The 103,200-nt window shown below is 43.4% G+C and overlaps 1 protein-coding gene across 1 annotated transcript; it reads left to right on the top strand.

Annotated features, from left to right (window-relative positions):
- The first annotated feature begins 483 nt into the window (after window positions 1-483).
- Window positions 484-84,038, top strand: LOC110529018 (voltage-dependent calcium channel subunit alpha-2/delta-3-like). The gene is made up of 38 exons (XM_036983997.2): window positions 484-833; window positions 1,772-1,853; window positions 10,547-10,663; window positions 12,838-12,897; window positions 18,014-18,176; window positions 21,213-21,344; window positions 22,120-22,180; window positions 22,605-22,755; window positions 23,023-23,097; window positions 23,206-23,295; window positions 27,320-27,433; window positions 40,641-40,719; window positions 41,936-42,081; window positions 42,549-42,566; window positions 57,287-57,358; window positions 57,501-57,581; window positions 57,686-57,760; window positions 59,226-59,309; window positions 59,700-59,771; window positions 59,885-59,946; window positions 63,929-63,996; window positions 64,199-64,244; window positions 65,851-65,948; window positions 66,695-66,788; window positions 67,013-67,108; window positions 67,244-67,362; window positions 72,450-72,527; window positions 72,832-72,893; window positions 73,002-73,046; window positions 73,230-73,292; window positions 73,387-73,457; window positions 73,593-73,668; window positions 73,758-73,798; window positions 73,925-73,980; window positions 81,958-82,075; window positions 82,382-82,494; window positions 82,819-82,901; window positions 83,085-84,038. Exons 1-38 carry the CDS (start codon window positions 697-699, stop codon window positions 83,175-83,177), a joined length of 3,291 nt encoding a protein of 1,096 aa, XP_036839892.2. The 5' UTR covers window positions 484-696; the 3' UTR covers window positions 83,178-84,038.
- Window positions 84,039-103,200: the final 19,162 nt, after the last annotated feature.

The following is a 103,200-nucleotide window of genomic DNA, read 5'->3' as shown; positions in this document are numbered from 1 at the left end:
GATGTTAAGATAATGGGCATAATGCCAATCCAACACCTTTCTAGGATGTATGAACAGGTGCATTATGAGTGTCTGATTAGAATGTGGTAACCTGTAACATGTAACACCTGAGTTAAGGATTATGCTTCTATTTTACCAAACTCTCCTACTTTAGTTATTCACATACATATAATAACAGTTGGGTCTAATTGTGTTGCTGTCCTTAGGCTCTTTGGGGTCTGTTTGTGTTTGTGAACAGAGCCCCAGGACCAGATTGCTTAGGGGCTCTTCTCCAGGTTAATTTCTCTGTAGGTGATGGCTTTGTAATGGAAGGTTTGGGAATCGCTTCCTTTTACATGGTTGTAGAATTTAACGGCTCTTTTTTGGATTTAGATAATTCGCGGGTATCGGCCTAATTCTGCTCTGCGTGCATTATCTCCCTCTCTCTCTCTCTTTCTCTCTCTCTCTCTCTCTCTCTCTCTCTCTCTCTCTCTCTCTCTCTCTGCCCTCTGGTGGTGAGCGGTTTGTGCCTATGTTCATAGGTCAACGCTCTCTTTCAGCACGCGGGTCCCTTTAGGAGTGACAACTGGATGCGGGACTGGCGCAGGGGGGAAACTGATAAATATGTGCCGGTAACAGGGGCTGCCGCTTTTCGCGCTGAGTGCGTTTTCGGGACTAGAGAGGTACTAGCCATTGTACCAGGATCCGTGGTCGGGAATGCTCGTGAAGATGCTGTGGAATTGGAAGATCCTCGTTTCGCACGTGTACTGCGCCAGCTTCCTTCTCTTCTGGATTATACTGGGCACGGCAGTGGTGGAAGTGATAGGGTCCCAGCAAGGGATTCCTCTCTCAGTGTGAGTGGAGGATGTCATATCTTAACATTTTAGTTCCGCAATAGTTACACCACATGTTGTTGAGTTTTTCAGTTATATTTCCTGAAGTGTGTAAGCGGTAGATTTGTTATAGTAAAAATGATAAACAAGCCGAAAACATCAGCATGTAAAACAATGTAACAACAACTGCATAATACGAATAATACATCGTTTTTGTTATTTATTTATTAGTGTTGGTGTCTAATAAATAATGACAAAAAATAGACTTCTCTACCCTAACCCCAAGTCTATTGCTGCTATAGATAGATAATATCTGGCATAAGAACAGCACCTCATATATGACATGTACACACTATTTAAATGTACAGATATCTTTATTTTAAACTGATTGTTGTCCTTCTTTTAATCAAAATACAGATATGTCCTAAATAACTACTATACAAGACCTTGTTCATTTGTCGATGTTAACCCAGAGTGCTGTACTTTGGTCTGCATAGAGACACCACCGTCTACAATGTACAGTTTAAGGAAGACTTTAGGCAAAAGTTTGCATCAACTTTAGCTTCATAAACTATCAATTTATAACACATCATAAACACCAAACAAACATGAATAAACCGCTACATTTAATGATATCACTTATCTACAATGTAGGTCTAGTGTATTTGATAATTTGTTGATGGAGGCAAATTCAACACACATCAAAACAATGTATTTCTTATATGAGTATCTTCAAGAAAATAGTTTATACTCACACCAGCCATATAACACACAAACAACTTCTAGATATCCATGGATCTATGATTTCATTTTTTGAAATTTGTTTAGAAATTTCTGGTGCAGTTTGTGTTTTCTTATTATCTCAGCTGTACGTTATTAAAATGTGTGTGTACACAGAATGTCCGGTGTTCACCTGAACTGGTATAATAACAATATAGAAATGTTTTGTTGGTTTCCAGGGTGAAGTTATGGGCCTCAGCGTTTGGTGGAGAAATTAAATCAATTTCTGCAAAATACTCTGGATCCCAGCTGCTGCAGAAGGTATCTCTTTCTTCCCTCAATCTTAATCTCATTCCTATACACACACACAGACACACACACAGACACACACACAGACACACACACAGACACACACACAGACACACACACAGACACACACACAGACACACACACAGACACACACACAGTGTATGGTGAAATGCTGCATTTTCATCTAATGGCTGCTGACACATTTCTGTGTCCCAGCTGAATACTGATGTGTTGTGTATGAAAGGACTCAGGTGTGTGGATCAGAGGCCCATCTCTCCATGTGTGTGTGTGTGTGTGGGGGGGGGGGGAGTGGGGGGGGGGGTGTACTGGACACAGCCCATTAACCACAGCACGGTTTCTTCTCTCATCTCATCTCCAGTTCACTCTCTGGAGTAAAGAGTTTCAACCCCAGGATATAAATGTGACAAGGAGACAAATTGAATAAGAGTGTGTTGAGTGTGATGGGCTGTGATGGGTTGGGATGGGGTGGGATGGGCTGGAGGCAATGGGTGGGGTAGAGAGAGAGTGGGGAGAAGAGAGAGAGAAAGAGAGATGGGTTTGCAGAAAAAAGCCCCTAAGTGAAAGTAAATGACCACTTGGCAGCAGCCATGTGCTCCCCAGTGTGTACAGAGGTTATGGTTTGAACACTACAGCACCTGTCATCCAAGTGGAGACAATGTACTATACTGTATGTTGGATAGGGTTGCAAAAATGTGTAATCTTTCCAAAAATTCCCAGGTTTTCCAGAAATCCTGGTTGGAAGATTCGCAGAATCAGAAGGGAATAAGCAGAAAATTGTGAATCCTCCAACCAGGATTTCTGGAATCTTGCAAACCTAATGCTGGACCCAGAGCACTGGCTGCAGTACTGTAAAAGTACAGAGTTTGTGTTATCTTGGCCAATGGGCATTTTGAAGTTTAAGCACTATTTGTACTGTAGTGAACTCACAGCATCAGAACTGAGCACTAATGTGCATACGTATTGGGAAAGTCTGAGTTAAGCAGATGGATTGATTTAAAACTTGGCCATATGGCCCTATGTGCTTACACCTGAATGTTGACAGTCATTTTATTCCAACAGATTTTATGCTCCTTTTCCTTCAATTGAGCTTTAATTAAACGCTGCATTTAAATAAAACATTATTGCAGACTTGCAGCATTTTGAAATAAGTTTGATTGAAAACCAGAGATTGTCGATGACCACAGAGAGAGGAAAACATGGGTCATAATCATTAGTGCACACCATAATAAACTGTAGCAAAACATTTTGCAACAAAAAACATTTTGCTATGAAAATAGAGTTTCTTATTTGGACAAGTTCAGGTAGTCCCTCCCTGTTTCAGTCCGTTTGGTTCCTAGTGAATACGACCCGGATATGTTACATTCACACAGTACATATTGTACTGTATGTAAGTGGTCGGTTGTGTAATGTGATTGAGTGTGAAGTCAGTGGTGATGAGGAGATACATATCCCCATTTAGCTCTGTTCATCAGTCTCTCATTTTCTGATAATGTGGAGCTTAGCTCAGCACCAGGCTGCTGCTGCAATACTCTAACATCCAACACTGTAGCAGTATACGGGTAGTGTGTGTGCTTGTGTTTATGTGTTGGATGGGAGTGTCTGCCTACCTTTTGACTGTCTAACGTCCTCAGCTGATCTTGTGTGAGAACAGAACACTCAGAGGTAAAATGTCCCCAGCAGTTGTTTTTCTTTCTGTGTATGTGAGCACTTTCCTCGTGTTCCCGTTCACAGATGCATGACTGGTGTAGGACACCTTTCATCCAATCAGCAGGCCTCTAGACCTACAGGGGCCAGTGAGGCGAGGTGGAGAGAGAGAGGCACGGCTGGATGGTTTTAGGGCTGATCATTAAGGATGATCATTAGGTGCTTTATTATGGGGAATTAGTAGATTTCCACACAGAACTGAGCTGCTGTATGGACAACAGAACAGGAATACGGATACAGACAGGAGGCTGTGCGTGTGTGTCTGTGTGACTCCTCCTCAGGCTTGGGTTCGGTCAGGCCTCATCTACACATCAGTCATTACCTTAATCAATAAACATAATCAGTTCTGTTGATGGATGGGGTTTAACCTCTCCCTGATGACTGGGGAGGGGTGGGGGGCAGGGGGAGGAAGGGAGGACAGGCGTGAAATGAACTGTTCCGAGCCACTGCCGGCCCACACTCTTCCTTTCCCTGGGTCAATTTCACCCCATGTACTGGGATTTGTGTATGTTTGTGTGTGTTCTGCTCATACATTCTCATTTCAACGCTAAACCCACCAATGGTGTGCATGGCCAAAGAGCTCTATTTTCATGTAAACTGACCAAGGCACCGGTTCCAATCCAAGTGCAAATGCCATTTAGCAAAGACACGCACACCAGGGGTGGGTTTGGTGTCGAAATGAGAATGAATGAGCAGAAAAGAACCCCATACCTACTGTAAAATATGGTCGTGGATCTTTGATGTTATGGGGCTATTTTGCTTCCACTGGTCCTGGGGACCTTGTTAAGGTCAACAGCATCATGAACTTTACCCAGTGGCCAAAACCCTGGTTGCCTCTGTCAGGAAGTTGAAACTTGGCTGCAAATGGATCTTCCACAAAGACAATAACCCCAAGCATACATCAAAATCCACAAAACAACTCTTCGAGTAGTCTCGTCAGGTATCCCACACGTCGGCTTCTATAGCGCCGTCTCCTCCTCCTTCAGAGATTTGGGCCTGGTCCAGAATAATCAATATGTCTTTCGCCTCTGACTTATTGAAGTAGAAGTCCTCGTCCAAATCAAGGTTAGTGATAGCTGTTCTGATTTCCAGAAGCTCTTTTTGTCATAGGAAACGATGGCGGAAAAATGATGTACGAAACAAGTTAAGATCAGCACAAATAAATACACAAAATAGCACCATCCCTCCAGCCCCATTCTCTCACACAGAAGGGTGCCAACTGCCAGTGACCATAGCAACAAAACAAACAAACATTATTGACATGCAAAAAAATTATCACTTTCACACCATATGCATGCATACAAATTTATTTACATGCAACAGAAATTGTTCATCAAAAAATTATTAGAAAACATGGATTTTTAATCGTTAGACATGACTCTGTAAACTGCCAGCTAGCTAGCTGGAGTGAGCAAATTGGACATTCTTGCTGAAGTACCACCACGCAGGCCACGTTTTCAACTGTGATTGGTCAACAACTACAGCGCTGCTTGAATAATAGAGCAGAATTATATTTTCTATGGCTCGGTTTAACAGCTTCCCCAGGCACGAACACAGCCGAAGGGAGCAAGTATTAGAGGTGAATGGTTCACTGTCTCAGGCAAAACCAATGCGTTGTGGCGTTCCGCAGGGGAGCGTGCTTGGGCCTCTGCTGTTTTTATTGTATATTAACGTTATGAAAGATGCTTGTTCTTGCCGTCTTTTTCTTTATGCGGATGACTCTACACTTCTGGTGTCTCACAAAGTAAAACTATGTTGGAGAGCATACTTAGCACAGAGCTTACTAACATTAGCAAATGGTTTGGAGATAATAAGCTATCTCTGCACTTAGGGAAAACTGAAGCAATTATTTCTGGATCCAGACCTAAGATGGAAGATGGCGCCGGAGAAGATGGGCGCCGTTTTAAGGTCTCCTAACCAATTGTGCTATTATGTGTTTTTTTCTGCGATATTTATAAATTATTTTGTTCATAATGTTTCTGCAACCGTATCTTACGTCAAAAAAGAGCTTCTGGATATCAGGACAGCGATCACTCACCTCGGATTAGACAAAGATTTCTTCAACAACAACAACAACAACAGCAGCAAGCAGGACTCACATGATATTCTCCAAACAACCCACAGGGCAGACATCCCAATTATCCGAGAGAGGAAGCAGAGGAAGTAGAGCTGGATGCCTCATCCGGACCCGCAGAAGACAACTAGGAAAGCTGCCGTTAATGTCAATATTACTCGCCAACGTGCAATCATTGGACAATAAACTAGACGAGGTAAGATCACGAATATCCTACCAACGGGACATAAAAAACTGTAATGTCCTATGCTTCATGGAATCATGGCTGAATGACGACATGGATATTCAGCTAGCGGGATACACGCTGCACCGGCAGGATAGAACAGCACACTCCGGTAAGACGAGGGGGGGGGGGGGGGTCTGTGCATTTTTGTAAACAACAGCTGGTGCACGAAATCTAAGGAAGTCTCTAGATTTTGCTCGCCTGAAGTTGCGTATATTGTGATAAACTGCAGGCTACACTACTTGCCTAGAGAGTTCTCAGCTATACTTTTCGTGGCTGTTTATTTACCACCACAGACAGATGCTGGCACTAAGACCGCACTCAGTCAGCTGTATAAGGAAATAAGCAAACAGGAAACCACTCACCCAGAGGCGGCGCTCCTAGTGGTCGGAGACTTTAATGCAGGGAGACTTAAATCCGTTTTACCAAATCTTTATCAACATGTTAAATGTGCAACCAGAGGGAAAAAAATTCTAGATCACCTGTACTCCACACACAGAGACGCGTACAAAGCTCTCCCTCGCCCTCCATTTGGTAAATCCGACCACAACTCTATCCTCCTGATTCCTGCTTACAAGCAAAAATTAAAGCAGGAAGCACCAGTGACTCGGTCTATAAAAAAATGGTCAGATGAAGCAGATGCTAAACTACAGGACTGCTTTGCTATCACAGACTGGAACATGTTCCGGGATTCTTCCGATGACATTGAGGAATACATCACATCAGTCACTGGATTTATCAATAAGTGCATTATTGTCATCCCCACAGTGACTGTACGTACATACCCCAACCAGAAGCCATGGATTACAGGCAACATTCGCACTGAGCTAAAGGGTAGAGCTGCCACTTTCAAGGTGCGGGACTCTAACCCGGAAGCTTACAAGAAATCCCGCTATGCCCTGAGACGAACCATCAAACAGGCAAAGCGTCAATACAGGGCCAAGATTGAAACATACTACACCGGCTCCGACGCTCGTCGGATGTGGCAGGGCTTGCAAACTATTACAGACAACAAAGGGAAGCACAGCCGCGAGCTGCCCAGTGACACGAGCCTACCAGACGAGCTAAATCACTTCTATGCTCGCTTCGAGGCAAGCAACACTGAGATATGCATGAGAGAATCAGCTGTTCTGGACAACTGTGTGATCACGCTCTCCGTAGCCGACGTGAGTAAGACCTTTAAACAGGTCAACATACACAAGGCTGCGGGGTCAGACGGATTACCAGGACATGTGCTCCGGGCATGTGCTGACCACCTGGCAGGTATCTTCACTGATATTTTCAACATGTCCCTGATTGAGTCTGTAATACCAACATGCTTCAAGTAGACCACCATAGTCCCTGTGCCCAAGAACTTAAAGGCAACCTGCCTAAATAACTACAGACCCGTAGCACTCACGTCCGTAGCCATGAAGTGCTTTGAAAGGCTGGTAATGGCTCACATCAACACCATTATCCCAGAGACCCTATACCCACTCCAAATTGCATACCGCCCAAACATACAAAAGGAACACCTATGTGAAAATGCTGTTCATTGACTACAGCTCAGCGTTCAACACCATAGTACCCTCAAAGCTCATCACCAAGCTATGGATCCTGGGACTAAACACCTCCCTCTGCAACTGGATCCTGGACTTCCTGACAGTCCGCCCCCAGGTGGTGAGGGTAGGTAGCAACACATCTGCCACGCTGATCCTCAACACTGGAGCTCCACAGGGGTGCGTGCTCAGTCTCCTCCTGTACTCCCTGTTCACCCACGACTGCATGGCCAGGCACGACTCCAACACCATCATTAAGTTTGCTGACGACACAACAGTGGTAGGCCTGATCACCGACAATGACGAGACAGCCTATAGGGAGGAGGTCAGAGACCTGGCCGGGTGGTGCCAGAATAACAACCTATCCCTCAATGTAACCAAGACTAAGGAGATTATTGTGGACTACAGGAAAAGGAGCACCGAGCACGTCCCCATTCTCATCGACGGGGCTGTGTTGGAGCAGGTTGAGAGCTTAAAATTCCTTGGTGTCCACATCAACAACAAACTAGATTGGTCCAAACACACCAAGACAGTCGTGAAGAGGGCACGACAAAGCCTATTCCCCCTCAGGAAACTAAAAAGATTTAGCATGGGTCCTGAGATCCTCAAAAGGTTCTACAGCTGCAATATCGAGAGCCTCCTGACCGGTTGCATCACTGCCTGGTAAGGCAATTGCTTATAGATTCATGTACATTCTACCTAAATTGGCCCGACCAACCAGTGCTCCCGCACATTGGCTAACCGGGCTATCTGCATTGTGTCCCACCACCCGCCAACCCCTCTTTTTACGCTTCTGCTACTCTCTGTTCACGATATATGCACAGTCACTTTAACGATACCTACATGTACATACTACCTCAATAGGCCTGACTAACAGAATATAGCCTTGCTACTCTTTTTTCAAATGTCTTTCTACTGTTGTTTTATTTCTTTACTTACCTACACACACACACACGCACGCATGCACGCACGCACACACACACACACACACACACACACACACACACACACACATGCACGCACGCACGCACACACACACACACACACACACACACACACACACACACACACACACACACACACACACACACATACACACACACACACACACAAATACCCTTTTTTGGCGCCATTGGTTAGAGCCTGTAAGTAAGCATTTCACTGTAAGGTTTACACCTGTTGTATTAAGCGCAAGTGACAAATAAACTTTGATTTGATTTGAAATTGTGTAGGGGAAGCTCCAGATAGCCCAGAATGAGCTGATCAGGGTAGTATTGAATTTGAGTCCACATACTCACATAGGCAGGAGCTGCTTTCAGGAACTAAACTGGCTGCCTGTTGAGGCTAGGGTGTCCCAGATTAGACTAGGTTTGGTTTACAGGAGTATTTATGGTCCTGCACCCAGATATCTAAGTGATTACTTACCTTGTGTTAGGGATGCACACAATCACATCACCAGATCAGGTGTTGCTGATGTGTGCTTATACAGGTTCAGGAGTAATGCTGGGAATGGTACTTTCTTGTATACTGGAGCCTCAGAATGGAATGAGTTGCCTCTGCCTATAAAAACAACGTCCTCTCTGGACAGCTTTAAACATAAAGTAAAAATATATTTGATGTCCTCTGTGCCCATACGAATAACCCCTATGATGTAACTGGAATGATGAGATAGATGTTCTTCTTCTCTGTTTTTGTTTTATTATTTCACTGCCATACTGTGTTCCATCTTGTCTAGCCATCTTGTCTCAAGAGGACCACAATGGGAATAAGTCCCAGACTTTATTGTGTGTTATCCTAGATTATTTTATTCATGATGATTTTATTCATATTCATGTATGGCTTTTAAGTTGTATGTGTGCTTGTTTTTTTAAATGGTCGAATTAATAAACTAAACTAAACTAAAGACCCCTCCATCTGAGTAGAATTTCATCCCCGCCTAGGCTTCATCGAAACTTAATGGGCCACCCCGGTCGCCGCATGCTGTCTGTTGGTGCCTTTATCCTCAAGGTGAGGTTTTGAAAAGTATTTTAAACAGGGCTGTCAATACTTTTTCACCCATACCTTTTTGAGAAAAACAATTATTATTTGTTAACCAAAACTCTCTCTGAGCAATTGTATTAGTATGAAATAATATAATTTCCCTATTTTTTAGCATACATTTATTTAGCATACATTTATTTAGCATACATTTATTTAGCATACATTTATTTAGCATACATTTATTTAGCATACATTTATTTAGCATACATTTATTTAGCATACATTTATTTAGCATACATTTATTTAGCATACATTTATTTAGCATACATTGCGCAGTATTTGAATTATTTATTTTATACAGTCATTTTTGCTCATCTTTATCAAGGGGAACCCCAGTGTGTGTCTGCGTGCGTGTGCGCATGTGCGTGTGCATGTGTGTGTGTGTGTGTGTGGGACGTGAGAGACATGCAGGTTATATTCGGATTATTATTTTGTGTGACTGTGTGTTTTTTGTTGTTGTGTATGTTATGTTCTATTCTCTTTGTGTGTTCTGTTGGGCTTTGTTCTGTCAGTGCAGGTGCAGTGTATCCTGCAGGCTCAGCATTATGTGAAGTGTAGTTCATTATCCAGAAGCGCCCAAGCCTGACACGTTATTATCTTTCTCCCATGCTTTGACTGCATTTCAATTACCCTCCATCCATGCGTGGCCTTCACTTCCAGGCCCGCCCACAGCCCACCCAGCAGCCAATCAGAGCCAGAGCCACAGCTTGTCAGCCAAGATAAAGCCTATCAATCATATAATAAAACAGGATACGTTTTATCATCCAATCATCTGAGGGTTGTCAGCCCTCCTCAGATACACGGGAGGGAGTGTTACACTGGACTCTGCTGGTTCCAGAGGTGCAGGGATATGAAAGCTAAGGGATTTTTCTGTTTGTGTGTGGAATTAACAGATAGAACAAAGGTTCACCTTCTCTGTTACTAAAACACAGAGCTCATTGACTTAACCCACCCAATAAAACCCATTGACATGAGATGTGTATTCGAAGTGTTCCTGTGATCCTTTGTGACACACACTCACTCCGAATTTCTCAAACACCAGCTGATGATTAATTCTGTATCAAAGTATTAGAGAGTTAAAACGTATTTTATCTTTCATTTACAGAAATATAAAGAATTGGAAAAGTCTGTCCGAGTGGAAGAAATTGATGGCATGAAAGTGGTCAAAAATCTATCGAAGAAGATGGAGGAGATGTTCCGGAAGAAAAAGGAGGCCATTCGGGTACAAATATCGTCGTAACTTTCCTTTCATCTCCCCTTCATTAGGCTGTGATTTCTGGAAGTAGGCCTAATTTACTGACAAGAGGAGACTTAAAATATCTAAAAATAATCAACAAAATATATATATGTAGTATTATAATTAGTATTATCACATTTAGGAGCATATTTTGCATTTTCCTTAGGCCTATCCGTGACCATGAATGAAGCTGTTATAACCAATTGTAAACTGGTGGCCATATATATCAACGGTCAGAAATGTATATTTCGTTTATATTCCTCAAGCTTTCTGCTTGGTGTGCATTTCTATTCATAGCACAGATTTAAATTTAAAGTTTGTCATGGATGACAATTACACTGTCGCATTTTATCCAGCAGCGGTATGCTATTTACTACGATCCCTCTCCTGCGACAGCGTTCTCAAGAGACAAATATAGCCGTTGGACATTTGTATTTGGCCCGAGAGGAGAGGTGCAAGTAGCCTATTTTAATAGTTAAGCTGGTGTGAGATGATAGCGTTTATCTCGCACCGCCAGATCTCACTGCGCTGTACGGTATTACCTGCATGGTTGTAATTCTACCGTGTGGGCCCATTTGCTTGTATCATTCTCTATTTATTAGGCAGTATTTCAATGTATATTATTACAGTGCTGTAAATTGAAAAAATGGTTTCGGTGTGAACAAATTAAAATTATTTGAAAGCACTGCATTGCCTAGGCTTATTTCGTCAGATGCAAATGATAAAACACCATTCGTTGACTTATTTTGTTATTGCTTAGCCTAAAGAAAATAACTGATATCTCTCAATTGGCAACAATCAAATTGTCATATCCAATTAACGAAATTCCGATGGTCACCAATTGATAATAGGCTATAAGATACCATTGCCGTGGCGAAGGCCTATTGGAAATGAAAATGAATATAAAACAATTACAATGTAGCCCAATTCGTGTTTATGATATTGATCTAGTCCTTCTGATCCTTGCATATTTTTAGAGTGGTATGGCTACCTGTTTTGAAATTAACTTTCGTTAATAATACTTAATGGATATGGTTTGAAATACCTTCCCATCAAAAATAGCCCTAGAGAAAAATCTGTTTACATTTAGCACCTTAGAGGTTTTATCATCGTTACAATTGCCTATGTCTATTGTTAACGACAGCATCTAGGTATGAAAAATAAATTAAGTTTAACTGACACACAAGCGTTTGCTTCATGCCATAGCCTACAGCTGTTTACTGTTTGAGTTGACATGCTCGACAGTTATTAATGACCTGTTCCAGAACGGCGATGACGACTGTAGAAGCCTAGGTGTTAAGGCGGCATTTCTTCCAAAACACGTAGGCAAGCACCTTTGAAAGAGGGGAATATTGTATAGGTTATTGCATGTGGTGGGTTTCAGTTCTACACTGGGCCATGCTAATCAATACGTTCACTCACTGCACTGCATATTTCTGTGAGGGGCCTTGCTAGGCAGAAATATAGGCCTAGGCCTACAGTAACCTATGTGATGAGACATTTTTACCACATCATTGTTGTATGCCTATTGGTATGATTTTCATGTTGTTTTCAGAGGCAAGAGCATCCTTTGTTGGAGGCAGGTAATTGATAGGCTGAGCACAGTGCTTAGGGCTATCATTTGAAGTGGATTAGAAGAATGACCTGAGCATCACTAAATAACATCAAATCCTTTAACAGTTGATGTATAACTCTATCATTATTCGTTTTGTGAAATATCGTTTAAGTGTGGAAACATTGATTGAATACTGTAAGATGTCAAAGGTCCTAGACTAGACATTCTGTCCATCCCAGCTACCATTTACATTACTTGGCTTGGGCTGTTCCGTGGCCAGAGCACCGTGGGTAGAGCAAACTCATGTCTCTGTGCTCCAAACAGCTATGCAGGTAGGCAGGCAGGGCCATTCCTCAGCCCTCATCTCTCTGGCCCTCTGTTACTGCAGATTCACTGCCTCGCTGCAGCAGGCTAGCTAGAACTATAGGAGCCACTGAGATGCTCTGACATTGTGTCTGGTCTTAAAAAACTCTTGATCATGGGGGATGGGTTGGAGTAGAGCTGGTGTGTTGATGCTTCCCCTCTGTCCTTCTCCCTCCCTATCTCATCCCCTCCCCATATCCCCCCCCCCCCCCCCCCCCCCCCTTATGCCCCCCTCCTTCAGAGGCTGGTGGAGGCAGCAGAAGAGGCACATCTACAGCACGAGGAAAACCCAGAGCTGCAGGTGAGAGTGGCAGGGGGGGGGGGGGGCAAGATAAGATGGCATATAGAAGACAGAGACAGTAAGAAGCATGATGTCCAGAAGAGAATGTGAGAGATATAAAATAAGGGATAGTCTATGACAAGGTGATAGAAGGGGTAGTCTATGACAAGGTGATAGAAGGGGTAGTCTATGACAAGGTGATAGCAGGGGTAGTCTATGACAAGGTGATAGAAGGGGTAGTCTATGACAAGGTGATAGAAGGGGTAGTCTATGAGAAGGTGATAGAAGGGGTAGTCTATGACAAGGTGATAGAAGGGGTAGTCTATGACAAGGTGGTAGAAGGGGTAGTCTATGACAAGGTGATAGAATGGGTAGTCTATGACAAGGTGATAGAAGGGGTAGTCTATGACAAGGTGATAGAAGGGGTAGTCTATGACAAGGTGATAGAAGGGGTAGTCTATGACAAGGTGATAGAAGGGGTAGTCTATGACAAGGTGATAGAAGTGGTAGTCTATGACAAGGTGATAGAAGGGGTTACGGACAGTATAGTGGCTGTTGGCATTGACAGTGTCCTTCATGTTAATACCCTGTCACAGTGATGATACATAATTCCTCTTTAATAAGCAACGCTGCATAGAACGCCATACCATGCTGCGGCTGCTAACTCACACTGATTTTTTTTTATTTTTTTAAGCGTAAGCATCATTCACAAGTAGCCTGTGAACCTGACACTGTTGAAGAGGGAGTGGCTTCAATTTCAGTAAACTGCCATTGGAAAGAACACGATCCAAGTGTAAATTCAGCACCATGGTCAGCGCCCACTGACAACCACACTGGAATCAGATTATATTACAATGCATTTATACCATTACATATCTGCACCATTAACAATAATGAGGTACTTTTTCTTTTTCTGAATGCAATCTCGCACCCAAGGAATGCTGATGTTATCTTCTAACACATCACGAAGCATAGCGCTATAAATAGTACGCTGACATGAAGAGTAATGCAACACAGCAAAATTATTGGATGTCATGCAACAACAATCAGCTGTGTCTTTGGTTTATTTCAACTTCATACATTAAATATTCATAAATTCATCCATCCTCATACTTTATAAAATATAAGAGAATTTAATATTCCCATTGTGTGTGCTGCGGTATGTGTTCAGGTGTGGTTCCCATGCCCGTGTGTGTTACAACCCAGCCCAGCGCACAGCCATTGTGCACAGCCATTGTGCACAGCCAGTGTGCACAGCCATTGTACTCAGCCATTGTGCACAGCCATTGTGCTCAGCCATTGTGCATAGCCATTTTGCTCAGTAAAGGACATTATACAGCTGTTATTGCTGGATTCTTTTTCATTTTCTTTGGTGCAGTAAGCCTTCTCTTCCTATGCAGTGGAATTGCAGTAATTCTGTCACACTGAGAATATACAGGACCCTCTCCCCTCCCTCCTTCCTTCTTTCATTCCTTCTCTCCCTTTTTCCCTCTTTCTCTTCCTTCCTTCCTCCCTCCCTCACTCATTGTTCTCTCTCTCTCTCTCTCTCTCTATCTCTCTCTCTCTCTCTCTCTCTCTCTCTCTCTCTCTCTCTCTCTCTCTCTCTCTCTCTCTCTCTATCTCTCTCTCTCGCTCTCTCTCTCTCTCTATCTCTCTCTCTCTCTCTCTCTCTCTCTCTCTCTCTCTCCAGTAGACAAAGATAAATTGAACTCTTATGCACAGTGCATTGTTCCACTTTTCTTCCTGAAGATTGGAAACTCACTCGGGCAACAAATCACTTGTCGCCACCCAGTTAATAGCTGCACTTACATCATATGAATACATTGTGATCACCCCATAGTTTGCAGGTTTCTCTGGTGATTATATTAACACATTGGAAGAATTTGGATAAGGTAATTATTACCTTTATAGAACAGAATTTTGGTAGTTTATAGTTTGAGGATAACAATCAACTACAGATTCAATGTGACCAGATTATTATGTATATTCATTGCTGTGGTGATATTCATCTTCTTTATAACAATGCAGTTATGTAGCCCACAACACATTATTGTATTGTTTTATGATTTAAGAGCATATTGTCATTGAGCAAAAGGTTTCCTGTTTTTTGGGAGTGTTATATTTAGATCTACTGTAAGCTACACATTTACAGTATAGGCCTACACGTTTCCACTATATGCTAAACATGCATAATAAGCTTTATAACTCATTTTCACAGTTTTGAAGGCTATTACTGTGATTGTTAGATATTTTAGTGCATACATAACAGGGTTACTATTTTAGATAATAATTATTTACTATTATTTAAAACGGTGACCAAATTCACCCAATTTGAATCGCTATACAGTAGCTTAAGCGGAATAATGTGCATCGATTTTTTTACATGGTAATGTAAAACATATTTCGTTCTTTCCTTTAGGCTCTATTCAGACTAGTTATTTTACAGTGAACTTGCTAAAACTTAATGCCCGCATTTTCGTTGTAAAATCCTAACGCCTATTCTTTATTGTAAAAATGTAGGGTAGGCCTACTCCGCCGCCCCCGTCTCTCTAGAAAACTGTTAAAATATTTTCAGAATTGCTCATCTTTAATACAAAAATTCTACAGTATACCAGATTTTTTTCTTCGATGCTCATTGTTGTCACTATGACTTGCAAAAATGGACTCTCATATAGGCTATGCTTATCAGCAGACGTAGCCAGACGTTTAAATAGTAAACTATTCTGCTGCTTACAAAACACGGTTCTCCTCTTTAACAATAAAACGTAAATTGCGGAAACCCATCGAATATACAATAAACTACAATACAACAGTGAAAATACATTATTATTTGAACATATTTTGCGGGATCTGTTATCGATAGCATATGAGCGGATACAGAGAGAGTTCACCTTGCGGTATACCATGCTGTCACACACATCACCTGCACGCCCTTGAACCCTGGTTGTATAGCCTAACACTGGTTAATGTAAAACACAGCACCGTCTTAAAATGAGACAGAGACTAGATAAGAGAGAACCCACCGTATCACGTCTTGGTGCGTGAAAAATGCATGGTGTCAAAACGGCAAGCTGTTATTAAATGATGCGTCAGAGTTTGATGTTATAAAATTATCTGATATCCTCAGGTAGAACTCTAAAGTAGCCAAAAAAAAATTTATTTTTAATTTCCACTCGATACAGTGTATATAGTTTTATGTGTATATAGTTTATGTTGGTTTCAACATAAAACATACCTAAAGAGAATCAAATTAAAGTCAAATGACTGGAAAATAATATTATAACATGTGCCTGTATAAGTAGTGTAAATACTTGTATTCATCTACAGTAGCTCTCAACAGCTTTCTGTACTTTCTTTTTTACCACCAGTATTTGTTCAACATTTGTGTTAAGTATGTTACTATGCAGAGTAGTCTCAGTGATGTCTACAATGAGTCATTCTGGCTGCCTGAAGGTCAGTCTGAGGATCAAAGGGTTAGTATGGAGAAATTGGGCTGGACTATTCTGTCATATGTGGTACATTGACCTCCAAAGAGGTCCAGTAAGACCCACTGCAGGTCCAATTTCAAAAGGCACTTGCACATCTGAGCTATCTTTGTTGCAGGTGCATGGTAACAGTTAAATAAGATGAGAAAAAAGAAGAAACTCGCACACTGTCCTTTAATTAGCTTTATGTAGCTCAGTCAGCCCGTGTTTAAAGCAGTTATACCCATTTCACACTACTGAAACAAGCCAAGCCATGCCAAACTGTAGTCTTCCTGGCCTTGTAATGCATCCATCCCATAGTTGCTACATGGAACCGTGCTTGCAAGGACATTGTGAAAAATTCAGGGTTGAGGGTATTAGACCCACAAGCAACTACCTACACAGCCAGCCCTGGTACGGTAGGCAGCGTCTCGCTGCAGCAGTGGTGTACAGTAACCTACAGTAAGAGCCAATGGAGCGTCACGGCCGTGGAGCCGCAGTGTCCCCTGTCTGGCCTGGCCTGCTCTACACTACAGTAATAACCCTGCTGATGGTTAACGGGCCTCTATCTCTACAGTCCTATCACTTCTGCTGAGCATGCACGTTCCTCTCCTCCCCCTTCCTCCCCTCCTACCTTCCTCGGCCCGTCAGAGGGGCGCCCAGGCGTGGTATGAGCTGTCAGGCCCTGCTTTATGGTGATGCCCGTGTGGCCTCCCCCAAGTACGCCACAGAGTCCATCACACCCCCCTACTTCTCTCCCTCCCTCCCTGCCTCTCCCCAAGCCCTTCACTGGCAAACAGCGCCAGTCAGTTCAGAGCTAGGCTGCTTAGACAGAATGAAAGAGTCTCTCCTCTAAGCTGGTCTAGGGGTTCAGCACTGTGAAGAACAGGCCAATCACAAAGCAGAGTTACACTTCAGAGAAGTCTGATTGTTCTCTTAATTAACCCCATCATCCAGACAGAGAGCTGAGCAGCACAGCTGACCTCCACTGCTAGACTGCTGCGCTGTAACCTCCACTTCATTTTAAAAATGTTTAGCTTGACTCTAGTTCCCGCGTGGCGCAGCGGTCTAAGGCACCTCATCGCCGTGCAAGAAGGGTCACTACAGACACCCTGGTTCAGCAGTCAAAGGCACTGCATCTCAGTGCAAGAGGTGTCACTGGTTCAAATCCAGGCTGTATCACATCTGGCCGTAATTGGGAGTCCCATAGGGCGGAGCACAATTGGTCCAGGTTTGGCTGGCCGTCATTGTAAATAAGAATTTGTTCTCAACTGACTTGCCTAATTAAGTAAATAAAAAATAGATACTGTATAAATATAGTGTCAAAGTGCAGTTGTAATGTATTTTGACCTCATTACTAAGGATATCCCTTTATGTAACACTTTGTGTTTTTCTCATCAGGGTCTGGGTTGTCAAGACAAATACAGTACCACTTCATAGCCACGAGGCTATTGAAACTGATGGTGGAGATGGACGTTAACTCTCTGTTGTTTTCCTCCCCAGTATGAGTACTTCAACGCAGTGCTGATCTGATTGTTGAGTTGGATTGTAACTCTATATACAGTATCTGCACTTTGTCTATTCCTCCCCAGTATGAGTACTTCACCGCGGTGCTGATTAACAATGTGGATGTTAACTCTGTTAACTCTATGTGTACCATGTCTGTTCCCCAGTATGAGTACTTCAACGCGGTGCTGATCAACGAGGTGGATGAGGAGGGCAACAACGTGGAGCTGGGAGGAGAGTTTGTCCTCGAACCCAATGAACACTTCAACAACCTGTCAGTCAACCTCAGCCTCAGTGTGGTGCAGGTGCCCACCAACATGTATAACAAAGGTAGGGACACTCAGAAATCACTGCCAATATAGTGCATAATAGTTGAAGTGTGCAAATATGGATATGGAAAAGTAGGAAATCCCCCACGTGAGGTGTCATAAGAGTTCATGGTGGCAACTAAATTGTCCTTCCTTGACAATAAAAATCTATTGAATTGTGTGAAAAGCAGATTTGGGGTACATTTCATGTCAATTCAAGAAAATAATTGAATTTCCAATTTTAGAAAGTGAATCGCTCCATCTTTTTGCAGTGGTGGAAAAAGTATCCAATTGTCATACTTGAGTTTAGATACCTTAATAGAAAATGACTCAATTAAAAGTGAAAGTCACCCTGTAAAATACTACTTCAGTAAAAGTAGTAGAGGACCGGGGGTAGAGGGAGGTGGGTAGAGGGCGGGGGTAGAGGGCGGAGGTAGAGGGCGGGGGTAGAGGGAGGTGGGTAGAGGGAGGTGGGTAGAGGGCGGGCGTAGAGGGCGGAGGTAGAGGGCGGGGGTAGAGGGAGGTGGGTAGAGGGCGGGGGTAGAGGGAGGTGGGTAGAGGGCGGGGGTAGAGGGCGGGAGTAGAGGGAGGTGGGTAGAGGGCGGGGGTAGAGGGCGGGGGTAGAGGGCGGAGGTAGAGGGCGGGGGTAGAGGGAGGTGGGTAGAGGGAGGTGGGTAGAGGGCGGGGGTAGAGGGAGGTGGGTAGAGGGCGGGGGTAGAGGGCGGGGGTAGAGGGCGGAGGTAGAGGGCGGGGGTAGAGGGAGGTGGGTAGAGGGAGGTGGGTAGAGGGCGGGGGTAGAGGGCGGAGGTAGAGGGCGGGGGTAGATGGAGGTGGGTAGAGGGCGGGGGTAGAGGGAGGTGGGTAGAGGGCGGGGGTAGAGGGCGGGAGTAGAGGGAGGTGGGTAGAGGGCGGGGGTAGAGGGCGGGGGTAGAGGGAGGTGGGTAGAGGGCGGAGGTAGAGGGCGGAGGTAGAGGGAGGTGGGTAGAGAGCGGGGGTCGAGGGCGGAGGTAGAGGGCGGGGGTAGAGGGCAGTGGGTAGAGAGCGGGGGGTAGAGGGAGGTGGGTAGAGGGAGGGGTTAGAGGGAGGGGGTAGAGAGCGGGGGTAGAGGGCGGAGGTAGAGGGCAGGGGTAGAGGGCGGAGGTAGAGGGCGGGGGTAGAGGGTGGAGGTAGAGGGTGGAGGTAGAGGGAGGGGGTAGAGGGCGGGGGTAGAGGGCGGGGGTAGAGGGCGGAGGTAGAGGGCGGGGGTAGAGGGCGGAGGTAGAGGGAGGGGGTAGAGGGTGGAAGGGGGTGGAGATAGGGGTAGACAGTGGAGAAGGGATCCATAATGGCCCAAAGATAGAGAGAGCAGTCACACTACAGGCCTTTCAAAGACATTGGAGTGAGTGAGGAGAAGAGGGAAGGGTGAGGAGAGGAGAAAAGAAGGGATGGGGTTGTGTCTCTTGCAGTGACTTAATGTTCAGCTGTTATTTGTTTTATAGCTCATCGTGTCACCTGTCTCTGTGTAGCCCTGGGTCTCTTTTGTCTGTCTATAATGGCCTCCTCAGTGCCCCCCACCCCTCTCTGTTCTCTGCACAATGGAAGGCTATCTGAGAGCCTCAGTGTGTGTGTGTGTGCGTACGCGTGTGTGTGGAGACCATGCAGCAGAAGGATGGGAGGGCATTATTTAGTCACACTGTTTGTCCCTCCACCAGAGGGGTCAATAAAGGCCAAAGGTCAACGGTCCAGCACTCCTGTGTTCAGTGTTAATGGAGATTATGACCATTATTACCTTTGTTATTACACTCTTAGAAAAAATGGTGTTATCTAGAACCTTAAAGGGTTCTTCTGCTTTTGGAATCTCAATTTCAATTTCAATTTAAGGGGCTTTATTGTGAAATAAACAAAACAATGAACAATAAACATTACACTCACAAAAGATCCAAAACAAAAAATAAATTTCAAATGTCATATTATGTCTATATACAGTGTTGTAATGATGTGCAAATAGTTAAAGTACATAAGGGAAAATAAATCAACAAATATACTTTGTATTTTCACTGGTGTTTGTTCTTCACTGGTTGCTCTTTTCTTGTGGCAACAGGTCACAAATCATGCTGTGATTGCACACTGTGGTATTCAATAGATATGGGAGTTGTTTTCAAATTCTTTGTGGGTCTATGTGATCTGAGAGAAATATGTGTCTCTAATTTGGCAGGAGGTTAGGAAGAGCAGCTCAGTTTCCACCTCATTTTGTGGGCAGTGGGCACATAGCCTGTCTTCTCTTTAGAGCCAGGTCTGCCTTCGGCAGCCTTTCTCAATAGCAAGGCTATGCTCAATGAGTCTGTAAATAGTCAAATATTTCCTTATTTTTGGTTCAGTCACAGTGGTCAGGTATTCTGCTGTTTTTTTTGTTGTGTAAATTCTTTCCAATGTGTCAAGTAATTATCTTTTTGTTTTCTCATGATTTGGTTGGGTCTAATTGTGTTGCTGTCCTGGGGCTCTGTGGGGTGTGTTTGTGTTTGTGAACAGAGCCCCAGGACCAGCCTGCTTAGGGGACTCTTCTCCAGGTTCATTTCTCTGTACGTGATGTCTTTGTTATGGAAGGTTTGGGAATCGCTTCCTTTTAGGTGGTTGTAGAATTTAAAGGCTCTTTTCTTGATTTTGATAATTAGTGGGTATCGGCCTAAATGCTCTGCGTGCATTATTTGGTGTTTTACGTTGTACACAGAGGATTTTTTTTGCAGAATTCTGCTGCAGAGTCTAAATTTGGTGTTCTCTCTCTCACACAGTCCCTCCTCCCCTTTCTCTGTCTCTCTCCCCTCCCTCCTCCCCCTCTATTCAATTCAATTCAGTGGGCTTTATTGGCATGGGAAACATATGTTAACATTGCCAAAACAATGTCCTCTCTATTTCTCTCTCTCTCTCTCTCTCTCTCAATTCAATTAAATTTAAGGGGCTTTATTGGCATGGGAAACATATGTTTACATTGCCAAAGCAAGTGAAATAAACAATAAAAAATGAACAGTCTCTCTCTCTCTCTCTCTCTCTCTCTCTCTCTCTCTCTCTCTCTCTCTCTCAGATCCTGCCATAGTGAATGGGGTGTATTGGTCAGAGGCCTTGAATAAAGTGTTTGTGGATAACTTTGAAAAAGATCCGTCCCTGATATGGCAGTACTTTGGCAGTGCCAAGGGCTTCTTTAGGCAGTATCCCGGTGAGTTGTGTGTGTTTGTGTGTGTGTGTGTGTGTGTGTGTGTGTGTGTGTGTGTGTGTGTGTGTGTGTGTGTGTGTGTGTGTGTGTGTGTGTGTGTGCGTGCGTGCGTGCGTGTGTGCATGCTTGTGTGGGGAGAGTGGGGGAGGGGCAAAACGCAGGAAGTAGTCACTGTAAGAAGTGGGAGAAAATGAAATGGAATCACTCAAAGGGTGATTTAGCTAATGTTGTAATTTTACAGACCATCAGAGAGGATGCCAGCGGCACACTGCAACACAGTCCAGAGCTAAGGCAGAGCTAAGGGTTCATTAGAGCACTGACAGTGATCGTCAGACAGTGGCCGTGCTGACTTCAGTACTATAACACCACAGATACATATATGGGAAATTAGAGGTGATACAGAAAGTGTTATTTCATATATAATGCCCTTCATCGAATTCCCTTCACATTGCAGTCATATCATTTAAAGTCACCCACCACCAATGTGCCCTGCCTGACTGTGTGTGGATAATGTTATGCATCAGTTCCAATGAGACTAGTGTATTGTTAGTGTGTAGGACATGTGCCCTTCACAGATGTGGCATCATTAGACTCCACTCTCCGCTCAATGTCTATTGAGACACACATAGCAAGGAAAGACAGACCTGCGTATTGAACCCCCATTTCTAAAGACATTTTGTAGTCTGTAGTTGGCTCCGGAATGTCTTCACACTCTGTATGACTCTGTAACGTAATGCGCTGTGTATCTAGCTACGTGTCTTTCTCCTCATGGTTCCAGGGGTCAAATGGCATCCAGACGAACACGGAGTCATCGCCTTTGACTGCAGGAACAGGAAATGGTATGCTTTTTCACAATAAGTCAGCGTTAGCCAATGAGGAAACTGTTATTCCTCTTGCTGTGTAGCCTACAATATCATGCTTAACTTGTTTGTGCAGCGTATATTATGGCAAAATCTTGATCCCTGTCGTGGATTTTGTTAATGTGTTATGTGTTGCTTTAGCGCTGCATTGATTCCAGTCAGTGTTTGCTGCATTGCAGTCCAAGGTTGGGCAGCATGTTTTGTGTTGTTATGCCACACTATATACCCCCAATAAATAGATAGATAGATAGATAGATAGATAGATAGATAGATAGATAGATAGATAGATAGATAGATAGATAGATAGATAGATAGATAGATAGATAGATAGATAGATAGATGGATAGATAGAACTGACATTCTGATTAGTGTGTGTATTCTTGTGTCATCCTTTCATGGTCAGGTACATCCAGGCAGCGACATCTCCTAAAGACGTGGTGATTCTAGTAGATGTGAGTGGCAGTATGAAGGGCCTGAGACTGACCATCGCCAGACAGACTGTCTCCTCTATACTGGACACACTGGGAGACGACGACTTCTTCAACATCATCGCTGTCAGTCTGATTGAACTGACCTCTGTGTGTGTGTATGTGTGTGTGTGTGCTGGAGTGGGTTGTGTGTGTTGGGGGGGGGGCATTTTAGCTTCTCTGTTTATATGGGGTTTCTGCTGCTAGTTTTTCTATACCGTGTTTATGATTATCCTACCTCATAGCTAAAACCATATCGAAAATCAATAGGTATGTCTAGAATGTGTGTGTGTGTCTGTACTCTTATCGTGATATTCCACTCAAAGCTAACCCTCTCCATATGTCTGTTCACAGTACAATCAAGAGATTCACTATGTGGAGCCTTGTCTGAATGGTACACTGGTACGAGCAGACAGAAACAATAAAGCTGTAAGATCCTCACTACTAACACACACATAATTGTATGTAGATCATATCAGAGGGAATGTGTTTGATTATCACTCAAATCATACTGTATGTTTACCTCTTTCCTGTTAGCATTTTAGAGAACATCTGGACAAGCTGTTTGCCAAAGGGATTGGTCTGCTGGGTGATGCTCTTACCGAAGCATTCACCATTCTAAATGATGTAAGTTCAGCCTCTGGCTTTAACCCCCCTGAATTCATTCATTCATCCGTTCAACACAGATATTGCACAGACTAATATACAGTAGTTACATGTACTGCGCCTGCGTATCCATATCACATACTAGAGCAGAGACAAAATGAAACACACAACTTGAAACAAAAATTGGTTCTCATATGTGTCTCAGACTTTGGTTTAATTCCAGAATGACTTTTTACATGATTGAACAACAAATACGTAAACACACTTGGATCCACGCCAGAGAAGTTTGAGTAGAAAGGCAATTAGTTCAGGCACAGTAGTTTTCACTTCCCAACCTAATTGAGTGATTTAAACGGAGCAGCATCAGTAAGGTGTACATACTTACATACATACGTCTCTTCCCTGTCTACCGTTCGAAACTCTTCGCCGCAATCCCTGCTGTCCCCCATTCCGCCCTGCAAGCACAGGCACATCTATTCTGAAGGATGATTAATGGTTGTAATTAACAGTACTGATTAATAAGGAGGATGATCGGAACACAACGCCGGGGGAGATAAAAGGCTCCTGGTCTTATCTCTCTGTTTTCAGGCTAGCGGTCTGTCGCACCGCTCTGCACCGGGCCCTGGGAGCATGGCTTCAACGTCTGCATTTGTCTAATTAATTAAATCTAGTGCAATGAATATGGTAATCAGGCGGCCAATAGGCTGAGTGTGAAATACATTGCTACTCTAGGCTAGGCTACCACCTTGGTGAATGGACGGGGTGGATTCTAACTGGGCTATGGCCATTTTATTCTCTATACTATCCCTTAGCAGAGCAGATCGAAGGTAGAAAGCAATTGACTAGTGGTGTATCAAGACTAGGGTTGCCTGGAGGTGTTTGTGTGTTTCTCTACTAGAAGCAGCACTGTGGTCTGATCAAAAACACACCTTGACCATAATACTGATCACCACATGTTCCCATCATCTCCACATTTGTCAAAACTCAAATCCTCCCATGGTATCATGTATTCTACCCTGAATCTGTTCTAAACATTATGGTATATCTGGGTGGTATATCTTTAATTTTCTGTGTAGTTCACTGTGGTGGACAGGCTTTCAATGCTGTTAGTTTGATCCAATGCTGCCTTATTTACAGTTCTCTGCCTCCAACAAACCTGCCTAGCTCTAAACCTGCTCTTAGCATTGACCATATTGTTGACAAAATACATTTAAATCATTTGCTCCATATGCTGTGTTTATATTGGTCTCTTTGACATATCTACAGTAACTCTTTAGCTTTAAGGGATGCTCTGAGCATGGCCAACTTGTGGTAATCTGCAGTGTGTGTGGAGACCACTGTGCATGCATGTGTGAGGGATGAGTGTGTGTCAAGAGAGACAGTCCGTGCGGTATTGTAATCCTGTGTGTGTATGTATGTCTGTCTCCACACACACTCTTACAAAACGCCGCTGCCGGTGTGTTTTGGGAGCAGAGCCATGCTCAGCTCAGCGGCTTTTAGACGGCAATAATGGTGCTCACTCCACAAAGCTCTATTTCTCCACATTCCCTCTGTCACGGGTCAATAAGCTATTTAATTACCACCATGCATCTTCTGCCATCAGATTAATGTGGGCTGCACTTCCCAGTTTATTTACAAAGAGATTATCTGTGTTTTAGTCCCTGATGGGACGCCAGTATCGGACATCATCAGACATCAGCAACGAAAACAGACATTACAGGCATGGCCAAGGGCAGAGGTGACAGGCAGCTGAGTTTCAAAGCGGACCTGGGTTCAAATACTATTTGAAATCTTTAGCATTTGCTTTAGCCTGCCTGGAGTGCCAAATGGGCAGGGTTTTTATTTTGTATGACTATTATATTGCTTCCATTGTCTCATGGAAAACTCAAGCCCAGGATTTGAAATGATTTCAAATAGTATATGAACCCAGGTCTGTCTCAGAGTTAGACTAGGCCTCAAAGACAGAGATGGGAAAGGATTAGAGGACAGATGAACATGCCCCGTGGATAAATGGTGCTTGTTTTTGAAGATAGTCAGCTGGCTGTCGTGAAGACCATGTGGTCCAAGGCCATCCACAAAAAAAAGGCTTCTGAAAAGGCATTCCGTGAACCAGTAAACAAAACTGCAAAATTCTACATTTTAATAGATGATTTTATGAATATAAACACTGTGTCATTCAAACCTTGTAAAAGCTGCACATTAGTTAAGTATTATAAATCAAAGGTACGATTTGAAATCATAGCACATTTTTGATCATTTCTCCTCGCAACATTATGAGGTTGCCATGTTACATCTCGGTTACAATTTTTACACAAGTTCCGTTGTACATCCTTGCAGAAACATGCAAAATATATTTTTCTCAGATGGCAGAACAGCTCTTTATTTAGGTGTCGGGACCATTCTTGTTTTGAGAGCTGTGTTAGCTAGCAAACGTTATGCTGTCTTTAGTTTCGCTAGTAGGCCAGAGCAACAATGGCCCCTCTAAGCTTAATAGAGCTCGCAAGCTTGTAGTCCTAAAACCCTTGCAGTCCTAAATTTGTTAAGTCTGGTTCGTACAGTCATCCCCAGGGGGGATATTAAATGGGGAAAGAATAGGGATTTGGGATAAACGCCAAAAATAAGGTCAGAGGTTAATACACACTTAGGAGATCTGATGCGTTTTGTTCTATGGAGGTAATACCAGTCAGTTAGCATGACCTGTATGAATTATGAAGCCTTAGTGTTTTTTTATGACAAATGCTTCAAAATTCGCAAAAATGTACGTTAGCTGATAATCTTTATCTCACAGAACATAACGTATACGATCTCCTAAACCTGTGCTTACCGCAGACCTTGTTTTCAGCATTTATCCAAAAACATTTATCCAAAAACACCATTCATTTCCCCATAATTTGGCCAATGAACCGTTGTGGTGTAACGATGTACGCTGAGAGTCGGGAAGCAAGTTCAGGGAGTGAACACATTTAATGAATAAATGACCAAAACAAGAAAACACAAACAGCGCACCGACCTGAAACAATGACAACTGGAGAAGAAACCAAAGGGAGTGACATAAAGGACAGGTAATCAAGGAGGTGATGGAGTCCAGGCAAATGCGTGTATCGCTGGTGACAGGTGTGCGCCATAGACGAGCAGCCTGGTGACCTAGAGGCCGAGAGGGAGCACACATGACAGGTGATGTCAGTGCCTACAAAAAGACGACATTACTATTGCTCTCTATACAGCTGCCAAAAATGTCTTCACACTGTACTGTACCTGGTTAAAACATTCTCATTTCGGGGTTCATCTGGATCAATGACAGTAACACGTGTTGCTTGAGCTGATGCATGGACGAACACACAAATAGTGTGCTTCTACACCTGCATTGCTTGCTGTTTGGGGTTTTAGGCTGGGTTTCTGTACAGCACTTTGAGATATCAGCTGATGTACGAAGGGCTATATAAATACATTTGATTTGATTTGATTCTGTGCGCCAGTGTGCAAAAAAAGAAACGAAGGTGAAACAACGTCGGAACGTTGCTTGGGAAATTTCCAAGATGCTCTGTGATTTCAAAGCTAAATAATGTGCCACTTCTAGTTTTTAATCACACCGTATTCATGTTCATAACATTATCTACAAACTGTTGCTGAAATTTTACACTGCTGTTTTTGGGTCACGGAACAAGACATTTTTGGTGGGTGGCCCTCTGAATAATGGTGCAAAAGTGGTCATCATTTTCTCCTGATGATGGAGATCTTGTTCAACTCAATGAGTTTCCTTATTAGAAATGTTTTAAATAATCTAGTCGATAATTGTCTGTATATTTATACAAATGAATCATCTGAACTTCAATTAACCAAAAAATGCCTATAACTATAGTCAAGTCACGAGCCTGTATTTTTGCAACTGAAGTGCAACACAGTCCCAGACAAATCTCAACTCTCTTCCTGAATGTGTGTGTATCTGTAGTTTAACCAGACTGGGCATTGCAGTGTGTGTAGCCAGGCCATCATGCTGGTGACTGACATATCTCAACTCTCTTCCTGAATGTGTTTGTATCTGTAGTTTAACCAGACTGGGCATGGCAGTGTGTGTAGCCAGGCCATCATGCTGGTGACTGACGGGGCCACCCAGATGTACGATGATGTTTTCGCCAAGTTCAACTGGCCAGACAGAAAGGTGAGAAATTGATCTCTCTCTCTCGTAAACATTACACTCACAAAAAGTCCAAAAGAATAAAGACAGTTAAAATATTATATATACCGTGTTGTAATGATCTGCAAATAGTTAAAGTACAAAAGGGAAAATAAATATATGTTGTATTTACAATGGTGTTTGTTCTTCACTGGTTGCCCTTTTCTTGTGGCAACTGGTCACAAATCTTGCTGGTGGGATTGCACAGTGTGGTATTTCACCCAATAGATATGGGAATTCATCAAAATTGGATCTGGGGAAATAGGTCTCTCTAAAATGGTCATACATTTGGCAAGAGGTTATGAAGTGCAAATCAAACTTTATTTGTCACACGCGCTGAATACAACAGGTTTAGACATTTCTGCAAAATGTTTACTTACAAGTCCTTAACCAACAATGCAGTTCATGAAAGAGTTAATAAAATATTTACCAAATAAACTTAAGTAAAAATAATAATAAAAGTAACACAAAATAATAACGAGGCTATATACAGGAGGAACCGGTACCGAGTCAATGTGAGGGGGGTACAGGTTAGTCGAGGTCATTTGTACATGTAGGTAGGGGTAAAGTGACTATGCATTGATAATAAACAGCAAGTAGCAGTGTACAATACAAATGGAGGGGAGGGGGTGTCAATATAAATAGTCCGTGTGGCCATTTTATTAATTGTTCAGCATTCTTATGGCTTGGGGGTAGAAGCTGTTAAGGAGCCTTTTGGTCCTAGACTTGGTGCTCCGGTACCCGCTTACCTTGCGGTAGCAGAAAGAACAGTCTGTGACTTGGGTGACTGGAGTCTGACAATTTTATGGGCTTTCCTTTGACAGCGCCTATTATATAGGTCCTGAATGGCAAGAAGCTTGGCCCCAGTGATGTACTGGGCCGTACGCACTACCCACTGTAGCGCCTTATGGTCAGATGAGCAGTTGCCATATCAGGCGATGTAGGATGCTCTCGATGGTGCAGCTGTAGAACTTTGAGGAATTGGGGACCCATGGCAAATCTTTTCAGTCTCCTGAGGGGAAAAAGGTGTTGTCGTGCCCTCTTCACGACTGTGTTGGTTTGATGGGACCATGATAGTTTGTTGGTGATGTGGACACCAAGGAACTTGAAACTCTCAACCTGCTCCACTACAGCCCCGTCAATGTTATTGGGAGCCTGTTCCCGCCTTTTTCTGTAGTCCACGATCAGCTCCTTTATCTTACTCACATTGAGGGAGAGGTTGTTGTCCTGGCACAACCCTGCCAGGTCTCTGACCTCCTTCCTATAGGCTGTCTCATCATTGTCGGTAATCAGGCCTACCACTGTTGGGTCATCAGCAAACTGGCCATGCAGTCGTGGGTGAACAGGGAGTACAGGAGGGGACTACGCATAGACCCCTGAGGAGCCCCTATGTTGAGGATTAGTGTGGCAAATGTTGTTACCTACCCTGGGGGCGGCCCGTCAGGAAGTCCAGGATCCAGTTGCAGGGGAGGTGTTTAGTCCCAGGGTCCTTAGCTTAGTTATGAGCTTTGTGGACTACGCAGAGCTGTAGTCAATGAACAGCATTCTCACATAGGTGTTCCTTTTGTTCAGGTGGGAAAGGGCAGTGTGGAATGTGATTGAGATTGCGTCATCTGTGGATCTGTTGGGACGGTATGCGAATTGGAGTGGATCTAGTATATCCAGGATGATGTTGTTGATGTGAGCCATGACCACTCTTTCCAAGCACTTCATGGCTACCAACGTGAATGCTACAGGCGGTAATCATTTTAGGCAGGTTATCTTCACTTCCTTGGGCACTATGGTGTTCTGCTTAAAACATGTAGGTATTACAGACTCGGTCAGGGAGAGGTTGAAAATGTCAGTGAAGACACTTGCCGGACATTTTCCACCATAATTTGCAAATAAATTAATTAAAGATCCTACAATGTGATTTTCAGGATTTTTTTTCTCCTTTTGTTTGTCATAGTTGAAGTGTACCTATGATGAAAATTACAGGCCTCTCTCATCTTTTTAAGTGGGAGAACTTGCACAATTGGTGGCTGACTAAATACTTTTTTGCCCCACTGTATAAGTCTTTGCTAGGTAAAGCCCCGCCTTATTTCAGCTCACTGGTCACAATAACAACACCCACCCGTAGTATGCGCTCCAGCAGATATATCTCAATGGTCATCCCCAAAGCCAACAACTCCTTTGGCCGTCTTTCCTTCCAGTTCTCTGCTGCCAATGACTGGAACGAATTGCGGAGAAAAAAAACATTTATTAAAAAAATAATAATAATAATAATTCATGTTTATTTTTTTAGTAGCAGACGTTGGAGACTTATATCTCCCTCACTAACTTTAAGCATCAGCCATCTGAGCAGCTAACCGATCGCTGCAGCTGTACATAGTCCATCTGTAAATAGCCCACCAAATCTACCTACCTCATCCCCACATTGTTTTTATTTACTTTTCTGCTCTTTTGCACACCAGTATCACTACTTGCACATCACCATCTGCTCATCCATCACTCGTGTTAATTTGCTAAATTGTAATTACTTCGCTACTATGGCCTATTTATTGCCTTACCTCCTCACGTCATTTGCACTCACTGTATATACTGTTTTTTTCCTATCGTGTTATTGACCGCTTGTTTATTCCATGTGTAAGTCTGTGTTGTTGTTTGTGTCTCACTGCTTTGCTTTATCTTGGCCAGATCACCGTTGTAAATGAGAACTTGTTCTCAACTAGCTTACCTGGTTAAATAAAGGTGAAAAAATAAAAAATCGTTCTCCATTCATTTTGTAGTTATCGTTGTGTGAACGCTCCTGTTCACTTGAATATAAACAAATATTTTTATCATTATTGTCCTTCGTATGGACGGCCCTTTGGAGCTAAAATGATCTCCTAACCTGCTATGAAAAGGCACTTCCGGTCGTAGCTGCACTCCCTCTAGTCACAACCATGTGATTTGTTGAGTCACCTCAACTGACATTACAAAAAATGTATTTCATTGTATAAGCCACATTAGTTAGTATCATTTGAATGAATATTCTACATTACCATGGCAGTCCACCATCAGTTGAAAGAACTTTCCAAAATACCATGAAAATTATTGCATCACAATACCAGGCAGCCATTGCAAGTGTACCATTTTAAAATCATGGATATTATATGGCTGTTTGATTTTCCTTTTTGATGTTTGGAGAAAAATGTAGTTCTTATTATTCAGTTACAGCTTTTAGCACAGTAAATCTACAATTAACTGCAACATACAACATTTCGTAAAGCCTACATTGATGACGTAAATAGTCATAATGGAGGGACTGTGGATGGACTTTCCAGCCATCCTTTAGAGGAAAGTGAGGAGAGGAATCTCATCAGGTGTTCAGTGGCATCTGTCTGTCTGACCTCCATCCACCTTAACAGATTGGTCTGGCTCAATCAGCCACTCATGCAGACAGTGAACTCTGCTCCTGCATGTGCTTTGCTAGAGGAAGAGGACTGGATGTACTCTAGAGCCTCTCTCCTCCTGTCTTCTCTGCTTATACTGCCCCAGGCTGGTTATCTGTGCTCTAGAGCCCCTCCCTCCTTCCGTATCCACAGCCTTCTCCCTGCCTCTACTGCAATCAAAATGGTTAAACTTTTTTTTTATTAACAATTCTAATAAACGCAACAGTTTAATTTTTGTAATCCATCAGATTCAGGGCTTTTGGTGGGAATTCAGCTATTACATTTATTGTAAAAAAAAAAAATATATATATATATATATATATATATATATATATATATATATATTCTTAAAATCCACTCATATTCTTATTGTCACAGGTATTTTTTAAATATTTTGTTAAAATGAAGAAACGTATGTGCTTCATTTGCATGATTACACCTGCACTGCCTAGACGGCTTTATTATTTACTGTTGTCACGTTCTCTTGCATAATTCAACAAGTGTCAATAGCAGAATACCCTCGGATTTAAAAAAATCAACACCTTTGGTTCTAGATTACACCTACCTAAACATACTTTACATTGTTTGTGAGATCAAAGTATCACTATAATCAGTGTTCATTTTCGGAAGTTGCTTTCATTTCAGCGCATCTAATGTGTAAACATTTGAACTTTATTAAATTATGACTTTTCTCAATTCCACAAAAACACCCATCAAAATAAAGTTATCTTTCTTCTCTTACATGTGTCGAGGCGGTGCGTTAAATCCCCAACAAAGCTTTAGCGTTCATAGATTCAATGGAAAGATATTAGCTGTGTTTGAATACTCATACTAACCTCACTGTTTTTGACATAAATTGTGTATAGAGTATGCATATTGGTCATAGTATGGATAGAGTTAGTATGTCAAAAGTTCCCAGATGTTGTACTACATTCGCCAAAATACGAAGTATACACAGTGGACATCATTTCCGTACTTATAGGGCCCATAATGCAATTCTTCAGGAAATGGGCGTGGCTTCACAACGTTTTCAGATTTGAAGAAAATGGCGGAAAATATGCAACGAGAGCGGATACAAATTCATTGCTTTAACTAATTATGACAAATGTTAAGAAAATGTTGAGCAATGTTGCAAGCAGCACATATACAATCACCACCGCTCTGGATAAAATGAAAACTTTTTAACCAGCTCTGCTAGGGCGAGTAAAATGGTCAGAGTGAGGTGTTCTCTCATTTGTGTCTGGAAGTAGCTAGCCAGTTAGCTTGGGTGCTTGACTGCTGTTGTAAGGTCAGAACGCTCAAGTCACCCTACTCCTTGGCCAGAGCATCCAGTGTGCGCTCTGAACGCTCCCAGAGTGAAATGCTCTGAATTTACAAACGGACAATCTGACAATGATCTGAATTTACAAATGCCCAGAGTGCACTCTCACTTGGCTTCCCTGGCTAAAGCAACAGACTCCCCACATGCAAAAATACTACAGTTTACAATAGAATACTAATGTACTTCTAGAATTCTGTACTATACTCCACACTGTAGTATCCCTTGATCATGTGTAGTTGTTACTATAGAATTTTGTCGTATGCTATACTACACAATGTAGTGTCCCTTGATCATGTAGTGCTTACTATATACTTTTGTAGTATATTGTAGAATACTAAACTCCACACTGTAGTATCCCTCGATCATGTGTAGTGCTTACTATATCATTTCATAGTGTACTGTAGAATACTACACTAGTCAGCAAAAACACTATAGTTTAACTATAGTAATACTACAGTATTTAAGTTGCATATATACCCCATCCATTCCCCTCCCCATATCCCAATTTGTGTGCCACCCATGATCAACTTACATATCAAGTATAGACCATATTGTGTTCCTCACAGGCCTACAGGTTATAGAAAATCTATCCGTTTAGACTCCAGTTCCTACCTACAGGTTATGAAAAAAGTGCTATTTTTGTAATTGTCCCGTAGGTTTTGTCAAGAAGAAAGCTCCCACTTCTAAAGATAAAACAAAAACACTACAGTAATGTCCACAAAACACTACAGTAAATACTATAATATAGTATTTATATATATGGTTTAGCTATAGTAATACTACAGTATTTATACTAAACAGTTCATTTATATTTTCCATACATTTGGGTGAGGTTTCCCTTGCCTGGTTAGCCTCGTTTCACTGCCAAAAATACAATTAAACCAGCTAGTGTTCAGTGAAATAACAATGTCAAATACAGGTAGTGTCACGACTCCCACCGAAGGTGGCTCCTCTTCCTGTTCGTGCGGCACTCGGCGGTCGTCGTCACCGGTCTACTAGCCGCCCCCGATCCCTTTTCCCTTTTCTGTTGGTTTTGTCTTATTGGTTACACCTGTTTCTTGTTTAGGTTTTAGTTGGGCTGTTTAAGACGGTAAGGCCCGCCTGCTCTTTGTGCAGGCTTATTTTTCCTCTGTTCATGTTTGTGGTTGTGCGATTTCCTTTGTTTTTCTCCGGACTGGTTGGGTCCTGGTTTTGGGCCGGTCTTGTTCTTTCGCCTGGTGTTTGGCGTGACCATTTTCCCTGCGTCGGAATAAAACATTGTTCTTTACCCTCTGCTTCCTGCGCCTGACTCCGCACCCACTACACATAGAGTGCATTACAAGTAGCCTAGTAAAATAATTAACATCCAATCACATTAACCGTTACTCTCGTGGGAATTCCACTAACAGTCCATATGTAGCCAAACATAGCTGCTGCTCATGTTGGTATCTGTACTGATGGCGCAAAAGCCATGACAGGGAGACATAGCGGAGTGGTAACGCGTGTGCAAGAAGTTCCTCCCAACGCCACTTGGGTACACTGCAGCATCCACCGTGAGGCTCTTGCTACCAAGGGAATGCCTGACAGCTTGAAAGACATTTTGGACACCACAGTGAAAATGGTTAACTTTGTTAAAGCAAGGACCCTGAACTCTTGTGTATTTTCTGCGCTATGCAATGATATGGGCAGCGACCACGTAACGCATTTACAATATACAGAAGTGCGCTGGTTATCAAGGGACAACGTTTTGATATGTTTTTTGGAAATTGAGAGACAAGCTTAAAGTTGTCTTTACTGACCTTAATTTTCACTTGTCTGACCGCTTGCATGATGACGAGTTTCTCACACAACTGGCCTATCTGGGTGATGTTTTTTTCTCTCCTGAATGATCTGAATCTAGGAATACTGTGACTCGCCGTAACTATATTCAGTGTGCGGGACATAGAGGCTATGATTAAGAAATTGGAGCTCTTCTCTGTCTGCATTAACAAGGACAACACACAGGTCTTTCCATCATTGTATGTTTTGTGTGCAAATGAACTCAAGCTTACAGACAATGTCAAATGTGATACAGCGAAGTACCTGAGTGAGTTGGGTGCACAATTATGCAGGTACTTTCTTGAAACAGATGACACAAACAACTGGATTCGTTATCCCTTTCATGCCTGCCTCCAGTCCACTTAACAATATCTGAACAAGAGAGCCTCAAAATTGCAACAAGCAGTTCTGTGAAAATTGAATTTAATCAGAAGCAACTGCCAGATTTTTTGGATTGGGCTGTGCTTAGAGTATCTTGCCTTGGCAAATCATGCTGTTAAGACACTGATGCCCTTTGCAACCACGTACCTATGTGAGAGTGGATTCTCAGCCCTCACTAGCATGAAAACTAAATACAGGCACAGACTGTGTGTCGAAAATGATTTAAGATAGAGACTTTCTCCAATACAACTATCAAGGCACAAGGCGAGACCCAGATGGCTGGAGTCTTACAATGTTTACTAATCCAAAGGGGTAGGGAAGAGAATGGTTGTGGACAGGCAAAAAGGTCAATACCATACTAGAGTCTAGGAGGTACAGAGTGGCAGACAGGCTCGTGGTCAAGGCAGGCAGAATGGTCATGCAGGCGGGTACAGAGTCCAAAAACAGGCAAGGGTCAAAACCAGGAGGACTAGAAAAAGAGAATAGCAAAAGGAGTTTGGGGAAAAACACGCTGGTTGACTTGACTAAACATAGAAGACGAAGTGGCACAGAGAGACAGGAAACACAGGGATAAATACACTGGTACAGAGAGACAGGAAACACAGGGATAAATACACTGGTACAGAGAGACAGGAAACACAGGGATAAATACACTGGTACAGAGAGACAGGAAACACAGGGATAAATACACTGGTACAGAGAGACAGGAAACACAGGGATAAATACACTGGTACAGAGAGACAGGAAACACAGGGATAAATACACTGGTACAGAGAGACAGGAAACACAGGGATAAATACACTGGCACAGAGAGACAGGAAACACAGGGATAAATACACTGGTACAGAGAGACAGGAAACACAGGGATAAATACACTGGTACAGAGAGACAGGAAACACAGGGATAAATACACTGGTACAGAGAGACAGGAAACACAGGGATAAATACACTGGTACAGAGAGACAGGAAACACAGGGATAAATACACTGGTACAGAGAGACAGGAAACACAGGGATAAATACACTGGTACAGAGAGACAGGAAACACAGGGATAAATACACTGGTACAGAGAGACAGGAAACACAGCGATAAATACACTGGGGAAAACAAGTGACACCTGGAGAGGGTGGAGACAATAACAAGGACAGGTGAAACAGATCAGGGCGTGTCAACAACCCAACAATGCAGAGTTATGTGCATCCTTTCAAGCACACCCTTCTCATTAACCTGTGGTGAGTTATTCACACTTTCTGATGAACAAAAATAAGGTTTGTACAGTGCCTTCAGAAAGTATTCACACCCTTTGACTTTTTCCACAATTTGTTGTGGTACAGCCTGAATTTAAAGTGGATTAAATGTTGTCACGCCCTGACCTTAGAGAGCCTTTTTTATTCTCTATTTGGTTAGGTCAGGGTGTGACTTGGGTGGGCAAATCTATGTTTCTATTTCTTTGTTGGCCTAGTATGGTTCCCAATCAGACGCAGCTGTTTATCGTTGTCTCTGATTGGGGATCATACTTAGGCAGCCCTTTTTCCCTCCTTATAGGGTGGGATGTTGTTTTTGCATAGTTGCTGTCTAGCCCTGCAGAACTTTATGTTCGGTTTGTATTTTGTTGTTTTGTCGGAGTTCAGTACTAAAAATCATGAACACTTTCCACACTGCGCTTTGGGTATATCCATCTTTCAACGAACGTGACAGAAGATCCCACCACCAAAGGACCAAGCAGCGTGGCCAGGAGGAGCAGACATCCTGGACATGGGAGGTGCCCTTGGATGGTAAGGGATCCTGGATGTGGGTGGAGATCAAGGCCGGAAGGGATCGCCTTCCATGGGAGCAGACGGAGGCAGCGAGGGAGGAACAACGACGACACCCTGGGGGTTCGCGACCACGAAGGAAGCACGAGAGGCAGCCACAAAAAAAAATCCAGACCTCCAGTGCGCCACCACGGCCCAGTATATCCTGCGCCGGCCATACAAACTGTGTCTCCAGTGCGCCACCACGGCCCAGTATATCCTGCGCCGGCCATACAAACTGTGTCTCCAGTGCGCCACCACGGCCCAGTATATCCTGCGCCGGCCATACAAACTGTGTCTCCAGTGCGCCACCACGGCCCAGTATATCCTGCGCCGGCCATACAAACTATGTCTCCAGTGCGCCTTCACTGCCCAGTGCGTCCTGTGCCAGCGCCCCGCACTTGCCGGGCTAAAGTGAGCATCCAGCCAGGACGGGTTGTGCCAGCTCTATGCTCCAGACCTCCAGTGCTCCTCCATGGTCCAGTATATCCTGTGCCAGCTCCATGTACCCGGCCTCCAGTGCGTGTCTCCAGCCTGATACGTCCTGTGCCTGCTCCACGCACGAAGCCTCCAGTGATGATCCATGGCCCGAAGCCTCCAGTGATGATCCATGGCCCGAAGCCTCCAGTGATGATCCATGGCCCGGAGCCTCCAGTGATGATCCATGGCCCGACGCCTCCAGTGATGATCCATGGCCCGACGCCTCCAGTGATGATCCATGGCCCGACGCCTCCAGTGATGATCCATGGCCCGAAGCCTCCAGTGATGATCCATGGCCCGACGCCTCCAGTGATGATCCATGGCCCGGAGCCTCCAGTGATGATCCATGGCCCGGAGCCTCCAGTGATGATCCAAGGTCCGGAGTCTACAGCAAGGGTCTGCAGTCCAGTCCAGCACCCAAGCTAGCTTGCTAATGTTGGCTAGCTTGCTAGCTACTTCCAGACATAAATGAGCCCAGTACATCACTGGGGCCAAGCTTCCTGCCATCCAGGACCTATATAAGGTGGTGTCATAGGAAAGTCCATTACATTGTCAGAGACTCCAGTCACCCAAGTCATAGACTGTTTTCTCTGCTACAGCACGGCAAGCGGTACCGGAGCGCCAAGTCTAGGACCAAAAGGCTCTATAACAGCTTCTACACCCAAGCCATAAGACTGCTGAACAATTACATTGCCCCCCCCAACAAATTACCTCAACTAACCTGTACCTGTATATAGCCTCGTTATTGTTATTTTATTGTGTTACTCTTTATTAATATTTTTTACTTTCGATTTTCTGGTAAATATTTTCTTAACTCTTCTTGAACTGCACTGTTGGTTATGGGCTTGTAAGTAAACATTTCACTGTAAGGTCTACACATGTTGTATTCGGCGCATGTGACAAATACAGTTTGATTTGATTTGATTTCCGCGGTCGAAAAAAGGACAGGCACAAGCAAGAGTTTGAAACAGTTGCATTAGTAAAATGAAAGCAATTAATCCAATGAGATTTCAGTGACAGGTGGATTTGGCACTATTCAGACACAGGAAGTAGATGGCTGAAAAAGACAGATCCAAGGTGGGGCATGCGCGTTGCCAATCTATACTGCCCGAGGCTGTCTCTCCATATGGTAGATCTCCTCTCTCCTCATGTATCTATCCTCAGCCTTTCCTCTGCCTCTGCCCCAGACTGACTACATACGGACTAGAGTCCCTCTCTTCCTCATAGCACCAACATACTCTTCTCCCTGCTTCTGCCTCTCAGTCTCTGCCTCTGTCGCCCCAGGCTGGCTCTCTATTGGAGGGTCATTCTGGCAGGAGGCCACACTGTGACAAACGACTTGGTGAAAACGTTAAACAAATGCAATTTAAATTAAATGGGCTGCTGTACTATTCACAGTGCAATAAAAACAACATCTTGGGGCCCTTTTGTCCAATCCTATCAAGCATGTGTGTGTCGGCAGACTCGGCACAAAGGAGCAGTATCTGGCAGTGTAACCTCCATCCCCCCACATACCCGGAGGGGCAGTATTTGGCAGCCGTTCACTCTGAGCCGTGGCTGGCGGATGCCACAGAGAAAATTCTAACTGTCTCTTGCTTCTCTGTGCTGTCAACCTTGGTTTATACACACAGATCTAATTAAGCGCAGACATGCAGATCATATGGATGAGCAACAAACAGAGCAAGAGGAAGGAAACATAATGAAAATGAGAAGAGGATGCAGGAGAGGAGAGAGGAGAGCAGAGATGAAGGGAAGGGAAAGGAAAGGAAAAGCAAGGAAAAGAAGAAAGACAGAGAGCTATACTGAGTGCTGGGTCTTTCATTGTGAGGCACAAACAGTACTGTAGTAGTCCATACATCCACCCTCTCCTCTCCTCTCTTCAGTGGTAGACTATACATCCCCCCTCCTCTCCTCTACTTTCTTTTTCTCTCATCTCCACCTCTCCTCTCTTTGGTGGTAGACGATACATCCACCCTCCTCTCATCTCCTCTCCTCTCTTCGGTGGTAAATTATACATCCACCCTCCTCTCCTCTCCTCTCCTCTCCTCTCCTCTCCTCTCCTCTCTTTGGTAGTAGATTATACATCCACCCTCCTCTCCTCTAATCTCCTCTCTTCAGTAGTAGACAATACAGTCGTGGCCAAAAGTTTTGAGAATGACACAAATATTAATTTGCTGCTTCAGTGTCTTTAGATATTTTTGTCAGATGTTACTATGGAATACTGAAGTATAATTACAAGCATTTCATAAGTGTCAAATGCTTTTATTGACAATTACATGAAGTTGATGCAAAGAGTCAATATTTGCAGTGTTGACCCTTCTTTTTCAAGACCTCTGCCATCCGCCCTGGCATGCTGTCAATTAACTTCTGGGCCACATCCTGACTGACGGCAGCCCATTCTTGCATAATCAATGCTTGGAGTTTGTCAGAATGTGTGGGTTTTTGTTTGTCCACCAGCTTCTTGAGGATTGACCACAAGTTCTCAATGGGATTAAGGTCTGGGGAGTTTCCTGGCCATGGACCCAAAATATCGATGTTTTGTTCCCCGAGCCACTTAGTTATCACTTTTGCCTTATGGCAAGGTGCTCCATCATGCTGGAAAAGGCATTGTTCATCACCAAACTGTTCCTGGATGGTTGGGAAAAGTTGCTCTCGGAGGATGTGTTGGTACCATTCTTTATTCATGGCTGTGTTCTTAGGCAAAATTGTGAGTGATCCCACTCACTTGGCTGAGAAGCAACCCCAGACATGAATGGTCTCAGGATGCTTTACTGTTGGCATGACACAGGACTGATGGTAGAGCTCACCTTGTCTTCTCCGGACAAGCTTTTTTCCGGATGCCCCAAACAATCGGGAAGGGGATTCATCAGAGAAAATGACTTTACCCCAGTCCTCAGCAGTCCAATCCCTGCACCTTTTGCAGAATATCAGTTTGTCCCTGATGTTTTTCCTGGAGAGAAGTGGCTTCTTTGCTGCCCTTCTTGACACCAGGCCATCCTCCAAAAGTCTTCGCCTCACTGTGCATGCAGATGCACTCACACCTGCCTGCTGCCATTCCTGAGCAAGCTCTGTACTGGTGGTGCCCCAATCACAATGCTGAATCAACTTTAGGAGACGGTCCTGGCGATTGCTGGACTTTCTTGGGCACCCTGAAGCCTTCTTCACAACAATTGAACCGCTTTCCTTGAAGTTCTTGATGATCCGATAGATGGTTGATTTAGGTGCAATCTTACTGGCAGCAATTTACTTGCCTGTGAAGCCCTTTTTGTGCAAAGCAATGATGACGGCACATGTTTCCTTGCAGGTAACCATGGTTGACAGAGGAAGAACAATGATTCCAAGCACCACCCTCCTTTTGAAGCTTCCAGTCTGTTATTCAAACTCAATCAGCATGACTGAGTGATCTCCAGCCTTGTCCTTGTGTTAACGAGAGAATCACTGACATGATGTCAGTTGGTCCTTTTGTGGCAGGGCAGAAATGCAGTGGAAATGTTTTTGGGGGATTCAGTTCATTTGCATGGCAAAGAGGGACTTTGTAATTAATTGCGATTCATCTGATCACTCTTCATAACACTCTGGAGTATATGCAAATTGCCATTATACAAACGGAGGCAGCAGACTTTGTGAACATTAATATTTGTGTCATTCTCAAAACTTTTGGCCACGACAGAGGAAGTAGACTATACATCCATCCTCTCCTCTCATATCCACTCCTCTCCTCTTTGGTAGTAGTCTATACATCTATCCACCCCCCTCTTATCTCATCGCATCTCCACTCCTCTCCTCTCTTCAATAGTAGACTATACATCTATCCACCCTCCTCTCATCTCCACTCCTCTCCTCTCTTCGGTAGTAGACTATACTTTAATCCTCCTCTCATCTCATCTCCACTCCTCTCCTCTCAGGAAAATGGAGCACCATGTGATTCCATCAGTGCACATGTTTATGTATTCTCTATTTAAATCACCACACTGTAAATGGCTGATGTCCCTTTCTTCTTCAAATAGGTGCGCATATTCCCTTACCTGATTGGCCGAGAGTCTGCCTTTGCTGATAACATGAAATGGATGGCCTGTGCTAATAAAGGTTTGTCTTTTCTTAAAAATTGTATAATAACCACATACACCATGTACCAAATACACTACACAGCACATGTATACTATTACTGTGATGGTATGTTGAATGTGTGGGTATGAGTGTGTGTTGGGTAGATTGTCTGTGTGTGAATGTGTGGGCGTGGTGGGTAGATTGGCTGTGTGTGAATGTATGTTGGGTAGATTGGCTGTGTGTGAATATCAAATCAAATCAAATTTATTTATATAGCCCTTCGTACATCAGCTGATATCTCAAAGTGCTGTACAGAAACCCAGCCTAAAACCCCAAACAGCAAGCAATGCAGATGTAGAAGCACGGTGGCTAGGAAAGACTCCCTAGAAAGGCCAAAACCTAGGAAGAAACCTAGAGAGGAACCAGGCTATGTGGGGTGGCCAGTCCTCTTCTGGCTGTGCCGGGTGGAGATTATAACAGAACATGGCCAAGATGTTCAAATGTTCATAAATGACCAGCATGGTCCAATAATAATAAGGCAGAACAGTTGAAACTGGAGCAGCAGCACGGCCAGGTGGACTGGGGACAGCAAGGAGTCATCATGTCAGGTAGTCCTGAGGCATGGTCCTAGGGCTCAGGTCCTCTGAGAGAGAGAAAGAAAGAGAGAAAGAGAGAATTAGAGAGAGCATACTTAAATTCCCACAGGACACCGGATAGGACAGGAGAAGTACTCCAGATATAACGAACTGACCCTAGCCCCCGACACATAAACTACTGCAGCATTAATACTGGAGGCTGAGACAGGAGGGGTCAGGAGACACTGTGGCTCCATCTGAGGACACCCCCGGACAGGGCCAAACAGGAAGGATATAATATGTGGGCGTGAGTGTGTGTTGGGTAGATTGGCTGTGCTGATGTGTGCAGAATGGAGTGTTAGTGGAGACACAGGGCTCAGGGGCCATACCTGCCTAATCCCTCTTTCTGTCAGAGACTTTCCCCCTGGACACCTGCCGCTAATGGCTACCGTGTGCCCATGCTCCAGATGAGAGGTGAATGCTCTGGACTGGGAAAGTCACAGTCAGGAAAAGTGATCACTGTGGGATTACACAGCCCAGCTACTCTAACTTTATTCTGACACTCACAGTAACACACACTTACTGGGAAATACCCCTAGTGTGATACATTGTGTATGCGTGTGCACGTGCGTGCGTGTGTGTGTGTGTCTGTGTGTGCGTGCTTGTGTGTGTTGCCACAGGGTATTTCAGTCAGATCTCCACACTTGCTGATGTACAGGAAAATGTGATGAGGTATCTTCATGTTATGAGTCGTCCTAAAGTCATCGATCATGAACATGACACGGTCTGGACAGAGGCCTACATGGACAGCACTGGGAGTATCATAGTGAGTAGAAAAGGGCATGAGTGTACATGTGTGTACATAATGTACTGTATGTGTGCGCATGTGTATGTGCTTGTGCGTTGGTGTGTGTGTCCGTGTGTGTGTGTGTGTGTGTCCGTGTGTGTGTCCTCTCTGATCAGTCCTCTTCATGCTACACAAGGGATTCCTCATTATGAGCTTCATTCATTTGACTGGATTTTCCAGTTTGACTTGTTCTGCTCTTCTGTGTGCAGAATGATGATATACTGTCTGTCTGGCTGACTGTCTGTTGAGTGTCTGTCTGTCTGTCTGTCTGTCTGTCTGTCTGTCTGTCTGTCTGTCTGTCTGTCTGTCTGTCTGCGTGTCTGTCTGTCTGTTTGTCTATCTGACTTACTGACTGTCTGTCTGACTGAGTGTCTGTCTGTCTGACCGAGTGAGTGAACGACTGTCTGTCTGTCAATCCTCATATGTAATTTTTCTGTCTCCTGCAGCTCTCCCAGGCACACAAGGTAAAGCCTTTCTCTCTCTCAGTTAAATTTCAATCTAAAGGCTTTATTGGCATGGGAAACATATTGCCACGGCTAGTGAAATACAGTGGGGCAAAAAAGTATTTAGTCAGCCACCAATTGTGCAAGTTCTCCCACTTAAAAAGATGAGAGAGGCCTGTAATTTTCATCATAGGTACACTTCAACTATGACAGACAAAATGAGAAAGAAAATCCAGAAAAACACATTGTAGGATTTTTTATGAATTTATTTGCAAATTATGGTGGAAAATAAGTATTTGGTCCCCTACAAACAAGCAAGATTTCTGGCTCTCACAGACCTGTAACTTCTTATTTTAAGAGGCTCCTCTGTCCTCCACTCGTTACCTGTATTAATGGCACCTGTTTGAACTTGTTATCAGTATAAAAGACACCTGTCCACAACCTCAAACAGTCACACTCCAAACTCCACTATGGCCAAGACCAAAGAGCTGTCAAAGGACACCAGAAACAAAATTGTAGACCTGCACCAGGCTGGGAAGACTGAATCTGCAATAGGTAAGCAATAGTTAAGCAGCTTGGTTTGAAGAAATCAACTGTGGGAGCAATTATTAGGAAATGGAAGACATACAAGACCACTGATAATCTCCCTCGATCTGGGGCTCCAGGCAAGATCTCACCCTGTGGGGTCAAAATGATCACAATGAGCAAAAATCCCAGAACCACACGGGGGGATCTAGTGAATGACCTGCAGAGAGCTGGGACCAAAGTAACAAAGCCTACCATCAGTAACACAAGTAACGCCGCCAGGGACTCAAATCCTGCAGTGCCAGACGTGTCCCCCTGCTTAAGCCAGTACATGTCCAGGCCCGTCTGAAGTTTGCTAGAGAGCATTTGGATGATCCAGAAGAAGATTGGGAGAATGTCATATGGTCAGATGAAACCAAAATATAACTTTTTGGTAAAAACTCAACTTGTCGTGTTTGGAGGACAAAGAATGCTGAGTTGCATCCAAAGAACACCATATCTACTGTGAAGCATGGGGGTGGAAACATCATGCTTTGGGGCTGTTTTTCTGCAAAGAGACCAGGACGACTGATCCGTGTAAAGGAAAGAATGAATGGGGCCATGTATCGTGAGATTTTGAGTAAAAACCTCCTTCCATCAGCAAGGGCATTTCAGCATGACAATGATCCCAAACACACCACCCGGCAACGAAGGAGTTGAAAGTCCGTGTTGCCCAGCAACAGCCCCAAAACATCACTGCTCTAGAGGAGATCTGCATGGAGGAATGGGCCAAAATACCAGCAACAGTGTGTGAAAACCTTGTGAAGACTTACAGAAAACGTTTGACCTCTGTCATTGCCAACAAAGGGTATATAACAAAGTATTGAGATAAACTTTTGTTATTGACAAAAAACATATTTTCCAACATAATTTGCAAATATATTCATTAAAAATCCTACAATGTGATTTTCTGGATTTTCTTTTCTAATTTTGTCTGTCATAGTTGAAGTGTACCTATGATGAAAATTACAGGCTTCTCTCATCCTTTTAAGTGGGAGAACTTGCACAATTGGTGGATGACGAAATACTTTTTTGCCCCACTGTAGATAATCAACAAAAGTGAAATAAACAATAAAAATGAACAGTAAACACTACACTTCCAAAAGTTCCAAAATAATAACAACTTTACAAATGTCCTATTATGTCTATATACAGTGTTGTAATGATGTGCAAATAGTTAAAGTACAAAAGGGAAAATAAACATATGTTGTATTTACAATGGTGTTTGTTCTTCACTGGTTGCCCTTTTCCTGTGGCAACAGGTCACAAATCTTGCTGTTGTGATTGCACACTGTAGTATTTCACCCATTATATATGGGAGTTTAAATGGGAGTTTTCGAATTCTTTGTGGGTCTGTGTAATCTGAGGGAAATAATGTGTCTCTAAGATGGTCATACATTTGGCAGGATGTTAGGAAGTGCACTCAGTTTCCACCTCATTTTGTGGGCAGTATGTACATAGCCTGCCTTCTCTTGAAAGTTTTTGGCGGCTTTTCTCAATAGCAAGGCTATGCTCACTGAGTCTGTACATAGTCAAATATGTCCTTAATTTTGGGTCAGTCACAGTGGTCAGGTATTCTGCCACTGTATACTCTCTGTTTAGGGCCAAATAGCATTCTAGTTTGCTCTGTTCTTTTGTAAATTCTTTCCAATGTGTCAAGTAATTATATTTTTGTTTTCTCATGATTTGGTTGGGTCTAATTGTGTTGCTGCTCTGGGGCTCGTGGGGTCTGTTTGTGAACAGAGCCCCAGGACCAGCTTGCTTAGGGGCTCTTCTCCAGGTTAATTTCTCTGTAGGTGATGGCTTTGTTATGGAGGGTTTGGGAATCGCTTCCTTTTAAGTGGTTGTAGAATTTATCAGCTCTTTTCTGGGTTTTGATCATTAGCGGGTATCGGCCTAATTCTGCTCTGCATGCATTATTTGGTGTTTTACGTTGTACACAGAGGATATTTTTGCAAAATTCTGCATGCAGAATCGCAATTTGTTTTTTGTACCATTTTGTGAATTCTTGGTTGGTGAGCGGACCCCAAACCTCACAACCATAACGGTTAATGGGTTCAATAACTGATTCAAGTATTTTTTGCCAGATCCTAATTGGTATGTCAAATTTTATGTTCCTTTTGGTGGCATGGAAGGCCCTTGCCTTGTCTCTCAGACTATTCACAGCTTTGTGGAAGTTACCTGTGGTGCTGATGTTTAGCCCGAGATATGTATACATTTTTGTGTGCTCTAGGGCAACGGTGTCTAGATGAAATTTGTATTCGGTGTCCTAGCAACTGACCCTTTTTTGGAACACAATTTTTTTGTCTTACTGAGATTTACTGTCAGGGCCCAAGTCTGACAGAATCTGTGCAGAAGATCCAGGTGCTGCTGCAGGCCCTCCTTGGTTGGGGACAGAAGCACCAGATCATCAGCAAACAGTAGACATAAGACTTCAGATTGTAGTAGGGTGCTGCAGACTGTTCTAGTGCCCTTGCCAATTTGTTGGTATTGTCATGTCCTGACCATAGAAAGCCTTTATTTTCTATGGTGGAGTAGGTCAGGGCGTGACTGGGGGGTGTTCTAGTTTATTATTTCTATGTGTATTCTATGTTTTCTATTTCTTTGTTGGCCGGGTATGGTTCCCAATCAGAGGCAGCTGTTTATCGTTGTCTCTGATTGGGGATCATACTTAGGCAGCCTTTTTCCATTTGTTGTTTGTTGGATCTTGTGTTTGTATTGTTGCTTTTGAGCCCAACAAGGCTGTACGTTCGTTCGTTTGTTTGTTTCTCTTTATTGTTTTTGTTGCTGGTTCACATTCTAATAAATGATGATGAACCCAAATCACCCTGCGCCTTGGTCTACCCATTTCGACGAGCGTTACAGAAGATCCCACCAACAACGGACCAAGCAGCGTGCACTGGAGGAATGCCAGGAATGGAGGACATCCTGGACGTGGGACGAGATTGTGGCAGGAGACGGAAGCCTGACATGGAAGCAGGCGAAGGCAGCGAAGGAGGAACAACGACAACACCGGGATTCACCACCACAACAGGAGCCCGAGAGGCACACGGGTTGGTCGGCAAAGCCGAGGGGCGAGTCTGAGAGCGAAGAGGAATATTGGAATAGACTGAGCGAGGAGTATTGTGAGATAGTTGAGGGGAGTGATGAGGTAGAGTGCATTGTTTGGTGTCTGGAGCAAGACAGTCACCGTGAGGAGCGTGGGACCAGTCAGGTACCATGTTTTGCGGAGATACGCAATGTGTGTCCAGTGCACATCCACAGCCTGGTGCGTTCTGTGCCAGCTTCTCGCACTTACCGTGCAAAAGTGAGCATCCAGCCAGGACGGGTTGTGCCGGCTCAGCACTCCTGGTCTCCAGTACACCTCCTCAGTCCCGGATATCCTGCGCCGGCTCTATGCACTGTGTCACCAGTGCGCCTTCACAGCCCAGTGCGTCCTGTGCCAGCGCCCCGCACTTGCCGGGATAAAGTCAGCATCCAGCCAACATGGGTTGTGCCAGCTCAACGCTCTAGACCTCCAGTGTGCCTCCACAGTCCAGTACATCCTGTTCCTCTTCCCCGCACTCGCCCTGAGGTGCGTGTCATCAGCCCGGTGCCACCTGTACTGGTCCCACGCATCAGGCCTCCAGAGCTTCCGGCGACAGTTCCCAGTCCAGAGCTTCCGGCGACAGTTCCCAGTCCAGAGCTTCCGGCGACAGTTCCCAGTCCAGAGCTTCCGGTGACAGTTCCCAGTCCAGAGCTCCCAATCAGAGGCAGCTGTCTATCGTCTCTGATTGGGGATCATACTTAGGCAGCCTTTTTCCACTTGTTGTTTGTTGTATCTTGTTTTGTATTGTTGCTTTTGAGCCCTACAAGGCTGTACGTTTTCTTTGTTTGTTTGTTAGTCTTTATTGTTTTTGTTGCTGGTTCACATTCTAATAAATTATGATGAACCCAAATCACGCTGCGCCTTGGTCTACCCAATTCGACGAGCGCTACAAGTTATATGTTGAAGAGTGTGAGGCTTAAGCTGCATCCCTGTGTCACCCCTGGCAGTGTGGAAAGAAATTTTAACCGCACACTTGTTTATGTACATGGATTTAACAATGTATGTTTTCCCCCAACACCACTTTCCATCAAGTTGTATAGCAGACCCCCATGCCAAATTGAGTCGAAAGCTTTTTTGAAATCAACAAAGAATGAGAAGACTTTGCCTTTGTTTTGATTTGTTTGTTCGTCAATTAGGGGGTGTGCAGGGTGAATACGTGGTCTGTCATACCGTCATTTGGTTAAAAGCCCATTTGACATTTTCTCAGTAAATTGTTTTCGCTGAGGAAAAATCTGCTATTAATGATAATGCAGAGGGTTTTCCTAAGGTTGCTGTTGACGCATAAACCCCGGCAGTTATTGGGGTCAAATTTGTCTACACTTTTGTGGATTGGGGTGATCAGTCATTGGTTCCAAAAACCAGGCAAGATGTCAGAGCTGAGGATTATGTTAAAGAGTTTAAGTATAACCAATTGGTCTGTATATTTTATAATTTCATTGAGGATACCATCAACCCCACAGACCTTTTTGGGTTGGAGGGTTTGTATTTTGTCCTGTAGTTCATTCAATGTAATTGGAGAATCCAATGGGTTCTGGTAGTCTTTAATAGTTGATTATACGATTTGTATCTGATCGTGTATACATTTTTGCTGTTTGTTCTTTGTTATAGAGCCAAAATGATTGGATAAGTGGTTTATCCATACATCTCTGTTTTGGATAGATAACTCTTCGTGCTGTTGTTTGTTTAGAGTTTTCCAATTTTCTCAGAAGTGGTTAGATTCTATGGACTCTTCAATTACATTGAGCTGATTACTGATGCGCTACAACTTATTTTTCCGTAGTGTACAGTATTTCTGTTTTGTTTTAGCGCTTCACCATAGTGAAAGCGTAGGCTCAGGTTTTCTGGGTCTCTATGTTTTTGGTTGGATAGGTTTCTCAATTTCTTTCTTAGGTTTTTGCATTCTTTGTAATTGGTCTGTGTGTAGCTGGTAAGGAGGAGTCAGGTGCAGGACAGCAGATATGAGTAATAAACGTACTTTACTCAAGAATACAAATATATACAACACAATAAACTAGCCCACAATAACGGACCGTAAACATACAAACAATCACTCACAAAAACAATGGGGGAACAGAGGGTTAAATAATGAACAAGTAATTGGGGGATTGAAACCAGGTGTGTAAAACAAAGACAAAACAAATGGAAAATGAAAAGTGGATCGGCGATGGCTAGAAGGCCGGTGACGTCGACCGCCGAACACCACCCGAACAAGGAGAGGGACCGACTTTGGCGGAAGTCATGACATTCTTCATCAAAACATTTGTCATTGTTGTCAATTTTCTTAGGTTGTCTGTTTGACATTTTTAGATTTGATAAGGAAGCTGAGAGGTCAAATATACTGTTTAGGTTTTCTACTGCTGTCATGTCTTTACTATCATTAAATGAAGACTTGTAGTTATTATCAAAGATTGTCTGTAATTATTATTACGCGATTAGACTGATTAATCATGTAACTGTAATTAACTAGGACGTCGGGGGCATCAAGGAAAATATAATTTTCCTAAAATAACTTTTCAGATATTTTCATATCTGAAGAAAAGTCTTCTGAATTAATGAATTATTTATTTTACCTCACGTTAGTCTTATTCCAAACGTTGTAAATTATTGCTTATCTGCACGAACCCCGTCTTCACTATGAGTCATCCATACATCAATTGTATTAAATCATTTATTTACTAACTAAATAATTCACAGAAATGCATAAACAAACAGTAGATAGTTACAAGGAAATGATAACGGAGTTTCCCTAATGGGATAAACTGGCATCGCGGCTTGGTGTACAAAAGGGAAGTGGGGGTCGACTGAGATAAGACAACACACAGTTGATAATTATAACAATTGAAATGCTAATCCTTTGCACATGAACGCTTACTCATTTGTGAACAATTGCAATCAACATACTGTATATATTTACGCTCAGTGTGTCGTCGGGGTCTCTGTTGAAAAGTTTGGTTTTGTTGGAGAGTTTGCCCTCTCTGTCGTGGTTAGAACGGATAGTTCAGAGTGACATTCATTCGTGTCGTTATGGATAGATATTTCGGCAGTTGTCGGTCTTCACGTTCAATGATACCGAATTCCTAGCTGCAGACTAGTAATTAATATCAAAGACTTGTTCTTATTCTGTCGGTATCGATAGTCTAAGAGTTTAACCACGTGGGATGGTTAAAAGATTCAGTAGTCTGGTCTCAAACCTTGGCCCTCTCGTTATCGAGGTAAGCTGGTCTGCAACCTTTGTCTTCTCGTAATTGAGGGAAACATGGTCTGTTGAGAAATTCTCAAAGTGGGGGTTTTATTCGGGAGAGCAGAAAAAGCCGTCTCATGACGCCAGGTCCGAACTGGGCTCATGGGCGGTTCTCTGATTTAGTTAAACTCAAAATGGAATTGGAGTTTCCTTCATTAAACAGTCCAAAATCACATTAGACAATTTTACAAACAGTATCATCTTCACTCATTCATCTTATACAACAATTAGATGTAAACCTCATATCTGAGGCTATTATATAAACAGCGTTATGGTAATGTGGCCGTATTGTCTTCCATGAGTTTCACCAAATTGTACCAAACGGACCAGTTCGTAGCTGGATTCTTCACCGAACTTTTATACCTTCTCCAGAACATAAATGATATTCGGTTCTCCAGTCCTGTGAGGTGGAAGAAATCCCTTTGTTCTCTATGAAAATTCACTCTGTCTCTATACTGTGGCCATGAGGAGATAATCTCCTCCAGGAATTTACGACCTCTCTCTGACCACAGCAGCCTGGGTGTAGGAGACAGGGAGAGGGGGATGGGCTTGCTGTACCCAAAGAGGGCAACGTCATGACACTGCCAAATTTACACCTTCACTATTACAGTGAAACCTTTTGTCTAGATGGGATTGAATTTGTTGTTGCCTAATTGTTTTTTGGTAGATTTCCACACAATTGTCCTTCCATCTAAAGCACTTCTTAATATTTTTCAGTTCCTTTGGGTTTGATGCCTCATGATTGAGCATAGCTCTGTTCAAGTAGAGTGTGATTTTGCTGTGATCTGATAGGGGTGTCAGTGGACTGACTGTGAATGCTCTAAGAGACTCTGGGTTGAGGTCAGTGATAAAGTAATCTACAGTACTACTGCCAAGTGATGAGTTATAGTTGTACCTACCATAGGAGTCCCCTCGAAGCCTACCATTGACTATGTACGTACCCAGCATCTGACAGAGCTGCAGGAGTTGTGACCCGTTTTTGTTGGTTATGTTGTCATAGTTGTGTCCAGGGAGGCATATGGGGAAGGGAATGCTGTCACCTCCAGGTAGGTGTTTGTCCCCCTGTGTGCTGAGGGGGTTGGGTTCATGTCCAGTTCTGGCATTTAGGTTGCCACAGACTAGTACATGTCCCTGGGCCTGGAAATTGTTGATCTCACCCACTAGGATGGAGAAGCTGTCATTGTTAAAGTATGGGGATTCTATTGGGGGGATATAGGTAGCATACATGAGGACATTTTTCTCTGTTGAGATCATTTCCTGATTAATTTCTCGACAGATGTAAAATGTCCCTGTTTTGACTCATTTAATAGAGTGGGTTAGGTCTGCTCTATACCAAATTAGTGGAGATGACCACTCGTGTGTTAGGGAAAGTGGGAGCTGACAGGGGGGCTGTTAGGAGGGGGTGGGGTCTGTTGGGTTGGTAGGTCCTGTGTTGTCTGTCCCATTGTGGTGTTGAGGTTGTAGTCTGGGTCTGAGTTGGGCAGTTCTGCTGGCTTGTCTTGGGGAGTGTCCTGCTCTCTGTCACACCTCAGCTTTCTGACCTCGTCCTTCAGTGCCATGTGTGCCTCTTTAAGTTCTCTCATCTCAGTCCGTAGAGCAGCCAGCTCTCTCAGACAGCCGTCCATCTCCACCTTCTGCCCTCTGGGTCTTGTTGTGCTGGTCTGTTTTATGGGTTTGTTCTGTCTGGGTTGTGTGGACTAGCTCTCTGAGCTCCACCATGTCTCTCTCCAGTTCTAAGAATGTATCCCTGGAGCAGCAGTCAGTTGTGGGACCTGGGTGTGTTCAGCACTGGGGGGGGGGGGGGGGGGGTGACCATCCTCGTCTGCAGGACAGTTTGAAGAGGTGTGATCAGACTCACTCAGGATGAGGGAGTCGTCACAGAGAGAGAGCTTTTCCTGCTGTGGTCTCTATTTGATCTCGTAAGAGTCCTGCTGGAACTGCATGAGGATGCCCTGCACCATTACTGTCACATTTGACTTGTACACATTTGACAGAGGTTGTTTAAATTTCCTCAATGTCTTGTATTCTGAGTTTCCACCCTGGGCCAATACTCTCTCTCTCGCTCTCTTTCTCTCTCTGATAAAAATCAGTCTCTCTGACTAGAACTGCTTGAAACTAATTTCCTTGTCATTTAGAGATTGAATGTGTATTGTGTAAGTACATGCACACACACACATAAACTCATGTACACAAACAAACACACACAGAGGCGCACTCGTGCAAGAACTAGATCACACCGCACACACGCACGCACGCACACACACAGTGGTGACAGAGGTGAGGGTTGGGTTGGTAGGGGGATTGTCCTCTAGAGTGTATTCTGCTGTATCTCAGCCACAGAGACACACCATTGATCATTCTGTGGATCATTGCCTTTTATCTCCTAAAGCCTGTAATAAAACTGACATTGGAGCGGAGAGAGACAGAGAAAGAAGGAGAGGGGACAGGGGAACAGGGGGACGGGGGACGGCGGACGGGGGGCAGAAGGATATCACAAGGTCATTTCCCAGAAAGATCTTGTGTCTAGCTTCTGCTGACTGCTGCAGAATATTCCCAGTGTGTCTGTACTGAACCCTTCTATTCCCTGTGTGTCTGTACTGAACCCTTCTATTCCCTGTGTGTCTGTACTGAACCCTTCTAGTCCCTGTGTGTCTGTACTGAACCCTTCTATTCCCAGTGTGTCTGTACTGAACCCTTCTATTCCCTGTGTGTCTGTACTGAACCATTCTATTCCCTGTGTGTCTGTACTGAACCCTTCTATTCCCTGTGTGTCTGTACTAAACCCTTCTATTCCAAGTGTGTCTGTATTAAGCCCTTCTATTCCTAGTGTGTCTGTACTGAACATTTATATTCCCTGTGTGTCTGTACTAAACCCTTCTATTCCAAGTGTGTCTGTATTAAACCCTTCTATTCCCAGTGTGTCTGTACTAAACCCTTCTATTCCTAGTGTGTCTGTATTAAGCCCTTCTATTCCTAGTGTGTCTGTACTGAACATTTATATTCCCGGTGTGTCTGTACTGAACCCATCTATTCCTAGTGTGTCTGTACTGAACATTTATATTCCCGGTGTGTCTGTACTGAACCCATCTATTCCTAGTGTGTCTGTACTGAACATTTATATTCCCAGTGTGTCTGTACTGAACCCTTCTACTGTCTGTACTGAACCCTTCTATTCCTAGTGTGTCTGACATGAACCCTTCTATTCCCAGTTGGTCTATGCTAAACCCTTCTATTCCCAGTGTGTCTGTACTGCACCCTTCTATTCACAGGGTGTATGTACTGAACTCTTCTATTCCTAGTGTGTCTGACATGAACCCTTCTATTCCCACTTGGTCTATGCTAAACCCTTCTATTCCCAGTGTGTCTGTACTGAACCCTTCTATTCCTAGTGTGTCTGACATGAACCCTTCTATTCCCAGTGTGGGCTGCTGCTCTGGGAGGGAGAGGGTGGTTGATGGTGAAACCGTCCATTAATCATTTTGTTGAGTCAACAAGGAAACATTCTCCCACCTTAGTACCTTAGTCCCTTAGTCCCCTAGTACCATACAGAGACTACCTTAGTACCCTAGTAACATAGTACTTTAGCCTCTGTATGATACTGGGGTTCTAAAGTACTAGGGTACAAAGGTACCAAGGTGCTAGGGTACTAAGATAGCCTCTGTATGGTACTGGGGTACTATCTTAGTACCCTAGCACCTTGGTACCTTTGTACCCTAGTACCCTAGTACCATACAGAGACTACCTTAGTACCCTAGTACCTTAGTACCCTAATACCCTATTACCTTTGTACCCTAGTACTCTAGTACCTTAGTACCCTAGTACCATACAGAGACTACCTTACTACCTTAGTACCCTAATACCCTAACACCTTTGTAGCCTAGTACCCCAGTACCATACAGAGGCTATCTTAGTACCCTAGCACCTTAGTACCCTAATACCCTATTACCTTTGTACCCTAGTACTCTAATACCATACAGAGACTACCTTAGTACCTTAGTACCCTAATACCCTAGCACCTTTGTAGCCTAGTACCCCAGTACCATACAGAGGCTATCTTAGTACCCTAGCACCTTGGTACCTTTGTACCCTAGTACCCTAGTACCATACAGAGACTACCTTAGTACCCTAGTACCTTAGTACCCTAATACCCTATTACCTTTGTACCCTAGTACTCTAGTACCTTAGTACCCTAGTACCATACAGAGACTACCTTAGTACCTTAGTACCCTAATACCCTAGCACCTTTGTAGCCTAGTACCCTAGTACCTTAGTAATCCAGTACCTTAGTACCCTACACAGTTCACTACCTCTCTCCGACACATGTTCTGTACTGTACATGGACACACTCTTTTTTGCAATACACATTCTATCCTGCACACAAACAGCCACATACATATACACAGTACACACACACTCACACACACTCCCTCTCTTTTAGAAAAACTCACACTCACTCCCACACACAAATAGCCACACAATCACACCCAGTACACACAGTCACAGCTGTGTCCATGAGCCTGTGAGGGAATAGCAGACCTAGTTTCAGTGAGCTCATCTCACGGATGCCTCCGGAACTTTCATTGCGCACACCTGTCCCCTATTCCCACTGATTAGTACTTGTATAAGTGTGCCCTTTGGTTTCCATTAGGCTGTCCATTATTGTTACATTGTCCATTGGTGCGTGTGAGTACCTGTGCTGTGTGTTTTGGCTTTTGTGACATTGTGGATTGTGCAGATGATTATGGGTCTCGTCCCGTGAGTTAAACATTGTGCGCGTGTGTTATTTATTCAAGGTACTCCTCACTCTTTTGTTTTGGGTTTCTACCCTGTGTTTTGTTACGGATTTGTTTGTTCTTCGTCGTCATTTGGGCTTAATAAAAAAAACTATTATGCATTCCTGCATCTGTCTCCCAATCCTTCATGCCAACGTGACAACTCATGTGTTTAGTCAAGTCACTTCTCATTCTGCTGAGCATAGCCCCGCTCTCAGCCAAACAAGAAACACTGGGGATTGCTCTAAACCTGAGCTTCACTATAAATGTACTGTAAAGCCACAAACTACGAGCAACATTAACCATAGTGTTATAGTCCAGACTTCAGTGCTTCCAACTTTTGAAGAAAACTTGGAGTGAGATGTAATATGATCATTTCATTGCTCCCTGGCACAACCCCTAGATGGGGTGTTGTAAAATGGTACTGTTTTAAAGCTAATTTCCCACAATTCTATGCATTTTGACATGGATTTAGTTAGGGCTATGACCAGGGTGGAACATTAAAAACAAATATACACCACAGGTCAGGTGTATTCAGGATACTTTGAACATTAAATGAACACTCAAAATGTGATGACTTTGTAGGTGGTTTGACACTTCCTTCAGACAGTAATGAGATGGGAAGGGTAGGAAGCAGGGATTGATCCCTGTTCTCAGGTTGGAAGTTACATGCAACATGTGTGGGGAGTTTTACCATTACACCAAGGCTCTGTACAGGAAATGTTTATATTAATGGTTGATGGCAGTGGGTAAGCAAATCATAGAACGCAGTCTCCTTGTCCATAGATTGTTTTCAAGGTAAGCACACAAAGATTTTTTAAGTTGGGTGAACTTTTTAAAATAGGACTGGAAGAAAGTACTGGATGTTATTGTTATAATGTATTTGTTATAACAATTAATTTCTCAAAATCATCCAACCTTCAAGAAAAATCTAATGAATATCAATATTCAGGTGGTTTATGTCTACTAGTTGAAGATCCTTGTCATTCTCTTACTCTCCCTAGACATTATGTGATGTGTTTATGAGTTGTGAGTCCACCTACCATCTCTGCCTAGCTTGTGCACAATAATAAAATGTCCAAAATTATACTTGAGGCCTGGAGCATTCAATATCTAATGCTTATTTGTATGACTTATTCAAAACTGTCCATGAATAGCTGCAAAAATACATAGCCCCATATTATCCATTTTCAAAAACACAAGTAGGCTAATCAGATTACACTGGCAAAATTTACAAGAAGTGGAATAATAAAATAAGTGTGGGGAATAACAGTAGTGCTTCTACTGGCAAGCCCACTAATTATCCTAGATGTTAGCCCATTGTTAAGAATGATGATTGTTCCACTGATCAGACTAAATCAAGTAAATATATAATAAAATCTCCTGAAGACAAAATTAAATGAATAACCAAATGACTGTAATATTTATTGTCCCTCCTCTAGAATCAAACGTACACTTTGGGGTTCACAATATGTTTGACAAAATTATTTTCATAGTTACAAATCAGGTCACCTTACTAAACTTCCCTGCTAAAACATATTGTAATTTTGTTGACAACAGTGTATATATGAAATGCACATCCAATTCCCTTGATCCCTTACATAAATAGACCAATCATATGCTTCAATGTGCCGCGGTTCACAGTGCTGTGGTAAAACAGGACAATGATAGAGGTTCTGCTCATGATGTTAAGTTGCAGGCGCAAATACTACGATTTCAAAAATATTTGGAGTACAGTTGAAAAGTTAACACACTGACTCTACAATGGACTAATTAGAAAACTAAATACAGTATTTTTCACTGCGTGAGATATAAGAGGTGTGGCGTGTGAGTGTGACAAGAGGGTCAAATACGTGTCTCACAGCCAATGCATGAGAGTTGGGAGCTCTGAGACGGTCTTCTATTTTATTTATTTTTTATTTTACCTTTATTTAACTAGGCAAGTCAGTTAAGAACAAATTATTATTTTCAATGGCCTAGGAACAGTGGGTTAACTGCCTGTTCAGGGGCAGAACGACTGATTTTTTACCTCAGGGATTTGTTCCTGCAACCATTCAGTTACTAGCTCTAACCACTAGGCTACCTGTCTCTAACCACTAGGCTACCTGTCTCTAACCACTAGGCTACCTGACTCTAACCACTAGGCTACCTGACTCTAACCACTAGGCTACCTGTCTCTAACCACTAGGCTACCTGTCTCTAACCACTAGGCTACCTGTCTCTAACCACTAGGCTACCTGTCTCTAACCACTAGGCTACCTGTCTCTAACCACTAGGCTACCTGTCTCTAACCACTAGGCTACCTGTCTCTAACCACTAGGCTACCTGTTTCTAACCACTAGGCTACCTGTCTCTAACCACTAGGCTACCTGTCTCTAACCACTAGGCTACCTGTCTCTAACCACTAGGCTACCTGTTTCTAACCACTAGGCTACCTGTCTCTAACCACTAGGCTACCTGTCTCTAACCACTAGGCTACCTGTCTCTAACCACTAGGCTACCTGTCTCTAACCACTAGGCTACCTGACTCTAACCACTAGGCTACCTGTCTCTAACCACTAGGCTACCTGTTTCTAACCACTAGGCTACCTGTTTCTAACCACTAGGCTACCTGTCTCTAACCACTAGGCTACCTGACTCTAACCACTAGGCTACCTGTCTCTAACCACTAGGCTACCTGTTTCTAACCACTAGGCTACCTGTTTCTAACCACTAGGCTACCTGACTCTAACCACTAGGCTACCTGTCTCTAACCACTAGGCTACCTGTCTCTAACCACTAGGCTACCTGTCTCTAACCACTAGGCTACCTGTTTCTAACCACTAGGCTACCTGACTCTAACCACTAGGCTACCTGCCGCCCGCCAGACATGTTTATTTTGTATAAACATGCCTGTTTGGTGAAATATATTTTGGTGAAAACTTGGCACGGATGGATATTGTTGCTTAAATTCCTCTGTTGACTCAGATTAGCATTTAGCATCAGTCAGAAAGAGAATACTGTAGCAACAGCCTGTGATAGTTAAAACATAAGGAATCTCAGTAGACATGGTCTCTGACACTGTGTTCTGTCTTAGTCCAGAAACAAGAAGGGCCCCAGCCTGATGACCACTGTGGCCATGCCTGTGTTCAGCACCAAGAATGAGACGGTAAGTGTGTGTGTCTTTGTGTGTGTCTGTCTGTCAGTCTGTATTTTTCTTTCTTTCTGTCCATCTGATTGTCTGTGTGATACTCATTGAGTCTGTCTCTCTCTCTGTCATTGAGTCTTGTCTGTTTCTCCTCTCCGTACAGAAGAACCAGGGTATTCTCCTAGGGGTAGTGGGAACAGACATTCCCCTACAGGAACTTATGAAGATCATCCCTAAACACCTGGTACAGTGTCTAATAACCCAAAGTGATGACGCATTGTCATTTACTGTTCTCATACACTCTACTTCATGTAATCAATTATCTCTATATTATTTGTGTGCCTTCAGCTGGGTATCCACGGTTACGCGTTTGCCATCACTAACAACGGCTACATCCTGACCCATCCAGACCTGAGGCCACTGGTAATACACTGTCTCCTAAATACACTTGTCCCCTTACCTTAACTGTAACCTTGCCACAACATTGCATTAGCCCTAACCTGCACCTACACCTTGGACTATATAGAAAGCAGGAGAGCGGTTCATTGAATTGTTAATACATATAATGCCGCCAATGAATATGAGTGTTTTTAAAAACAGAACCAGTTTGAGTGAGTGAGCCTCCCAACTTGCTCGGTAGCAATCTATAATCCTCACCTTTTCCTTTGATATATGCATGCAGGGAGGGATACAGACCATTGATAGTACTGTAGGTCTGGCTGGCCCTGGCTAACTGAGCTAACAGTAACCCTGAGGTAACCCTCCTGTCCTGTAACTGTCCTATGCATAGACTGCACCATAGACACTCACCTGTAACTGTAGACTAGACCATAGACACTTACTCTCTGGGATCCTGCTTGGGTTCCCCCTGGAAACATGTTCTAGTGGATCTGTGTGTAACAGTGTCTGTGTTAAATTAGTGCCCCTGTGTGGGTTTTTCTGTGTCGTAGACTGTGATGTGACTGTGGGTGGTGTATTCTGATCTTGAACCAGACTCTATTGGACTGGATGTTTTTATGTTATTGGTTGTTGAATGAACTGATCAATTAGGCGTTATTGAACTGGGGACTTCTAACCTGGTGGAACCAGCCTGATGACACTATAGCTCAACATTCTGTTTGAGCGGTCAACATTCTGTTTGAGCGGTCAACATTCTGTTTGAGCGGTCAACATTCTGTTTGAGCGGTCAACATTCTGTTTGAGCGGTCAACATTCTGCACAGTGAGTCAGTCTGCTTGATCAGGCTACGAGTGTTCTGGTTTTGAGCAAAACAGTGTTAGTGAGGCCTTATAAAAGGTTCACTCTGAAATGTGTTTCATTTTATTTTTTTTTATTTTTTTTAATTACCCCTTTTTCTCCCCAATTTCATGGTATCCAATTGGTAGTTACAGTCTTGTCTCATCACTGCAACTCCCGTACGGAGTCGGGAGAGTCGAAGGTAGAGAGCCATGCGTCCTCCGATACACAACTCAACCAAGCCGCACTGCTTCTTGACACAATGCCCACTTAACCCGGAAGCCAGCCACACCAATGTGTCGGAGGAAACATCGTACACCTGGTGACCGTGCCGGCGTGCATGTGCCCGGCCCGCCACAAGAGTCGTTAGAGCGTGAAGTGACAAGGACATCACTGCCGTCCAAACCATCCCCTAACCCAGACGACGTTGGGACAATTGTTTGCCGCCCCTTCGGTCTCCCGGTCGCGGCCGGCTGCGACAGAGCCTGGACTCGAATCAGGATCTCTAGTCGCACAGCTAGCAACTACGATTCAGTGTGTTAGACCACTGCACCACCCGGGAGGCCTGAAATGTGCTGTTTACACAGAACATCCACAGTGCAACCAAAATCTGAAACTGTTTCCCTCAAACGTGTGTTCCTCTGTGCCTCAGTACCAGAAGGGCCAGAAGAGGAGGAAACCCAACTACAGCAGTGTGGACCTGTCTGAGGTGGAGTGGGAGGACAAGGATGACTTTGTACGTCTAAACCCTGACATAACAAACTTTATACACACATCTGATTCCTAATACAGACAGACTGGTTTAATTTGAAATAATAATACTATTGACCGTATTCAATCCAAGACGTGTTATATAGTAGCACACTGGACAGCCAACAAGGTGCCTTTTAAAAGCAATGTCCCAGACATTCGTGGAGATCACATTCATGGTAAACGCTGCGGATGTCAGCTCAAGCGTAAATTACCTTTAAAAGGGGCATTATCGGCTGTCCAGTGTGTTACTCTGTAACGCGCCTCTGATTGAATGCTGGTCTGATCAAACTGAACAAATATAACACCTACTGGTGTCTAATAATGATGACACCAGAACTGCACAGACTCCTTACAGCTTGTTTTTCTGTTTCAGCTGCGTAATGCCATGGTCAACAGGAAGACTGGGACTTTCTCCATGGAAGTGAAGAAGACAGTGGACAAAGGGGTGAGACGGGAGGAGGAGAATGACTCTTACAGTTACTGTATATCAAAGACTGTGGACTGTAATGAAATCAGTGGATGAGTCCTCATGCTTCGTGCGTTCCTCTGTGCTATCAGAAACGTCTGCTGAAGATGCACAATGACTACTACTACACTGAAGTCAAGGGAACGCCCTTCAGGTTTGCGCAGTTTCCTATTTATCTTGATACATTCTCTAATGTTTAATGTACAGTGCATTCGGCAAGTATTCAGACCCCTTGACTTTTTCCACATTCAGACCCTTTGCAATGAGACTCGAAATTGAGCTCAGGTGCATCCTGTTTCCATTGATCATCCTTTAGATCAGTGATTCCCAAACTTTTTATAGTCCCATACCCCTTAAAACATTCAACCTCCAGCTGCGTACCCCCTCTAGCACCAGGGTCAGCGCACTCTCAAATGTTGTTTTTTGCCATCATTGTAAGCCTGCCACACACACACTATATGATACATTTATTAAACAAGAGTTTGAGTTTGAGTTTTTGTCACAACCCGGCTCGTGGGAAGTAACAAAGAGCTCTTATAGGACCAGGGCACAAATAATATTATAAGAATAATCAATCATTTTGCTCTTTATTTAGCCATCGTACATATAAAACCTTATTTGTTCATCAGAAATGGTGAATAACTCACTACAGGTTAATGAGAAGGGTGTGCTTGAAAGGATGCACATAACTCTGCAATGTTAGGTTGTATTGGAGAGAGTCTGGCTTAAATCATTTTCCACACACAGTCTGTGCCTGTATTTAGTTTTCATGCTAGTGAGGGCCGAGAATCCACTCTCACATAGGTACGTGGTTGCAAAGGGCATCAGTGTCTTAGCTGCGTGATTTGCCAAGGCAAGAAACTCTGAGCACAGCTCAATCCAGAAATCTGTCAGTGGCTACTGATTAAATTCAATTTTCACATAACCGCTTGTTGCAATTTCGATGAGGCTCTCTTGTTCAGATATCGTTAAATGGACTGGAGGCAGGGCATGAAAGGGATAACGAATCCAGTTGTTTGTGTAGTCCGTTACGAGAAAGTACCTGCGCAATTGCGCACCCAGCTTACTGGGGCGGCAGGGTAGCCTAGTGGTTAGAGTGTTGGAAGGTTGCAAGTTCAAACCCCCAAGCTGACAAGGTACAAATCTGTCGTTCTGCCCCTGAACAGGCAGTTAACCCACTGTTCCTAGGCTGTCATTGAAAATAAGAATTTGTTCTTAACTGACTTGCCTAATAATAAATAAAGGTAAAATATATATGTATTTTTTTTAACTCAAGTGCTTTGCTATATCACATTTGAGTTAATTTGCACACAAAAAAACATTCAGTGATGGAAAGACCTGTGTGTTGTCCTTGTTAATGCAGACAGAAAAGAGCTCCAACTTCTTAATTATAGCCTCAATTTTGTCCCGCACATTGAATATAGTTGCGGAGAGTCCCTGTAATCCTAGATTCAGATCATTCAGGCGGGAAAAAACACCACCCAGATAGGCCAGTCGTGTGAGAAACTCTTCATTATGCAAGTGGTCAGACAAGTGAAAATCATGGTCAGCAAAGAAAACATTAAGCTCGTCTCTCAATTTTAAAAAACCATGTCAATACTTTGCCCCTTGATAACCAGCGCACTTCTGTATGTTGTAAAAGCGTTACGTGGTCGTGGCCATGTCATTGCATAATGCTGAAAATACATGAGAGTTCAGGGTCCTTGCTTTAACAAAGTTAACCATTTTCACTGTAGTGTCCAAAACGTCTTTCAAGCTGTCAGGCATTCCCTTGGCAGCAAGAGCCTCTCGGTGGATGCTGCAGTGTACCCAAGTGGCGTTTGGAGCAACTACTTGCACGCGCGTTACCACTTCACTACGTCTCCCTGTCATGGCTTTTGCTCCATCAGTACAGATACCAACACATCTTGACCACCAAAGTCCATTTGATGTCACAAAGATGTCCAGTACTTTAAACATATCCTCTCATGTTGTCCTGGTTTCCAGTGGTTTGCAGAAGAGGATGTATTCCTTAATTAACCCCCATAAACCTTAACGGACATATACCAGGAACTGTGCCAGGCCCGTCACATCTGTTGATTCATCCAGCTGTAACGCATATAATTCATTGGCTTGTATGCAAAGCAGAAATTGTTTAAAAACATATCCTGCCATGTCACTGATGCATCATGAAACAGTGTTGTTTGATAAAGACATTGTCTGTATTGTTAGTTTGGGCCTTTTCCCCCAGCATTGTCCCAGCCATATACGTGGCAGCAGGGAGAATTAAGTCCTCCACAATAGTATGGGGCTTGCCTGTCCTAGCCACTCGGTAGCTCGGTAGCTCACCATATAAGACGCTTCAAGCCCCTCAAAAAACTCTTGTGGTTTATTTTTCAAATGTTTATGTTAAGTTTCTAAATGTCTTTACAAGAGTGAAGGTTTCCTGTGAGAGTAATGGTTAATGTGATGGATGTTAATTATTTGACTAGGCTACCTGTATTTGACATTGTGTTGTTATTTCGCTGAACACTAGATGGTTTAATTTTATTTTTGGCTGTGAAACGAGGCTACTGAGGCGAGAAAACAAACCTCACCCAAATGTTTAGCCCTGTTGGAAAATATAAAGGTACTGCTTGAAAATGATTATTTATTTATGTGAATCACATTTTTATTTGGCATACCCCTGACGGCATTGGGAATACCTGCTTTAGATAGTTATACAACTTGAATGGAGTCCACCTGTGGAAAATTAATTTGATTGGACATTATTTGGAAAAACACACCTGTCTATATAAAGTCCCACAGTTGACAGTGCATGTCAGAGCAAAACCAAGACATGAGCTTGAAGGAACTGTCTGTAGAGCTCCGAGACAAGTTTGTGTCGAGGCACGGATCTGGGGAAGGGTACCAAAAAATGTCTGCAGCATTGAAGGTTCCCAAGAAAACAGTGGCTACCATCATTCTTAATCATTCTTAAATGGAAGAAGTTTGAAACCACCAAGACTTTTCCTAGAGCTGGCCGCCCAGCCAAACGAGCAATCGGGGGAGAAGGGCCTTGGTCAGGGAGGTGACCAAGAAGCCGATGGTCATTCTGACAGAGCTCTAGATTTCCTTTGTAGAGATGGGGGAACCTTCCAGAAGGACAACCATCTCTGCAGCACTCCACCAATCAGACCTTTATGGTAGAGTGGCCAGACGGAAGCCACTCCTCAGTAAAAGGCACATGAGTTTGCCAAAAGGACATAAAGGACTCTCAGACCTTGAGAAACTCTTTGGCCTGAATGCCAAGTATCACATCTATAGGAAACCTGGCACCAGTCCTACGGTGATGCATGGTGGTGGCAGCATCATGCTGTGGGGATGTTTTTCAGCGGCAGGGATGGGGAGACTAGTCAGGATCGAGGGAAAGATGAACGGAGCAAAGTACTGCAAGATCCTTGCTGAAAACCTGTTCCAGAGCGCTCAGGACCTCAGACTGTGGCCACGGTTCAGCTTCCAACAGAACAACGACCCTAAGCACACAGCCAAGACAACGCAGGAGTGGCTTTGGAACAAGTCTCTGAATGGCTTTGAGTGGCCCAGCCAGAGCCTGGACTTGAACCCAATCAAACATCTCTGGAGACAACTGAAAATAGCTGTGCAGCGACGCTCCCCATCCAACCTGACAGAGCTTGAGAGGATCTGCAGAGAAGAATGGGAGAAACTCCCCAAATATAGGTGTTCCAAGCTTGTAACGTAATACCCAAGAAGACTCAAGGCTGTAATCGCTGCCAAAGCTGCTTCAACAAAGTACTGAATAAGGGTCTGAATACTTATGGAAATGTGATATTTCAGGTTTTTTTTTAATACATTTGCAATCGTTTCTAATAAACTGTTTTTTCTTTGTTATTCTTTAGCTTTTCAGTACATTTATTGATTTATCCATTTATCTTGATCAATTCTCTTGATGTTCTTCTGTGAGTTGACATGATGGGCTGGTTCAGTGAGTGAATGACATGTGAATGTAACTGTTGACTATCTCTGCGGTTCACCCTACTCTGTGTGTGTGTGTGTGTGTGTGTGTGTGTGTGTGTGTGTGTGTGTGTGTGTGTGTGTGTGTGTGTGTGTGTGTGTGTGTGTGTGTGTGTGTGTGTTTATATTATTTCTGTGTTCAGTGTCGGTGTGGCTTTGTCCAGAGGCCATGGCAAATTCTTCTTCAGAGGAAACGTCTCCGTAGAAGCAGGTAAGTGTCACTCTACTCTTGTCATTCACTCTCCCACTCCTTCTATCCTACACTCACTCAACAAACTACCAGTGCGTCATCAGTTTCACATAGGATCTGTGTATTCTGTACCTGTGGTCTGCCTTTTCATAAGGCCATGTATCAGCCCACTGAGCCTGGCCCTGCTGGAGCGTCACTGATCTGATGTGCATGTGTTTTTCAGGGCTTCATGACCTGGAACAGCCAGATGTTGCGCTGGCAGATGAATGGTAATGCAGGAGGTTATGGATAATGTTGAGTTAAAGGCTTGAGCTTGGTCAGACAAGCATTATATACAGTGGGAATCAGAAGTATTCACCCCCTTGGATTTGTTCACATTATATTGTGTTACGAAGTGGGATTACAATGGATTTATTTCTATTTTTTTTGTCAATGATCAACAAGGGGAAGAATTTGTATTTATTTTTATATTAATTAAACACTGATATATCTTGATTTGATAACTTTTCACCCCCTGAGTCAATGCATGTTAGAAACACCTTTGGCAGAGATTACAGCTGTGAGTCTTCTTGAGTAAGTCTCCAAGAGCTTTTCACCCCTGGATTGTGCAATATTCGCCCATTGTTCTTTTCAAAATTCTTCAAGCTTTGTCATGGTGTTGGCGTTCATAATGAGACAATTTTCAAGTCTTGCTATAGATTTTCAAGCAGATTTCAGTCAAAACTGTAACCCTTCCACTTAGGAACATTCACTGTCTTCTTGGTAAGCAACTTCAGTGTAGATTTGGCCTGATGTTACAGGTTATTGCTGAAAGGTGAATTTCTTTTTATCCTGAAAACTCCCCAGTCTTTGTCGATGTCAAGCATACCCATACCATGATGCAGCCACCACCACGCTTGACATTTATGCCAGAAAGTGTATTCTTTGCAATGTTTTCTTCTCTCCGGGATGACTTTAGTGGCTTGTCACATACAGGATGAATGTTTTGGAATACTTCTATTCTTCTTTTCACTCTGTCTTTAGGTCATTATTGTGGAGTCACTAAAATGTTGTTGCCTCAGTTTTCTCCCATCACAGCCTTTGAGCCATTGTTTTAAAATCGCTAATGACCTTATTGGGGACATCCCTGAGCTGTTTCCTTCCTGTCCTGCAGCTCAGTTAATTTCAGGAGAACTACTCTATACGTGTCTGGTTTTTTTTATACATCATCCACAGGCTCAGCATAATTATTAACTTGACCATGCATAAAGAGATATTAAATGTCTTGTTCCCCATCTACCGATCACTGCCCTTCTTTGTGAGGATTTTGAAAAGCTCCCTGGTCTTTGTAGTTGAATCTGTGCTTGAAATGCAATACTTGACTGAGGGACCTTACAGATGGATGTATGGGGGACAGAGGAAGGGTTAGTCATTCTGAAATCATGTCAACTCCTATTATTTCAGTCCATGTAACTTATTATGTGATTTGTTAAGTCAAATTTTACACCTGAACTAATTTAGGCGTGCTTAAACAAAAAGAGTGAATACTTATTAAATGACTATATTATTTATTACATTTTTTATTTGTAAAAATGTGTAGAATTTTTATTTTCACTTTCACATTATGGAGTATCTATGACCAAAAAAAATTACAATTAAATATATTTCCATCCCACTTTGTAACACAACAAAATGTGAAAAAATCAGAGGGCTACTGCTCTCTGTAAATCTCAGTAGGCATGTTATGTTGAGTCATGTGACATAACAGCACATGTGTCTGTTATGTTATGGCCAAAATGTTGGTACTTTTCATTAAGTGTTTGGTAGTATTTAGACAGTGTATGACTTTCTTCAGTATATATTTTTGGGGTGTGTTTCTACCTGTTCATTTGACAGGACGTACTGCAACACAGACGAGTACAATGAGCACCGTTCTCTCTCCCAGATCCAGGCTATTAAACTCTACCTGACCGGACGCAAACCACTCATCAAATGTGAGCCACACCTCACTGGGATCTATAGGCCTACTAACTATAACCCTAACCCTCAGCCTTAACCCTATACCCTAACCCTCAGCCTTAACCCTGTACCCTGACCCTGACCCGCAGCCTTAACCCTGTACCCTGACCCTCAGCCTTAACCCTGTACCCTTAGCCTTAGCCTTAACCCTATACCCTAACCCTCAGCCTTAACCCTGTACCCTAACCCTCAGCCTTAACCCTGTACCCTGACCCTTAGCCTTAACCCTATACCCTAACCCTCAGCCTTAACCCTATACCCTGACCCTCAGCCTTAACCCTATACCCTAACCCTCAACTATACCCTAACCCTCAGCCTTAACCCTATACCCTAACCCTCAGCCTTAACCCTGTACCCTAACCCTCAGCCTTAACCCTGTACCCTGACCCTCAGCCTTAACCCTATACCCTAACCCTCAGCCTTAACCCTATACCCTAACCCTCAACTATACCGTAACCCTCAGCCTTAACACTATACCCTAACCCTTAGGCTTAACCCTAGCCTCAGCCTTAACCCTAACCCTATACCCTGTCTGTAGAGGACTTGGTCATGTGTTTCCTGGACTGAATATCCCATCTGCTTCAGAAGACAGGAATTAATTATAATGATGTGAGTCAAAATAGAATGTACTGTTATCTAGTCATGTTTGATGGTGGGGGATGACTCAGTCCTGTCTGTATAGGTTCCTGTAGTGAACCAGAACAACTCCTTTCTGTTGCAGGTGACAGGGAGCTGATCCAGGAGGTTCTGTTTGATGCTGTGGTCACAGCCCCACTGGAGGCCTACTGGACAGGCCTGGCCCTCAACAAGTCAGAGTGAGTCTTACTGACTAACTCCTAAACTGAACTAACTTCTTCTCAACTAACGTTGCCACTGTCCTGCACCTGTTGTATTACCACAGGTACTGTATGTAGCAAAGTGTCCCCTGTCATCGCCAGCGTACTGTCCTCTGTACTATGTGATATCATGACAAATATGCAGATTATCTCCCCTTATTATATTCTTACTGTACACTTGTTTGCTTCCATCATGTCTACAGGAATTCAGATAAAGGTGTGGAGATTGCTTACCTGGGCACACGCACTGGCCTCTCTAGAACCAACCTGTTTGTTGTGCAAGAGGATCTATCCAATCAGTGAGCACTATACTGAGCATCTGATGAATTAGTGAAATTAACACTGAGACAAAGCATTACAGCAATGACTTGTAGTTTCAGCAGTGACTTGAAGTTTCTCCTTTGAGTCCTTCATGGCTTCCTGTGTTCCATCAGAGACTTCCTGACAGCGGAGGATAAGGAGGGGGTGTTCAACGCTGACCACTTCCCTCTGTGGTATAAGAGAGCAGCAGAGCAGGTCCCTGGCACCTTTGTCTACTCCATCCCCTTTGGAGGTAAGGAGACACTGACACTAAATACACCTTTACTACATCCAGAAATCCCACACCCACTAAATACACCTTTACTCGACCTCAAAGTTTAACAAACGTTTTTATACGGACATACATCCATCGCTCGTTCTGTGTTTCCATTGTGTGGTTGTTGTTGCCTTTAAAATACTATTTTGTGTGTTGTGTAGTTTTTCTAAGTTGACTTTTTAATCATTCTTCAGTTTCAAAAAGCTATGATCGCTTATTGATGTCACTTGTTAAATCCACTTCAATCAGTGTAGAAGAATGGGAGGAGACAGGTTAAAGAAGGATGTTTAAGCCTTGAGACAATACTTTGGTAATAATCATCATATTGAAGAAAACCTGGAGTCACGCTCTGCCATGTTGTGTGGTCCTCCCACTACAACTCGCCGGGCTTATTAGGATACTGATGAAATAAATGAGTGGTGAAATTGCAAGGTGATGAGCTTGATGCTCATTCCCAATAAATATCTAGGGTCTTATTTAGGTGACATTGTCGTCGATGCTTAGCTGCGCTTTGACAAATAAAAATAATCTTGATCTTTTTGTCCGTAATCTCACCATGTAGGTTATAGATGAGCTGAGCCCATGTGCCAATACCAGAGTAGGTACATTTGTTTTGTGAGTAAACCATCAGTAGAGTTGAAACTATGATGGAAACCCATTGAACTTGTATTTTGTATTCGGTACATGGGAACTTAAGTGGAAAAGGTATTTTTATGTGCACTATGTCATCACGTAAAGCTTTTTATCTGCAACGTCAATTTGATAATAACAAAAATAATAACATCTTCCTGAATTATTATAATTACATTTTTTTTTCTGAGTGAATACAATTGCACTAGAATTGTCATATGTTTTGTAATTATTTATTTTGGTATACATACACTACTGGTCAAAAGTCAAAAGTCGTCATGAAAGCCAGTTTCATCACAGCGCTTGATAGTTTTTGCGACTACACTTGAAGAAATTTTCAAAGTTCGTGAAATGTCCCGTATTGACTGACCTTCATGTTTTCAAATAATGATGGACTGTTGTTTCTCTTTGCTTATTTGAGCGAGTTCTTCTTGCCATAATATGGACTTGGTCTTTTACCAAATAGGGCTATCATCTGTATACCACCCCTACCTTGACACAACACAACTGATTGGCTCAAACACATTAAGAAGGAAATAAATTCCACAAGTTAACTTTTAAGAAGGAACACCTGTTAATTGAAATGCATTCCAGGTGACTAACTCATGAAGCTGGTTGAGAGAATGCCAAGAGTGTGCAAAGCTGTCATCAAGGCAAATGGTTGCTATTTAAAGAATCTCAAATATGAAACATATTTTGATTTGTTTAACACTTTTTTGGTTACTACATGATTCCATATGTGTTATTTCATAGTTTTGATGTCTTCACTATTATTCTACAATGTAGAAAATAGTATAAATAAAGAAAAACCCTTGAATGAGTAGGTGTTTGGACCGGTAGTGTTATGTATACAGTGCCTTGCAAAAGTATTCATCCCCCTTGGTGGTTTTCCTATTTTGTTGCGTTACAACCTGTAATTTAAATGGATTTTTATTTGGATGTAATGGACATACACATAATAGTCCAAAATGGTGAAATGAAATGAAAATAATAACTTGTTTCAAAAATGTATACAAAATTAAAAACAGAAAAGTGGTGCGTGCATACAGTGCCTTGCGAAAGTATTCGGCCCCCTTGAACTTTGCGACCTTTTGCCACATTTCAGGCTTCAAACATAAAGATATAAAACTGTATATTTTTTGTGAAGAATCAACAACAAGTGGGACACAATCATGAAGTGGAACGACATTTATTGGATATTTCAAACTTTTTTAACAAATCAAAAACTGAAAAATTGGGCGTGCAAAATTATTCAGCCCCCTTAAGTTAATACTTTGTAGCGCCACCTTTTGCTGCGATTACAGCTGTAAGTCGCTTGGGGTATGTCTCTATCAGTTTTGCACATCGAGAGACTGACATTTTTTCCCATTCCTCCTTGCAAACAGCTCGAGCTCAGTGAGGTTGGATGGAGAGCATTTGTGAACAGCCGTTTTCAGTTCTTTCCACAGATTCTCGATTGGATTCAGGTCTGGACTTTGACTTGGCCATTCTAACACCTGGATATGTTTATTTTTGAACCATTCCATTGTAGATTTTGCTTTATGTTTTGGATCATTGTCTTGTTGGAAGACAAATCTCCGTCCCAGTCTCAGGTCTTTTGCAGACTCCATCAGGTTTTCTTCCAGAATGGTCCTGTATTTGGCTCCATCCATCTTCCCATCAATTTTAACCATCTTCCCTGTCCCTGCTGAAGAAAAGCAGGCCCAAACCATGATGCTGCCACCACCATGTTTGACAGTGGGGATGGTGTGTTCAGGGTGATGAGCTGTGTTGCTTTTACGCCAAACATAACGTTTTGCATTGTTGCCAAAAAGTTAAATTTTGGTTTCATCTGACCAGAGCACCTTCTTCCACATGTTTGGTGTGTCTCCCAGGTGGCTTGTGGCAAACTTTAAACAACACTTTTTATGGATATCTTTAAGAAATGGCTTTCTTCTTGCCACTCTTCCATAAAGGCCAGATTTGTGCAATATACGACTGATTGTTGTCCTATGGACAGAGTCTCCCACCTCAGCTGTAGATCTCTGCAGTTCATCCAGAGTGATCATGGGCCTCTTGGCTGCATCTCTGATCAGTCTTCTCCTTGTATGAGCTGAAAGTTTAGAGGGACGGCCAGGTCTTGGTAGATTTGCAGTGGTCTGATACTCCTTCCATTTCAATATTATCGCTTGCACAGTGCTCCTTGGGATGTTTAAAGCTTGGGAAATCTTTTCGTATCCAAACTTCTTCACAACAGTATCTCGGACCTGCCTGGTGTGTTCTTTGTTCTTCATGATGCTCTCTGCGCTTTTAACGGACCTCTGAGACTATCACAGTGCAGGTGCATTTATACGGAGACTTGATTACACACAGGTGGATTGTATTTATCATCATTAGTCATTTAGGTCAACATTGGATCATTCAGAGATCCTCACTGAACTTCTGGAGAGAGTTTGCTGCACTGAAAGTAAAGGGGCTGAATAATTTTGCACGCCCAATTTTTCAGTTTTTGATTTGTTAAAAAAGTTTGAAATATCCAATAAATGTCGTTCCACTTCATGATTGTGTCCCACTTGTTGTTGATTCTTCACAAAAAAATACAGTTTTATATCTTTATATTTGAAGCCTGAAATGTGGCAAAAGGTCGCAAAGTTCAAGGGGGCCGAATACTTTCGCAAGGCACTGTATGTATTCAACCCCTTTGCTATGAAGCCCCTAAATAAGATCTGGTGCAACCAATTACCTTCAGAAGTCACATAATTAGTTAAATAAAGTCCACCTGTGTGCAATCTAAGTGTCACATGATCTGTCACATGATCTTAGTATATATACACCTGTTCTGAAAGGCCCCAGAGTCTGCAACACCACTAATCAAGGGGCACCACCAAGCAAGTGGCATCATGAAGACCAAGGAGCTCTCCAAACAGGCCAGGGACAAAGTTGTGGAGAAGTACAGATCAGGGTTGGGTTATAAAAAAATATCAGAAACTTTAAACATCCCACGGAGCACTATTAAATCCATTATTAAATAATGGAAAGAATATGGCACCACAACAAACCTGCCAAGTGAGGGCTGCCCACCAAAACTCACGGACCAGGCAAGGAAGGCATTAATCAGAGGCAACAAAGAGACCAAAGACAACCCTGAAGGAGCTGCAAAGCTACACAGAGGAGATTGGCGTATCTGTCCATAGGACCACTTTAAGCCGTACACTCCACAGAGCTGGGCTTAATGGAAGAGTGGCCAGAAAAAAAGCCATTGCTTAAAGAAAAAAATAAGAAAACACGTTTGGTGTTCTCCACAAAGCATGTGGGAGACTCCCCAAACATAGGGAAGAAGGTAATCTGGTCAGATGAGACTAAAATTTAGCTTTTTGTGTCACAGCCGTCGAAAGAAGTGGACCAAAGTGCAGCGTGGTTAGCGTACATTTTCGTTTCATTTAAAATGTTGCCAACAAACAAAGAAACAACCGTGAAGCTTACAGGGCTATAGTGCCACTAACAAAAGTAAACTACCCACACTGAAAGGAGGGAAAAAGGGCTACCTAAGTATGATTCCCAATCAGAGACAACGATAGACAGCTGTCACTGATTGAGAACCATACCCGGCCAAAACATAGAAACATAGAAAACAAAACATAGAATGCACACCAAAATCACACCCTGACCAACCCAAAATAGAGACACAAAAAGGCTCTCTCAGGTCAGGGCGTGACATTTTGGCCATCAAGGAAAACGTTATGTCTGGCGGCAAACCCAACACCTCCCAAGAGAACACCATCCATGTTTTTCATCAGCAGGGACTGGGAAACTGGTCAGAATTGAAGGAATGATGGATGGCGCTAAATTTTGCCTTGAAGAATAGGCACGTTATAGAGACGTACTCCAAGAGACTTGCAATAATTGCTGCAAAAAGTGGCTCTACAACATATTGACTTTGGGGGGGTAAATAGTTATGCACGCTCAAGTTTTCTGTTTTTTTGTCTTATTTCTTGTTTGTTTCACAATAATAAATATTGTGGATCTTCAAAGTGGTAGGCGTGTTGTGTAAATCAAATGATACCAAAAAAAAAAGTATTTTAATTCCAGGTTGTAAGGCGACAAAGTAGGAAAATTCCAGGGGGGTGAATACTTTCGCAAGCCACTATATATATAAACACAGGTTTAAACAAGAAAATACATACCATATATATGTATGGTATGTATTTTCTTGTTTAAACCTGTGTTTTGTTAGACATGTTTGATGTAGGGAAGTCATTTGATGGAAACACATCTCTGGTGGGAAAATGTGCATGTTGTTTTTATGCAGATTTTAGAATATTCCCATTCAAATCTGTTGCCAATTGGATGGAACCTAGCTACTGACAAATACTTTTTGGTCAATTTTTATGCAATTCTTTTCTGTTAAATGTCTGCTAATGTCTGTGTTCTTCTGTTTTCCTGTTTCTCCTCAGGAAATGAGAATAAGAGTGTGGTTTTGGCCAGCACCGCCATACAGCTGCTGGATGACAGGAAGTCACCCATTGTTGCATGTAAATTCACTAATCCCTCATTTAGAGTACTGTAAGGTTTTCCTGTCCTAAACTTTTAACTGTCATATTTTCTATATAAATGCCCATTGAAGACATTTCAAGAGACCCCTTTATCAGAATCACCTTAATTCACCATATATACACGTAACAGGAATTACACCTGGTGAAATAGTGTTGACCACAATAAACAGAATGTACAGACAGAATATATAGATAAAGAATTGACACAATTTACACAAATGCTTACTTCCTCTACTAGATGTACAGTGTGCTGACAGTTCTGTTTTTCTCAAATCCACTATAGCCGTTGGGATTCAAATGAACTTGAATTTCTTTCAGAGGAAGTTCTGGACCGCTAGCAGACAGGTAGACACACACACACACACACACACACACAAATTCACTCATTCAAACTCCAGTGACATTATGTATTTATTATTGAATGAAATTATTCATCATATTGATTTGATACAGTGTGCTGCTCTGGATGGGAAGTGCACCATCAGCTGTGATAATGAGGTAAGAACAGAACTGAAACTCCCCTCATTCTACTTCTGGTTTCTGGGCCTCTCTCTTTTTGACTTATCTTTCCCACTTCCCGTCTGTATCGTCTCTGACCTTTCTCTGTTCCCACACGCTATTGAATTGCTGTATTATGTCCTGTGCTGATGATGTGTATCTTCCTATCTTCTCTATTCTCAGGACATCAAGTGTTACCTCATAGACAACAACGGCTTTATTCTGGTCACAGAAGACTACTCTCAGGTACCACTTACATACACAAGACACATATGTCTGTCCCGTGGCCTGTTGCTCTCCTAGGTCTTAGTATTTGCCTAAACCATATTTTCTTCCTCAGACAGGGGAGTTCTTTGGCGAGGTGGAGGCTGCTGTTATGACCAAGCTTCTCCTCATTGGCTCCTTCAAGAGGTTAGAGAAGCAATAATATTACAATCATCATACCTACAATGTCTCTCCTACACAGTCGAACACACACCTCCATGGCCTACACACATTGGTGCACACACATACACACACTAATGTCCTAGTGTCTCGTCCCTGTAGGATCAATCTGTATGACTACCAGGCTCTCTGTAGAGAGTATGCTGGCAGCAGTGACAGTGGACACTGTTTATCGCATGTAAGTTCCACCCCAAAATTATTTACTAGCCTTACATCAAGTCAATGTTAAATCCACTTAATGCAAATGTTTAATTGATTCTCTTCCAGCCCTTCTCCATTGTGAAATGGCTCCTGACTGAACTAGTAATGTGAGAATAATACTATCACCATGATATAGTAAAATTATTAAAGATCCACTGATTATCAACCACATAGAAATGGTTTGTTATATAAATGTACATTTTGAATGTGTATGTTTGTGTCTTCCTCGTCAGTTTCCTGCTGGAATTCAACCTGTACAGCTGGTGGCATGTTGACCTCTCTGTCAAAGGTCAGTATGTGTGTGTGAGTGTAGCCGGTGCTATACTACACCGCTGTAACTCTGCGTTGTGTGTGGTTGATAGAGACCATAAACGTGGACTTTGGAGATCAGGTAGTTTTAATCAAGCAGACCTGACTCTCTGCATCTTGCATCTGCATCCAAAAGGAAATAAAACATTTGTAGAGCACATCTGTTCTGAGAATCGTCGCCTCTTTCTCTCTCAGTGCATCAAAATGATTTTGAATACAAAAATTAATACACTCTCTCCTAATTATACGTAACATATTTTACATTGATAAAACCACATACCTGCATCCAAAAGGAAATAAAACATTTGTAGAGCACATCTGTTCTGAGAATCGTCGCCTCTTTCTACAACAGATGCACAATAGGAGGGACTGGGATCATTCGAGGAGCTAGCCATCGTTCACACATACAATAGCCTGCTAATACCTTAGCTAGCTATTAACCACATGTTCAATTCAGAATATTGATATCGTCCTAAAAAGTACAATTACAAGTGCATCTTAACAATACCATCCATTTATGAGTAACCTCTAAATATACATCATTATTCATGAACAAAACATTGTGTGTATGACTTTGTACTTAAAAGAATCAAACTTTTCTGAAGACAGAAAAAGCGTGCCTACCTCTCTCAGTGCATCAAAATGATTTGAGCACGAGCACGCCGGGCAAAACGTAAGTACACACTCCCCTTCTCCCAGGATGCAGGCATGCATAACAAATCAACACAACATATTGATATATGAACCTGGTGAAATTCACATAGTACTTCAACAACTGTTACATTCACCCCTCCTGAATTTCACCAACCTTGTAAAACAACAAAATAACCTACCAAGCTCAAGGCTTAATTCTGAATTCAGCTCAAAGCTACCCATAGGGTTCAGGGCAAGCGAAAGTTGGTCAGGCCTTCAACTGCCCCTAGATGCATAGTGCCTCTTACACTATATCTACATTCTTAGCCTTAAAAAAAAATCCTGTACTAAATCATCTCTGTACTATGTTAAACTTACACCTTCTGGTGGGTTGACTCTATTAGTCTCTTTACTGGTTTAACTACCCTCCCCGCCCTTGTGCGACCTGCCACTGGGCTAGGGGCCATAGTAACTAACGGTGGCTCTGGCCTTAGATCATTGATCAGAGGTGAGTTTGAAGGAATCAGCTCCAGAATCTCAGAGGTGCTTCCCCGGTCATTTTCCTCAAGAAAACAAGGTTCTTCTGGGTCTGACTTTCCATCCGATGTCCAGAGTTCGGAGTAATCGCTTGAATCCTCCGCCAGCCAGGATGCACTTTCCTCCCCAGAGTCCTCCATGTCTTCCCTGTCCAGTCCATCGCCGGAGTGGGTGGCCTCTCCTGCATCTACATTGATTGAAGGCCCTGCAGCATCACTGTCATTGAAGTGTACTGAATCATCAATTTCAAATGGCAGGAAATTCACCTGCAGCAGTAGATTCCTGTGAACCACTTTCTCTCTGCCATAACGATCTTGGATTATGTACGTGTGAGTTTGTGGATTGACTGAAGTCACTGTGAAAATCTCAGGGTTCCACTTGTCAGCCAACTTGCGGCGGCCCCTTTCACCCTTGTTGGCGATGAGGACACGATCCCCCATGGACAAACCGATGCCTTTAACCCGCTTGTCATACTCCCGACCTTGTCGTCTCTGTTGCTTGTCAGTGTGCCTTTGGGCAACACTCATAGCTTCCTTCAGCCCAGTGATCAGAGTCTCGACATACTTGTTGCAATCCACAACACTGGAGTCATCCAAAACATTGCGGAACATAACATCCACTGGTAGCCGAGGGACTCTACCAAACATGAGAAAGAATGGAGCATAGCCCGTAGTCTCGTGAACAGTGGCATTGTAGGCAAATGTTAATGACTGGATTTGTTCAGGCCAATGTTCTTTGGTTTTCAAGGGCAGACTCCTGAGCATGCTACCTAAAGTCCTGTTGAAGCGTTCGGTTTCTCCATTCCCCATTGGGTGATATGCTGTGGTTCTGGACTTTTGGACACCGGAGAGCTTAAGCAGTTCTGCTATTAGCTCACTCTCAAAATTTGCGCCTTGATCAGTATGGATCCTTGATGCAAAGCCGTAGACACAGAAGACATGATCCCACAGTTTACGAGCTACTTGCTTGGCTGTCTGGTTTCTGCATGGCCATGCATGGGCAAGTTTAGTGAAGTGGTCAGTCACCACCAGAACATCAACTGAGTTCTTCTTACTGTCTTCCGCTGTCCAAAAATCCAAACACACCAACTCCATGGGAGAGCAAGTTTTGATGCTCTCTAACGGGGCTCTAGCCGCTGGCTCTGGTGTCTTTGCTAGAACGCATCTCTGGCAGCAGCGCACATACTCCTTGATGTCTCTCTCCATTGCCGGCCAGAAAAATCTCTGCCTGGCCAGAGCTAGAGTTCTAGCTTGGCCTTGATGTCCTGCAAGGTCGTGAATGCCAGTCATCGCTTTGAGTCTCAACACCTCTGGCAAGACATACTGGAACCTTCTCCGGTTTGTGTGACTCTCCTTAATGACACGATACAAAACTCCCTCTCTTAGGATCAAGCGATCCCACTGTTTCATCAGCAACAACACTTTAGAAGAAACACTGTATCGATCTCGTCTGGTGGGCCGTTTCTTATTGAAGACGAAAGGGATGACCTTGGAAGTCACAGAGTCTTGCAGCTGGAAATCTCGAAGTTCCTCGTGCGAGAGTTCAGGCAAGGTGTCAATACCAGGAGAAAGCAGCCGTTGGGTGTTGGAACCAAGCTGGATTGCTTGCATCTCCATTGAACATTCCCAGTCAATATGGAGCTGACATATGGCCTTCACTTCAGCAGTGGTCAAAGAGGTTATCTCCTGGGGATAAGAAGCCCAACGGAAGGCATCTTGGACATCATCATTCAGTGTCCCAACAGCCTCAGACAGAAGTGCTAGGTAGGACTCCCTCATCAGTCTCTGCGCGACAGTCACTGCAAAGGGATCGCGGCTCAGTGCATCTGCTACTGTGTTCTTGCTGCCTGGGATACGCTTCAAATCAAAGTTGTACGGTGCCAGCTTGGCAACCCATCTTTGCTCGCAAGCGTCCAGCTTGGGTTTTGTCATGATGTACGTTAACGGGTTACTATCTGTCCAGACAGTGAACTCGTGCCCCTTAAGCCAGTGACTGAATTTCTCACACACACTCCATTTCAGTGCTAGAAATTCAAGTCTGTGTGCCGGGTACCTTCTCTGCGACTTACTCAGTGTCTTGCTCGCAAATGCTATGGGCCTTGCCTTATCTTCACCTTCAGGTACTTGGCAAAGCACAGCCCCAAGACCATCCAAGGAAGCGTCAGTGAAGAGAATGAACGGCCTCTCGAAATCAGGGTGAGCTAGCATGACACAATTCAAAAGAGCATCCTTCAGCTTCTGGAATGCAACGACACACTCCTCAGTCCAATCCGATAGCGTCAGCTTCCGGAAAATCCCACTGTTGCCCTTCTTCCCATCTCTTCCTCTTCTCTTTTGACCCCCAGTGAGTGCAAACAAAGGTCTGGCTATAGCAGAACAGTCAGGAATGAAGTGCTGGTAATATAATACCATACCCAAGAAGGATTTCAGCCTCCGAGCAGAGGGAGTGCATCCATCTGCCTCCATCAGCTGAGCTTGGCTCATCTTGGCAATGGCCTCCACCTTCTCAGGATCCACTGACACACCGTCCTCTTTAATGATATGTCCGAGGAATTTCACTGTTCTTCGTAGAAAGTGGCATTTTTTGGGTGCTAGCTTGAGATTGTTGGCTCTTAGACGGCTAAACACAACTTCAAGTCGCTGTAGAGCCTGTTCCTCGGTGGGTGCAAAGACCAACAAGTCATCTAAGTAACAAAGGAGATTTGAGAAGTTTAGGTCCCCAAATATACTCAACATCATTCTCATGAAAGAGGCCGGGCTGTTACACAGACCTTGTGGCATGCGATTGTACTCATAAAGTCCCATTGGTGTGGTAAAGGCTGTGTACTTCTTGTCCTCTTCGTGAACTGGAATGTTATAAAATCCTGAGGTCAAGTCCATGGTGCTGAAAAATGCACTGCCACCAAGGGCTGCGAGGCAATCTGCTTGATGAGGAAGGGGATGAGCGTCCTTCACCGTTCGTGCATTCATCCACCTGAAGTCAGTGCATAACCTCAGACTCCCGTCTTTCTTCCATACCATGACTAAAGGGGAGGCATACTCACTAACTGACTTGCGTATAAGACCTACTTCTTCCATATCTGTCAATACCTTCCTCAGCTTCAGGTAATGAGCAGGCGGAACTCTTCTGTATGGTAGCCGGAAGGGTCTGTCATCAACCAGGTGGATACGGTGAACATAACCCCTGGCTTCTCCGCAGTCCAGATTATGTCTTGAGAAGATGTCTTCATATTTTGTGATGGTATTCACAAGCTTTTCCTTCCACTGGTCAGCTACCTGGCATCCATCAATGTCAATGTCTACTAATCCTAGATCAGACAGTCTTTGTTTCAGATTGTGGCGGCCATTGTCATCCTGCTTCTGTTCCATTGGGGTTTTCCTCACCTCATGAAGGCCCTGAAATATTGTTGCATCCTCAACAGCCAAGCATGTAGACACATCTGCCAACTTCATGTTACGTCTTAGGGTGAGATGTTTGTCAGAACAGTTTACTACCTTTAAAGGCACCCAGCCATCTCCCCACATGGGTGTAATAACTCTACCCACGAGTATGTTTCTGGGCATGACCTTTGACCTGGTAGGTTCGACTATTACAGTGCTGCCTGGAGACAATGCCACATTTTTAGGAAGTTTACCCCAAACTAAGTGTTCAGTCTTGGGAGAAAGAGTCACAGCTTGAGTGAGCTTCACTGTCCCAATCTTGCCATCGACTTGCTGTCCCTTCCATCTTGTGACACTTGTCATCATCTGCAGAAACTGCTCACCCTCTGGTGAGTGGGTCTGGCCATCCATGTTGTTGACGAGCTTCCAGTATTCATCCGTGCCTTTCATCTCATGCAATAGATGCTTAATGACATTCGATCCCAGGATGAGATCATCACGCTGTCCAGGAACAACTAGAGTGGGCACTTTAACATCAATCCCATAGATTTGCATCTCCAAATCATAGAAACACTTTGTTGAGGTCTTCTTCCCCCCACACCCCACTAATACTAACTCTGTGGGAGGCTGATAATGCTGAGGAAGGGCACCTGCTTCCAAAAGTCTCTGCTCCGCATGTTCACTTAATGTACAGGCCATAGACCCAGTGTCAAGCATGCCCTTAAGCTGCACTTTCCCATGTACAGACACAGAGGTGTAAAACAAATCTGAAAAAGCCTCAACTTCTTGTGAACCTAACATAACAATTTTCTCTCCTTCTTTCGCATCAGAGCACAAAATCTCATACGTTTTCTCAAGATCATCAAATTCTTTCTTGGGGGTAGACAGTTGAACACCCACATTTCCCCCCTTCACCTGTGGGCGTGTCAGTTTAACGGTTGCTGCTGTGGTGGTGAGTTTCTCTGCTGTTGTGGTGGGCGTCTTTCACCACCGGGATTGGCATAGCGTTCCCCCGGTTTAGGACAATTTGACTTCCAATGATCTGGGGAAAAGCACAGGAGGCACAGGTTCTCATGTCTACAGTGCATCACAGTGGAGTGATCTGTTGAGCCACAAACCCTGCATTCCCTACGCCTGAAGGGCTGGGTGGGGAAAGATGGTGCCTTGGCCTGTGTCTGTGAAACCATAACGGGTGGTATGCTCTTCTCTAAGGTACGTTCAAGCAGGTGAATGAGTCTCTCGATACTTGCACTCTGCCCATCTTGTTTGGCGCTTGATGTGAGAGAAGTGTCACTGCACGTACCAGCATTGACCCCGCCTTCACATGGAGTTATCTGGGGATGTACTGTTACTTGCTTTGAGGATACAGCGGTAGATTGACACATGGTGGCCTTCCTGCGGCGTTCATGTTCATAGATTCTCTCCTGTACTTCACTCGCAGTCCATTTCTCAGCAGACTTGTATTGGAATACTGCTGCCAGTTTGGGGTCAGGGCAGTATGTTACAAACATCCTAACGACATCAGAGTTGGAGCTGTCAATCTTCTTACCTTGTCTCTTAAGGCCCTCGTCAGCGACATCTACAGCCTTGTTCAATCGAACCCAGTACTCCATAACAGCCTCTCCGGGTACAGGTTTAGTATTGTAAAAATCAGCCAAGGGCATGCACGAATAGGCCAATTCACTGAAATTCTGTTTCAGAATGTCAAATACAATCTCTGGCTTCTCTGTAGGATCAACTGTTGTCTCATTGCGTAAATTTATCTTTACCATGTCTCTTGCTTTGCCAGATAATCGACTAATCAACTCATCTGATTGTTCCCCAACAAGACAACCCTTTCTCCTCAAGTATATTCTCATCAACTCCTCCCATTCATGAATGGAGCATTTGTCTGTACCATCTCCTCTATATGTAGGAGGTTCCTTTATGTCTGATTGCATGATGAACTTAATTTGACTGAGATCTACATATCCTACTGAGTCTGAATGATGATCACTTATCTTTTCTGTACTTACTGGTGGCTCATAAGTACTGGACCTGCCACTCTGTAGTTCTTCCCTAATGGAGCTCCCTATTTCCCGGGCTAGCTGAGTGACCAGCTCAGCTAGACCATCTACAGGGGCATTTGGATTAACACTAGATGAAGGGCTTTCATCCAATTTTTTTGTGGAGCAAAACATGGGGGAACCTCCTGCACCTACACACTTTACCGGGGTTTGATCAGAGTATGAGAAAAACCTCCCCCTCCCAGCAGTGAATTTGGGTTCATCACCATTATAAGATGCCATGCCACTAAAGTTACGTTAAAATGTCTGTTGATGAACACACTTCTATGTTGGTTAACGATAAACAGCGCTCTCAATACATCGTTGTCAGAAAAAAGAAAAGAAAAAAACTGTAGTTCCGATTTCTGCCACAAGGCGGCAAGAGTACCTCAATGATATTTTTAGTCTCTAGAGCAGCAGCGCCGCGGTGATTGAGCTGACGTCGATCAACGATGAATCCGGGTCTAGAAGGCACCAATGTAGCCGGTGCTATACTACACCGCTGTAACTCTGCGTTGTGTGTGGTTGATAGAGACCATAAACGTGGACTTTGGAGATCAGGTAGTTTTAATCAAGCAGACCTGACTCTCTGCATCTTGCATCTGCATCCAAAAGGAAATAAAACATTTGTAGAGCACATCTGTTCTGAGAATCGTCGCCTCTTTCTCTCTCAGTGCATCAAAATGATTTTGAATACAAAAATTAATACACTCTCTCCTAATTATACGTAACATATTTTACATTGATAAAACCACATACCTGCATCCAAAAGGAAATAAAACATTTGTAGAGCACATCTGTTCTGAGAATCGTCGCCTCTTTCTACAACAGATGCACAATAGGAGGGACTGGGATCATTCGAGGAGCTAGCCATCGTTCACACATACAATAGCCTGCTAATACCTTAGCTAGCTATTAACCACATGTTGAATTCAGAATATTGATATCGTCCTAAAAAGTACAATTACAAGTGCATCTTAACAATACCATCCATTTATGAGTAACCTCTAAATATACATCATTATTCATGAACAAAACATTGTGTGTATGACTTTGTACTTAAAAGAATCAAACTTTTCTGAAGACAGAAAAAGCGTGCCTACCTCTCTCAGTGCATCAAAATGATTTGAGCACGAGCACGCCGGGCAAAACGTAAGTACACACTCCCCTTCTCCCAGGATGCAGGCATGCATAACAAATCAACACAACATATTGATATATGAACCTGGTGAAATTCACATAGTACTTCAACAACTGTTACATGAGCTCAAGTGTGTGCACACGCATGAATGAGTGTGTGTGTGTGTGAGAGAGTGTCATGTGTGTTTTTAGTATGTTAACATTTACATGTCTCATTTGTAGCCCAAAACTCGAGGGGAAAGACCATGTTGGTGCCATGTGATACTGAGTACCCTGCCTTTGTCTCTGAGCGTACCATCAAAGAGACCACGGGCAACATTGACTGTGAGGGCTGTGTCAGGTACTGGGAATACAGTTACCTTTGCATTAAGCACTTATAAACTCACTTAACCTGTGTTGATAGTGTTTACAGGATCATGACTTAGTGGGATAATATTACAAGCAGCAACTGAATCGACTCATCTCTGTCTGTCTGTCTGTCTGTCTGTCTGTCTGTCTGTCTGTCTGTCTGTCTGTCGCTCTGTCTGTCTGTCGCTCTGTCTGTCTGTCGCCCTGTCTGTCTGTCGCTCTGTCTGTCGCCCTGTCTGTCGCCCTGTCTGTCGCCCTGTCTGTCTGTCTGTCTGTCTGTCTGTCTGTCTGTTCTCAGATCTTTTGTTATTCAGCAGATTCCCAGCAGTAACCTCTTCATGGTTGTCGTGGACAACAAATGTGACTGTAGCTCCACCCTTCCAGTTTCCATGGACCCCATTGAGATTATGTATATCCTTGTGAAGTTTGGGAATATTAAGTGTGTTTTTTAGTAAAAAAGGTTTTGAGTGTGTTTTTACTAGGAAGGGTTTTTGAGTGAGCTTTTGTAAGTGAACTCAAACATTTGTTTTCTGAGAACATCAACAGCTTCTGAGTTACTTCATAGTCAGAGGTATTAATACATTTCTCATACATGTAGGTCTTTTTGAAGCGTGCAATATGGTTTGTGTTTCTCATCAAGCTACAATGATGTTGCAGAAACGGACACCACAGTGTCAGTTAAATGCATATCTGAGGTTTGGTTCATCAGTATTTCCATCCTTAACCCCTCTGAACACAACGAATCTCTGAAATGTGATAGGCTGAAGTTTCAGAAGGACAGGAAGCGGCCAGAATCATGTCATCCTTTCCACCCTGAGGTACGTAGTATGTATTTGCTCTGTGATGACATGAAAATGTACATGAACACCTGTTTTTGGTTGAGTAATAATGTGACAGTTAGCACGTATGTGACCATCTGTATATTGTCTGAACCAAATAGATACATAGTGTATATATTAATTCTAGTATCTCTGTTTTGATGCCCCCTGTGTCTGCTGCAGGAGAATGCCATGGAGTGTGGAGGAGCAGCAGGCCTGTCTGCCCCCCTCACAGGAGCACTGCTCTCCCTGCTAGCCACTCTCTTCACCAGATGACCATACCGCCGCCGAAGCCCACCACACTGGACCCAACACTGGACCCAACACTGGAGAGACTGATAGACCGGCTTTAACACACCATCAAATGCTGACAAAGCGCAGGGAGCCTCGCCAACCAGAAGAACTTGCTCATAACTAACTGAGTTGCTTATCGCTAACCAGCAGAGAAATAATGAATAAGAAGGCATTGTTCAAGATAAATAGAACACTGTTCCAAGAGGGAAACCATATGACCATCAGACTGAGAAATAACTACGAGAAAGCATTGTGATGCAATGATGACATTCTGAGAGCATTACAGAGCAAAGAAATCAATATCCCTGTGTACTTTACCTGCACTGTAGAAAATAAGACCTTCTATGTCAAGGCAGTTATGAAAGAACTAGAAAAAAATGTCACCTTTTAAAAAGAGTGGTCTATCTTTACAATTGAAAAGAAACTGATAAAAATGATAACATAGATCTGCAATTGTTTTATTTTTTGAGCTAAATATATGTAGCATTATCTTGGAGAATCTAATTCTGTATTTTGGGAGATGACAGGGATCATGTGAAGTAAGAGATTACAGGATGGTTGAAGTCCATTTATTTAGCCTGCTTTTCATTTTTACAGCAGTGAACATTTCATACAGAGTAAAAAGATGCATGTGATGGATAAAAACAAACATACTTAAGTTCCATGAAAGGAATCAAGTTCAGAGCTCTGGCTGCAAACTGAAATATGAACATTTGCCTGTTTTAAGAATGTTATTGTTACCTTGACTATAACCCCTAATGCTGACCTCTACCCTTGAACCCAAACCCCCTTCCTTTAAGAAGGCTGCTAAAATCTCAATAAACACAGACCTATTTTCCATCATCTGTCTTTCAGCTTTATTTATTTAACAGCATTTTGAAATGTGTTAAATTCTTGTATTTTTAGAATGTTAACATTTACATGTCCCATTTCCAGCCCAAAGCTTGAGGGGAAAGACCATGATGGTACAATGTGACCCGGAGTACCTACCCTAAATTCGTCTCTGAACGTACCATCAAAGAGACCACAGGCAACATCGACTGTGAGGGCTGTGTCAGTTACTTGGAACACAGTTACCTAGGTGTTAGGCACTAATAGACACTCATATTATTTGCATACAGGGTAATGTCGTATTGGTGGAGCAGCATTACTTAACCTTCAAGCATCAAACTGAATTGAATTGACCTCTCTCTTTCTTTCCCTCTTTCCTTCTCTCTTTCTCGCTCTCTCTTCAGCATCCTCATGGTCGTCGTGGACAACAAGTGTGACTGTAGCTCGATGTGTTTTTTTGTAAAAAGGGTTGTGCGTGTTTTAAGTAGAATTATTTTTTTTGTGAGTAGATGGGTTTTGTAAGTGAACGTTTGTTTTCTGAGGTACTTCATAGTGTATAAATACAAAGTGAGGTAATGGGGACAAATGGAAGACACCTGGTGGGGGGTGGAAACAAGCACAAGACAGGTGAAACAGATCAGAGTGTGACAGGTGTGTTTCTAGCTCCAAGAGTAGGGTAGTATCTAACAATTCACAACAATATACACTCATCTAAAAGTAAAATAATGTAATTAAGAAATATATAATTATTAGATTGAGCAATGTTGGAGTGGCATTGACTAAAATACAGTAGAATAGAATACAGTATATACATATGAGATGAGTAAAGCAGTATGCAAACATTATTAAAGTGACTAGTGTTCCATTACTAAAGTGGCCAGTCACTCCAAGTATATGTATATAGGGCAGCAGCCTCTAAGGTGCAAGGTTGCGTAACCGGGTGGAAGCCAATTAGTGATGGCTATTTACAGTTTTTACAATCCCTTTGGCACTAATTTCAGAATCTTGTGGTCATTTTTCAAAACTCTAGACACAAAACGGTCATCACTTGTTACACAGGCTGTCCAATGTTCAAAACAATGTATTGTGCATTCATATCTTTAAAGAAACCTTGCACTGGTTCAAATAACTCTTTCATCATGAAATACCATAGGAACATTCATTTAGATCACCCAAACACAATGTACCGATAGTTTCACTGTGTAGTTGTTCATACAATCATTAAATATTGTAGTACAAAATATGTGATACGTGTTTCATTATGGTACTACACGTAATACATCACTGTAAAATGACTAGTGATACGTGTTTCATGTAGTGATACTACAGACACATTGGAATCATTGAACAAAATCTGAAATGCATTGAGGAAATACAATAAAATCACAACATAGGTCTCCTTGAATCAAAGCTAAAATAATTAGCTACAAAAAAGAAAAACACTACAGTAAAACGTCAACTGCAGTGTTCCTCCCCTGGCTTACTGTAAAAAACAAAACAAAGGATTGATTACTGTACTTCTATATTTCCATCAAACCTGTCTTGTAGATTTGGCCACAGGTTCTCATCCACATTACAATGGATGTTTTCATTGGCCAAACATCTTGGGAAGAATCTTCGGGCAGGGTGAATCCATGCCTGACACTGGTCTGCCGTGATGTCATTGCATACATCATCCATGGCCTGGAGAAGGGTGGCTTGTTCCTGAGGGCGCCTATCATATACCTTTCACCTCCACTTGGAGAAAAATGTCTCAATCGGGTTAAGGAAAGGAGAGTATAGGGGTAAGTACAGGGTGATAAATTGTGGATGGGCCTGAAACCATGCTTGCACCATTTGAGCATGGTAGAACCTGACATTATCCCACGCAATGACATAGGTCACGACAGCTCTACAGACCTGATTTATCTCATCAAGAAGGTTACAGGGAGAGCTGCTTTATATGATCCAATACGAGGTTTGTGTCCCACCATGACATCAGCTCTACAGACCTGATTTATCTCGTCAAGAAGGTTACACAAGGAGAGCTGCTTTATATGATCCAATACGAGGTCTGTGTCCCACCACGACATCAGCTCTACAGACCTGATTTATCTCATCAAGAAGGTTACACAAGGAGAGCTGCTTTATATGATCCAATACGAGGTTTGTGTCCCACCATGACATCAGCTCTACAGACCTGATTTATCTCATCAAGAAGGTTACACAAGGAGAGCTGCTTTATATGATCCAATACGAGGTTTGTGTCCCACCATGACATCAGTTCTACAGACCTGATTTATCTCATCAAGAAGGTTACACAAGGAGAGCTGCTTTATATGATCCAATACGAGGTCTGTGTCCCACCACGACATCAGCTCTACAGACCTGATTTATCTCATCAAGAAGGTTACACAAGGAGAGCTGCTTTATATGATCCAATACGAGGTTTGTGTCCCACCATGACATCAGCTCTACAGACCTGATTTATCTCATCAAGAAGGTTACACAAGGAGAGCTGCTTTATATGATCCAATACGAGGTTTGTGTCCCACCATGACATCAGCTCTACAGACCTGATTTATCTCATCAAGAAGGTTACACAAGGAGAGCTGCTTTATATGATCCAATACGAGGTCTGCATCCCACCACGACATCAGCTCTACAGACCTGATTTATCTCATCAAGAAGGTTACACAAGGAGAGCTGCTTTATATGATCCAATACGAGGTTTGTGTCCCACCATGACATCAGTTCTACAGACCTGATTTATCTCATCAAGAAGGTTACACAAGGAGAGCTGCTTTATATGATCCAATACGAGGTTTGTGTCCCACCATGACATCAGCTCTACAGACCTGATTTATCTCATCAAGAAGGTTACACAAGGAGAGCTGCTTTATATGATCCAATACGAGGTTTGTGTCCCACCATGACATCAGCTCTACAGACCTGATTTATGTCATCAAGAAGGTTACACAAGGAGAGCTGCTTTATATGATCCAATACGAGGTTTGTGTCCCACCATGACATCAGCTCTACAGACCTGATTTATCTCATCAAGAAGGTTACACAAGGAGAGCTGCTTTATATGATCCAATACGAGGTTTGTGTCCCACCATGACATCAGTTCTACAGACCTGATTTATCTCATCAAGAAGGTTACACAAGGAGAGCTGCTTTATATGATCCAATACGAGGTCTGTGTCCCACCACGACATCAGCTCTACAGACCTGATTTATCTCATCAAGAAGGTTACACAAGGAGAGCTGCTTTATATGATCCAATACGAGGTTTGTGTCCCACCATGACATCAGCTCTACAGACCTGATTTATCTCATCAAGAAGGTTACACAAGGAGAGCTGCTTTATATGATCCAATACGAGGTCTGCATCCCACCACGACATCAGCTCTACAGACCTGATTTATCTCATCAAGAAGGTTACACAAGGAGAGCTGCTTTATATGATCCAATACGAGGTTTGTGTCCCACCATGACATCAGTTCTACAGACCTGATTTATCTCATCAAGAAGGTTACACAAGGAGAGCTGCTTTATATGATCCAATACGAGGTTTGTGTCCCACCATGACATCAGCTCTACAGACCTGATTTATCTCATCAAGAAGGTTACACAAGGAGAGCTGCTTTATATGATCCAATATGAGGTTTGTGTCCCACCATGACATCAGCTCTACAGACCTGATTTATCTCATCAAGAAGGTTACACAAGGAGAGCTGCTTTATATGATCCAATACGAGGTTTGTGTCCCACCATGACATCAGCTCTACAGACCTGATTTATGTCATCAAGAAGGTTACACAAGGAGAGCTGCTTTATATGATCCAATACGAGGTTTGTGTCCCACCATGACATCAGCTCTACAGACCTGATTTATCTCATCAAGAAGGTTACACAAGGAGAGCTGCTTTATATGATCCAATAAGAGGTCTGCGTCCCACCACACCGTCTTCCGATATAGCCGCACACATGGTGATGTTGGCCCCATGTTGTCCAGGTACTTGGTTGGTTGCCCGCTAGCCAATGAAATTCCTCCTTGTCTTGGCCAGGTTGAAGCCTGCCTCATCCAAAAATAGGAATTTGTGAAGGTTTTCATCAGCATCCAGCTCCATCACCCTCTAGAAATACATTTTGGAAAGAGAATTACAATGATGTAGAATTTTGGGGGAATTTTTCACAACAGGCATCAGGAACATACTCAGTCCTCAATTGCTTCACTCTGTCTGCATTTCTTTCAAAGGGCACACGGTATGGCTGTTTTTCTTTCAAAAGGCACACGGTATAGCTGTTTTTCTTTCAAAAGGCACACGGTATAGCTGTTATTCTTTCAAAAGGCACATGGTATAGCTGTTTTTCTTTCAAAAGGCACACGGTATAGCTGTTTTTCTTTCAAAAGGCACGCGGTATAGCTGTTTTTCTTTCAAAAGGCACACGGTATAGCTGTTTTTCTTTCAAAAGGCACACGGTATAGCTGTTTTTCTTTCAAAAGGCACACGGTATAGCTGTTTTTCTTTCAAAAGGCACACGGTATGGCTGTTTTTCTTTCAAAAGGCACACGGTATAACTGTTATTCTTTCAAAAGGCACACGGTATGGCTGTTTTTCTTTCAAAAGGCACACGGTATAGCTGTTATTCTTTCAAAAGGCACACGGTATGGCTGTTTTTCTTTCAAAAGGCACACGGTATGGCTGTTTTTCTTTCAAAAGGCACACGGTATGGCTGTTTTTCTTTCAAAAGGCACACGGTATGGCTGTTTTTCTTTCAAAAGGCACACGGTATGGCTGTTTTTCTTTCAAAAGGCACACGGTATGGCTGTTTTTCTTTCAAAAGGCACACGGTATGGCTGTTTTTCTTTCAAAAGGCACACGGTATGGCTGTTTTTCTTTCAAAAGGCACACGGTATGGCTGTTTTTCTTTCAAAAGGCACACGGTATGGCTGTTTTTATTTCAAAAGGCACACGGTATAACTGTTATTCTTTCAAAAGGCACACGGTATAGCTGTTTTTCTTTCAAAAGGCACACGGTATAGCTGTTTTTGTTTCAAAAGGCACACGGTATAGCTGTTTTTCTTTCAAAAGGCACACGGTATAGCTGTTTTTCTTTCAAAAGGCACACGGTATGGCTGTTTTTCTTTCAAAAAGCACACGGTATAGCTGTTTTTCTTTCAAAAGGCACATGGTATAGCTGTTTTAGAGACCCCTGGTGCCTTTTCAGCATGCGCGCAATAGTCGGCAAACTTATGGCTTCCACATTATTGAACATGTCATTATTGTCCAAGATGTGCTGCCGAATTTCTGTAAGGTGAATATCATTTCTGGCCTGAACCAAATTGACCACAGCCCGCTCTTGTTGGTCAGTCAGAATTCTGCCTCTGCGTCCCCTATTTGGCCTAGTCTCAAATCTGCAGGGAAAATTACAGTAAGAACCCATTTAGTCACATCACCTACTCTGTACTCAGATTTCATTGGACACTCTTTGCTGTTGCTGCCGCTGTCTTGGTCCCTGGCCTTGTCCTCTACCACGTTCCCCCACACCTCTCAAACGAGGCCCACGACCACCTCTCAGAAGGGGTGCTTGTCCCCTGACATTCGTTTGACCAATACGTCTTCCTCGTCTTCCTCCTCCCACTGCTTGACCTCTGTTGTGACCTGGATCACCTGCCGGCTCCATGTTATCGCTATGTTGTTGTAGGTGGATACCACTAATTTCACTATATACTCATACCACAATGTGAAATCAATCATCAGTAACGAGTTGTCAGTATTGAAAAAGCAATTACAAGTGCCTACATACATACACTCACTAGCCACTTGCGTGTTAATGCAAATAGCCTGCTCCTTTGAACAGAGAATCATGTGGCAGCCTGCAACTCAACATATAGAGTATATAGAGTAGAGAGCTTTAGTTATTGTTCGACCAAACATTAGAACGAGCAAGATGCGTAATCTAAGCAACTTTGACCGTGGTATGATTGTTGGTGCCACACATGGTGGTTTCAGCATCTCAGAAACAGCTGCCCTCCTGGTATTTTTACACACTACAGTCTCTAGAGTTTACAGAGAATGGTGCGATAAACAAAACACATTCAGTGAGCGGCAGTTCTGTGGGGAAAAACACCTTGTTAATGAGAAAGGTCAGAGGAGAATGTCCAGACTTATTCAAGCTAACAGAAAGGCCACAAATGCTCAAATAACAGCCGTTTAAAACAGTGGTGTGCTGAATGGCATCTCTTAACGTACAACACCGTGAATAATTCAGGCTGTTGTGGAGTTAAAAGGGGGTCCTACCCAGTACTAGATAGGTGTACCTAATAAAGTGGCCGGTGAGTGTACAGTAATGTCAAACCTGAAAACATGGTCTGGAAAAGTGGTACATGGAACCATAGAAACAGTGTCTGATAAAGAATGATGATGAAACATTACATCCATAGATAGTGTAGTCCAATTGGTTCATGTTCCACGGTAATTGGTGTCAATGGATCTCGTTATCCGGAAATGTTCATGATCTAAACATGGAATATTGTTAGTCAGTTTCCATAAAACTATACATTAAGAGTAATGCAACAGTTACTTATCATTTTGAGCAGTTGTATCAATTGATAGTTAGATCATTGTAATGAAATTAATAGACAGTCATTTCAGATGTAATGTGTGAATTGCATTTTGAAATGGTAACACTGAGGTTAAGTTGTGTCATTTTGAACAGGTGATTTTAGTTCAATGAACAAATGATCTTAGCTTTATGTGTGTTGTTTCCAAGCAATTGGAAAAAGTGTTAGAGTTTTGAAAAATGTGCATTTTGTGTCTAGAGTTTTGAAAAATGACATCAAGGTTCTGAAATTAGTGCCAAAGTGATTGATGGCCTTGAGATAGAAGCTGTTTTTCAGCCCCAGCTTTGATGCACCTGTACTGACCTCGCCTTCTGGATGGTAGCGGGGTGTATAGGCCTTGGCTCGTGTGGTTGATGTCCTTGATGATATTTGGTCTTCCTGTGACATTGGGTGATGTAGGTGTCCTGGAGGGCTGGTAGTTTGCCCCCGGTGATGTTATGGTTAAACAAAGGACATCATGTGTGAGGGTATTTGTGAGATGTGTGAGACAAAGCTACAGATTATGAATTTACGTTGTTTTCAGGTGACTGTCGATTGGCTTTAACAGGGCCTGAACAACACAGAGGGAGCCTGAGTGAGTGAGTGAGTGAGTGAGTGAGTGAGTGAGTGAGTGAGTGAGTGAGTGTCAGTGCATTACATCAGAACAGAAGTGAAAATAAGGTCTGATGTCATGTCACTTCACTCTTCTCCTCATGACATCAAACCACCGGAGTGTACAGCTCGGTTCTCACACTCCCAAGATGTTGTGACATATTCCTTCCTGATTTAAGTACAACTTGAGCTATATGAATCCAATATATTATTATTAATAATATATAAGCAGTCTGAATGAACTCACCTGTGAGCATGAATGTGATTGGTACAGAGAGAGAGAGACCTTTTATCCTCCTCGGCTGTCTGTTTGCAAACAATTATTTAGACAAAGTAATATAATTATATTTGTTGTACTTATATCTTAATTTGCAGATCCCTGTGTATCCACACCAACAGGTCCTGTACATCACAGAGAGACAATGCCATGATTAAGAGGTTGTGACTGCTGGTCGGGTCATGTGTGTGTTACTTTACCAAGTTTTGCCCCAGTGCATTAATAACAGCAGAACAGAAGAAGTGAAAGCATGATGTGATAATATCACATCACACTTCTCCTCCTGACTCAAACCACCCTGTAGACTTACAGTTCTGTTCTCACGCTACCCAGATGCTCTGAATAACACATACTTTTCTGTTAAAAGTTAGTACTGTTGATATTGAGTGACAAAGTTTTGTTGTGCTGAGGGTCTCAAATTCACGTTCCAGGTCGGGAAGACGTGGACAGAAAACGTTTATTTAGAAACAGAATGGACTTACCTGAGGCCAAAAATGTGGACGGTACAGAGATGCTCAGAGAATACATCCCAGCATCCCCAGAATCCACCATGCCTCCACTGTTCACAGCTCCAATCACCAAGTTATCTACAACAGAAACACAATGAAAAGATAATTACAAAATTTGTTTGTACATGTGTGTAGTTGTGTTAGTAGTGTGGTGGTGTTGACAAGGACTTATTGGCTGTAGTTCTATGAAAAGAGAACAAAAGGGTTCTGGTAAGACAAAAAGGTTCTGGTAAGACCTCGTCATGACAACACAGAACTAAAGGTTGAGATAGAAAATGCATCATAAAATATCCACTTTGGGAATTCTTACCTCTGAGAATTGTTTTTCCTCTGAAAAACAAAATAGGCTAAATGAATTATATTGAATATAGCCTGGTGTATATAATATGACCAAAATGAGTTGATAGATTATCCCATGTCAAAAACACATTAATATGAGAAAAGTAAATGTTTGCAAATTACCAGGAACCCGCCCACTCCAGAAGCCACACCCCTGCCAAGCCTGCTCCAGGGTCTAGGGTTTCCATCATCCCGGAAACCTTAGACCCCCTTCAATTCACATACACAATGTGATCAGGGTAAACTAGCCCCACAATGGCAACCGCAGCCTTTTGTCATTCTAGGACACCTTCGGCTTGGACTGCCAGTCCTTCGTGTCTGACCAGAGGGAAGGGGACCAATAGTGACAATTCATAGGAACCATGTGCGGCCTTGCCCCTACCCAACCTTCAGGCCGCACCCAGATTCAACTCTCCCCCCATCTAGCCAATCAAACAATGTTTAGCTGAGCCAGATCCCTTGGCCGGACTGGCACAACTACACATGGTACCCAGTCAGGCGCACTGCCGTTCCTCTGGACAGAGAAGAGGCTGCTGCTCCCCCAGCGGTTCAGGATGCTAGAGGTAAGGTGGTTGGGCCCCTAGATGGGTAGACACGTACCGGGCACAGTTGGCTAGTTCAGGATAGTCAGGACGACTGTAGAGAAAGGGGGGGACAGGGTGGCGGGGCTGGTGTGATCAGACCCACCTGCAGCGGATTAGCTAATCAGACAGGTAGCTGAGGATTGTCTGTAATTTCCTTTAAAAACCTTGTGTTTTGTGGTGTTCGGGGCTGGGAGTTGAGCACAGAATGTCTCTCTGTGGGGATCAGTCTCCCATGCAAGTGTCCATGTCTTGTTTGTGGTGATCGCACTGGACCAGTGTATGTGGGACGAGAAGTCTTACTGGCGAATTTGAGTGAGGAAGTGGGCGTCTGAGTTGACGACGAACTGGGGCTGTGGAGCTGCGTGGTGATTGGAGAGCAATGGACCGAGAGAGGCATTGGTATAAAGGACATCTAGGAGCTTTAGCTCCACCAAGTAAGGGATGTGATTATTCCTCTGTTCCCCTCACACTACTCTCTCTGGGCTGTTTTGCCACTCCACTAGAAGCCACTATTGTCGGCAGGTTTCCCTGCCATCTGTCTTCCTCTCGTTTAGCACCGGAGGCGGGGCTATCAGTGACGTCGCCAAGCAGTCTCAGACCGGGCGCGTTCCAGAACAGGGAGACGTTTATTTGATTTTGTGGGGAAATGGTTCTCATCGGACCCTAGAAATCTAGAACCTTTCCCCACCCTTTCTATATGTTATTTTGTGTGTCTTTCCCCCTCTCTATTTGTCCCATAGCAGTAGTCCTTTAGAGGGTTGGCAGAGTAGAGCAGGGCCAAGGATGGGTCTCATATTGTGTGCAGCACCAGAGCGAGATTATAGTGCCTTTCACCATATTGTTTGCAGTGCCTTCCCTTAGAATTACCAGTGGCGGTTTTAGCATGTAAATCTTGGTGGGGCAAACCCCAAAACATGTTTTTTAGATGCATGCCAGCAAAGCCACTACACAACACAACACTAAACAATACATTCATTTCACAATAAAAGTGAAAAACGGTGCCCACAAACTGTTAGGGCCTAAATAAAGCTGTCCCAACAGCAGAGTCCCAACAGCAGACCCAACACCTTACCACTGCTACACCTGGCTATCAGCGGAGCCTTGTGTTGCAGCAATACATTTTATTCAGCCTCATTTACTGCCTTTAAAAAAACATAGCTGATATGGCTGACTTGCTTAAACAAATGTGGTTTCTACTGACAATTGAGATGTACAAACTATGGCATAAGAGGATGACGAGCGGATAAGAGACAATCCGTTATTTCGATTAGGACATTAATGAGCGAGCTAGGACAGACGTAGTCAATATGACCATTTTTTCAGCACTTTTGAGATGTACAGCGACAGAATTCAGAACATGTGCCGTTCTTACAGTATTCTCCCTGTACACCAAGTCAGAACCGTAGGATGAATTATCATTCCTTTTTTATTTACCTATGCAAGTCAGTTAAGAACAAATTCTTATTTACAATGATGGCCTATCGGGGAACAGTGAGTTGACTGCCTTGTTCAGGGGCAGAACGACACATTTTTACCTTGTCAGCTTGGGGATTCAATCCAGCAACCTTTCAGTTACTGGCCCAACGCTCTAACCACTAGGCTACCTTCTGCCCCAAAAACAAATAAATAAATTGGGCATATAAGCAGACAATGAAAGCGCTTACCATGGTCAATGATTACATTTACAGTGCCTTGCGAAAGTATTCGGTCCCCTTGAACTTTGCGACCTTTTGCCACATTTCAGGCTTCAAACATAAAGATATAAAACTGTATTTTTTTGTGAAGAATCAACAACAAGTGGGACACAATCATGAAGTGGAATGACATTTATTGGAGATTTCAAACTTTTTTAACAAATCAAAAACTGAAATATTGGGCGTGCAAAATTATTCAGCCCATTTACTTTCAGTGCAGCAAACTCTCTCCAGAAGTTCAGTGAGGATCTCTGAATGATCCAATGTTGACCTAAATGACTAATGATGATAAATACAATCCACCTGTGTGTAAATCAAGTCTCCGTATAAATGCACCTGCACTGTGATAGTCTCAGAGGTCCGTTAAAAGCGCAGAGAGCATCATGAAGAACAAGGAACACACCAGGCAGGTCCGAGATACTGTTGTGAAGAAGTTTAAAGCCGGATTTGGATACAAAAAGATTTCCCAAGCTTTAAACATCCCAAGGAGCACTGTGCAAGCGATAATATTGAAATGAAAGGAGTATCAGACCACTGCAAATCTACCAAGACCTGGCCGTCCCTCTAAACTTTCAGCTCATACAAGGAGAAGACTGATCAGAGATGCAGCCAAGAGGCCCATGATCACTCTGGATGAACTGCAGAGATCTACAGCTGAGGTGGGAGACTCTGTCCATAGGACAACAATCAGTCGTATATTGCACAAATCTGGCCTTTATGGAAGAGTGGCAAGAAGAAAGCCATTTCTTAAAGATATCCATAAAAAGTGTTGTTTAAAGTTTGCCACAAGCCACCTGGGAGACACACCAAACATATGGAAGAAGGTGCTCTGGTCAGATGAAACCCAAAATTGAACTTTTTGGCAACAATGCAAAACGTTATGTTTGGCGTAAAAGCAACACAGCTCATCACCCTGAACATACCATCCCCACTGTCAAACATGGTGGTGGCAGCATCATGGTTTGGGCCTGCTTTTCTTCAGCAGGGACAGGGAAGATGGTTAAAATTGATGGGAAGATGGATGGAGCCAAATACAGGACCATTCTGGAAGAAAACCTGATGGAGTCTGCAAAAGACCTGAGACTGTGACGGAGATTTGTCTTCCAACAAGACAATGATCCAAAACATAAAGCAAAATCTACAATGGAATGGTTCAAAAATAAACATATCCAGGTGTTAGAATGGCCAAGTCAAAGTCCAGACCTAAATCCAATTGAGAATCTGTGGAAAGAACTGAAAACTGCTGTTCACAAATGCTCTCCATCCAACCTCACTGAGCTCGAGCTGTTTTGCAAGGAGGAATGGGAAAAAAATTCAGTCTCTTGATGTGCAAAACTGATAGAGACATACCCCAAGCGACTTACAGCTGTAATCGCAGCAAAAGGTGGTGCTACAAAGTATTAACTTAAGGGGGCTGAATAATTTTGCACGCCCAATTTTTCAGTTTTTGATTTGTTAAAAAAGTTTGAAATATCCAATAAATGTCGTTCCACTTCATGATTGTGTCCCACTTGTTGTTGATTCTTCACAAAAAAATACAGTTTTATATCTTTATGTTTGAAGCCTGAAATGTGGCAAAAGGTCGCAAAGTTCAAGGGGGCCGAATACTTTCGCAAGGCACTGTATCTAAAACAGGCTATAGGCTACATGTGCACCACCAAGTCAGAAAAGTAGGTGAAATTAAGTGTGGAAAAGGGACTAAATTATTAGGGCGAGGCACATGGGCTGCTAACAGCTTACCTGCCATCTTGCTTAATACACTTAATATTACTTTCTTGGCTACAGTATACATATCTCCTGGCATATTACATCATTTATGCAGCAGCATACAAAACATTTTTGGACTGTGCTCACTTAAACAGAAAGGTGGTGCGACGGTCCGTCATGGGGAAAAAGTTGTCATTAATGTCTGGCATTCTCTGGATTTATGGTGCTTCCAAGACAACTGAGAACTCAGAAAAGAACAAGGTCGAATCTTGATGACGTCAGTGATCTTCAGGTCAGAGCTCTAGAAAGAGGCCTGAGTTTCCGACTTACAATTCCGAGTTGGATGACCATTCAAAAGGTATTTTCCCAGTTGGAGCTAGTTTTTATCAGAGTTCCCAGTTGGAGCTGGTTTTTATCAGAGTTCCCAGTTGGAGCTAGTTTTTATCAGAGTTCCCAGTTGGAGCTAGTTTTTAATCAGAGTTCCCAGTTGGAGCTAGTTTTTATCAGAGTTCCCAGTTGGAGCTAGTTTTTATCAGAGTTCCCAGTTGGAGCTAGTTTTTATCAGAGTTCCCAGTTGGAGCTAGTTTTTATCAGAGTTCCCAGTTGGAGCTAGTTTTTATCAGAGTTCCCAGTTGGAGCTGGTTTTTATCAGAGTTCCCAGTTGGAGCTGGTTTTTATCAGAGTTCCCCGTTGGAGCTAGTTTTTATCAGAGTTCCCAGTTGGAGCTAGTTTTTATCAGAGTTCCCAGTTGGAGCTGGTTTTTATCAGAGTTCCCAGTTGGAGCTGGTTTTTATCAGAGTTCCCAGTTGGAGCTGGTTTTTATCAGAGTTCCCAGTTGGAGCTAGTTTTTATCAGAGTTCCCAGTTGGAGCTAGTTTTTATCAGAGTTCCCAGTTGGAGCTGGTTTTTATCAGAGTTCCCAGTTGGAGCTGGTTTTTATCAGAGTTCCCAGTTGGAGCTAGTTTTTATCAGAGTTCCCAGTTGGAGCTGGTTTTTATCAGAGTTCCCAGTTGGAGCTGGTTTTTATCAGAGTTCCCAGTTGGAGCTGGTTTTTATCAGAGTTCCCAGTTGGAGCTAGTTTTTATCAGAGTTCCCAGTTGGAGCTAGTTTTTATCAGAGTTCCCAGTTGGAGCTAGTTTTTATCAGAGTTCCCAGTTGGAGCTAGTTTTTATCAGAGTTCCCAGTTGGAGCTGGTTTTTATCAGAGTTCCCAGTTGGAGCTGGTTTTTATCAGAGTTCCCAGTTGGAGCTAGTTTTTATCAGAGTTCCCAGTTGGAGCTGGTTTTTATCAGAGTTCCCAGTTGGAGCTGGTTTTTATCAGAGTTCCCAGTTGGAGCTGGTTTTTATCAGAGTTCCCAGTTGGAGCTGGTTTTTATCAGAGTTCCCAGTTGGAGCTAGTTTTTATCAGAGTTCCCAGTTGGAGCTAGTTTTTATCAGAGTTCCCAGTTGGAGCTAGTTTTTATCAGAGTTCCCAGTTGGAGCTAGTTTTTATCAGAGTTCCCAGTTGGAGCTAGTTTTTATCAGAGTTCCCAGTTGGAGCTAGTTTTTATCAGAGTTCCCAGTTGGAGCTAGTTTTTATCAGAGTTCCCAGTTGGAGCTAGTTTTTATCAGAGTTCCCAGTTGGAGCTAGTTTTTATCAGAGTTCCCAGTTGGAGCTAGTTTTTATCAGAGTTCCCAGTTGGAGCTAGTTTTTATCAGAGTTCCCAGTTGGAGCTAGTTTTTATCAGAGTTCCCAGTTGGAGCTAGTTTTTATCAGAGTTCCCAGTTGGAGCTAGTTTTTATCAGAGTTCCCAGTTGGAGCTGGTTTTTATCAGAGTTCCCAGTTGGAGCTGGTTTTTATCAGAGTTCCCAGTTGGAGCTGGTTTTTATCAGAGTTCCCAGTTGGAGCTGGTTTTTATCAGAGTTCCCCGTTGGAGCTGGTTTTTATCAGAGTTCCCAGTTGGAGCTAATTTTTATCAGAGTTCCCAGTTGGAGCTGGTTTTTATCAGAGTTCCCAGTTGGAGCTAGTTTTTATCAGAGTTCCCAGTTGGAGCTGGTTTTTATCAGAGTTCCCAGTTGGAGCTGGTTTTTATCAGAGTTCCCAGTTGGAGCTGGTTTTTATCAGAGTTCCCAGTTGGAGCTAGTTTTTATCAGAGTTCCCAGTTGGAGCTAGTTTTTATCAGAGTTCCCAGTTGGAGCTAGTTTTTATCAGAGTTCCCAGTTGGAGCTAGTTTTTATCAGAGTTCCCAGTTGGAGCTAGTTTTTATCAGAGTTCCCAGTTGGAGCTGGTTTTTATCAGAGTTCCCAGTTGGAGCTGGTTTTTATCAGAGTTCCCAGTTGGAGCTGGTTTTTATCAGAGTTCCCAGTTGGAGCTAGTTTTTATCAGAGTTCCCAGTTGGAGCTAGTTTTTATCAGAGTTCCCAGTTGGAGCTAGTTTTTATCAGAGTTCCCAGTTGGAGCTAGTTTTTATCAGAGTTCCCAGTTGGAGCTAGTTTTTATCAGAGTTCCCAGTTGGAGCTAGTTTTTATCAGAGTTCCCAGTTGGAGCTAGTTTTTATCAGAGTTCCCAGTTGGAGCTAGTTTTTATCAGAGTTCCCAGTTGGAGCTAGTTTTTATCAGAGTTCCCAGTTGGAGCTAGTTTTTATCAGAGTTCCCAGTTGGAGCTAGTTTTTATCAGAGTTCCCAGTTGGAGCTAGTTTTTATCAGAGTTCCCAGTTGGAGCTGGTTTTTATCAGAGTTCCCAGTTGGAGCTAGTTTTTATCAGAGTTCCCAGTTGGAGCTAGTTTTTATCAGAGTTCCCAGTTCCGAGTTTCCAGTTGTTTAAAGCGCGGCAGAAGTCATGCTGGATTGACATCATGGCCAATGTTGAATGATTATCCTTTTAATCTTGGAAAAGAGACCATTAAACCCAGATTTGGGACCACACACCCACTCAACTGACAAGCAGGCTAGTGATGGCTTTGCAATGCTTGCAGTTAGCCTCTGATTCCTTCCAAACCACTCATTGTTGAATTTGCGATTTCCAACTTGCTGTGTAATGTTAATATCCAACGGCCGATTAGCACCAATACGTTTTATCTATAATTTCTCTTTAATATTTATCTTCATATAACAAGGATTGAAAAGGATTTGCAAGTAGATTGTCGACTTGATTCATGATGATGACTGTTAGCTTACTAGCTAAGATTTTGCAAGTACGATGTTGAGATGTTCGGTCCAATCAAAGCTACTGTAGATATAACATGTATTGACATCATTTTATTTGTGGCCAATGACCTTGAGCCTTCTTGGACAGGCACTTCTAATGTAACTCTATGGCAGCATCCAAGGGCCTTGAATTTAGGGTGACTAGTGTCAGAGAGACTGGTAAAAAAAATGGTATTAGCTTACTGTACGTGTTAAAATAAATTTAGTCTGTGTCTTTTAACGGAAGGAGTGACAGAACACAGAGCCAATCACGGCACAACTAGAGAACATTACCAACCTATACGGTCTGTATTTTCCACTGGCTGCCCCACAACCACAGAAAGCACAGAGCTAGGCTGAAACACCTACATTTTGGAGCTGCCTTACTCAAGAAATAAAAATACCTAGTTTGTATGCGGCTTTATTAAGTAAATTATTATTTATCGATTTTTTACATTGTTTGCAAACTGATATGTGACACGTATTACAGCCAAAATAACATGCAAAACAGGCAATGACAGGTTGCCACTGACAATAACTATCTTGTTTCAGTGCCATATCAGAACAATTCAGTGTGCAGTGTGTTGCAGTGTTACGTTTGTATGCCCACTATTTACCTGAGGGAGTCAGGGAGAGGCTAACCTACCCGAGGGAGTCAGGGGGAGGCTAACCTACCCGAGGGAGTCAGGGGGAGGCTAACCTACCCGAGGGAGTCAGGGGGAGGCTAACCTACCCGAGGGAGTCAGGGGGAGGCTAACCTACCCGAGGGAGTCAGGGGGAGGCTAACCTACCCGAGGGAGTCGGGGGGAGGCTAACCTACCTGAGGGAGTCGGGGGGAGGCTAACCTACCTGAGGGAGTCGGGGGGAGGCTAACCTACCTGAGGGAGTCGGGGGGAGGCTAACCTACTTGAGGGAGTCGGGGGGAGGCTAACCTACCTGAGGGAGTCGGGGGGAGGCTAACCTACCTGAGGGATTCGGGGGGAGGCTAACCTACCTGAGGGATTCGGGGGGAGGCTAACCTACCTGAGGGAGTCGGGGGGAGGCTAACCTACCTGAGGGAGTCGGGGGGAGGGTAACCTACCTGAGGGAGTCGGGGGGAGGGTAACCTACCTGAGGGAGTCATGGGGAGGGTAACCTACCTGAGGGAGTCATGGGGAGGGTAACCTACCTGAGGGAGTCGGGGGGAGGCTAACCTACCTGAGGGAGTCGGGGGGAGGCTAACCTACCTGAGGGAGTCGGGGGGAGGGTAACCTACCTGAGGGAGTCGGGGAGAGGCTAACCTACCTGAGGGAGTCGGGGGGAGACTAACCTACCTGAGGGAGTCGGGGGGAGGGTAACCTACCTGAGGGAGTCGGGGGGAGGGTAACCTACCTGAGGGAGTCATGGGGAGGGTAACCTACCTGAGGGAGTCATGGGGAGGGTAACCTACCTGAGGGAGTCATGGGGAGGGTAACCTACCTGAGGGAGTCATGGGGAGGGTAACCTACCTGAGGGAGTCATGGGGAGGGTAACCTACCTGAGGGAGTCATGGGGAGGGTAACCTACCTGAGGGAGTCATGGGGAGGGTAACCTACCTGAGGGAGTCGGGAGGAGGGTAACCTACCTGAGGGAGTCGGGGGGAGGGTAACCTACCTGAGGGAGTCGGGGGGAGGGTAACCTACCTGAGGGAGTCAGGGGGAGGGTAACCTACCTGAGGGAGTCAGGGGGAGGGTAACCTACCTGAGGGAGTCAGGGGGAGGGTAACCTACCTGAGGGAGTCAGGGGGAGGCTAACCTACCTGAGGGAGTCAGGGGGAGGCTAACCTACCTGAGGGAGTCAGGGGGAGGGTAACCTACCTGAGGGAGTCAGGGGGAGGCTAACCTACCTGAGGGAGTCATGGGCAGGGTAACCTACCTGAGGGAGTCAGGGGGAGGGTAACCTACCTGAGGGAGCCAGGGGGAGGGTAACCTACCTGAGGGAGTCAGGGGGAGGGTAACCTACCTGAGGGAGCCAGGGGGAGGGTAACCTACCTGAGGGAGTCAGGGGGAGGGTAACCTACCTGAGGGAGTCAGGGGGAGTGTAACCTACCTGAGTGAGCCAGGCAGACACAGTCTGGGAAAATCGTGCAGTCTGCCGTTGGGGGTAGGGAAACGGGGCCCGATACATGGTAACCCATGAATTTAAAATAAAAAAAACTTACCCTGGGCATACTTACCTGTCCTGGTCTGTGTTGGGGGTGTGCTGAAAACAGTCATGTGTTGGTGGAGTAACAAGGGGCTCACCCTAAACTGTGACACTTACAGTAATTGTCAGATGCCTTAATACATTGCTCATATTAGTATTTTTGGAGGGTGAATTGGGTTTTGCTCAAATCTGGTAAATATTGTATGTGATTGAATGTATCTGAATTTTGGTTAATCTGCATTTCCATCCTTAACCCCTCTGAACACGAGTGTCTGAAATGTGATAGGCTGAATTATCATATGGACACGAAGCGACCTGACTCATGTCATCCTCTCCATCCTGCTGTGTGTGCACATCTACACTGGTGCACCTGTTTGTGTGGATAAGTGGCAGCATACAGTCCATGTACCGGTATGTGACCTGTAGACTGTCTGACTGCTGCAGGAGAATGCAGGCCTCTCTGCCCCCCTCACAGTAGCACTGACTACACAGAACCTGGATACAAGACCAAAAATATCAATGTCTGTGACTACTTGTAGTCAATAACACCCAGTGTTGCCAAAGGTTGAAGTCCATTTATTCTGCGTGGTTTTTCTTTTTACAGAAGAGAGCATTTCATACAGAGCAACAAAAAAAAGCATAGGACGTTGTATTTACTGTACCTCAAAGGTTTTATAGAGGAGTGGCTTATAAAAGAGGGGGAGCCACCCCTTTTTCCTAAAAGCCACCCCCTGGCCTTAGATAGCTCTGTTTTCTATATATTTTGGTTAGGTCAGGGTGTGACTAGGGTGGGTACTCTAGGTTTCTGTATGTTTAGGGGTTTATGTACAGTGGGGAGAACAAGTATTTGATACACTGTCGATTTTGCAGGTTTTCCTACTTACAAAGCCTGTAGAGGTCTATCATTTTTTTTATCATAGGTACACTTCAACTGTGAGAGACGGAATCTAAAATCCAAAAATCCAGAAAATCACATTGTATGATTTTTAAGTAATTAATTTGCATTTTATTGCATGACATAAGTATTTGATACATCAGAAAAGCAGAACTTAATATTTGGTACAAAAACCTTTGTTTGCAATTACAGAGATCATATGTTTCCTGTAGTTCTTGACCAGGTTTGCACTCACTGCAGCAGGGATTTTGGCCCACTCCTCCATACAGACCTTATCCAGATCCTTCAGGTTTCGGGGCGGTCGCTGGGCAATACGGACTTTCAGCCCCCTCCAAAGATTTTCTATTGGGTTCAGGTCTGGAGACTGGCTAGGCCACTCCAGGACCTTGAGATGCTTCTTACGGAGCCACTCCTTAGTTGCCCTGGCTGTGTGTTTTGGGTCGTTGTAATGCTGAAAGACCCAGCCACGACCCATCTTCAATGCTCTTACTGAGGGAAGGAGGTTGTTGGCCAAGATCTCGCGATACATGGCCCCATCCATCCTCCCCTCAATACGGTGCAGTCATCCTGTCCCCTTTGCAGTAAAGCATCCCCAAAGAATGATGTTTCCACCTCCATGCTTCATGGTTGGGATGGTGTT

Source organism: Oncorhynchus mykiss, chromosome 7, assembly GCF_057628025.1.
Source record: "Oncorhynchus mykiss isolate SJ-2025 chromosome 7, ASM5762802v1, whole genome shotgun sequence".
NCBI lineage: Eukaryota > Metazoa > Chordata > Actinopteri > Salmoniformes > Salmonidae > Oncorhynchus > Oncorhynchus mykiss.
Note: the sequence above shows the minus strand (reverse complement) of the source record. Positions and strands in the feature narration are given on the sequence as shown.

Bases quoted from the DNA above. Each gene is read 5' to 3' on its own strand.
- LOC110529018 (XM_036983997.2), top strand. From the start codon at position 697: ATGCTCGTGAAGATGCTGTGGAATTGGAAGATCCTCGTTTCGCACGTG. The intron at 834-1,771 runs GTGAGTGGAGGA...GTTGGTTTCCAG, and splicing joins CAAGGGATTCCTCTCTCAGT to GGTGAAGTTATGGGCCTCAG. The intron at 57,582-57,685 runs GTACAGTGTCTA...GTGTGCCTTCAG, and splicing joins AGATCATCCCTAAACACCTG to CTGGGTATCCACGGTTACGC.